A 144,179-nucleotide genomic window follows, 5' to 3' on the forward strand; every position below is an offset into this window, starting at 1 on the left:
ATCTGCAGCAGGCCCTGTGCTGAGAATTAGGGATGAGGAGATGAACAAGATGGGGAAGATCCATGACAACATGGAGATTACAGACCCGTGGGGAGGAAGATACTAAGTCATCACAAGAGTGCTGAAGGATGTGAAGGGCTGGAATGTTAAAGGAGCAGCTGGAATAAGGATTTATTCTCATCTACAAAGACAGCGAAGGCCCCACTAACGAAGAAATGTTTAAACTGAGTGGTCAACTTCTCTTTTTGTTTCTTACTACTTTTATTTGAAAGTGCTATTTATCTATTAAGAATATTATTATTTCCTCTGGGATATATCTAGGCCATATTTCCTCTCGACATTTGCCTTGTAGTTTTGGTTTTAATTTTTCTCTTGCCAAATCTACCTAATAATTTTTGCTGTTGACATCATATCCAGAAAGGTCTTCCCTACAAGATGAGAGAAAGCTTCAATATTTTAATTCAATCAGGTTTAAGATTTGTTATATTTATGCCTTTATATGGAAAGTATATTATAATATGGTATGAGATAATACCATGTCATTTTCTGTGTTTTTTGTTTTGTTTTAAAGATATTTTATAACTACAAATGTCATTTGCCTCAATATTTATTTTTTTTAATGATCCATTCTTTTTTGCAGTGACTGAGATAAATTCATTATATTAAATTACTGTTTTCTGCACTTTTAAAAATTATTTTTCATTTATGTGTGCCATTGCCAATCAGTTTTAATTATCATAGTTTTATATTGCCTTTAACAATTCATAAGTGTTCTAGTTTGCTAAGGCTGCCGGAATGCAAAACACCAGAGATGGATTGGCTTTTATAAAAGGGGTTTATTTGGTTACACAGTTACAGTCTTAAGGCCATAAAGTGTCCAAGGTAACACATCAGCAATCAGGTACCTTCACTGGAGGATGGCCAAAGGTGTCCAGAAAACCTCTGTTAGCTGGGAAGGCACGTGGCTGGCGTCTGCTCCAAAGTTCTGGTTTCAGAATGACTTTCTCCCAGGATGTTCCTCTCTAGGCTGCAGTTCCTCAAAAATGTCACTCTTAGTTGCACTTGGGGTATTTGTCCTCTCTTAGCTTCTCCAGAGCAATAGTCTGTTTCCAAAGGCCATCTTCAAAATGTCTCTCATCTGCAGCCCCTGTGCTTTCTTCAAAGTGTCCCTCTTGGCTGTAGCTCCTCTTCAAAACATCACTCACAGCTGCACTGAGTTCCCTCTGTCCACCAGCTCATTTATATGGCTCCAGTGACTCAACTTAGACCCACCTCGAATGGGTGGAGCAACACCTCCATGGAAATTATCCAGTTAGAGTCATCACCCACAGCTGGGTGGGGCGCATCTCCAAAGAAACACTCAAAGAATCACAATCTAATCAATACTGATAACATCTGCCCACACAAGATTGCATCAAAGATAATGGCCTTTGGGGGACACAATATATTCAAACTGCCACAATAATGAAAATTTATCAATACATTCATGTTTCACAAACTGCTTACATATTCTCACTGTAGGTATTTTTGTTTGAATTTCTTTAATACTCAATATCAGTTGGATGAGAACTGACATATTCCCAATGTGTGCCACAAAAAAATTATATTCATTCTGATGTATAACTCTTTGGCCAGCTCAGGATTAATTGTTATACTTTTACCCCCTTTTCTTCACTTCTAGTTCTTATAACTTTATCTACTATTTCAGAGCTAAAATAAAAATATTAAGTTATTATGTAGTGTGTATTTGATTTCTAGAATTAATTTTGACATAATTACTTAAAAGATACTATTTATTTTCAACTCTACTTTTGATATATTGTCAACACAATGAAGTCTGAACAAAAAAAGTCATTCCACCTAACTTCTGTCTCTGCTCGAGTTACGCTTATTTCCAGAAAAATAAAGCAAGCACACTCCTGAAAAAAACTGTTGAGAACTGCAGCTCCCGTGGCCATTGCCCTTCCCTCCTCAGTGACCACAAATCCCCCAGCCAATGAAATAGCAAGAGCCCATCTTGATGCTGGCCACAAGTTCCTGCTTGCCACAGCAGGTCCCCTTCCCAGAGCACGTGCACCAAGCTCCCAACCGTGACCTTACTTTTAACTTTTCTGAGTATAATAGTAAATTCTCCACCTCTGGGCGGGATTTTTCCATTTCCTGAACATGGGATGTATGTAAAAGTATATTCAAGCATGACCAAGGACTGTGCATGATCAAAACCAACGATGAAATCCCACTACCTGCCTGCATCAGCCACCTGCACAAGCGTTCCCTGACCCCCTATTAAAGAACCATGAGAACGTGCCTTTAGGACATGAGTTCATCCTTTTCCATTCCTTAGCCAAAGAATAAAGTTCTGCTTTGCTTCACTGAATCTGGTTTTGTTCCACTGGTGTGAGAGACCCCTGACAGGAGATCCGGGTGTGTCCCAAGGAGGGTCTGCAACAACATGATACTTCTCTATTAGTGAGTTCTTTATTTTTCTTCATCTTATGGCATACTAATGCGTATCTTATCATAATTCTTTCAGATAAGCCACATGTATGTTACGTGCTTTATATTCCTGAGTGCTTGAGGGCATCTTGTTTTACTCAGATATGAAAAATGTGACTGAGTATGGAATACTTTGGTCACAATCACTCCCTTCATATCCTGTGACATGTATTGCTTATCTAATGGTATTAGTGATATGGGAAACGATCTGAAGTCAACTTTTATTAATTGTTATTATTATTAATAGTAAAATAAGTCATTTTTTGACTTTATATGATTTTATTTCCATCTTTGAAATTTAAAAAAATCTTATTTAAGATTGCATGTGAGAGAGGCGGGGCAAGATGGCAGACTGGTGAGCTGTATGTTTTAGTTACTCCTCCAGGAAACTAGGTAGAAAGCCAGGAACTGCGTGGACTGGACACCACAGAGCAATCTGACTTTGGGCATACTTCATACAACACTCATGAAAACGTGGAACTGCTGAGATCAGCGAAATCTGTAAGTTTTTGTGGCCAGGGGACCCGCGCCCCTCCCTGCCAGGCTCAGTCCCGTGGGAGGAGGGGCTGTCAGCTCCGGGAAGGAGAAGGGAGAACTGCAGTGGCAGCCCTTATCGGAAACTCATTCTACTGATCCAAACTCCAACCATAGATAGACTGAGACCAGACACCAGAGAATTTGAGAGCAGCCAGCCCAGCAGAGAGGAGACAGGCATAGAAAAAAACAACACAAAAAACTCCAAAATAAAAGCAGAGGATTTTTGGAGTTCTGGTGAACATAGAAAGGGGAAGGGCAGAGCTCAGGCCCTGAGGCGCATATGCAAATCCTGAAGAAAAGCTGATCTCTCTGCCCTGTGGACCTTCCCTTAATGGCCCTAATTGCTTTGTCTATTAGCATTTCAATAGCCCATTAAATCTCTGAGGAGGGCCCACCCTTTTTTTTTTTTTAATCCTTTTGTCTTTTTCTAAAACAATTACTCTAAGAAGCCCAATACAGAAAGCTTCAAAGACTTGCTATTTGGGCAGGTCAAGACAAGAGCAGAACTTAGAGAGCTCTGAGACAAAAGGCAATAATCCAGTGGCTGAGAAAATTCATTAAACACAACTTCCCAAGAAAAGGGGGGTGTCCGCTCACAGCCATCATCCTGGTGGACAGGAAACACTCCTGCCCATCACCAGCCCCATAGCCCAGAGCTATCCCAGACAACCCAGTGTGACGCAAGTGCTTCAAATAACAGACACACACCACAAAATTGGGCGTGGACATTAGCCTTCCCTGCAACCTCAGCTGATTGTCCCAGAGTTGGGAAGGTGGAGCAGTGTGAATTAACAAAGCCCCATTCAGCCATCATTTCAGCAGACTGGGAGCCTCCCTACACAGCCCAGCAGCCCAGAACTGCCCTGGGGGGACGGCACTCACCTGTGACATAGCACAGTCATCCCTCAACGGAGGACCAGGGGGTGCACAGCCTGGAAGAAGGGCCCACTTGCAAGTCTCAGGAGCCATACGCCAATACCAAGGACTTGTGGGTCAGTGGCAGAGACAAACTGTGGCAGGAATGAACTGAAGGATTAGACTATTGCAGCAGATTTAAAACTCTAGGATCACCAGGGAGATTTGATTGTTAGAGCCACCCCTCTCCCTGACTGCCCAGAAACACGCCCCATATACAGGGCGGGCAACACCAACTACACACGCAAGCTTGGTACACCAATTGGACCACACAAGACTCACTCTCCCACTCACTACAAAGGCTAAGCAGGGGAGAACTGGCTTGTGGAGAACAGATGGCTGGTGGACACCACCTGCTGGTTAGTTAGAGAAAGTGTCCTCCACGAAGCTGTAGATCTGATAAACTAGAGATAAGGACTTCAATTGGTCTACAAATCCTAAAAGAACCCTATCAAGTTCAGCAAATGCCAAGAGGCCAAAAACAACAGAAAATTATAAAGCATATGAAAAAAACAGACGATATGGATAACCCAAGCCCAAGCACCCAAATCAAAAGATCAGAAGAGACACAGCACCTAGAGCAGCTACTCAAAGAACTAAGGATGAACAATGAGACCACAGTACAGGATATAAAGGATATCAAGAAGACCCCAGAAGAGCATAAAGAAGACATTGCAAGACTAAATAAAAAAACAGATAATCTTATGGAAATTAAAGAAACTGCCGACCAAATTAAAAAGATTCTGGACACTCATAGTACAAGCCTAGAGGAAGTTGAACAACGAATCAGTGACCTGGAAGATGACAGAATGGAAAATGAAAGCATAAAAGAAAGAATGGGGAAAAAAATTGAAAAAATCGAAACGGACCTCAGGGATATGATAGATAATATAAAACGTCTGAATATAAGACTCATTGGTGTTCCAGAAGGGGAAGAAAAGGGTAAAGGTCTAGGAAGAGTATTCAAAGAAATTCTTGGGGAAAACTTCCCAAATCTTCTAAACAACATCACTACACAAATCATAAATGCTCAGCGAACCCCAAATAGAATAAATCCAAATAAACCCACTCCGAGACATATTCTGATCACACTGTCAAACACGGAAGAGAAGGAGCAAGTTCTGAAAGCAGCAAGAGAAAAGCAATTCACCACATACAAAGGAAACAGCATAAGAATAAGTAGTGACTATTCAGCAGCCACCATAGAGGCAAGAAGGCAGTGGCACGATATATTTAAAATTCTGAGTGAGAAAAATTTCCAACCAAGAATACTTTATCCAGCAAAGCTCTCCTTCAAATTTGAGGGAGAGCTTAAATTTTTCACAGACAAACAAATGCTGAGAGAATTTGCTAACAAGAGACCTGCCCTACTGGAGATACTAAAGGGAGCCCTACAGACAGAGAAACAAAGAAAGGACACAGAGACTTGGAGAAAGGTTCAGTACTAAAGAGATTCGGTATGGGTACAATAAAGGATATTAATAGAGAGAGGGGAAAAATATGACAAACATAAACCAAAGGATAAGATGGCTGATTCAAGAAATGCCTTCACGGTTATAACGTTGAATGTAAATGGATTAAACTCCCCAATTAAAAGATACAGATTCTCAGAATGGATCAAAAAAAATGAACCATCAATATGTTGCATACAAGAGACTCATCTTAGACACAGGGACACAAAGAAACTGAAAGTGAAAGGATGGAAAAAAATATTTCATGCAAGCTACAGCCAAAAGAAAGCAGGTGTAGCAATATTAATCTCAGATAAAATAGACTTTAAATGCAGGGAGGTTTTGAGAGACAAAGAAGGCCACTACATACCAATAAAAGGGGCAATTCAACAAGAAGAAATAACAATCGTAAATGTCTATGCACCCAATCAAGGTGCCACAAAATACATGAGAGAAGCACTGGCAAAACTAAAGGAAGCAATTGATGTTTCCACAATAATTGTGGGAGACTTCAACACATCACTCTCTCCTATAGATAGATCAACCAGACAGAAGAACAATAAGGAAATTGAAAACCTAAACAATCTGATAAATGAATTAGATTTAACAGACATATACAGGACATTACATCCCAAATCACCAGGATACACATACTTTTCTAGTGCTCACGGAACATTCTCCAGAATAGATCATATGCCGGGACATAAAACAAGCCTCAATAAATTTAAAAAGATTGAAATTATTCAAAGCACATTCTCTGACCACAATGGAATACAATTAGAAGTCAATAACCATCAGAGACTTAGAAAATTCACAAATACCTGGAGGTTAAACAACACACTCCTAAACAATCAGTGGGTTAAAGAAGAAATAGCAAGAGAAATTGCTAAATATATAGAGATGAATGAAAATCAGAACACAACATATGCGATGCAGCAAAAGCAGTGCTGAGGGGGAAATTTATAGCACTAAATGCATATATTAAAAAGGAAGAAAGAGCCAAAATCAAAGAACTAATGGATCAACTGAAGAAGTTAGAAAATGAACAGCAAACCAATCCTAAACCAAGTAGAAGAAAAGAAATAACAAGGATTAAAGCAGAAATAAATGACATAGAGAACAAAAAAACAATAGAGAGGATAAATATCACCAAAAGTTGGTTCTTTGAGAAGATCAACAAGATTGACAAGCCCCTAGCTAGACTGACAAAATCAAAAAGAGAGAAGACCCATATAAACAAAATAACGAATGAAACTGTGACATAACTGCAGATCCTGAAGAAATTAAAAAAATTATAAGAGGATACTATGAACAACTGGTATGGCAACAAACTGGATAATGCAGAGGAAATGGACAATTTCCTGGAAACATACGAACAACCTAGACTGACCAGAGAAGAAATAGAAGACCTCAACCAACCCATCACAAGAAAAGAGATCCAATCAGTCATCAAAAATCTTCCCACAAATAAATGCCCAGGGCCAGATGGCTTCACAGGGGAATTCTACCAAACTTTCCAGAAAGAACTGACACCAATCTAACTCAAACTCTTTCAAAACATTGAAGAAAATGGAACACTACCTAACTCATTTTATGAAGCTAAATCAATCTCATACCAAAACCAGGCAAAGATGCTACAAAAAAGGAAAACTACCGGCCAATCTCCCTAATGAATATAGATGCAAAAATCCTCAACAAAATACTTGCAAATCGAATCCAAAGACACATTAAAAAAATCATACACCATGACCAAGTGGGGTTCATTCCAGGCATGCAAGGATGGTTCAACATAAGAAAATCAATCAATGTATTACAACACATTAACAAGTCAAAAGGGAAAAAGCAATTGATCATCTCAATAGATGCTGAAAAAGCATTTGACAAAATCCAACATCCCTTTTTGATAAAAACACTTCAAAAGGTAGGAATTGAAGGAAACTTCCTCAATATGATAAAGAGCATATATGAAAAACCCACAGCCAGCATAGTACTCAATGGTGAGAGACTGAAAGCCTTCCCTCTAAGATCAGGAATGAGACAAGGATGTCCGCTGTCACCACTGCTATTCAACCTTGTGCTGGAAGTGCTAGCCAGGGCAATCTGGCAAGACAAAGAAATAAAAGGCATCCAAATTGGAAAAGAAGAAGTAAAACTGTCATTGTTTGCAGATGATATGATCTTATATCTAGAAAACCCTTAGAAATCGACGATACAGCTACTAGAGCTAATAAACAAATTTAGCAAAGTAGCGGGATACAAGATTAATGCACATAAGTCAGTAATGTTTCTATATGCTAGAAATGAACAAACTGAAGAGACACTCAAGAAAAAGATACCATTTTCAATGGCAACTAAAAAAACTCAAGTACCTAGGAATCAACTTAACCAAAGATGTAAAAGACCTATACAAAGAAAACTACATAACTCTACTAAAAGAAATAGAAGGGGACCTTAAAAGATGGAAAAATATTCCATGTTCATGGATAGGAAGGCTAAATGTCATTAAGATGTCAATTCTACCCAAACTCATCTACAGATTCAATGCAATCCCAATCAAAATTCCAACAACCTACTTTGCAGACTTGGAAAAGCTAGTTATCAAATTTATTTGGAAAGGGAAGATGCCTCGAATTGCTAAAGACACTCTAAAAAAGAAAAACAAAGAGGGAGGACTTACACTCCCTGACTTTCAAGCTTATTATAAAGCCACAGTTGTCAAAACAGCATGGTACTGGCACAAAGATAGACATATAGATCAATGGAATTGAATTGAGAATTCAGAGATAGACCCTCAGATCTATGGCCGACTGATCTTTGATAAGGCCTCCAAAGTCACTGAACTGAGTCATAATGGTCTTTTCAACAAATGGGGCTGGGAGAGTTGGATATCCATATCCAAAAGAATGAAAGAGGACCCCTACCTCACACCCTACACAAAAATTAACTCAAAATGGATGAAAGATCTCAATATAAAAGAAAGTACCATAAAACACCTAGAAGATATTGTAGGAAAACATCTTCAAGACCTTGTATTAGGCGGACACTTCCTAGACTTTACACCCAAAGCACAAGCAACAAAAGAAAAAATAGATAAAGGGGAACTCCTCAAGCTTAGAAGTTTCTGCACCTCAAAGGAATTTCTCAAAAAGGTAAAGAGGCAGCCAACTCAATGGGAAAAAATTTTTGGAAACCATGTATGTGACAAAAGACTGATATCTTGCATATATAAAGAAATCCTACAACTCAATGACAATAGTACAGACAGCCTAATTATAAAATGGGCAAAAGATATGAAAAGACAGTTCTCTGAAGAGGAAATACAAATGGCCAAGAAACACATGAAGAAATGTTCAGCTTCACTAGCTATTCGAGAGATGCAAATTAAGACCACAATGAGATACCATATAACACCGATTAGAATGGCTGGCATTAAACAAACAGGAAACTACAAATGCTAGAGGGGATGTGGAGAAATTGGAACTCTTATTCATTGTTGGTGGGACTGTATAATGGTTCAGCCACTCTGGAAGTCAGTCTGGCACTTCCTTAGAAAACTAGATATAGAGTTACCATTCGATCCAGCGATTGCACTTCTCGGTATATACCCGGAAGGTTGGAAAGCAGTGACACGAACAGATATCTGCACGCCAATGTTCATAGCAGCATTATTCACAATTGCCAAGAGATGGAAACAACCCAAATGTCCTTCAACAGATGAGTGGATAAATAAAATGTGGTATATACACACGATGGAATACTACGCGGCAGTAAGAAGGAACGATCTCGTGAAACATATGACAACATGGATGAACCTTGAAGACATAATGCTGAGCGAAATAAGCCAGGCACAAAAAGAGAAATATTATATGCTACCACTAATGTGAACTTTGAAAAATGTAAAACAAATGGTTTATAATGTAGAATGTAGGGGAACTAGCAATAGAGAGCAATTTTGGAAGGGGGAACAATAATCCAAGAAGAACAGATAAGCTATTTAACGTTCTGGGGATGCCCAGGAATGACTATGGTCTGTTAATTTCTGATGGATATAGTAGGAACAAGTTCACAGAAATGTTGCTATATTAGGTAACTTTCTTGGGGTAAAGTAGGAACAGGTTGGAAGTAAAGCAGTTATCTTAGGTTAGTTGTCTTTTTCTTACTCCCTTGTTATGGTCTCTTTGAAATGTTCTTTTACTGTATGTTTTTCTTTTTTTTCTTTTTTTCATACAGTTGATTTAAAAAAGAAAGTTAAAAAAAAAAAGAAGAAAAACAAGGAAAAAAATATGTAGTGCCCCCTTGAGGAGCCTGTGGAGAATGCAGGGGTATTGGCCTACCCCACCTCGATGGTTGCTAATGACCACAGACATAGGGGACTGGTGGTTTGATGGGTTGAGCCCTCTACCATAGGTTTTACCCTTGGGAAGACGTTTGCTGCAAAGGAGAGGCTAGGCCTCCCTATAATTGTGCCTAAGAGCCTCCTCCCGAATGCCTCTTTGTTGCTCAGATGTGGCCCTCTCTCTCTAGCTAAGCCAACTTGAAAGGTGAAATCACTGCCTTCCCCCCTACGTGGGATCAGAGACCCAGGGGAGTGAATCTCCCTGGCAACGTGGAATATGACTCCCGGGGAGGAATGTAGACCTGGCATCGTGGGACGGAGAACATCTTCTTGACCAAAAGGGGGATGTGAAATGAAATGAAATAAGCTTCAGTGGCAGAGAGATTCCAAAAGGAGCCAAGAGGTCACTCTGGTGGGCACTCTGACGCACACTTTAGACAACCCTTTTTAGGTTCTAAAGAATTGGGGTAGCTGGTGGTGGATACCTGAAACTATCAAACTACAACCCAGAACCCATGAATCTCGAAGACAATTGTATAAAAATGTAGCTTATGAGGGGTGACAATGGGATTGGGAAAGCCATAAGGACCACACTCCACTTTGTCTAGTTTATGGATGGATGAGTAGAAAAATAGGGGAAGGAAACAAACAGACAAGTTACCCAGTGTTCTTTTTTACTTCAATTGTTCTTTTTCACTTTAATCATTATTCTTGTTATTTTTGTGTGTGTGCTAATGAAGGTGCCAGGGATTGATTTAGGTGATGAATGTACAACTATGTAATGGTTCTGTGAACAATCGAATGTACGATTTGTTTTGTATGACTGCGTGGTATGTGAATATATCTCAATAAAATGAAGTTAAAAAAAAAAGATTGCATTTGAATATTGAACTCTTTTTGTTAATATTTCTTGGTGCATGATGATTTCTACCCTCAGACACAAGCACTTTTTCTATCCAGGAAAACTTGCTTATGCACTTCATTGTTTCAATTCTGTTTAGTAGTGATATTCTGAGATTCTTGTAAGTTTCAGCAGATCCTGCATTTGTCGTTTATATATCTCATCTCTTCTCTAACCATTTACATTGTTACCATATGACAGAACTGCAAGTTGTTCTACATTATCTAACTGCTCCTCAGTGCTTCTTATTTTGGCAAATAGATCCTTATTTCTACATGAACTTTCCTGATCATACATTATTCTTCCTTATGATTGCTGTTCTACTTTCTTAGTTACCCTCCTCTCTTGACTCTTTTTAAAAAAACACTTAGAAATATTCTAAAATGTCTTGTTTCCTTTAGAAATATTTGTCAGTGACCATTTCTCCAAATCTTTATACAAGTACCCGTCTAGGGTATCTTTTTATAGACATTTTGATTTTTCTCGCTTCTGAGAAGAGTGATTGCCTGCTGTCAATAGTCCCACTGGCATACCAGCCACCTGTTTTTTCCACACATATGTCCTCAGGGTTCATTCCACAGTACTCACTATGCTTGCTGTGACCACACAACCCAAATAGAAGAGTACTGCTCAATGGGGCCAATTCCCAAGAAATATTCACCTCAACCTTGGATTCTTAGTCTATGTAAACATTAGCTCTTGGCAAAAAAGGTCTTGTCTTTATGATTTTGTTTTCTCTCTCTCATTCCCTTAATGGATATCCCCTGGGGCAGAAGTTCTTCTACAATCAGTACAGATTTATTAAAGTATCTATGATGCGCCTGACTCATGGCAAATTGTGAGAGGAATCCAAATGTATATCCAGAAGGCATAATTCATGCCTATGAGTTGTTAATTATCTAGTTATGGAAAAACAATGTATTTAAAGAAATAATACATGGATGTTATCAGAAGCTAAAATTATTTAGATTCATAAAATGTGAATTTTTAAGAGTGAATTTAGTAAATGGTGAAAATGTTGGGGAAATGGGACTTAAGCCATACCTTGAAAGACTAATAAGATATATACTAGAATAGAAGGAAAATTCCACTTGAAAATTGTAATCATAATAATAAATATAACAACCATTGCCACTTACTATTTCTCAATCACTTTACTGACACCATTTCATTTAATCTTCTCAACCATCCTTTGAACTAACAATAGCTGCAGTTCTCAGATGAGGGAACTGAGACTTAGTGAATGGTTAAGCCTGGATTTTTAACTCAGGCCAGTCCAGTTCCAACACCTAAGATCTTGACTGCTAAGTCTTACTATACAGGAACAAAGAGTCATTGCTAAGAGTGAATATAGTATGTGGGGGTGATAGTGATGGATTTAATATGAAGATGAAAATAAGTACCCATGGAAGGATCTTTGAGAACACAATCTCATCAACAGCATCTGAACTTAGAAAGACCTGAAAGTCATCCATATCCACTGTATCCAGTCTGGGTGAGCAGATTTTTACAAGTATTTTAAATTATTGATAGAACATCTCCTTTATATCTCACCTCTCTGAAGATTTCCAATGGGAGAATCACAGTAGAGAGCTGGAAGACATCAAGAAGCTGACTTCAATGTTGTTTTCTTCTGACATAGTGGTGAAAAGGAGTCTGGAGTGCCTCTCAGGAACATGGCCTCAGACTGGATTTGGGAACTGGAAAGAATGAGGACCAGTGATTGAGAAAATTCTTCACTCATTTGAGATGAACTTTCTTGTCATTTAGTGTCCTTACAAGAAGAGCAAAGGGAATTGGGAAAGATTTTACTTTCATGGCTCTTTTAACTGTTTTAGAACTAGCTTAAAATCTAACAAATAAGTTCTTGAATGCTTCCCAGAGGGACTGAGCCATGCTTCTTGTTCTCAAGAAGGCTCTGAATGCAACAACATCTACCTTGGAGAAATAGAGAGTTCCATGAGTCATCTCTGATTTCCTTAAGAAATGGCACAAGTCAATAGTTTTCAAATGGACCTTTATGCACCTCCCCTTGCCTACTCCTAGCTTTAACCTGATGGGTTTGGTTTCTCCCTGATTTATGCCTCTATGTGTTCATGCCTCCTCAACACACCACCACAACCTCTATGTCCAGTTAAGTGCCTATGTTGGAGAAGTTTAAATTTCCATGATCTTCACGGAGGTGTATTTATGAGAGATACTCCTGAAGGCAACTCTATACATAAAAATAGAAAATCTACTGGAAGATACTATTAATTTTAAATACTTAATATTTACTGAAATATAAATAGCATGGCATCTGTTTTCTCTACTCCATTTCTTTGGCTCTTTGTTTAGATATTCCCATGTGAGAATTACTCAAGTTTGGGGTTGGTTCAATTTATCTGCATAGGATGCTTGGCTAATGTACATAGATTGTAACCCATTTTAGCTTTTTCTTGGCACCAACACCCAGACTGATAGGATTCTTATTTCCTTCCAGAACTGTTTTCAAGACAACCTGGTTTCAGCCTCACAAGTCATTTCCTCTGTCCCTATTTTTTTTCAGTCCTGTTCTGGTCCTTTAATACATGTATCAAAAAATCACATTACCTCCTCCCTAGCTTCTTCCTATCCTGCATTGACCTCTGGTTACATCTTATGCTAGAAATCTCTCTGTCTCTGGATCCTGAAAATTGTCTTCTCTGCTCTTGCTCATTTCTTTCCACTTGGCTTGGCTTATCTGTAGCATATCTCTAGTTATGAAAGCTGACTAGTGAAAACTTAGCTTCAAAAATCTTTACTTAGTTTTGCTAAAGGCCTTATGACTTTAAGAGCAGATGACATCTTCCCAGCACACCTGGTCTATATCCTACACTTCCTCTCTACCCTTCTGAAGAAAGATCTTCCATTGAACTCTTCCCATCTTAAAGCTCAGATCCTATTGAATAACTAGACAATAAATGTTGTTTAGTGTGGTTTATGGTTGACCCTAGTTTTCTATTATAATCAGAACAAAGGTTCCTATTCTGCTGTGGCCCTAAGACTAGTCAGTCACCGGACTTTTCCTAATGCTGCCCAATATTTGGGTTCTTTTTGGGTCCTTATTGGAGTGCATGATTTGATGGAAATGGATTTTCCCAAATCCTACCACTAAGTCAAAGAATAGGAAAATAATGTAAGTTTAAAGTAAGAGCAACAAGAGCTTTCAGTTAATAGCAAGAAGATGACATGCTCTTAAACCTTCCTAAAAGTCACATACCCAATGTCAGTTCTAATCACTCTGGTTTCAATTATTTTTATTTTTTTTCTGGGCCTTATAACACTTGTTTTTAATCACTCTTATAGTCCTTGGTACATATTCTTTACATTGTCTTCAACTGTGCCCCATCTTCTCTCCTTGCTATAGTATAAGCTTCTTGAGGGCATGGCTTTATCTTCTACTCTTCCAGTCCCTCAAGCCATCAACATCTCCTCTTCTAGGCTGAAACTCATGGTCAAACACTTTAAAAGTATTCTGAAGAGAGCATTTCACCTCCTGAATCAATTGTTTATTCTCTCTTCATGTTAGTGAGTCTTCTAGCACTCCCAGAGAGAATACTGAACTGTTCTGATGGACTCTCTTTTTTACTATGTTCCAATATCATGTGGTCTTCCATAAATGCTATGCAAAAATTTTACTCTTCCTAAAACTACATTCCTAACTGAAAACCCTTCCTTTCTAAGCAGTTCCAAGGCTTTACTCTTTTCCAGATTCCTGTGTCAATAACCCTCTCACTTTTGGCCAGATTTCAACTTCTCAGGAAATAGGAGCCATTAGAAATAATGCCTTCACATATACTCCACTAGTGAAGTATCTATATTTTTATCTATTTTTTCTGTCTGAATCAAAGAGGTTTCCTTACTTTTTTCTTCACAGTGAATCTCTCCACTTGTACTTTTGATTCTATTTTTTTAAATCTTTTTTTTTTTCTGGATATTTTCTATCAAATACCTCCTCATCTTTCTCTCTTTAACTGTTCCTCCACCTTCGATGGTATTCCTTTTGCCAGAAAATGTGTTTAAGGCATCCACATCCTTAGGGAACTATATCCCCTTCCCACTTCTCATTTAAGCTGCAGCTCTGTTGCCTTTCAGTGACAAACCGTTGTAATCTCACTCTATACCCTTACTTACTTTTGAGCCTATATATCAACTTTCTACTCTCACAGTCCAGCTACAACTATTCTAACAGACAGTCCACAAAGATCTGCTAATTGTCAAATCTTGTGACTTCTTTTTCAGGCTCCTTCTTCCTAGGCTTATAAACATCTAACAGAGAATTTGAAACTCTCATCCTTCCATATTTTGAAACTCTTCTTTCCATGAGGCTCCATAAAATCACTCACCTGTCGGCTCTTTCTAACTCTTTGATTACTCTTTCTTTTTTGTTTTTATTGCTTATTGCTTTAATGTTGGTCTTAGTTTCCTAGAGCTCCTAAAACAAAGTAACTGGGTGGCTTAAAACAACAGAAATTTATTGTCTCACAGTTACGGAGGCTAGAAATGAAAAATCTGTATGGGAAAATGCTTTTTTGATTCTTCCTAGCATGATTTGCTGGCAATACTTGGGCTTTACCCTCAGCCTTGGTTATCACAAAGCCTTCTCCCCTGTGTCTCTGTCTGTGTCCAATTCTCCCCTTTTATAAGGACACCGGTCATATTGCATTAGGCATCACCTTAACTAATAACCTCTTCAAAGACCTTATTTACAAATAAGATTATATTCACATGACAGTTAACACTTAAACATGTCTTGTGGGTGGACACAATTTGACCCATAACAGTACTGATATTTTCTAGGGCTCTATTTTTAGCCTTCCTCAATATTAATGATAACTGATATTTTTTAGTTATACTCTATGCCAGTCCCTGTTCTATGGTTTCTGAAAAGTTTCTCCTACAGTTAGCCATTACAATATATCAAGGAAGTGGGTTATGCTCTCATACTCCTTTATAAAAAGAGAACCCTGAAACTTATGCAGATAAGTAACTTTTACACAGAGCTAAATAAGTTGTGGAGCTGGTATTGTCTCTGCATACTGATTCTTCAACCCATTCAAAGGGTTCTCACGAATAATTGTTGTCTTTATATTCCATACCCTAAGATCCATATATCCCACCTTGACCTTGTCTATACCCCAAAATCTGTTCTATCACATGCCCTTTAAATCTTGGATCCTACTGACCTCTCTCGTCTTTGGCCACACAAGACTCTGGCCAGATCATGATGATACCTTAATGTTCATGACTCCTTGCCTTGCTCCCTGCTGTACCCTCTGCCATGGAATGCCTAACCTGTATAGGTTGTCCACATGGTGAACTCCTAAACTCCTCTTCATTCTGTAAGGCCTAGCTCAAATGCATTTTCTTGTATCTAGATTCCCCTAACTTTCATGTGCAAAGCTCATTTTTACCACATTTGTATGCCATAACAAATTCACTGAAGATGGCTCCATTATAATACTTAACACAGAGCAGTATAGTTTGTTTGCTTGCCATATAATATTTTTTCCAATATCTAGATGATACAATGCATTAATTAATGGCTGCCTTTCCACATTTGTTAGAGATTAATAAAACACTTTGCACATAGTATAACCTCAGTAATCATTTTCTAAATGAGCAAAACAAATGAATACATACAAATATTTCTCCCAAAGTGCATTTTAAAATAATTGGAGAGTTGGCATGTGACCCTTGTGCATTTCTAGCTGGTTCCTTAGCTAATCAAGGCCTCCAAGAAATCCTGCTTTGGTCTCTGAACTCTGTCCCTTACTATTTCTGCTGTGTCAGATGTCATTTGATGGACATAAACATAAACATCATCCAAATAATAATGAAGACATTGAATAAGTGCACGATATAAATAAATTATTAAATCAATAAATAATTTTTAAACCCCTGCTCTTCCAATGCTGCATATTAAATTCCTACCTAGCTTTCAAAAACCTGGTGCAAAAGTCATCCCTTCTAAGAATCTTTTCTTTTTTTTTTTCTGAACACTTCTAGCTCTGTATCTGTATCTCTCTCATGATGCATCACTTTATATCTTCCATCTGATTTCTTCTCCTAACCTGTAAGACTACTGAAAACAAAGTTCCCCTTATTACTCCTCTATGGTTTCTCTTTTGCCTAACAGATCTTTTTTCTCACAGTAGGACACAGTGAGAATAATAATCCACATGTGGCTAATCAAAACTTCCTCTTTAAATAATTAAATAATATAACTGCATAGCTAAGGCTCATTAAGTCAAACAATAAGCACCAATTAACTATTAAAACTATGCCCAGCCCTATGCAGAGGCCCTATAAGTGATATTGAAGAAAAATACATGAGGGTTCCCTTGTAGTATTATATAAAAACCAAAGGGGCAGACTTTTACAAATGAAACCAGAGAAACTGTGTAATCAAATGAGTGATTCTTTCCAATTACATCATCACCCTTTATATGGTGAAGATTTCGTCTCTTGTTCCTAATTGTGTCCAATGATTCTGAACTTTAACAGCTGGAAGTGAACAGCTTGACTGACAATAGTTTGTAGAAACTCATGCCCGGGAATCAGTTCAAAGCACTGTGATTATCAAAAGCAGGATCGTCAAAATCAAGTTCAATCCATGGGGAAAAAACTCTCATCATGAAGACTATCTAGACAGGCAACAGGGTTGAATCAATGAAACTGGAGATTAAAGCTGTGAAACTGGAAGCTATTTGGGTGAGATTTGATGCTGAGGTCACTATTGGATTTAATGGGTTTGTATTGCTAACAGTAACCACCAGGCAAGAGTTAGGAACAATTTGTCCCACTCTAGAAAGAGTGCCAGTCTAAAGTGTGGATGTGTCCAGAATCCATTCACTAACCTCTTGCCTGAGTTCAATACCATTTAGCCCTTGACCCTGAAAGTTTTCTTACATGTGCTTTCTTTGAACCAAAAATTCAGAAAGCATTTATTGACTTCTGGGATACTGGGCTAGAAAATTTAAAAAATAAAGAAATAAAAAATTAAGCGTCTTAGTATGCAACTGGTTGTTTAAAATGGCACCTAGCCACTGATGCAGTCTCATACAGTTTTCTTTAAAGTATCTATGAAAATATAGGAAGGATAAAAATTTGAAAGTGAGTACAAATATCTGGGAAATATTAACTCTTATTATAAATCTGGTGGTTGTGTTTTATTAGAAACACTAATGCTTCTCCTTGTAAAAAGCTTGCAACCCCTTCCATGAAGAAAAAGGGTATACTCTGGTTTATCCCAGGCTGTCAATTACCCCCTGGCTTAGGAACACTGAGTCTGTGCAGACCAGAAAACAGAATGAGTGCACTTCCCCTGCTTCTATATTGGGGCTACTTTTTAAATATTATCTAGAACCTCACTTATACCAAATATTAGTTAGCTATCTTAGTGTCCTAAGAGCCCAGTTGCTTTAAAAACTGTATGTGTTATCACTAGCCCAGAGATACAACTGTCCAAATCATAAAAAGGTGCCTCCCTTTTAAGACACTTCACTTTCATGTTTTGGAAAACAATTGTAATACATGTGTGGTACATTTTACTGTCATTTGCCAGAAATTTTCCTTAATAATAAACAATGCTATTATGTCTACATTATAATAATGTCCCCCAAATGTGTGGGAAGCATAGTCTGCAAACTATTCTTTGCAGCTTTACCTGAAATTTGCAACTCAAACATTTTAAATAGTTGCAATTCATTAAAGCATAAAAATAGTCAAGAATGTCTCAATTTTGAGTAGCTAGTAAGATTGCTGTGATGTCACTGAAGTTATCTGTGATTATCTCCCCTGTTACTTTCTGTGATTTGGATTGCTATGACATTACTGACATCCTTGCATATCACATTTTTAAATCTACACAGAAAATAATTTTCCCATGAAGTTTCCATTTTCATAAGTCAAAACTGTTGAATATTAGAAATTTCATGTTTCACTCTAATACAAGGCAATCTATTTTTTAAATAGATGGTCATTTAAAATATTTTACAGTAATTTTGTTATGTGAAAATTCTTTCAGATCATTGAATTAATGGTGCATTTAAAATTGTGAATGTGGGTGAATAAAACTTTCAAGGAAGATGGAATGGACATACTTTCCCTACTTCTCCCTTTAAATACAACTAAAAACCTTGAAAATGTTGTATAAAACAAACAGAAGAAGACTCTGAAAAATGTAGAGAACAAGAAAGACCAGCTGGCAACCTCAGGACACAAGGAATGCCACGGTGATGCATTCCCTGGGTTTTCTTTTTGCCTCAAAAATCCTGGACTTGGAACTGAAAAGCAGCATCCCAGAAACAATAAGAGATGCAGACAAACAAAAACAGCCTCACAAAAGCCTGCACACTCTACCCTAAGTACTAGGAAAGCGGCAGCCTAGCAAGACAGATAATTTCTGGGCAATAATTTCTCTTACAATAAAACATCACACATAAAACAGTGGCCCCGTCCACATCCACACCAGCAAAACCCAAATTAGGAGCCTTAGATGTCACAGAAGGCCAAGTGAGGTAACAGGAGTTGGGTATTTCATCCCTATCTGGCAGTAATGAGCTCCCTCTCCCCTACTCCTGTGGCATCAGTGGAAACCATGTGGAGAGCAGTAAAAATTGCTCCTGACCTCCCAGCTAGGAGGTTTCAGTTGAGGCCTAGCGGGAATCCCACTCAAATGTAACTAAGAGCCGCTCCCTCCTTCAGATATCAATGGAGATCAAGTAAGGAATCTCAACTTCTATCCACACTTGCAAGTAGTGAGGTAACACTTCTCTGTCCCTTCTGCTACAATACTTTCAGAGAAAGCCAGGCAAAACAGAGGTTTAAATAAGATCCAGAGCTTCATAACACAATACCCCAAATTTTCAGGTCTCAATCAAAAGTCACTCATCATACCAAGAACCAGGAAAATCTAAACATGAATGAAAAAAAAAAAAGACCATCAATAGACAAAAGCACTGATATAACGAAGATACCAGAATTTTCTGACAAAGATTTTAAAGATGCCACACACTTGAAATGAATGAAGATGAAAATCTCAGCAAAGATATAAAAAAATATAAAGGGGGAAGCAAATGGAAAAGAGAGTAAAAATTGCAATAACTGAAATGGAAAAGTTGCTGGATAGACTCAATAGTGGAGAAAAGAATCAGTGAACTTGAAAGCAGGACAAAAGAAATTACCCAGTCTGAAGAATAATGAGAACACAGACAAATAAAAGAACAGAAACTCTTGGAGGGAGAGGAGAATGAGGGTAAGGCTGAAAAATTACTTGAAGAAATACTAACTGAAAACTTTCTAGCTTTGGCCAAAAATATAAGCCATGGATTCAAAAAGCTGAGTGACACCCCCCCCCCCCAGAAGCATACATTCAAAGAAACAGGCAAGACACATCATGCTCAAACTTCTGAAAACTAAAAGCAAAGAAAAACCTTAAAAGTAGCAAGAGATAAATGACACCTCACCTACAGAGGAAAAAGATTTTGAATGATGACTATTAGAAAGACAACAGCTTTCTCATTTGAAACCACGGAAGCCAGAAGGAAGTGGCACAACAATTTTCAATACTGAAAAAAAAAAGAACTGTTAACCAGACTTCTATAGCCAGCAAAAATATCCTTCAGAAGTGAAGGGGAAATCAAGATATTTTCAGTGAAGGAAAAGAAAATTTGTCACAAGCAGACCTATCATAAATAAATGCCTAAAGAAAATTCTCTGAACAAAACATTGAACCTTGAAACATCAGGAAGGAAGAAAGAAAAACAGAAAAAATAAAAATATGGGTAAACACAATACATTTTCCTCATCTGTGCAGATCTCACTGCTGCAAGCAGACAGTATCATCTGCGAGGGTCCCAGTTATGGACCAGGGACTTGGAAGACATGGAACTTTTCCGCTGCCACTGCTGCTGCAAGATCAGACCAACTCAGGTCCCTTTTTTATGGAGCAGGAGCTAGGAAGGGCAGGGTTTTTGCTGCTGCTGCTGCGAGTAGATCACCCTGCCCACTAACCAGGCTCACCCAGTAGTTTCTCTCAATAGACACTGCAACAGTTTGACCCATGGTATAATCTGACTGTTAAGTTCCCCCACTCCCCAGCACCCATAGTTGGTGCAGTAATACAAAAAATAAATAAACGTATGTAACGTTATGTGCAAACAAGGGACTGCTACCTCAAATGCACTTACATATATTAGTATATATGAATATCATGGAATTTAGTATGACAACTTGCGGTCGCAGCTAGGGGCGGGCACCCATGGAACCCTCTGCGCTCAGGGTTGCTTGAGGGGTACCGGCGGCAGCTCTTCCCGGAGGCGAAGGTGAGGCGGGGGACTTGGCCGAGTCCCCGGCGGAGGCGTGCAAGGTGTGGAGGGTGGCGAGAGAGGGACGCGAGACACTCTCCTTTCGAGGCAGAAGAACCAAGGCATTTATTCAGGGGTGATCACAAGTTATATAGGGTGGCAAGAGGGCGGGGTCAGAGTTAGGGGTGTAAGGGCCTTAAATGGTAATGCTGAGGGGATAAAGGCTAGGATTGGTTCTGAGAGGACGCGGAAGCTGTTTGCAGCGGGCGGGAGTTGCTCTGGCAATGGTGTATGCGCACTGGCGGTGGCGGGAGTTGCTCTGGCAACGGGGAGTGTGCGGGCAAGATAAGGGGGGCAGTTTTCTCCGGCAAGCTTCCTCTAATGGTTGTATTTTGGGTGAGGGAGATGGGGCCTGTAGCCGGCTCCACTTTCTCAGGCCCGGGGGGCTGTGGAGGATAATACTGCCCATGCCCACTACCCTCCCCAGGGGCTGGCCAGGTTCCCTGGGGGGGGGCTGTGGAGGGCGCTACTGCCCATGCCCATCGCCTCCCCCAGGGGCTGACCAGGTTCCCTGGCCCCGGCCCGCCAAGTTGGAACTCAGCACCAGCAACCCGCAACAACTTATGCCACACCTAGATAGGAACAAAATCTCCTTAAAGCACCATTCTGAATGGCGGACAAATTCTTTTAACTGCTGATATTGGATATATATTTTACTAAGCTTTGATGCCAAAACATAGGCTGTGGTTCTCAGAGATCTATTACTGCACAAGTTAGCGTGTTTGTTGTTATTAATGTTCATGTGACTTAATAAAAATAAGAAAATGATAGGTGGACTTTGACCTAATCCAAACCATTAAATTAACAACATAAGAATATGTTAGAAATATAAATAGGTATTGCTAACTAGGAATACTTTTCAAAAATATTCTGCAACTTCCAATTACTTCTGAGTAGAATTTCATGAAAACAACATTAAAAGGCTTTTGTCTGGTGCCTGCCATCTTTTTGCACATCTCTTATTGTTTTGTGTCATTTGTAATTGGAACTTTATTTTCAAATTCAGAGAATTTAACCCAACCCCTCAAAGTTTCAGATTTTCAATACAGAACATGATTAGCTGTATTTTTACAGAGGAAATGCTTGAAGAAATTTTGTTTGGCTACAAATAGAGAAATATATTGTGAAAAACAATGGATACTTACAACTTAAGAAATCGCTTTCCTATCTCTTCCTATTTCCTTCTTATCTTTTCTATCTCTGCCTTTTCCTTCTCCTTTTCCTTCTCCAGTTCGTTCTCTTACCCTCACCACCACACTCCACCTCTACCCTCCACACATCCCCACTTTCAATTTTCAGTTGTACCTTTTCTGTTCTAACCCATGATGACCTAAATATGCTTTAGAGATTAAATTTCAATGAGAAAAGTTCAGTCATTACCTAGCACCCCAAGGACTTGACTACACTCCCTGTTTCTCACTATCAAGCATCCCACTCCTGCAGTAACCTGGACTTTGACTGACCAGATCATGCCTGGTCTTAAATGGAAGCAGCATTACTTAGTACAATAGTCAGACAAGGGTTTATGGAAGAAGTTGTGTATCTGCGTAAATATAACAGCTTTGATGTGCCGTGACGTCCAGTGAGCAATCCAATCAAGGAATGCACCTCCACAAGATGGATATATTTCCCTGAAGAATATTGGGTTAGTTTACCCAAAGGAAAAACTGAGGCATGGTAGTCTGGAAAATGTATTTGAAGAAGTGGCTATGAACCTTGATCTGGTTGTGATCTGGTTCCTAAATTCTCATGGCAGAATTGTGACTTTCTAGAATCCAGAATTTGTCTCCTTTTTTCCCTTCCAACTCAGTCTTATTTTCTTGTCTGCTGCACTGTTCAATGCATTCACATCACATAAGTACTAAAATGAAAGAGTAAAATCTCTTCTTAAAGAAGGACAATGGTTTTAAATCATACGGGATATTAAAGCCTCTCCATGAATTTTCTGTATGTCATTGCATTTAACAATAATAAATTATTAATTAATATCGCCTACAATGAATAGCAATGATAATCATATATATTATTTTATATTTCAGTCAAATATGACATCATCTCATTACAACAGAGCCTTATCATTTCTGCAGCAATATTATTTCACCATAGACTTCACTCTTGATGATAATAATGATGATTCCCTGTCAAAACCCATACTATTTGTCATATTACATGTAAAATAAAGCCTGAGAATTATTTCATCCTTTGTCAATGAAGGGCAATTGAGCCATTTAGAAACAACTTTGTTATAAGATGATCAATATGTATCATTTTATACATTGTATAATATACTACAATGACAATGAGATTTATCACATATCCTTTATAACCATGTCCAATACGATTGCACTGTATATTAAGTCGTGGCATTTTATTAATCATTAACTATACTTCATTAGGTAGGGAGAGTAAAGAATTATCTTAGCCCCAGGAATTCATGTTAAGAACAGGGCAAGTGACAAGCCTGCATTATTAAACGGATTAAATTTTCCCTGAAAAGTATAGCCATTTTCCTAAAGACAGGGGACATAAAAAAGCACAAAATAAGAATCTCATAATAATATATCCCCCTTTTTATTTCATTTTTTTAAATTACATGAATAATACATGTAGATCATAGATTAAGTCACCTATGACCCTAACACTCAAAAACAACCATTATTTAAATTTTCACATGTATCCGTCAAGCAGTTCTCCTCTTCATTTATTCCAAATTGATAGATTTAACACTTGACTACTAAAAATGGGATGAATGACAATTAGTTTTAAATTGACTTAATCCTTAACTAAATATCTGTGCCAGTTTGAATGTATCATGTCCTCCAAAATGCCATTATCTTTGATGTGGTCTTGTGTGGGCAGACGTATCAGTGTTGATTGGATTGTGATTCTTTGGGTGTTTCTGTGGAGATGCACCCCATCCAACTGTGGGTGATGACTCTGATTGGATAGTTTCCATGGAGGTGTTACCCCACCCATTCAGGGTGGGTCTAAATTAAATCACTGGAGCCATATAAATGAGGTGATAAATAGAAGGAACTCAGTGCAGTGGAGAGTGACATTTTGAAGAGGAGCTACAGCCAAGAGGGACACTTTGAAGAACACACTGAAACTGAGAGAGCAGCTTCAGCTTACAGAGACATTTTGGAGACGGCCTTTGAAAGCAGACTTTTGCTTCGGAGAAGCTAAGAGAGGACAAACTCCCCAAAAGCAACTAAGAATGACATTTTTGAGGAGCTGAAGCCTAGAGAGGAATGTCCTGGGAGAAAGCCATTTTGAAAGCAGAACTGCAGAGCAGACGCCGGCCATGAGCCTTGCCAGCTAACAGAGGTTTTCTGGACACCACTGGCCATCCTCCAGTGAAGGTACCCGATTGCTGATGCATTACCTTGGACAGTTTATGGCCTTAAAACAGTAACTGTGTAACCAAATATACCCCCTTTTATAAAAGCCAATCCATTTCTGGTGTTTTGCATTCCATCAGCATTAGCAAACTAGAACAATATTGTAAACATAAATTCTGCACACTGAGTGATGCAGTCATAAAACAAGATCCCAGCATCAAGAAGCTTCTAATTTGACAGACACAGGTGCAAGAATATAATCTTCATGATAGCAGGGACTTTGTTTCTCATTTACTACTGTATCCCCTGCACTGCAAATTGAGAATAGCCTATAGTAGGAACTCAATAGATGTGCTGAATGGATGAATGAATAAAAGAGAAGCTAAAATGTAGTAAAACACAAACACCTAAAAAGGATCTAGTGGCTGCAGGTTGTTTTGGTTGTTAGTTGTCTTGCTGAGGAGGTGGTTAACTTGGGCATTAAGAAGAGATGAATTCAGAGATAAGATGGGAAAGGCAGAATCCCCTAGAAGGGCAAGTAGAGAAAAGGCACATGGGGGGAAAGCATGAGATCTATTTGGAGAATCTCTGCAGACAGCTGAGTTGGAGCATGGGGTACAAACCCTATGAGGTATTATTGACTTGGACTCGACTGCATGAGGTATGAAAGCTTGACTAAGGAGAGGGTTTAATCTTTCAGGAATTTGAAAGCCAGTTTATATTTGTGATCAGCTATCTGCCCATAGAAATTATATTTGAAGAAAATGTCCCTAATTTGCATGTTCAGAATAAACTCGAGGAAGGAAAAGCTGGAAAAAGAAAGATTTGGCCATTGAAATTGTCTGGGTATGAAATAAAAGAATGCCTGAACCAGAGGCATTCATAATGTATTTAAATAAGCAAGACTACACTGCACTGGGCACTGGACAAAAAGACTGAGAGATGGACTGTAACTTCTTTGCCCTGAAAAAAGCAGGGAATGAATTATGGAGAGAGCTGAACTAACATGTGTTGGATCAAGCACTGGAATAAGCAAGAGCCAAAACATGTTAGACCTGGTGCCACTCTTTACTTGTAAAGAGTGTAATGTTGATGGGTTAATTTAAACTTTCTGATCACTGGTGTCCCAAATCTATAATGGGAGTACTAAAGACATCCCCATAAGATTGTAGAAGGCTTGATAAAAGTCTAGCATATGGTTATGAGTCCAAAAGGCTGACAACTTTTATCAGCACTTTACTTACGGTGCCTCTACCAATTAATTTTTTAGTTCCTTTTAAATTTTTATTATGTACTATTTGGTACACATTATATGTCATATATATGTGCAATGAAGCATGATCATAAACCAAATACATATGAACTAACCATTCAACTTCAAAACTAGAACAGAATTAATATCACTATGTGCTCCTCCCAAGTCACAGAGATAGCCGTTATGTTGACTTTGTAAATATATTTTTGAGGCATAATTTACATGCAATGTTTAGTTCCATGAATTTTGACAAATATATATACCATGGCAATAACAAATGACCGTTACCCTAAAAAAGATGTGGAATAATTCCATCACCCTAAGAAATTCCTTTATGTCCTATAGTCAACCCCAACCACCCTAATTTACCCCCTGCAATCACTGATTTGATCTATTTCCATAAATTCATTTTATCCATTTTAGAGCTTCATATAAATGGAAGAATTCATTGTATCCAACTTCTTTCACGCAATCCAATGTTTAGAATCCTTTATGTTGGGTTATGAATAGTTTGTTCATTTTTTCTGCTGAGTAGACTATGCCACAACAGATGACATTTGGGTTGTGTCTAGTTTGGGCTGTTATGAATAAAGTTATTCTTAACTTTCATGTATAAGACATTTTGTGTATAAGTTTGTGTGTGTGTGTGTGTGTGTGTGTGTGTGTGTGATTTAATGTCAAATAATACCTAGGAGTGAAATTTTTGGGTAATGGGGTAGACAATATTTAACTTTATATGACACTACCAAACCTTTTCTGAAAGTTTTTGTATCATTTCACTCCCACAAGACAACTATGAGCATTGTGATAACACTATATGCTCACCAACATTTGATATTGAAAGACTTTTACTTAAATGTGCTAAGTGGTATAACATAGGTATCTCATTGTAGTTTTAATTTGTATATGCTCATGACCAATATGTGAAACATCTTTTCACATTGGCCAGAAGTCTATCCTCTTTTCTGATGTGTTCTGTTCAAGTCCTTTGTGTATTTATTTTTATCGAGCTCTTTGTTTTCTTATAATAGAATTTTAAGAATTACTTATAAAATATGAATGCAAATCCTTTGTCAGATACATACATTGCACATATTTTCTCCTGGTCTGTGGCTTGCCTTTTCATTCTCTTAACAGAGATTTTTAATTTTGATGAAGTGCAATTAATTGTCTTTCCTTCCTGGTTTGTGCTTTATATGACCTAAGGAAGTCTTCACCCAACCACTTCCTGGCCTTTTGGCTAAAATCAAGTGTTTAAGTTTTTGTCTACCTCAAGACAGTAAGGATTTTCCCTTGTCTTTTCTCTCAGAAGTATGATAGTTTACCACTGAAAACCATCTCCCAAGGTAGGTATTATTATCCCCATTTCAGAATTATGGAAACATTGAGGCAAAGGTGGTCAAAGTGAATATTAAACCCAGGCCTGTCCAACTTCCTAATGAATTACACTTAGGATAAAGAACAGTGTCAGCAAGATAGGATTTAAATTCCAAAGTCTTGAAATCTAACCCCATATCCTCTACCTCTCGTCTGGGTGACATTGCATAAATCACTTCACCTCATAAGGTCTCCACTTCCTCTTTGGTTAAATGGAAAACCTCCATGTTCACAGCCAGCTCTAATTTTATAAGTAAGCAAAGCCCAGTCTCCCCTAACGGGGGCTCTCACGGGCCAATCGCAAGCTGCATTGAGAAGCTTTTAATGCATATTCTAAATGATGTGCAAACTCCTTCAGCCGTGCGGAGGAGGGATGCTGGCGCTGCTGTGCCATTTCACCCAGGAGTGCTGGCCAGATTCCAATCCTGTAATTAAATTCCCTAGAGCCGCTCTCCCCTGCGGTTTCGGTAGGGATGCAGTACCAGTGAGTGGTTCACAGCGCACCCTGCCTTTCTCAGCAGTTGGGCTCTGTCTCTCTGTGCCATGAAACAACCTCCAGGCCAACCCCGGAGGTGGCCGCTGTGTGCAGTCCCTGCGCAGGGGTGGGGTGGGGTTCCCTTAGGATGTTCTAACGAGGGAGGCCTTAGGATCAAAGGTTTCCTATAACAGAAATGGCTCGGGTTAGTCCCTCCAAGCTCTGAGAAGAACCCAGGGTCCAGGAAATGCCAGAAACATGATGTTGGAAGGAAGTGTACCTTTTTCTTTATTATTATTATTTTTATTTTTAAGGGAAATGAAAAAAATATGGTTCTAGGCAGAAAACAAATGCAAAAGCCTGTGTTTATTTCCACCAGGCTGATGCTCCAGAGGTAACCTCACTAATTAGATTTTTTTGTAATTTTGTTATTAGATCTTTGTTAATGAGATTGCACCATAACATTTTGCCTGCAATCCCTCTGGGCTGCGCAGGAAGTCTGCAGAGGAGAAAGTGGAGAGAGGCATGTGCATGGGAAGTACATTTCCTTTTGCATGCTAGGATAACTGTTTTTATACTGGACATTTCAAACACCATTTCAAACGTGCCAGAAGCCCAATGTGGTATATATGCCAGACAACTGTCTTTGATTTATGGAAGAAGCTGATTTCAATGACCACCTGACTGAGGTGGGGGAGTGGTTGGATGGCAAGTAAACTCTTACCTGTAAACTAATCCTGCCCGAAGCTAGTGCTGTGCAAGCAGTGATACACTGATTTCTTTTTTTTTTTTTTAATGCTTCCCCTATCCCAATGTTATTGTTGCTTAAATCTTTCCTATTTCTTCCTGCCTTATGAATAACCTAGTTCTATCAACATTTTGAAAAGAAAGAACTTGTTCATTCCAGTTAGCTCCCACAACAGTTTTATTTCTGGACTATGGAAACCCATGGTGTGGTGAAAAAATTTTATTCTGCAGTCCTTGCCTTGGCTTTCCTGCCATAGGTTAGTTTACCTGTAATCTGAGGGGCCTGGACCCAGCTGCATCAGGTTGCTCTGATGGGTCTAATCTCCCTGTGCCCATCATACACCTGGGCAGGTGTGTGTGAGTTGGTGAGTGCAGTTGGTCTTTCTGCACTAAAGTAATAAGGACTGCCTTGAGAAAGGAGTTGCTACTTTTACGAATTACTTTACTGACATAATAGGAGTTTTCTTCATTGAACAAAGTATATTTGCCCTCCATGTCATTACTAAGTCTGACCAAAGTTTCTAATTAAGAACTGCTCTTAAAATAAAGAGCAGAATCTCCATTTATTATCTCCCAGAAATATTCCTTCTTTCATCTTTCATAGAGCTGTCTTTGTTTATTTTGTCCTCAGTTATATAAGCTGTGTATACACTCTCTGCCTTTCCCTTTAACTCTAGATTTTAAAGATCTCTGTTGTCATGAAGCAGATGCTGCCATTAAAACATTATGCCAATAGCTTAAATGCTCATGGAGCCATTCTCCCTTTGCAGTGAAATACATCTCATTTTCCTATGACCCACAGATAAGCAGTATGTAGGAGAAAGAGGAATAAGGAGATCTATGGTCCCATTACGACTACTATACTAATTAAATTACCCTGGACTACTTACGTGATTTCTCTGGTTCAATTTCTAAAATATAAGTATCTATCTCACATAAATCACAAGGATGTTGTGGATAATAAATGCATTAATTCATTTACCCTTTTAAAATATTTGCTGAACTCCTATTACAAAATAGGAGTTTTGGAACTTTGATGCGTAAGACATGATTCTGGCTGTCAAATTTTTTTACACTCTAGGAGAGATAAAATAATAGATAGAAGTATAAAGAATTAGAGAGTAGAGTAAAATGTTTTTAAAGGGATGTTGGGATCTGCAGGGAAGACTTCATGGGAAAGTGACATATCTTGGGCCTAGAAGAACAATAGGGTAAACTACATCACATATGGGGCTGACTGTATCAAAACAGGGTTTCAGGACAACTATTCTGAAAACAATGTGCTGAAAGAAGTGGAGGATGACACAGGCTGAATCCAATGCAATGATATGTCAAAGTGCTTTGCATAACTCACCATGCAATATAAATGAAACAGATGATCATCATTATTAAAAGCTCAAAGAGAAACACTCTTTTAGGGGAGTGGATTGGGACTTAGCAAACCTAGACAGAAGTCACAGTTCTGAAACAGTCTGTAAGATCACGATTAAGATCAGTAAACTCTTTTCAGACAAATCGGGTATGGGTAAGATTCTCTGTCTTGCCTGCTTTCTTCCCAGGATTATAGAAAAAATCAGATGACTTTGAAAATTATTCTGGTCCTAAAAACATAAGAGATGTTGGTAGTGACGAGTATGATGATGTATGTATTTAGAATATGCGAAAGGAAAAGATCATCAGAGTTATTTTGACTAACTTACTGGACTATGTTAGAAAATTGCCCATCTCCAGAAAAAAAAATGTGAAGAGAAATATTTGCTGGGTGGTCTCATTTTCCCTCCAAATATACTTGGTTTTCCCAACAATCTCTTCTACACACACACACACACACACACACACACACACACACACACATCATCATCATCATCATCATTTCCATTTAATCCTTTCTCTCCCTCATAGTAATGTCTTAAAAATTCAATCTTAATAAGGTATTAATGGGACATAATGAAACACCTAACGCAGCACCTCTCTTGGGGACATTTTCATTGCAATATTAGAAATCTCTAAAGTCAAATGCATTGATCATTACTGGTAATCCTTTTCACTGCATTGTGAAGCTGGTGGCAGAAAGCAGCTGAAGGTGGAGAGCTTTAAGTAAGATTTAAAAATTCTTCTCTAGCTTTGCTTCAACCTGGACACCTTTGCTCACCATCCTCCAAGGACTATGATTCAAAGTAATAACACAGGCATTTAGAAACCCCTTGAATTTTCCTGATAAAAGGAAAGTTGTTACATTAGTTTCCTCAGGCTGCAAAAAACAGTATCATAAATTTGGAGGATTAAAGCAAAAGAAATGTATTCTCTCACCATTCTGGAGGCCAGAAGTGGAAAATCCAGGTGTCAGCAGGCCACACATCCTCTGAAGACTCAAGAGGAGAACCTTTCCTTGACTCTTCCATCTTACGCTGGCTCCAGGCATTCCTTGTTTGTGGTTACAGAACTCTGATCTCCTGCCACTTCTTTACATGGATATCTCCTCTTGTTTTATTTTATTTTCTTTGGTCTGTGTCAAATCTCCTTCTCCCTTTCTCTTATAAGGACACCTGCCATTGGATTTCGGGTCCCAGATAATCCAAAATCATCTCTTCATCTCAAATTTCTTAACTTAATTGCATCTGCAAAGACCCATTTTTCAAGAAGGTCACAATTTAGACAAGTTCTTAACCTTACCCCTCCCCCATCCCTGTGGGTGTGAACCCACTGTATTTAGGACTTCTTGAAGTTGTTATTTTTAGTTAAGTTGCGGCTCAAATGAATGGCAGTGAGTCTTAATTCGAATTCCTGGAGGCCATATAAAGAGAAAGCCAAGGGGAGGAGCAGGAAGCCGGAAGTCAGCGGAACCCGGAAGAGAAAGCAGAGAACATTGCCATCTGATGAGCGTGGGATATGAGCCTAGAACCTGAAGGATCGTGGCAGCCAGCACCAGAAGGTTATAGACCTTGGGCAGGAAGCATTGCCTTGCTAACGCCTCGATTTCGGATATCTCCTAGCCTCAAAACTGTGAGCCAATAAATTCCTGATGTTTAAGCCAACCCATTGTACAGTTTTGTCACAGCACCCTCGAAAACTGAGACAATAACTAACTTTAAATGGGAAGAACATTTCCTGGAAGAAAATGCCACTATGTAAAACAGTAATTTTCAGCATAATGAGAAGGATTTTGGCTTGTCTGGCACTTTGTATTGTTGTCTTCTGACACCAAAGATTCAGATCACATGGAGACTTCCAGTTCTTGGCTAAGATTTAACAAAATTACGTGTATCTGTTTTCAGAGGGAGTTAGTGGTGGGGAAAAGCAAACACAATATTTCTAAGTAGTAAGACCATCACAAAGTGAGAAAGACTATTACTTTAGTTCTAATTCATTATTTTAAAAGCTTTTGTAGACATTTAATATACATGCAGGTGAGCTACACATTTACTTGTATTCTCTAAATGAAAGTATTTATGCATTAGCTATAATAATATAATTAAAGGTATTATGTAATTAACAAACATTAATTGGGCAAGCAACTATTATGTGGCCAATTATTGGTAAATTAATACCACCAGGCATTCTATGCATTTTCAAGACAGTACCACATTGGTTGGCACTAAGAGTTCACACAATCATGTATTTATTCGTACAGGATGGGAAAAAAGTAGATTTTCCCAGCTTCCAGAATGATATTTAAGGAATAGTGAAATATTAGGGAGCAATTCAGATTCAGTCAAAAGAGTTTCAAAGAGACCAGAGAAACGGGCTCTTGAGGGACTATGACATAAACAGAAAGGAAAGGTAGGGCCCTTTAGGGTGGTCCTGGTATCTCATGCTTAACAATTTGTGCTTCATCATTTGGGCAGAAAGATGTCATTAAAAATGTTATTTAAAAAGGGAGAGATCTGTATTATCTAACTCTAGAAATGGAACTATAAATCTGGTATCAATTTGCAAAGCAGGAATAAAATTAAGATTACTACCAGATGATCTCAAGTTCCATAAAAAGAAGCCAAAAATATAAAGAACAATGTACTATGTGACAATACCAGTTCCTCCTATATTGTTTAATAAATTCAGTATGATCTCAATCAATATAATTTGTTTGCTTATTTTTTAATTATAGAAGTTAAATCTATATTTCAAGTGGAAAAATAGGCATTTAAAATATCCAGCAATTAAAAATAGTAATAAGAGGGAAACATATAAAATATTAAAACACATTATAAAGATGCTATAGTAAAAATAGTTTGTCCCTGGCATGGGAAGACTAATAGAACAATGGAACAGAAACAAGAAGAGTCTATGAATAGTCATGAGTATATATGAGAATTTCACACGATGAAGTACTTATTTTAAAAAGCTTAACTCTACCTTCTTTCACAAAACTAAAGATGTAAAGGATAATGAAAGAGAAAACAGTAAAGTGCTACTGAAAAAATATTTAAATATTTCTATGGAAAGTTTTTCAATGAAAGATTTAAAAAATCTCACAAACCATAAAAATAAAATGAAAACATAAAACAATTGTAAACAAAAATAGCATAAACAGGTAAAAATATTAATTGAAAGCCTCTGTGATTTTTAACAAATTACTAAATTTATTAACTATTGCTTTAAAATCAATATACATAAAGATTTACAATTATATAGATACATACTTATATGTATTTTAAATCAAATTTTTTACAAACGAAAATCTAAATTTAAAAAAAGTCAAAAATTTGTGAACAGATAATCCACAAAGGAAATAGGAATTACTTTCAAATATATGAAATGTTGGAAGGAGTATGTGAAAATATGCTCTCATGTTTATTTTGTACAAGTATAAATTGGTACAATATCATATGTTCATTTGGAATGTCTATCAAAATATTAAATGCCTGTCCCTTGTGCAAGCATACTTTTAAGAATTTTAGTCATAAATACACTGAAATTCATGCAGAAGGATTTATGTACAAGAATATTTATTGCAGAATTGTTTGTAATAACTGAACTTTGTAACACCTTAGATGATCATAAATAAAGACCATATCACTAATCTTCTCATTCAGTAAATATGCATTTAGCACCTTCTTTGAACAAAGGAGTCAAAAGCTCTTTATCATATTCACAAAGTGGAATATGATAAAGCTGTGAAAAAATGTTAGATAATTATAGGGAATAATTTCTAAGACCTGCTAGTTAAAAAATAAAACTAAAAAGACTGGCAATGAATACAATATGGTTCCATTTGTGCAAAACACTGAAAATACATACTTAATGTAGATAAACATGTATGCACACTTGTACATGGGGAAAACTCAGAAAACATAAATATGAACACTTTTTGCAGAGAAATGGCAATTCACATTTATTTATACAGTCTTTAAAAATCATAGAAAATGCTGATAGGGAAATCACCAAAATGGTAATATTGATTTCTTCTTCTTTTTAGAATATTTATTGTGGTTTTATATATATACATATACACATACACACACACATACATACATACATATATATACACACACATATATACGTGTGTATCTATATATATAGATACACACGCACACACCATAAAATTTCTCATTTTAACTATTTTTCAGTGTACAATTCAGTGTCTTTAATTATATTTACAATACTGTGCTACCACTTTTGACCTTCAATGCCACTGGGAAGAGTGTCTAAAGGCTGGGAAAGTGAAAAATTATTTTATTTTATACTCTCTTATATTTTCACTTAAATATATTTTAGAATAGTTAAATAGCCATAAAATAAAAAAAAAAAAAAAAAAATTCCAGCTTTAACAAAGTGGATAAATTGGAGGGGAACAAATAGACTTCTTAGGAGTCTATTGAAATAATCCAGTCAAAATAGTTTCAAAGATCTAAGTTAAGACAAGGAGAGGGAGAAGGAAAAGTAGATAGATTGAAGGATATTAAGAACCAAGTTTTAATATTTGATAACTGAATGGATGTGGGAAGTTGGGGGAGTGGTAAGGGAGGTTTCAAGAATAAGCTTGAAATTTCTACTTTGAGTTGGGCCACTAGTGGGACAATCCATAGACTTTTTAAATAATATTCTAGACTTTATTTAATGGGCTATTGTGTTATGCTATGATTTCTTGGGCCTGAGAGTTTAGCTATTGCTGCATAACAAATTACCCCAAAATGCAATAGTTTAAAATAATAAACATTAATTATCTCACTTTCTTTAGATCAGGACCTTGAGAGCCACTTAGCTGGGTGGTCCTGACTGAAGCATCTTTATGAGGGTGCAGTCAAGGTGTTGGGTGGGGCTGCATCCTGTAAAGCCTGGAGGGCCTGCTTCTAAGAAGACTGACTCACATGGCTCTTGGCTGCAGTCTTCAGTTCCCCATTGTCTGTTGGCCGGAAATCTGAGTTACTGTCCATGTAGGCCTCTCCACAAGGCTGCCTGAGTATCCTCAAGATACTGCAGTTCACCTTCTGGTGGTGTCAAGGGGTCCCTTTGCTGTGACTTGTGGTTTTGATCCTCTTCTGTTCTGTGCACTGGTGAAGCTGGAAAGCTCTGCTTCCCTCCTCACCAGGGGGAACTCAGTCTCTGTGATGTTGGGTATGGGGGGCAATTCCTGAGAGATGGTTTTGAGGTTAGAGAAATCCAAAATTGAGGCATCAGTAAAGTGATGCTTTCTCTCCAAAGTTTAATAGTCTGGTGCTGGCTACAGGTGATCCTTGAGGTTCTTTGACTTGTACACCAGCCTCATGGCACGTCGTGGTGTCCTCTCCTTTCCAATAGACTTTTTCTTTTAAAGTCAGGCCTAAGAACAGCCTTGGTGAACAGAAGATGAGACAATTTTGGGTGTCTATTTTGAGATGCTTAGAGCATCTAGAGGTGAAACTTTCTAAATAGGAAGAGAAAACCTACATCTAGAATTTCTCAGGATAATAGAAATAGTAGTGAGACTATAATTGGTCATTATATGTGATGCTTCTCAGACATCACTGTATATAGAAATGGAATAAAATAGTACCCTGTTACAGCTACGTCTTCCCCACCCTTCTACCTATTAACTATAATTGTGGCTCTTTTTCATTCTCTCTTTCCTTTTCCTTTCTTTTTTTCTTGGAATACAAAATAGAGAATTTTATTACTTGAATAGTCCAATGTACTTAGGGTTAGAAAACACTAATCTAATCTTACCTTGTTTGCAATTATGAGGGAAATAAAGCAGTATTTTAAATAACTGACTTTCACTCAGCTGCCAAAAGACAGCATCCGAACAGGCTTAACTGACTACTAAGGTAATGATGGTTCTACAATCACATAATTGTAGAGGAAATTTTTATTTTGATTTCATAGGGGTAAAACTGTGCCATTAAAATCTGGTTAATAAAGGAAAGAATCCAAAGCCATAACAAAACCAAAGCTAGGCATTACCTTATGTGATGCAAATAACAAATACATTCCTTAGGGCAGTTTGATGATCAGGGGATGACTCATCCCTCTACAATTTCCAAAACTTTGTGAGGGTTGGTGGTTTTTGAAAGGACAGATTTGGTAACTCAGGTCTGAAATTACGAACCTGATTTGGATGGTTCTGGTTAAGGATGAATACTTACAGGGTGAGATTATTATATGAGGTTCAGAATGAGCGTCTTTCAGCATTTTTTATAAAAGTTCAATTTGGCAAAACTCAATAAAACATTGTATTTGTCAAGCATTTTCCCTTAATTATTAAACCCATGTGGAGCCTAATGGAAAGTTAATCCATGTGTTTCTCATTCACTTGCACTCAATTCATCAAGTGCTGTTTTGCAACAGCCTCTGACATTAAAGAAGCATTCCGGGGTCTTTTTCTTAGAAACAGGAAGTGCTGTTCTGCCAAAAGTAAATGATCTCTAACCCCCAGAGGTTTAAATTCCATTTGAAATGCTGAAGCTCAGGCCTCGACTTGGCAAAACATGTCCTTTAAACCTTCATTTCTTCAATTTCAGTTAAACTTGGCAGGATTTATTTTCTCTTCTCCGATCCCAGAGAGCCAACTTCAAGTCACATGGAGGAAAAGAGTTTGTTTTGACTGTGGATGATGTTCCTATGCCCACAGATGCCCACAGATACTTGCAAGGTTGTTAGCAAAATACTAACATGTATTTCTAATCAATCATGCTTTTTGATCAATCCCCATTCTACTGCAACCATCAGTGAATTTAGACTTTTCTTCTCTCTGTTAGTCAATCCTCAACAGCGGTGAAGTAAATATGAGCATTATTAGTGAAAATCACTAATTATTTTTCTCTGGGGGTGGAATCCAGGTATCTTTTCTCTTTTTTTTTCCCCCCTTTTTATTTTGAAATACTTTCAAACTTACAGAAAATTTACAAAAATAATACAAATTCCATACACAGAAATGTAACATACTCATAGCCCCCATACCCAAATCCACCAATTTTAATATTTTGCTACACTTAACATATCATTCTCTCTATCCATCTAGCTCTCTGTCTATTTATCAATCCTTTTTCTGAACTCTTGAGTGTGGGTTGTATACACCATGCCCCTTGAACTCAATACTGCCATGTACATTTTCCAAGAATAAGGACCTTCACTTATGTATCCACCTTAAATGCAATTAGCAACAAGAAATAGAACACTGATATAAAGCTTATCATCTATATTCCACTTTGTTTTTCATATGTCCCAATAATATCCCTTTGAGCCTGTTCTCCTCCCTTCCGAAATCCCATCCAGGATCATGAATTGCATATAATTGTCATTGTCCTTTAGTTGCCAGGTGTCCTTCTTTTTTTTTTTTTTTTTAATTTTTAAAACTGTTTTTGTATTTTCCAGAGTGTTTCCAATGTGCAGCCATGTTAGAGAGCCAGTCTCCAGTTCCCTTGTTTCTCAGTGTAAAATTTAAGGCCTCACCCCACACCTACTGAATCTGAATCTTCAGCTTAAAAAAAAAAACTGGGTGATTCATGTGCACATTAACATTTAAGAAGTAAGTTTTTAAAATGTAAATACCAGGATCCCACCCCCAGAAATTCTGTTTTGAGTGTTCTGAGGTAAAACCCTGGGCACTGGGATTTCTAACGTTTCTAATCTGCTGAAACATGGGAACTACTCCTCTAAGCTACTTTGTGGAACCTCAGGTTCACTGAGTTTAAGAAATTAACTTTCAGGTGACCCAGCAGGGTAGAAAAAAAAAATGGCCAGTGATATCATTATTTGTGAGATTATTGCCTCTTCTAGGATAAGTGGATTATCAGCCTGCTTCAGTGATTGCCCTAGAAAGTGATCCCAAATGATCACCTCCAAGAATGGGTCTTATCCCTGGAAATGCTGCCATTAGAGATTTGTTGATTTTCTTTCTAGGCCTTCTCTTCCAAAAGTAAATCTTCCTGTGAATGTAAGTATCTTGTGGTATGACTAATGATGGCCATCAGTTTCCTCTGATTCACTTAAGTAATTGCTTCAAAAGTGGAAGTTGTGGTATTGAATAAATTGTGTTTGAATACATCCCCAGGCTGAGGGAAGAGGAAGAAACGGCAGCCATTCACAGCCAGTGAAACAGATAGCTGTGATGTCTGCAGGGTGGAGGCCTTTGGCAGCCTTCCTTTAGAGATTAGCTGGGTAGGGCTTCAAAGCCTTAGGGACAATTACCATCGACTTGTAAGTGTTGCTTCTGGTGAACCCTGGGGAACAAAGTGCTGACATAAGGGAAGCTGGGATTTAGGAGGTTTAAGAGCACAGAAATGGATGAGAAAGTGACAGACCTTTGGAATGGAGCCTGAACTCTAAAATGGGTTGCATTAAAGAAACCAATGAAAAGGGCAATGATATTCACAAAGTCTGGGAAGAAATAAAAGAGAAGAGGAAGGTTAAAAGAACAATAGTAGCAAAACAATGCAATTGAGAAAACATAATTAGAGGACCAAAAGAAAAATAAAAGTAAAAGCAAAGCCAGTTCAAAAACAATACATATGTTTACAAAAAGGAGTTTAAGACAATGAAAGTTTTGTTTTTCTCCATGTCACCCTTCACATCTATTCAGTCAGCATTTTCCATCGAATTTACTCCCTACATGCTTTCACATTCTCCCACTGGGATATTCCTTCTCCCCAACACCATCTGAATCTTCCAGTGTGGGCTAACCTCACCACTCCATTCTCCACACAATGGCTAGAGTAGCATATTTAAAAATTCATACTCATTTAAAAGACAGAGGCTGAGTCCAATAGCCCTAAACACTTGGCTTCTGCCTATTTCTTTAGCTTTGTGGGAACTAAACTTTTGTACTTTGCTTTATCCATGGTGGTCCTCGGTCCTTTCCTCAAATAAATCATATTCTTTGCTATCCCAAGGTAGAAGCTGTTCTCTATGCCTCTCACATCTTATCACTTATTTAGTTTTTCCTCCTATTTTTTCCTCATCTTCCTCCAATTTCTATTCTAAGGATCAATAATATTTTGTGTTCTTTAAGAGTTTAGGCTCTGGAGACAACCTGCTTTGGTTTGATGACATGCTCAACACTCCCTGGCTTTGTAGCCTTAGGTAAATTGAACTAACTAAGCCTGTTTCCTCATGTAAAAACAGGATAACGGACAAATATCAGCACCAAACTTAATGGTTTGCCTTTTTGGTACCTTGGGTGGTTGTGAAGATTAACTGAAATAGATCATGAACACGTCATTAGTATAGCATCTTAGGCATAATAAGCCCTCAGTAAATGTTAGCTAATTGTGCTAACATTCTTCAAGGAATGTTGACAGACCACAAGACTTGGTCAACTGTATTTGTTATATGCTCCTAGGGCACTGTGTTCATCTCCTTTATGTCTACCAAAACAAGTGAAAGTAAACAGTATCTCATGTGATTAATTACTTAATGGCTGTCTCTCTTGCTAGTACATAAGCTACATCTGGGCAGGGACCTTGCCTTTCCTGGTTCTCACCTATTTCTTTTCAGTATGTTATGCATAACAAATAATCATCTGTGAAATATATGAATGAATGATCCAGTTATCATCTGAGATAGTTTAATGAATTTTCCTTTGCCATCCATAGAAATCTGTGAAATGGGTATTATTACTGATGAGCAAACTGACAACTTAAAAAAATAAGTGACCTGTTCAAAATTTATAATCAGGAATATGAACTTAGGCTTTCTGTTTTCATATTAAGTTGAAATTTCTACATGCTAGTCAAGTTGTTAATTTTATTGAGATTCAAAATGCAAGGAGAAAGTATAGTTATTCGAAAAATTCCAATACTACTCTTTTGATGTATAATTGTCCCCATATATTTGTGATTTATCTATTGAAAAATACTTTCTGGACTACCACTTCACTTGAAAAAAGCTGTGCTAGCTGTACCCCAATAGTATAGTGATGAAAAAATCAAGGCACTTTCTGTACTCATGGATATTACAGCCTAATGGAGGAAACAGAAAATAAATAAGTAAATATGTAGATTAATTGTACAACTTCTGTTCTATGTATCCTGGACTCAATAATTCAGACAAGTCCTCCCACTAAGTAAAAGTTTAAAAACTATACAAAATATAAGGAAGAAAAAACACTTGAGAGCATGATAGAGTTAATATAACAAAGAATTACTGTGTTGGGATTCAGAGGAGGAAAGAAAACCAAGAAAATAAGCCTAAACTTGTGGACAATTTTTCCTTTGCGAAAAAAGGATAGCTGAGAAATAAAGAGGCTAAAATGAATTTTGGAAAGTCTCAATGGACTAGGCATTGAAGCCCAGTTCCCTCCAAAGTTGAGAAAATATGACTGAGCCTCTTGGATGTGAGTTTGACCCCAATAGCCTGCATCACTGGAGTAATGGTGCTACAGAATTAGAAAGCCATTCAAAGGGACTTAAGCTCAACATTGAATTATCTCAGTTTCTGAAATTAAATTGAGGTGATCCAGGAATACTAGTGTAACAAAGTGCCTGGCAGAAGCAAAGAAATGTACTCAAGATTATAATCTCTTGAGTAAGATCATAAAATTCTAGGCCTCAAATTATTTCTTAGAAGAATTTTGCAAATCAAATGTCTAGCACACGTTCCAAAATAATCAGGCGCAGTAAAACACAGGAAACATGAATAAAATAAACAAAGCACAGCATAAACAGTGGCAAAAAGAGAACAAACGAATCCAAATATTGGAGCTATCAGATTCAAACCTTAAGATAACTATGCTTAGTATGTTTAGGTAATAAAGGACAAAAGTAAACTTATTTGTGGAATATTTTTAGCTTGTTTATATCTAAAACAACCAAAAACTCTAAAACTGAAAAATAAAATAACAAAAATTAAGAACTCAGTTTTTGGGTTTTATAGCATAACTGACATAGCTGAAGAGAAAATTAGTAAACTAGAAGAGAATTCAAAAGAAAGTATGTGATATGAATTGTATGGACAAATAAATGAACTGAATATATAGAATAAAGGAAAAGGGACCTAATGGATAATGTAACAAGGTCTGATATACACTAAAGACAAAAACAAAAACAAATAATTTAAATTAAAAACTATCTTGCAGAACATTTAAATACTTTGATTAGAAAACTTGAACATAATTGGCATATATTGGACCCTATAACCAACAACTTCAGAATACATAATTATCATGCACACATGAAAACATTTATGGTAATTTAATCATATATTGTGACATAAATGAGTCCCAACAAACGTCAAAGCACTGAAATCACACAGAGTTATCTTCTGACTGTGGTGCAATTAAGCTAAAAATTAATAACTAAATGTTAACTAGAAAATACTATGCTTGGGAATTAAGAAATTCATGTCTAAAACGAACCATGGTCATAAAATAAATCAGCGGTTGAATTAGAAAATATTTTTAATTAAAATATCACAACATGGTGATACAGCTAAATGGTGTGTCTCATGATTGTGAAAACCTTGTGGCTCACACTCCCTTTATCCCTTTACAAGTAAATGTGTAGCTTTAACCATATATTTAAAAAGAACAACTGAAAAACAAAGAAGAAACTAGAAATAGAACAATGGAATAAACCTTAGTAAAGTGTCATAAGGAAATGAAGATGAGAGCAAAAATTAATAAAATAAAATACACACATGCAATATAGATGATCTGTGAAGTCGAAAGCTTAAAAGACATTTAAATTCATAACCTCAGATAAGAATAGTCATGACAAAAATTAACAATTAATGCCAGGAATAAATAAGTAGTCATCAATAATATTTTACAAGCAGTTAAGAGACAGTAAGGGAATAGTATGAAAAAATTTTGCAAAATACTTTGGAGTGTTAGCTGAAATGATTAAATTGGTAGAAAAATATAATTTCCAAAGCAACTCAAGGAGAAAGGAAAAATTGGAATAGTCCTACAGGCACTAACAATTACTTCTACCAGTTCACTGGAAATGAATTAGGAGAAAAATTATGGCAATATTACACAAATTCTTTAAGGAAATTTTTTTGGCTTCCTTAATTTTTTTATGCAATTTTATTGAGATATTTTCATATACCATACAATCATCCAAATTGTAAAATCAGTTGTTCACAGTATCATCATACAGTTGTGCATTCATCACCACAATCAATTTTTTGAACATTTTCATTACTTCAAAAAATAAAACTAAAAATTAGAATAAGAATAAAAATAAAAATTAAAAGGAACACCCAAAGCATCTCATACCCCCCTCCCATTATTCATTTACTTTTTGTCTCCATTTTTTTCTACTCAGCTGTCCATACACTGGATAAAGGGAGTGTGAGCCCAAGGTTTCACAATCACCAGACACACCATATAAGCTATATAGTTATACGATCATCTTCAAGAATCAAGGATACTGGATTGCAGTTCAACAATTGAAGGTATTTCCTTCTAGATATTCTAATACCCTAAAAACTAAAAAGGAATATCCATATGATGCATAAGAGTAACCTCCAGAATGACCTCTTAATTCCATTTGAAATCTCTCAGCCACTGGAACTTTATTTTGTTTCATTTCTCTTCCCCCTTTTGGTCAGGAAGGCTTTCTCAATCCCATGATGCCAGGTCCAGGCTCATCACTGGGAGCCATGTCCCACGTTGCCAGGGAGATTTACACCTCTGGGAGTAATGTCCCACATAGGGGGAAGGTGGTGAGTTTACCAGCCGAGTGGGCTTAGAGAGAGAGGTCACATCTGAGCAACAAAATTGGTTCTCTGGGGGTGACTCTTAGGCACAATTATAAGTAGGCTTAGCCTCTCCTTTGCAGTAACAAGCTTCATGAGGGCAAGCTCCAGGATCAAAGGCTTGGCCTACTAAAATGGTAGTCCCCAATGCTTGCATGAATATCAGGAATTCCCCAGGTGGGATGTTTCTACATTTTTCCCCAGTCCCTCAAGGGGGCTTTGCAAATATTTTTTATCCTCTGCCCAAATTACTCTAGGATGTGTCGGGGTTTCATGCTAACCTGTACAAACCAACCAGATCTCACCCCCTATTCAAGGTTGCATGTAATTATGGTGTTTGAATAAACTAACAATACAATTTAAATTATATAGTGTGCTACAGAAAATATAGATTTTGCACCAAATAAACATCTCTTCCTTTTGTCTCACATAGAAGTTGAGGTTTTAGAACATAGTCAGTATCAACCTTTCCCTTTAGTCTGGTTTACCTTAATTCTAATCAAGTCCATTTCATTCATATCTCTAATTGAATTCTGATCTCTTTCTCAGCTTCTATAATCGTTAAGGAACTTTTTTAAAAAATGGAAACAATTACAAATTCACTTTATGAGGCATCCTTTATATGTAAACCTGATAAGGATTTTATCAAAGAGGAAAATTATAACCAATGTCACTCACAAATATTATGCTAAATAAAATATCAATAAACAAACTATGCCATATATTGGATATATATTTGGACTTATTCTGTATATTTGATTGATTCAAAATGAATGTAATTTGTCATATAACAATGATAAAAATCTATTATCTTAATGAATTAAAGTACTTATTACAAATTAACACACATTCATGATTTTAAGAATCTCATAGCATACTAGGTTCATAAAGAAACTACATTAATATGATAAAATATAACAAAAAATCTGTAAAAGCCATTTTACATAATTTTGAAATGTTGCATGACAAGAATCCCTATTATTATCCCTGAACTCAGTATGGTACTGGAAATCCTAGTGAGTACAACAATGCAAAAACAATAAATAACTTTCTAAAGATGGAAAAAGAAAGAAAAATGTAATTTGCAGAACATATGATCATGTATGAAAAAATCCATCAGTATCACTAGATAAGTTATCAGGATTGACAAGTAAGTTTAACAAAGTTGTTAGATACAAGTTCAATGATAATAAAATCAATTGTATTTTTATATTCAAGCAACAAACAGTATGAAAGTGCAAATTTTTAAAGTGCCATTTACAATAGGAAAAAAAATCTAATGCTTACAGTAATTAAATCAAAACATTAACTGGAGAATAGACTAATAGCCAAACAGAATGAAACAGAGAGACAGAAACCAATGTACAGTTGAACATATGATGACAGTCTCAACACAGAGCAGTGCAAAATAAGCAGCCTTTTTAACAAATATGCTTGGACAATCAGTTGTCCATATTGAAACAAATAATGAAAATTAACTCCTACATCATGTCATACACAAATATCAAAGCTGGGTGTATTGTCAGTCTAAAGTGAAAAGCAAAACAATGAAAATTCTAGAAGACAATATAAAAGAATATATATTCATGATTTCATCAAAGGAAAAAAACATTTCATGTAAAGAACACAAAAAATCATAAAGGAACAACTGCTGAAGTGAACTTTATTAAAACAAAGAACTTCTGTTCATAAAAATACCACTAAATTATTGAAAACAAAAGACACAAAAAGGGAGAAAATATTAGTAATATTTATAATCTACAAAGGATTGACAACCTGCATGTTAAAGAACACCTATAAATCTGAAATAAATGAAATGAAATGAAAGACAACCCGTAAGGAAAATGAGCATGAAACTTGAATAGGAACTTCATAAGGTAGGCTATTCAAATGATCAATAAACCTATGGAAAAGATGCCCAACTTCATTAGTAATCAGGAAAATGACCATTTAAACCACAATAAGTTATGATCATACACCTACCAGTATGGAAACAAAGTGTCACTAAAGATGGTGAGTAGTGAGAACTTCCATACACTGCTGGCGGAATGCAGTTTAGTATACATCTTTAGAAAAAAGATGTTCCTTTCCTGCTTAGTGTGATGACACACATACCCTATGATCCTGGAAACACATGCATGTGAACAAATAATAACAAATGAAGCCAACAAGAAAAAAGCATGTTTGGGAAACAATGCATATGCCCATCTATAGCAGAATAGTGAAATTAATTATGGTATATTCCTACAATGGAATACTATAAAATAATAGAAAAGGGGACTTCAGCTATACACAAAAATGTAAATGAATCTCACATATTAATTGAGGTAGACTGTATCATGTACCCCAACAAAAGGCATGTTCTTAATCTTAATCTGCATTTCTGTGGTGTGAACCCACATATAAATTCTTCCTTTTGACAAAGTTATTACTAAAGTGTGGCTAAATTGAATCAGGATGGGTATTAATCTGTATTACTGGAGGCCTTAGAAAGAGAGGAAATTTGGGCATAGAAGAAACCAGAAACTTGAAGAAGACGGAAGACACAGAAACCAGAAATCAGAGAAAGCCACAGGAGGAGACCATCGGGACACTGCCCTGTGACAGAGGCAGAGATACAAGTGAAGGGGCTCCGAGGATGGCTGCAAGCCAGCACCAGAACACTTCAGACACTCACAGAAAGCATGACCTTGCCAGTGCCTCAATCTGGGACTTCTGGCCTCTGAAACCATGAACCAATAAAGTCATGATATTTAAGCCAACCCATTGTGTGGTATTTGTCACAGAAGCTCTGACAAATTAAGACACTGATATTAAGTGAAAGAAGTCAAATACAAAATATTACCTTCTGTATGGTTTTATATTAATGTCAAGTTTAAAACCAAGAGTAAACTTGAGATTTAGAAATGCATGGTTAAGTGGCAGAATTATAAAGAGAAACAAGAAAATGGTTACCATAAAAGTCACGGTAATGGTGATGTTGGGGTTGGAGGGAAGCTGTAGTGATTGGAAAGAGGCATAGAGGAGCTTTTGGGGTCCTCTCAATCTCCAATTCGTGAGGTGGGTGTCAGTTACATTGTGTCCACTTTGTAATCCATCCTTGATTTGTACATGTTGTTTTATGATCGTTTCCATAAGTGTGTTATATTTCACAATAAAATAGGCTTAAAATAATTAATTACATAATGCCATGACGGCAATGAACAAAGTTGTTTTCTAGCAACCTAAAAGACTAGCCTGTTTGGGTAAATGTGGGGGAAGATCTTTCCGGTGAGACATGTAGACTCTGATCTAAAGGGTAAGAAAGTCAACCAAGCAAAGAGCTCAAGGATCAGGTGGTTCCAGTGGCTGTGAGATGTTTGAGAAGAATTTAGGATATGGTGATTTTTCATTCATCATATGGAGTTTTCAGAAAGTAACTCAGGAAGAGTTTAAGGCAAGAGGAATTTATGGAGAGGTAGGGAAGGAAGGCTGGGAAAGAATAAATAAATATTTATATCAACAAGAATTCAGGATACAGCTGAACACACACATGTGAATGTTTTCTGTAAGTGGCGTGGAGACTGGGTTCTAGGGTTGTGCTACTGAAGGTGTCACTCATTGGTATGGTGAGACAGAACTTTGCCTGCTGGACAGGCTGCTCCATCATCTGCAAGTCAGTGGCCCAAAGAGAAAGCAGGTGCCTGGGGTTAAAGAGTGAGGTTGCTTCAGGTATCTGCATCAGCAGACCTCAAGTTGAGGAATGGCAGGCTCTAGCTGGCTGATGATGTGTGGGTATTAAAAAACTTTAAGTGTTAGAGTTCTATGAAATCAATTTGCTCTACAGGGCAGGTAGGCAGTTTGTAACTATTTCCAGAAATGAGTGGAGTTGGGAAGATACTGCAAAAGTGTTCACATATTCACTGGGCTTAAGGGCTGTCAATCATCTCTGAGAAGTAGAATTCTGAGGGAATTTCCTAGGTGGCATCAGAGTTTCATAGGCAAAAAGTAAATCCAGGGTACTTTAAGAAAGTTAGTAGCCTGAGCCACGTGAGAAGACACAAGATTCTAGCTTAGATAGATAAACGAAATCAAATTTTCCCAAATGGAAAATAAAGAGTTAAGGAACCAACAAATTAAAAATTTGATCAATAAGTTTTAGACAAAACAGATGAAATAGAAATAAATGGATAATGACCTACATTAGGATTTTTAAGGACCCAGAACTAGAGTGTTCAGGTAAAATTAGTATCTGTTGATGTCAGTGGGGCCTGACCTAAAGCCAGAAGTGTGGGAGATTTGAAGTTTTTCTCTCTGCCAAGCAGAAGGCCAGAAATTAAAGAAACCCTCAGATGCCCAGTTCAACCAAAGCTTAAGCAAAATATGCAAGTCCCCAGTGCTTGTTCAGAGCAGAAAGAAACAGACTCCCACATGCCAAATGATATTTCTATGCGACTGTATCTCTAGATAGAATATACCAGGACCTACCTCTTCAGGAGTCAGAAAACTGGTAGTTTAGTCACTGAATGTGGCTGTCCCTAGTAAGGGATTGTCTCCTTTCATCTGAGAGCAAATGACCTATTTTGAAAATTCAGCATTCTATCCTGATCATTCCTGGGCATAAAGCTGCTTCTTCTCCCCTACCAGCAACTCCAGGCCAATATGATTGGTCCACAATTTGGGTGGCAACCCAGCCAAGATGTAGGACATTCAAACTTAATTCTAATTCAGCCACCTGGACTCTCTTATTGGACTGGTATGGTCTAGAACATAAAGGATAATGACCATTAGGTTGAGTACATTGCTAATCAAGCCCCTATATAGTAGTTCAAATGGGCTGCAGTGGGGGATATAATCAGTCTCTAAGTTTTATAGCACCTGATCCTCCTAGATGAATAGTCTGGGTGCAAGAAAGGGATGAGTGAAAAAAGTAAAAAATAATAAGTGAAATTCAAGCTACTGGAATGGGATACAATAGTTTAAGGCAGTGGAGAGAGAACAACCAACCAGGCACCTGTGGGGGAAACACCTTAGATCCTGGGAGGATAGGAGAGAGAGGGAGAGCCATTAATCATATTTTGTTTTTCAGTACCACCCCTGGAGCCCTCCTCACAAGGAGAACACACTAATTTGGCTCTCTTAAACTGCTGCAAGTGACTGCAGGGTCTGCTATCCCCCACCAGACAGCTCTGACCACTATATAGTCACCATTCCCTTTAACCATATTGTGAATTCTATCAAAAATTGCATGGCCCTAGCTCCTTAACCTCCCATGCTAATCACCTGTCAACACCTCTGGATGTCTTCCCCATCCCCATTCTTAGTCATTCCATGGGGGCAGACATCTGCCACCCGGCTGGTAGCATGGACGAACAGGTCAGGTTGGACTGACCTCCCTCTGGCAACCCTCCAAAAACAAAAACTAGACCAATTATTAGAACAATTCTGAGAAACCTCAGGCCTACCAGCTGTCTGGAAAGCTACTTTGAAGACACTGTCAATCTGTGCTACTCCCCTCCGACTGATACAGTTGCCATTCGGGATCTCCAACAATGTTAAATAACACTTTTTCTCTTCGGTCATCATGCGTGCTCCTGGGATGGTACTTCTTGTTTGGAATACAGGCATTAAATTGCCTCCTTCCTGAAACTGTGATGACTTGCATCTTAGAAGTGGATGTAAGAGACCCGGAAATATTTAAGTAAACACCATCTTGCCCTGGAGGGCATTCAGGGCAGACTCAATTCACTGGCCAGGGCTGTTATAGATGAATTTCCCTAAACTTTCTCCCTGCCAGTCCAGGCAGTCTGTGCTATCACTAATACATCCTACTGTACCTGGATTAATGCCTCAGGCCAAGTGGAAAGGTCAAGTATTATTGCTGATATTTATGGTGAAGAGGACTCAGATGAAGCTATAAAGTTTGGGCTGAGACTTATGAAAGTTTTGGGTTTGTTTGTTTTTCTTGTCCCAATTTACCTTTGAGGCCACATTCTTCACTGGTAGATACTATTCTGATATTTTAACACCAAGCTGAATATTTCTTACTTTAAGTAAGGTCAAAATCTCATAAAATTTAGCGCTCTGTTTTCTGCATTCCCTCAACATCACCCAGATGTTGTTTTCATATATCACTCTGCATGAATTATTTATATTTGCATATCAAGTGAAAATGATCAAGGTCCTCAGGGATGGGAATTCTATTTTATTCTTTTTAGCATCTCCTGGGATTTGCACAATGCCTGACTCATTGTCAGTAGCCAATTAAAGTTTAGTGAATAAATCAATGTTTTACATCTGTGTATTCTTCATTGTATCTCTAATATGCCTTCAATTGCAATAAATATATGCAATTTTCAAGTGGATAGGGCATGGGATGATTGGTTAATAGAAGAGAAAACCTGCTAGCTACGAATTCAGTCCACCTAAACTCACTAGTCTGGATGAAGGGAACAGGAAATTATGTCCATTTAATGTCAACACTGCTAAATAAGTTCATTCCTGTTCACTGGATCCTTTCTTTAATATTTGTATTTAAAATCAGGAATTGATTTTTCCACAGCCATTACTGGTTTTTGTTTGTACTCATTAATGAGACAGTTTTACGCTACTGAGGCAAATAAACCTCCTAATAGGGTTATGACATGGAGCTGAGAATTTCCAGCTGTTTATTTTTCCATCTCCTGGAAAAATACAGGAATGGGCTTCCAATGCCTATTGAGTTATAATTTCCATTTCTACACAGAAAATGGAACTACAATATGGAAAAAGGACTTGCTGTGTTTAAGCTGGCAACTGGCTGCCATATAATTATCATTGCTCATTATTAGCTGCCCGCCTTTGCCTTCTGTGGTGCTTTGTTGATAGCTGTAACCTCAATCTTGTTGCTATGGTGACAGTAACAGTAGCTGAGGAGATTTTGTTTGTGGCAAACAAATTCAGGCATATGCTTGAAGCCTGTTTGTAGCCGTTTCCCAGCTTCCTTCACTCTGCTGTCCCTGCATAAAATAAAGGAACCCCAAACTGAAACACCCACAGACCGGATTTGAAAGGAAAATGGGAAATAGTCCTGAGACCATTGTTTGTTATGTTGTGGGAGTCGCCCAGTATGTGTCCATGTGGGTGAGATGGGGAATCCTCTGCTGGAGCGGCTTCTCTGCGCGACACTGGAGAGCAGCGAACCCGAGTGTGAGAGAAGGCCTCACGCTCCAGAGGCTCGGTGAAGCTGGGGTGATGCCTTAACTGAATGACAACTACTGCTTCTCTCTTTTTCTTACCACACCTTCTCGGCCAGGGGCAGCCTGACCTTTTCTGTGTTGGAGAGAGAATTCCTTCCAGAACATGCTTTTGTAAAGATTAAAAGCAGACACTTTCAACCTCATTTCTTAAATTTTCTGGATTCTTTGAAGGTGAACCATGACTTGAAAGAAAAGAGCTGCCAGAGATAGCTAGGATCTAGGGTCAGATTTACTTCTCTACACCATGGTGATCTCTCTCATTCCCCGTCTCGTCTCTGCCATCTACCTCCACAGATATTTTCTCTCCAACATGACAACCGATGTCTACAATTAAAACACCAATGTTTTTTTCCCTATTCTTTTTCTTTAAGGTAAGGCTTTCATGGCTCACTTAAGAAAGAAGATATTAGCTATTTATGCAAAATGGTGCACCTGAATTAGAGATGTTTTCTTGGTACAAAAGGACAAAGGAAGACAGTGGATTATCTGGCTGCAGATGGGAAATCTTTTAGGAAAGAGCAGAAGGGCTACAGGTCTGCAATACCAAGAACCAGCTGTTTGGACTTTATAACAGTTCCTGAGAGCTAGTAGAAGCCTGATGTGAAAGAACTTTGCTGACCCCTAGGTCCCAGGTTCCAGGGTCCCTGAGTGCCTAGTTATACATAAAGTTTATGTCATAACAAGGCAATGTGGGAAGCATACTTTTCAGTCCCTCAAATATGATTGGACTTCCTGGGAAGCATTTTCTTTTGTTTTAACCTTTTATTCAGACATGTCTTAGGGGCTCACAGTGAGAATAAAGTGCCTCAGGGCTTGATGCAGCTCATTAATTCAAGTCCTCTGATGAGGGGTCTGGGGATGGAAGGGGTGGGCAGTTCAGGCCAAAGTTAAAGTGGTTTCTCTGCTGAGAACATTAATCAACATACTATTGATTTGTGTGGGGTACTAAGATCTACCTAGGTAAGGTAGAAAGGACAAGAAATAGTTATGTTCTTTAAAAAGGGTCCTGAAAATAATAATAATAATAATAATAATAATAATAATAATAATAATAATATTCTTATTTATATAATAAATGGATTATATAGTATAGTTGTATAATTTAAATCCCAAATTCAGGGACATTTTCTCTTTTGATTATTTTTAATTAATAAGATCAAAAGAAGTTGAAGACATAAAGCTGACAAGGAAAGATGACTCAACTGAGATTCCTAGCATGGTTGCCCACTCTCAGACTGGGTGTCCTTTTAGGCTTACAGTCTGTAGGTTCATGGCCACTGTTTCCTAACTCCTTTTCTGGGACCTTTACCCATCACATTTACCCTCTTGACTGCCCATGTCCAGGGTCCTTCTATTCCTCCATAATTGCTCAAGCATACTGACTACCTAACACCCATATAAACACACACACACACACACAAACAATACATTAGCCCTCTCTCCAGTTTTGTCCTGCTTTATTTCTCTCATAGAAGTCCACCTATTTTACATATTTATTTATTTGGCTACACCACCACTCATCATTAAGACTACATAATTATGAACTATTGTTAGGAAACCACATCCTACTGGTGAGCAGCTGAACGTGAATCTTGGCAAACACCATCCAACTCATTCAATACTACCAGCTCAAGTGTAGGTACCATTCTTCACAGGTCTGATGAAGATACTAGAATCTAAAGGGGTCACACAATTCCAGTAGCCAGGATTTGAGCTCATGTTCTTAACTGTTACACTAAGAGATCATTTAGCAAAGACACCTTGTTTCCAAGCAAAGCTTCTGCCCACGGAACCCATTTCCCTGCTTCTCCTATTAAGCAAGTCTAAAAATCCTAGAATACCAGGATTTTTATCTTGATCTTTCAGAGCCCAGAGCCAAAAAATATGCTATAAACAGCCAATCCCCAATATTTTTCTTCTTGCCCTGTTTTAGTTTCCAGGTACTAAAATACCATGCAATGGATTGGCTTAAACAGTGTGATTTATTTGCCCATGGTTTGAGGCTAGGAGATGTTCAAAATCAAGGCTTCATCAAGGGTGACGCTTTCTCCCAGAAGATTGCATCATTCTGGGGATGGCTGCCAATGATCCTTGGTCCTTGGCTCTTCTGTCACCTGGCAATGCACATGGCAGCCTCTCCTGGCTTCTCCTCTCTCTTCTAGCTTCCAGGTTCCATTGACTTCCAGCTTCTGGCTTTTTCCTCTAAGGCCTTCTCTATAAGGCCTCCAGTAATTGGGCTAAAGCCTATACTAATTCAGTTGGGCCACATCTTATCTGAAGTAACTTCATCAGAAGATCCTAATTACAATGGGTTCACATCTATAGGAATTAACTTTAAGAACATGTTTTTCCGGAGTATATACAACTTCAAACCACTGCACCAACCCTCCCTGCAAGATTAAATACACCTCCAAATGAGCCTTTCCATTCCAATTCAAACCAGAAAAGGAAGAATTCAGGATTTCTTTGCCCCAGGGAAACTATGATACTGCTTTCTTTTCTTTTTTTCTCCTTTATCAACCATTTTAAGAATGATGCTGATTTCCTTTTGAGTTGTAAAAACTTGCAGTTACTTTCAGAGTTATTCTGAGAAACATAAATGGTGGGCAGTAGGGAAGAATGTAGGACCAGCATGCCACAGTAACTAATAATCTAGTAATATTCCACTCTTTAGTCTCTTCTATAAAGATCTGCCTATGCAGGGTCTAGTATGGCTGACCGCAAGCTCCTTCCTGCTCTTCAGTCCTATAGATTTTCACATCTTAAAGTAGAAGTGTCAGGAGAACCTAAGATGGCAGCTAGGTGAGACAGGGCAAAAAAACACCTCCGTGAAAAATACTAGATAAAAACCAGAAAGTGACCCAGAACACCACTGCCAGCGATGCACCAGCCGGACAAGGTCTGCTAAATCCACAGGGAACATGCATTTGGTGAAACCAGGAGTCTGCATTCTGAAACGAGTGAGTGAGTCAGCTGAAGGTCCTGCGGCCACACTGCGGTGTGGGGAAACAGTGGGCTGGCATTTGGAGATGGACTAGTTCTTTAAAAAAAAAAAAAGCCCGGGAGTGGCTGAAGATACGACAGGGAGAGCCATGCAGTGAAGCATGGCAAGAGCGGGCTGGGCTAATGCCTTGGTGTCTGGCATGGAGGATACCCCTTCCCACACCTGATGCTGATTGTCTCAAGACCAGAGGAGCAGAGAGGAGCCAAAAGGAGAAAAGAAAACTGCATTCCTTGCAGCCATCTCCCCAGCAGGCGGGGGACGCTCCTGCCTGGGATCAGACCCACAGCTCAGAGCTGTGCCAAGAAACCCAGTGTGACGGGGCATCTTTCCCACAGCACTACACACAAGCCACAATATCGGCCATGGACACTGGCCTTTAATACACCCACGGCTGATTGTCCCAGAGCTGGGAGGGCAGAGCTGTGCGAAAAGAGGGAAGTTAATGCATCCCATTCAACCATCTTTGAAGCAGGCTGGGAGTGCCCCTGCATGGCCCAGCAACCCAGGGCTTCCCTGGCGGGCTGGTGTGCACTAGTGACATGGCATGGCCCTCCCTCAGCAGAGGTCCTGGAAGAGCACAGCAGGGAAGGGGCCCCGCTCAGAAATCCCAGGGAACCTACACCAATACCAAGGACTTGTGGGTCAGCGGCAGCGAACAACCTTAAATCTCCGGGAACACCTGGGAGGTTTGATTATTAAAGCTGCCCTGTCTGCCTAACCACCCAGACACACGCGCCACATTCAGGGCAGACAGCACAAACAACACACCCAAACTTGGTGCACCAATTGGACCCCACAAGAATCAGAACCCCACACACCACAAAGACAAAGTGGGGGAGAACTGACTTGAGGGGAATAGGTGACTCACAGACGCCATCTGCTGGTTAGTTAGAGAAAGTGTACACCACCAAGCTGCAGTTCTGTCAAATTAGGGATCAAGTAAAGCAAATGCCAAGAGGCCAAAAGCAACAGAAAATCTTAAAGCATATGATAAAACCAGACGATATGGAGAACGCAAACCAAACACCCAAATCAAAAGATCAGAAGACACACAGTACTTGGCACAATTAATATCAAAGACTTACAGACAGGCAACAAGAGCATGGCTCAGGATATAAAGGACATGAAGAAGAGCATGGCACAGGATATAAAGGACATAAAGAAGACCCTAGAAGAGCATAAAGAAGAAATTGCAAGAGTAAATAAAAAATAGAAGATCTTATAGAAATAAAAGAAACTGTTGGCCAAATTAAAAAGACTCTGGATACTCATAATACAAGATTAGAGAAAGTTGAACAACAACTCAGCCTCCTCAAGGACCAGAGAACAGAAAATGAAAGAACAAAAGAAAGAATGGGGAAAAAAATCGAAAAAATCAAAATGGATCTCAGGGATAGGATAGATAAAATAAAACGTCCAAATTTAAGACTCATTGGTGTCCCAGAAGGGGAAGAGAAGGGTAAAGGTCTAGAAAGTGTATTCAAAGAAATTGTTGGGGAAAACTTCCCAAACCTTCTACACAATATAAATACACAAAGCATAAATGCCCAGAGAACTCCAAATAGAATAAATCCAAATAAACCCACTCCAAGACATATTCTGATCAGACTGTCAAATACGAAGAGAAGGAGCAAGTTCTGAAAGCAGCAAGAGAAAAGCAATTCACCACATACAAAGGAAACAACATAAGACTAAGTAGTGACTACTCAGCGGCCACCATGGAGGCGAGAAGGCAGTGGCATGACATATTTAAAACTCTAAGAGAGAAAAATTTCCAACCAAGAATACTTTATCCAGCAAAACTCTCCTTCAAATTTGAGGGAGAGCTTAAATTTTTCAGACAAACAAATGCTGAGAGAGTTTGCTAATAAAAGACCTGCTCTACTTCAGATACTAAAGGGAGCCCTACCCACAGAGAAAAAAGCTGAAGGACTTCACCACCAGTAGATCAGTCCTATAAGAAATGCTAAAGGGAGTTGAGCAGGCTGAAAGGAAGGGACACTAAACAATTCACTGAAACTACATGAAGAAATAAAGGGTACCACTAAAGATCACATGGTAAATATAAATACCAATACTACTGTATTTTTGATTTGTAACTCCACTATTTACTTCCTACAGGATCTAAAATACATAAACTATAATGATAAATCAGTGGTTTTGGACTCAATGTAAAACATGTAATTTTTGACAAGAGCTACATAAAAGTGGGGGAATGAGGGAGTATAGGAACATAGTTTATGTGTCATACTGAAGTAAGTTGGTATCAAAGAAAAACAAGATTGTTACAGATTTAAGACGTTAAATTTAAGTCCCACGGTAAACACAAAGAAAGTATGAGAATATGACCACAGAGATGAAAAGTAGAGTAGGGGCTCTGAGAATTGGGGGAAGGGGCAATGGGGAGTTAAGAAATGAGTGTAGGGTTTCTGCTTGGGGTGAAGGGAAACTTCTAGAAAGGGATGGTGGGAAGGTGATAGAATAGCAACATTCTAAATGTGATTAATCCCACTAATGGAATGCTAGGGAGGGGGTAGAATGGGAAGATTTAGGCTATATATATGTTTCCACAATTGAAAAAAAAAAAAAGACAGTCTAAATAGATGACAATTAAATGCCAAGGATGATCCTGGATGGGATCTGAGGATGGAGGAGAGGAGGCTCAAAGGGACACAGATGGGACATAAGGAAAAAGAAAAGGAAAAATAGAAGTTTCTAAGTCCAAATCTCTGCAGTGTGAAAAGGAAACTGAAGAGTATCAGTGGTTGAAGGTGAGGGGGTAAGGCTCTTTTAAATCCCCTTAGCTATACCTCTGCCTATTTCTGAAAGTGTTCGAATTGTTATGCCCATGAGGAGAAACAAGCCATCTAGGCTATGAAGTAAATTGTATTCAAAGGGTCTTGTGGTAAAAAAGATTGGAACCCTCTCATCTCCCAAAAGAAAACAATTCGCCTATGCTTTGGTTTCCATAAAATGCACAGATGTGCTAGAATTTAGCTGCCTCCCCGGGGTGCAGTAAAGTGTTGTTCTGAAATGTTTCGTGACTAGCGCATCCCAGGGCCTGGCACTGTCGTGGGACTCCAGGGAGGTGATAAAGCACAAATGGAAAAGCAGTAGTACTTGGGAAATTGTAGTTTAACATGTGTGACAGGGAGTCTCTCCCTGTCTCGTAAGATTTCTTCCGCATTGCTTTCAGAAGACCCTGTCCTCAAGAGTATCAGGGACACTCCATTGCCTTCCCTTCTCTATATCTCAATCTACTCTCATATCCTAGTTAGTAAAAGAGAAAGAAGCTCAGGTGAAGATCACAGGTATACTGTCTGGCAGAGACTTTGCATGTCCTTTCTTCAGATACCTTACCCACCGGCCTCAGCACCAGCATCTCCATCCATTTCCAGAGCCTATGTCTCTTTCAGAGCTAAGTTTAAACCCACCCCCTAAAACTCTATTCTGACTGTGATCTTTAACTTCTCACAATTCCCTGAGTACGTCAGCCGAGCAAGCTCAGAACTTGACGACATGCAGCTGCATTGTGACTTGTTCTGTCAAATTATAATCTTACTTATCTAAATAGATATATTTAATAAATATATATAGGTTAAATCCTAAAGATAAAGACTTTTCCCTTTTGCATCTTTTGAATTGCCACTCCTATCCATCCCAACTCCTTTCACTAGCATGTTGGTTGAAGACAAAGCACTATGTATGTTGGGGGGTTGAAAAAAAATAAAAAACTCAGAAGCCCTCCTCCTGCCTTAAGTATTTCACTCCTTAATCAGTCTGAGAAACATGATATTTTTAACATTACACTACTCAGGCTTAGTGGATTGACTCTGAAATGGTCCTGTTGGTTATTAACTGAGATAATTTTCTTTATTAGTCAATTAACACAGATTATATATTGCTATGTTTGAGATTTTAGCAGAGGTAGGCCTCTTTTGTAAATGAGGAACTTGAGAGTAGAGTTCTCCATTGGGTAGTAAGGATAGCAGGAGAGCATGTAGGCCCAATATGTTTAAATCAGTCTGCAACATAACTTGGGTCCTGAGAGGGAACATGGCACAGAGAAGAAACAAGGGAATTAAGCTCAATTCAAATCCCAATATTTCAAAGCACAATGGGCAAGTTTCTTAACCTCCCTAAAACTCAGTTTTCACATTTGTGTATGGGGTTTGTTTTTGCCTGGCAGGTGTCCATGAAGATAATATCCAATATAAGATAATATCCAAGAAAACAGTCACACAAACTGTGAAATATACGTGTGCATTTATTTGTGATAAACCAAAGGGGACGGGATTTTCTGCCTTGGGGAAGGAAAAGGATGGATTTTAGAAAGAACAGGAAGGGATTACTGAGATTAACCCTGTTTGAAGACATAGAAAATTCAAACTGACAGGAACAAACCTTTGCAATTGTTTGGTTGAGCTTCTTTGTTTTCTAGATATTGAAATTGAATCAGAAAAAGATTTTGTGAGCCCAAGGTGCAATTCAAGAAAGACAGCCATACTCATATATCTCTGGCCAAAGCAGGTGAAGGTTTTTCTTCACCTTTGTGAAGAAGAGCCTGTGTCTCTTTCAGAGCTAAGTTTAAACCCACCCCCTGAGCCTGATCTTGGGTATTTTAAAAAATTGATTACCTTAGACATAGTTTTGAAACTTTGAAGACCATCTGGCAAAGGCCTGTTACTTTACCTCTTTGATTTCCACAATTGATTCAACTCCTTTGCTTAATCTGGACACTAAATGTTACGAACAACATGAAAAGGTCACAGGTATTCATGCTGTACTTTAGAAAGTGTTTGTTTTCTCCCACTTATGTCAAACAGTGGTATTATCTGCAAAGGAGTAGGAGAAATTTTGCCTCCTGCTGAGCCAAGGAATTCCAACTATGCCAAGGAATTCCCTCTTATGAAATTGTGTAACAATTACAGAATAAAATGCAAAACTTAGGGTTTTGTCACTGAACTGATCTTTAGTCAATTACTCAGCATTATTGGGGTCTTGCTATACCATGTGTTACTTAAAAGATCCAAGTGGAGGAGTAAGATCTTGCTCTACTCAGGGAGGCAAGCTCCTCACTGCACAGAGACATGGGGCAAACTGAACTCCAGTGAGGACACATGGAGGTCAACAGAGGAGTTGACCACATTGACAATGTTCCTAGAAATGTTAAGATCTAAATAAGCAGAGCGGAGAAGAGAAGAATGCCAAGGCTATAAAACCCGAAAGGACAGAGGACAGGGACAGGCAAATCAGACAACAAGGCCAGTGAGATTTTAGAGTAAACTTTGGAAAACCTCTCCTGCCAGGGTAAGCAGCTGGAACTGGTGGAACTGGTACTGAATGTGTGGACAGAAAATGGGGTTTCAAAGCCTAAGCACAGAGTCCAGGACATCTGAGTTTTACTCTTGGCACTTAAAAAGTCACCCCTGCATGACTTGGTCATGATGCTTGATTTCTCTGAGCCTTAATTTCCTCCAATGTATAACTGAATTAATTAAGACTCTTGGTCTCTTATGGAAAGTAAAGTAGGTCCTATAATAGAGTAGGTGCTGAAAAAAATGTTCCTTTATTTGTGTTTTGAATTTTTTTTGTTTTTTTGTTTGTTTGTTTTTTATAGCAGTGATGTTCATGTTTGATCATTTTTCTTCTTAGTATTTATTCAATGTGGAATATTCCTTTAAAAATGCATCATTTTAACCCTATTTTCATCACTCTACTGGTTTTGGGGACCAAAAAATTATTCCTGATTATGGGAACATGGGCTTTGAATTTTAATCTCTAGTCAGAGCTTCTTTACATTTGGGGATGTACAAAGCATTCTTATGGTTTGACCTCATGGCACTTTTAGAAATTAAAAGCTAAAGGATAAAACTTTACAATGAAAACTAGAAAGAAACATGCAAATGGTTTTATTTTTATGTTTAAGGAGAACATCATGGCAGCCTTTGAACAGGGAAGACTACAATGGGTAGATAATAAAGACAACTATGAAAGAGTTTTTTCCTTCAACAGAAATATTCCCCTCATTGACCTCCTATGGAGCCTGAAATTCCACCATATGCTCTCCTCCTTACAGAGCCACAGACCCAGCAGGAGTATATTGATAAAATGATGGTTTTCACTGTGTTATATTCCCTGGGAGAGGCAACACAGCAACCAGTTAACACACCAAAAGAACATGTATCATCTCATCGCATAAAGGCCACACATTCTATTCTGATCTTCTATCATCATGGAGGTCCTTCAAAAGTGGCCAAGAGGAAATAGCCATCATAGAAAATATTTGTAGCTTGTTGCATGCCAGGCTATAAAATTCTAATGATAGTTTTTGGAGGATTTTACTATTACAAAACTCATTTTACAATTAAAAAAAAAAAAAAAAACTTGAAGCAGAGTAAAATGTCTAACTCCCAAAGATCATAGAAAGAACAAATTACAGGGCTGGGATTTGAACTCAGGTCTATTGTCTCCAAATCTGATACTTAACCATTAGACTAAATTGTCTTACTCTTATGTTGTTGATACTTACCCCCTTCTCCAAGACTGGCAATGGGACCTCTTAGGGTGGCATGAAGTAAATATAAGTAAAAATGATGCCAGATGGATTTTTTCTTCTATTTCTGCAGCTACAGTGGAAGGCTTTGGTTGTGCTATGTGTATTCACCTCATCCCCATTTTGAGGATGGAAGTTGTGGTGCAGAGGCAGTATCACTTCTGAAAAGCTAAGAAAGGCTGGAAAGGCCGTAGCGTGGATCAAGCAAAATAAAAGAAGTTGGCTTTTTAGGCCTGGCCTTGTTCTAAATTTTAAGACTGAATGGCAAAGGGTATTTCCTCGAGGTTTTGACACTATCCAGCCAAATTCTCCACAATTCTCTATGGCCAAAATCTTAGGAAGCAAGGAAAAGCATGCATTCACATTTTACTGAACCTCTTGTGAGCATAACTTTATCAGTAGACACTTGGATGAAAGAAGAAAGTCAAGCATCCCACATCACCCATAATTACCTAGAGGGGAGGCTGGTCCTGAAATAATAGAATACAGGATAGGAGAGCTTTGATAAGGAAAGAGGCTGAAAGAGTGGTTGATACTCAAGGGAACATGAGAGCCCAGAATATTTACAGAGTAAAACATTTAAGGCAGAAATGTTTCTAAAAGTGCAGTAGAGAGGCTTTAAAATAAAGAGTGCTTGGCCAGTTCTGTGCACATATTTTCAATAGCTTAGCAGCCTTAGAATGAGCATTGCTCAGATATCCCTGAAGATTGAGAGAGTAATCAAATGAGAAGAAGGAGTGAGAAGTTAGGATTTAACAAATGATTATGACTACTGAATCATTTTGTAGATTGTTTTTTTTAGTTTCTAGTGTATTAGAACAGCCAGAAGGAAATACCTGAAATTGGTGAACTGTAATCCAGTAGCCTTGATCTTCATTAATGATCATATACAGCTTTTATCTTGTGACCATGTGATTGTAAAAACCTTGTGTCTGATACCCCCTTTATACTGTGTATGCGTATATGAGTAATAAAATAAAGATATGCATGGGGGATAATAGATTATCAACCCAAAAATCCAGTGTCAATACTTATGGAAGACTCTATTTCCTAAACATGACCACAAAAATATCTCCCAGTCCATATTTGCCTCTGCAGTATGACCCTGCTGCTCCTCCATCAAGAGATAGAGTCTATCACTCCATCTCTTTGATCCTAGGTGAGAAAGAGCTAATGATTGTTTTGACCAATAGACTATGTTGGCATTGACACTGGGTCACTTCCAACGATAACCCTCAACTTGCCTGGCGGGTTCTACTTCCTGTCTTTTGATACACTGTCTCTCAGAACTGAGCGGCCATGCTGAAAAGCCCAAACCACATGGGGTAGTCATGCATATGTGTTCCAGGAGTCAGCCCCAGCTTCCAGCTAACAGCCCAAATCTACTGCCAGCCCTGCACATGAGCTATCTTGGACATCTAGACATATCCATCCTTCTGATGAATCCAACTCCAGCTGCTGACTACAACCATATGAGAGTTCCTGAACAAGAACTGCCAGCTTAACCCAGTCAATCCACAACACTGTAAAAGATAATAATAAATTGATATTTTAAGCTACTAAATTTTGGAGTGACCTGTTATGCAGAAATAGATAACCAGAACAATAATGCAACTGACGGGGATAGAATGTAATGCTACCCAACAGTTCTTAATATCTAAGATCTAAAGCCATGGAAATCCTAGGGTATCAGTACATCAGCATATGGCATTTATGGAAACTACCCTACACACACCTTCCCCTTAATGGGGCCACATGCCTTTACTCTGGTAAGGAGCACCACTCCTACTTTCTATAACACAGGAAGGGCCTGACTCCTTCCTGAAATCTTTGTCCTCATCCTTCTGAACTGATGCACTGTAAGGTTCAGGCTGAAGACAATCAATTTCTATGTCCCACTGTAGTTCTGTCAGAAGCATTCCCTTCCCCAGATACCCATGATTAGTAATAAAGATCTGTCAGGAGATGGGGAATAATATACAGGAAGACATAATTCAACCAAGAGGCCAAAAATTTCAGTTCCACCTCTCATTCATCAACGATCGGAAATTATTTTTCATGGAGAAGATAATTAATACAGCATTGTCTAAAGGAATACTCCCTGAGCCAGTGAATTTGCTGGTGAGTTTCTCTATTTCCATCTTCATCAGTGGCCAGTTGCTATTGTACTTGAGCCTCTGGTTACTATCCTTGAAGTTCTGCTTCTTCCACTCCCTTCCTTTCCTCCAGTTTTGATGTGGATGCTCACAGCCTGCTAACTGTGTTGTCATCTCCCAGCTGCCTTCTAAGCATGTCTGATAATTTCACTAGTTTGGCCCAATTTATATGTATTTGATCTTTTCCTTCCTTGATTAAATGTCAACAGCAATTCAGTTAGCAGCACACACACATTAGTACTACCAGTAAGCTGAGGCCAAAAGCACAGCCTTCTAAATTTCCACTTCTATATATTATTATGGAGAAAATCACTCCATAATTCCAAGACTTCCTTTCTCCTTAAAATAAAGGCAAATATGTGGTCTGTAAGGAGCAATAATGGATCCTTTCTGGAACTCATTTATTCGTAATATCCCTGGAGACCAAATCCCCAGGTGACAAAATAAATCCTGTCAGAGACCTAAGGACTCTGAGAAAATACCAATCTGAGCATACGCTAGTGTGAAGACACTCTACTGTGGCATGGTCCAGTGGGTTAGAAATTCCTGGTGATTCAAAGGATAGTTGGGCAATGACAATCGAAGACTTCGAGGGGTGGCTTCGGGGATAGACTGAGCCTGGAATTCAGGAGGGCAGCAGATTTCTGACTGGAACCTTTTCTACTAGAAAAGACAGGCCTGGGGGAAGATTTAATAGCACATAAAAGATTGCTTCCGGTTTGCTTGTTGCTCTGGTGAAGGTGCGAACCTGTGCTCATGTCCTTGAGAGAGACAGTCCTTTTTCTTAAAAGCTGATTCTGAGGAAATGGTCTAGGTGTTCTCACACACAGCACCCTTCAATGGCCGGGCCCAACAAGAAGCGCATCTGCTCTACGCCATTCAGTAGAGCACGTAGGGGGTGTCTGTCTTGGCATAACTTGTCAGGTTGGATTTTTTAAAAATCTTTTCATGTGACGTGCTTTTCTTCATAAAGAAACTGCTCCAAAAGCCAATATAAGACCAAGAAAAGAACAGATAATTTGATAAAATTCATATAGATCACTAACTTGAAAGCTAAATCTAGAAATCATATTGCCTATGCTTTATGCTTTTCCACTGCAGAATGTAGTTTTTGTTTGGTTCTGTTTGGTATTTGTATGAATGTATGCACTCATCAATTTCCTCATTCTTTTTCCTATGTTCAACAACTCATTCTTTCATAGTTGGTACCTACTATGTCCCATGCCCTCATTTATGCACTGGGATACACAATTGAGTAACATGAGCCTCATCTGTGCTCAAAACCTGGTAAGAGAAATGAAGACATAGTAGCAATAGTAGGTCAGGGCTGTGAGAGAAGCACGGGCCATGAGCTGTAGGGGCACAAGGGAGGGGATGGCAATCTCTTCCTAGAATGGTCAGAGAAGTGGCTTCTGAGGAGAATTTTAAGAAATGTCCCAGGTGGGGAGCCACATTCTAAGTAAATGGAACAATGTGACCAGTGAAATAGGAAAAAAAGGGTGCAAAGCATATTTGGGGTTTAGTTTGACAAGGGGCAAAGCCCCTTGGAGAGTTCAGACTTCGTTTAGGCTTGAATCCTGGTTCTGCCACTTGCTAGCTGTGGGAACCCTGTCCTCTCTATGCTTCACTTTCCTCAGCCAGCAATAACATCTGGCAATAATAATGATATCTACCTCATAAGGTTGTGCAGAGGATTAAAGAAAATAGTTCATGTCAAGTGCTTAGAGAAGTGCATGACTCCATAAATGGTCGCTGTTTTTATAGCTGAAGTTAAGGGTCTGATTGGAAAAGAGGCAAGGAATGAAATTGAAAGTTAGGCAGGAGTGGAGCATAAACTTTGTAGACCGTGGTATGAGGTTTGGATTTTATCTGTATCAAAAAGCATGCCATGGATAGGATTTTAAGCAGGATGCTGGCCTGATTAAATCTATAAAAAGATTTTTTGATGGTGATATATAGACAGGAAAACCAATTATGAGGTTCCTACAGTAATGCAAATGAAATGAGTACTTGAATCAGAGGTAAAAAAGAATGAGGGAGGAGTATAGAAGGATATGAAAGATCATAAAGACAAAATTTATGGCATTTGGGGACTACATTTGGGATAGCAAGTAGCCTAAAATAATTGGTATACTTTTGTCTGCATAACAAGGACAATAATGGCATTCACATAAGTTAGAAATTCAGGGAAAGGAGCCATTTGGAAAGTCATATGATGAAGTGGTTGTCAAACATGGTAAGCTTGAGATACTTATGGCCTATCAAGGTGGGCAGCTATAAACAAGAGCCAGGGATTAAGCGTTTACTCAATAGGCACCTTGAAATACAGATTTAGTCATCGATAGTTTGTGATAATTAATCCATAGTTTGAGATAATAATAAAACTAGAATTTATTGAATTGCATACTGTATACTAGGACCTAACTAAGTTCTTTACATGAATAATTCCACATATTACACACAACTACCCCATGTGACAGATACTGTATTTTCCCATTCCAAAAATAAAGGAGTGTGTCTTGAAAAGGTTAAGTAGCTTGCCAAAGGTTACCCAGCTAACAAGCAAGGACTAGGAATGCCACAATTACCATTAGGTTCCTGTGAGTGAAAAGAAACCTCAACATACTAAGGGGTTAAATAAAAAGGTGCATTTATCTCCCTTTCACCTCAAATAAGTCTTGAGGGACCCAGGCTTCTTCTAATTTTTTTCTCTGCAATTCTTCACATGTATTCCTTCCTTCTCACAATGCATAATGTCTGCCTTCCAACCAACAGAAAGGATGAAAGGAGGAATTAAAATACGCCACCTTATTTTATTTTAAGGACACTCCTTAGAAGATGGACACAACATTTCTGCTTACCTAGTAGCACGCCAGGCTTAACTTTAAGGGAATCTGGGAAATGTGCAGTGTTTTTTCTCGAGAAGCTATTGCTCAGCTAAAACCTGGGGGTTTCATTACCAAGGAAGAAGTGAAGAATAGATAATTGAGACAGGACTAGGACTGGCAGCCTCTACTACAAGAGACACAGCAAGAAAAATGTAAAGCTTATGAAACTAAAATAAAAGCATCAATTGGATTCCTGGAGAATGCCAGCACTGAATGAGGCAGCTGGAGAAAGTGAGTCCAAGGATCGGTCAGAGACTTGCCATCTTCTTGTCATAAAAATCCATCTGGGCATGACAGAGGACAGAGAGCACTGAGAATTAATATTCCTGATAGGAACATAGTGTGCACAATACCGACATGTCTGTTGAAGAGATAGGCATAGAGAAATCTGTAGGGGACTTTGAGCTAGGTATAGATGAAATCCTCAGTTCAGTGGAACTGCCACTTTAGGGAAAGAATACCAACAAGTTAAGCACAATGAAAACGTAATTGCTTCCTTATCAAATGTTTGTTCAAATTACACGTGAATTTACCTCAGGATTTCTGTAAATAGTGAACTCCCTTAGGACACTTAAAATAAAATTCAGTTTAAAGACATTAAATTTACAGGCAATTTTCAGAAACACATGTATGGGGAAAGTAAGACGTAATTGAGGTATCTGAATTTCAGGCATAGAAAGGAATGGGATTATTGCAGAGAATGCAGGTGAATATTTAAATCTGAGGAGGTGGAACAAGTATTTATTTTCTGGGGAAGTTGCTCTGAGGAGTCAGACTTTCATATAAGGAAAGAGGTGAATAGCATCTTACAAGAATTCCTAAATATAATTCTCCTAAATGCTCTAGGTCCTATGAGGAAACCACTCCTTAGGGTCTCAATATTGAAAAAAAGTTCAGGAGTAATGATGATACCTTTATCAATTGGCACATAACTCTCAGAAATATGGGAAAGAAGAGAAAACCATATCCCACCACCTTCCCTATTTAGTGCACATCTCATTGTAAGGTCTAAATATAAATACACACATACATACAGATACACATACATATACACTATTGACAAAGAAGCATTTAAAGATACAATTTCAAAGCCAACCACAGTCATTTACCCTCGTCAACAACAGTGCAGTGTCTCCCCAATGCCTTCTGCCCCAGAGGTGACCTGGTCTCATTACTGCTTGTTTTTTCACGTGTTCCTGTCATTAAAAGGTTTGCTGAAATCTTGGCACATTCATTGACTAGAAAAGGCTCTGTAACTGCCTCCTCCCCCAAACATTCCCCTAATATCTTCCCTTTATCATTTGATGAAGCCTGAAATTTCACCATCAGAGCATTTCTGCTTCAGATTAAGCTTAATGGGATATTTTTGTCCTATTATACAAAGGTTTATGAGAATAGAACACAGAAATATGGCCACCTATTTACTTCTTAAGTTCCAAAGGAAAGATTCAGGCATCTGAGGCTGGTGGGTAGAGGGTATGAAGATACATAATGTGAATACATTTCTACTTCCCTGTTTTCATACTGCCTCTGAGATTCAGGAAATAAACCACAAATTGTCCAAAAGCCTTCTCAGTAGAGCTTCCTCTAGGCAATTTCTTAGCAAGGCAATGTAGTAATTGTTTAAATAACCTTTTTCACTTTGTCCTGTCTGGTAGCAATTGAGTGCAAATCATCTGCTTTGGTCCAGCTATTCTCATTGTGTCTGGTTAAGGCTGGGGCCCTTTTGTCCCTTGGCTTTACTTTGCTATTTCGCACCTGGGAGTACCTCATTGTTCCTTTCTTTCTTTTGTTTTTTAACCATGCTTTTGTTGAAGTAAACCATACATAAAGTCATAAGTATGCAACTCCATGAATTTTTAATGAGCATTCCTGTGTAACTGTTTCCCAAATCAAGAAATAGATCATTTAAGTTCCCCAGAAACCCCCTTCTTAACCCCTTCCAGTTACTAGTATCCCTTTGCTGACTTCTCCCATAGTCAGCCGGATTTCAATCACTACTGTTTTATTTCAACTGCTTTTGGAATTTATATAAAGAGAAACATAAAATATATGCCCTTTTGTGACTTGATTTTTCTGTCAATATTAGGTTTGTGATATTCATCCATGTTGGTGGGTGTGGTTGTAGTTCATCCATTCTCATGGCTTGCATAATAAGAATATCACACCTAGTTATCAGTCCACACTTAAACGATATTAGGCAGTTTCCAATATTGGGATAAAATCATTGAGGCTGCTACGAAGATGACTGTGTATGTCACTAGGTAAGTATGTCTGCATTTCTGTTAATTATATACCCAGGAATGGAATTGCTGGGTCATAGTGTACGAGTATAAAAAACATTAGATTCCTAAAGTGGTTGCACAAATTTATTCTTCCAGTTGCAGTATATGAGCATGCTGATTGCTCAGTATTCTCAAAGACATTTGGTATTTTCAGCATTTTTCATCTTACCTATCCTGATAGGTGTGTAATGGTTACTATAATATAGCTTTAATTTGAATTTCCTTTATCACTAATGAGGATGGCCACCTATTCATAGGCTTATTGGCTATTTGGATATCCTTTTGTGTAAAGTTCAGTCCTTTTGCCCATGTTTTTTATTACACTGCCTTTTGTTTGTTGATATTGAAAGTTCTCTGTATACCATGGATATGATTCTTTTATTGGCATGTTTATTACAAATATCTTCTCTCACTTTGTGGTATGAATTTTTACTCTCTAAATGGAATATATTGATTTAAAGAAGGCTTTAATTTAAAGTAGTCCAATTTATCAATTATTTTCTTTATGTCTACTGTGTTTTATATCCAGTTTATTAAATCTTTGCCTACAGTCCTAGGCCATGAAGATTTTCATCTTGTTTACTGCTCTTTAGAAGACTTACTTTTTGTAATAACAGCTTTATTGGTATATATTCACATACCATACAGTTTGCCCATTTAAAGTAATCAGTTCAATGATATTTTGTATATTCATAGATATGTGCAACTATCATCACTGTCAATTTTAGAACATTTTTATCACCACTGAAAAGAAACACTGGACCCTTTAGCTATCACCCCCTGTAACCCTCCATTCCACTCAGCCCAAAGCAACCACTAATATTCTTTGTCTCTATATATTTTCCTATTCTGGACATTTAATACAAATGAGAATGTATAATATGTAGTCTTTTGTGACTGTCTTCTCTCACTTAGCAAAATGTTTTTAAGGTTCATCAATACTGTAAGAATGTATAAGGACTTCATTTCTTTTTCTGGCCAAAAAATATTCCATTGCATAGATGTACTACATTGTATTTATCTTTTTACCAGTTGATGGACATTTAGAAGTCTTCATGTTTTCGTCTCACCATTTACATTTCTATTTACCATCCATCTGGAATTGAATTAGAGTATATGATGGAAGATAGAATTCCAAGATTCATTTTTGTCCCATAAGGAAAAAATGACACAGGGCCATTTGTTGAAAAGGTCATCTTCCTCACCGCATCAAGGTGTTTTCTTTATGATGTGCCATGTTGTGGTGTATGTGTATTTCTGAACTATCCTGTTTCATTTGTCTATCTGAATATCCTAGCACCAAGTCCACAATGTCTTAATTACTTTAGGACAATAATTATGATTTCTGATAGCACAAATCCACCAGTGTTGTTTCTTCTTCTCCTCCTCCTCTTCCTTCTTCTTCGTCTTTAACATTGCCTAGAATATTCTTTATCCTTTGAATTTCCATATAGATTTTTTGGATCACTCAAATTTTCAGTTTCAAAAAAAAAGTTTTGTGGGATTTTATTAGGGTTTTTTAATGGATATATAGATCAGTTTGTGGAGATGTGATATCTTTATATTTAGTATTCCACAACATTGTAGTGTTTACAATGTATATCTCTCATTCATTTAGACCTTCTTAATATTTTTCAATAATAACGCATAGTTTTCTTCAGAGAAATCTTGCACATATATTTTTAAAGAGTTATTTGATGTTCTTCAGAGCTATTGTAAATGGTATCTTTTTTGGCTGCTACTTTTTATACTTAGTGTACATCTGAATTTGCAAGGGATTATGGCTTACTCATATTTTTATAGCACATAATAGATAATTACTCAATATTTGTAAAATGGATGAGTAGATGAGTGAATATCTATAGTAAATTGGTTTTTGTATCCAAGAAAACAAAACAAAACAAAGAAAACATGTCTTAACCTTAATCCCATTCTGTTGGTGTGAACCCATTGTAAATAGGACCTTTTGAAGATGTTATATTTTTAGTTGAGGTGTGTCCAACTACATCAGGATGGGTCTTAATCCTGTTACTGGAGGCCTTATAAAGTCAAGGCTACAGGGAGAAGTCAGGAGCCAGAAGTCAATGGAACCAGAAGAGAAAGAAGAAGATATCCCCAGGTGATAGGAAAGCCAAGGAACCTAAGAAATGCTGGCCAACTGGAACACCCCGGACTCCGGGAAGAAACAAGCCTTCTGGCCTCTGAAACTGTGAGCCACAAAATTCCTGTTGTTAAGCCAACCCATTACATGGTCTTTGTGCCAACCCATTATATGGTCTTTGTCCTAGCAGGCTGGAAACTATACAATGTCTAACCTCCATGAAGCCTTAAATTCTTAACCAAGCCCATATATGCCATCTTCCTGTAAGCTCTACTTAAATAATTTGTCACTAATATATATTGTACTACCTCTGATACATAAATCTATCTCCAAATATTATTAAGCAGTGCACCAAATCAAGTACAGTTTCCTTTGGTGTCTTATTCATCATATAACCCACGCAGCATAATCCCATACATTTAGAAAAGCTCAATAGATGTTTGTTAATTAGCTAAGAAGGTAAATAAGAAATTGAAAATAAGAGTTAGACCTGGTGATCTGTGAAATGGTGAGTAACTTTGTGTGTGAATATGCTTGTAGCCTCTTCTGCTTGCCCTTTCTCTATTCTATGGCTTCAATTCTGTCAAACTGCCTCCCAGACAATTAGTACACTTGAGGATTCTAGCCCCTTCCCTCACCCGAACCCTCCAGCAGTGTCCCAAGCTCCAAACAGGTTGGCTACCTTGTTTTCAAGATCATCACTTGCTGAGGGACAGTGTGCTGTGGGGAGAACTGGCATTGGCAGTGAGTAGACCACCTGCTGGGCAAAATACCTTCCATTTGGAGGCTCTGTTTCGTCATTTGAAAAGTGAAAAGCACTTATAAAATCAGCTGAATTAATTTAGGTTCCTCTTTGTTACTGATAACAATCTGTTGAAATAGTTTCAAACAAAGGTATTTATTGCTGATATTAACCTTTGTAATTATCTTAGTATTAGACACTTGCTGGCACCAGAATAGGACACAATCAAATTTCATATATCCATACACATGACATTCATGCACTCTGTCTGTTCATAGCATCTTTCATAACCACAAATGTTTGAACTAACCACCCAGGAAAGATGGGGAGAAAAAGTAAGTATCTTCCCAAAACACATATTTCTACTTAACAGGGTTTGCTTGCATGATTTCTACTTGGACTGTGGGTGAGGTTGCCAGATTTAGCGAACAAAAATACAAGATGCCTAGTTAAATTTGAATTCCAAACAACAATTTTTTTTTAGTGTAAGTATGCCCCAAATACAGCATTATACTAAAAATACTGCATCATACCAAATTTACTTATACTAAAAAATTGTGTCCCATGTAATATTTAGGACATACTTATAATAAAATCATTCATTGTTTATCCGAAAAATTTAACTGAGCATCTTATATTTTATCTGGCAGACCTCGCTGTGGGAAGAAGGAATAGCCTGATCCTTTGAAGTCTTTTGAGAGAATTCCCTGACATTTTTTTTTGCAATGATCATCTCTAGGAAGAGATTTCAGGGGGCTAAATGGGGATCTTAGAAACAATCCCCCCCCCAAATCCCTTGCCTCCCCCCACCCAAGTCTACAACCTACCTGCCTCTGAACTTAGGTACGTCACCTTCCCTCTGGTGACTAGGGATGATGGCCTTCCTAACCGTAGCCCATCATTCTACCAGGGGGGGCACTTGATCCACACCTTCTCTTACTTAAGGATTTCCTCCCATATTTATTCCCTCTCCTGCCTTGTCAGATTTTCCTTTCCTACTGGACTATTTCCATCATTAAAAAAAAAAATCTCTTGATCTCATATATTCTTATAGCTACAACCTCAGTTACTAAACACCTATCAAAGAGCCATGTGTACTAGGAGTCCCTCTCCATTGCCTTCTAGCCTCGCCTCAACTAACTCCTCCTGAAAGGAATATCCCTTCCATCTCACTGCATCTCCTTTGCTAACAGGCACAATGTCAAGCTTTCTAAGCAGAGGGTGTGGGAGGGAATTATGGGAAGTAGAGTCCTCTTTTCTTGGTTCCAGTGAGCTTTTTTCCTGAACATCCTACTAAACTAGGATAGCTAGAAGCAACCTTTAAGGTAAATTTCTTTTTAATGGTTCTTTCTGAAGTAACATGTTCTTTTTGGAAAAAAAAAAAATCAGAGAAGCAAACAAAATAAAAAATAAAAATGAGCTAGCACACTGCCATAATAACATAAAGGTTATACAGCGTTACAAAAATTTTTAAGCATAAGTACTATATGATATTGAAACATAGGATATTTAATGCCATTTGATAACATGATTCCTTTTTTTTTACTTACTATCTCATGAATGTAGTCTCATTAATAAATATGGCTATATTATATCATGTTCCTGGCTGCTGATCTCCCAATGTCTGAATTGCCATACTTCATTTAAATAATTCTTATTGATGTGTTCCTTAAATGGCTGTATTGTTTTGCCTAGATTTTGCTTCTTAAAAAGCAACAAAATATATTTTTTAAAGTATCTATTTCTTAGGACCTAATCTCATAACAGCTTTGATTCTTCCTTTCTGTAATAATGGACACCAACAGGTTAATTTGATAACTGATTCCTGTTTATTGGTTGGCAAGAATGTCCATTCATATGTTAGTTCTGTGGCTTTTAAGAGTGATTCCAAAGATGGAAATTTTGAGCAATATGACGAGTTGACCCAGTAGATATTCTAGGGATCAGAGCACTTCTTTCCTCAGTCAAATCGTAGAATTCATCCAGCAGTTAGCTAGTCTGACTTTGTATAACACAGTCATTGATTGGTTCAAACTTTTAACAAGACTATATAATACCTTATTATCATATTTCCCGTAACAGAGGATTTAAATGGAATTCAAAGATGGCCAAGTGATGGCCTAGGGCAGAGGCTGGCACACTATAGCCTATAGTGTGTCTGTTTAGGTAAATAAAGTTGTATTGGAATGCAGCCATTCCCATTCATATATCATCCATGGCTGTTTCCATGCTACAATGGCAGAGTTGAGTAGTCACTACAGAGAGTATCTGACCCACAAAGCCTAAAATATTTATATCTATCCCTCATAGAAGAAGTGATTCCCTGATCTAGGGTGCTGTCTTTTTTCCTTCAAATCCAGTTGAAAAGGAAATTTCACTAAGGTAATTTGCTGATCTATGTCAACCAAAAAAACATGCTTTTATTGAGCTTCTACTCTGATTTCAGCATTCTTGGAGATAAAATCGAGGCATAATATATATGATCTGTAGCTACAAGAAATTTATCATAAAGTCAGGGAGATAAAGTATCAATACAAATACAATACTATGACAACATATAATTGATTGTTAGTGAAGGTAATGCATATTCTTAAAACACTTGCAAATTATATGACATTCTTTATCTTTCAATTCTGATAACAGACCTCATTGAAATATATTGGCTAACTGATTGAGGCCATCTAAAACCATGTTTAGGCGGGGAGATCCTTCACTTCCACTTCCTGGGAGCTAAGATGTCTTCTCATTCCTGATTTGAGAAGAACTTCCTAAACTAGTTCTCTTAAACTAGTAACTTCTTGATAAATGACACACACACTAAATTGCATCAATAACCAGAATGTTACTGCAGTGCAATGAATTTTGCTAACTCTGAACAATGGATAAATGGCTCATCTAGTCTGCTTAAATGACCTGTTTGCTGTTATCTGCACACAGTAATTTACTGGAGGAAATTGGATTTCTCTGGCCTATACTTCCTGCTTTGTTCATATTGGGCTTCTTCACTCTTCTATTCTAACCCTTAAATGAGTCAATCTTACTTCAACATGATGCTTTTACAGTCTAATACTTTGTGAGGAACTCTTTTTATGATACTCATGAAATTAAAATGAACAACTTGCTGTTGAACATATTCTCATAAGACTAGGAAAATGAAGATGGATGAAATGTTAAGAAAATATTTGTAGAAATGTTCTGCAATTCAGAAAAGTTGCCCCATATAATAACATTTTAATTGATTTGATTCTATCTTTGAACACTTGGCAAAGCAAAATGAACTGGTGTGAGCATTGAAAGTATTTATGTTTCAGGTGAACAAAACCTCTCTAAGTCATGAAAAGCCAGTACGGATATTTATGTCAACTTGCCAGCTGCTGTTGTTAAAAATGTGAACCAAAGTGGCTCCTCCAATCAAACTCTGAAGTTGAACTTAATGAAGCAATCAATCAGCAAACTTTTAAGAGAATATGCCGGGCATCTCCTTAACGCACACAATTGTCCTTGGTACTCTAAAATTATGGGCCCAATAATGATTCTGATTTTTAAAGAAATTACAATTTATTTTGGAAAAATGTATTAATATAGGTGGAAAATAGTGAAAGGTTAAATAAATAAAATTAAGTGAAAACAGAAATCATATCATATTTTTTGGTCTCCCAAGAAACTGTCCCACCACTTAATACATGTGAAAGGCTAAATAAATTAGTTGTAAATGAAATCTTGATAAGGACAAATTTCTTATTTATAATATCTACATGTGTTAGATGAGTTCAGAGAAGGTGTAGATTGGGCTCTGAGGTAGATAAAAAGACCCATAAGGAGGCTATGGACTTTTAGCTTACCCTTTAAGGAGCTAAAATATTTAGATAAGCATAGATTGAGGAAGACATTACAGAGAGTGGGAAAAACATGACCAAAACATGACCAAAAACACAGAAATGGAAATGGGTATAGCATATGAGAGAAAGCTGATCTGACTAGTACGTTAATCAATAGGAAAATTCAGGCCAGATTATCATGTACACTTTGAAACCAGGAAAAAGCTAGATTGACATGATGAGCTTTTGCAAGTTCTTAAAGAGGTTGGGGTAGTTATGAAAGGAGTATTTTGTTTACAGTGAGAATTATCCAAACAAAAGTAAGTCTTTATAATAGGCTTTTAAATCTGTGACAGGATTTATTTAGTTTTACAGTTGTCTGGAATAAGCATGGGTTTCTCACTGTGAACTGTTAACTGTTAACTTTCTAAGTATTCTTTGTCTATATTCCACTTAGACCTGTGCAAATTATATTCATTAAACTTGACTAGACTAATATTTGTGACACCATCTCTCCCATTTTTAAACTTAAAGCCAAGAGGATTTTTTCATTTGTACCAAAGGTCAGCTTAACATCTAAATTTGCTGAAATTCTATCCTCTTCTTTGTGCATTTGAAGCCCAAAGCAGATTTCACAGTGACAGTTAACTTTTCCATATACAAGGAGGAGTGCACCAACCTGATTGCCATTGTTTGATTCAAATAAATACTTTTTGTTGTTTTTTCCCTTAAATATGTTATTAGCCTCACAAATTCCCTTCAGGCTTTTTATTTCAAATTTTTGTATAAGACTACCTCCCCAATACACTGACTATACTTCTAGAACCAAGCTAAACTAGTTGATTATCTAACCTACAGAAATCAGATGTAAAAATACTGAAAGTAATCTAAAATACATATGATTTTCTACAAAGGTAAAGCATAGGCAGTTAATCAAAGGCAAGCTAATGACATTTGTAGGAATAAGATGCTTAGGAGCTAACTGAAGTTATGAAGGACACAGGTCAGCAAAGGTTCATTGTTGAGATACTACTCAGCAGGTAATGTTATATTAGGAGGTGCAGCCAATTGAAATTAAGGGTAAGCACAGTCCAGATGAGATTTAAAGACCCCTGGAAGCAGCAGGTTAGGAGATTGCAGCACATTTAATCAGGAGAACATCAGGCAGAAGTAATTCAGAGTCTTAGATTAACTCACTAAACCCTACGTCAATGCTCTCTTCCTTGCTTAAAAAAAAAAAAAAAAAACATCTTTTGTATCTTCCAGAAAACTGAACTTATCAAATATGATCTTCCTCACTTTCTCAGTACTTCTTAGCAACAATCCCATAATCATCTATATTTACACACTCATGCACACACACATAAATAATTTCCTCCAGTATGAGAAATGTAGGTACAACTACGCTTATTCATGGCCAACACTCCTATCTTTGCCGGTAAATCAGTCCTTTACATGTTTTCTGATACTTTACTCCATCAGTTATCCCCTCTCCCGTTTTATCAGAGCTCTTACTTCTTAACCTGTTCCAATCTTGAAAATTCTTTCCCAAGACCCAGAGTCTTCCTCTAGCCACTTTCCCATCTCTTTGTTTGCCTTTCTGTCTGTACTTCCTGAAAGACCAATTAACACTTCCTACCTCTATTTCCTCAGCTGCTATTCACTCCTTACCTTTTTTCCCCTGTAATCTGATTTCAAATCCCACTGCTCTAGAGAAACTATGTTCACTATGCCTTTAACTTTCTATTTGCCTAATTAGGCAATTCCTTATTTACTAGGAACTCTCTGCTGCATATGACATTATTGGTTATTTCATCCTAAGATTCTCTCTTCCCTTAACTTCTATGACTCATTTCCTCACACTTTCTATTTTTCTCTGAGAGTTCAATCCCGGTATCTTTTAAGAAATATCCTTCCATTAGGCCTTTTCCTCTGCCTTCTGCTATTTTCTATAAGCACTCTTTGGAAAATCTTACCACTTTTGGATTTTTTAGTGAACATATTACTGATAGTTATCATACATTCACTAACATTTACAAAACATAACTTAATGGCTTAACGAACTGTCACAAAATGAACACCTTTGCTGTGTGACCACCCCTCAAGGGATGGAATGTAACAGCACTACCACCCAGAGTCCTTTCTATGAACTTGTCCAGGCAATACCAAGCCCTTGACCCAAGTTCAAGCATTATTGACCTCTAATAGTATAGATTTTACCTTCATATATATGGGCTCATACAGTAGGCCCTCTTTGGCCTTCAGCTTCTTTTGCTCAATATTACATCTGTGAGATTCATCTGTGTTGATGTGTGTATTTCGCTAATTCTACCACAAAGGATTTTTCCATTCTACTGCTAATGAACACTGCTGTTGTTTTCAGTTTGAGGCTATTATAAGTTGTTCTATGAACATTCTTACACATATCTTTTGATGTACGTAGGTACATACATCTGTTAGACATATTTCCAGGAGTACAATTTCTGGGTCATGGGATATGCATATGTTCAGCTTTAGTAGATATTACCAAAGAGTTTTTCAAAGTGGTTATACCAATTTACAACCCCAACAGTGAGATTTCCAGTTCTGCATCCTTGCTAACACTTGGTATTGTCTCTGTTTTTCATTTTAGCCATTTGGGTAGCTATGAAGTGATATGTCATAGAAGTTTCAAGTTGTATGTCTCTAATGACTACTGATACTGAGCACTCTTTTCATGTTTATTGACCTTTTTAATATTCTCTTTTGTGAAGTAACTATTTAAGTCTTTTGCCCACTTCTTGAATGGTGGAAGCATTTTCTTTTTATATTTTGTATATCAGTTCTTTTTTAGATATATTTATTGCAAACATTTAATCCCACTCTGTGGTATGCATTTTCACTCTCTTAGTGGTATCTTGATAAATAGAAGATCTTAATGTGAATGTAGCCCAATTTCTTAACCTTATCATTCATGAATAATATTTTTCATGTTCTGTCAAAGAAACAATTGCCAATTCCAGGGTCATAAAGGTATTCCATATTAACTTCTAGAAACTGCATGGTTTTCATTTCACATTTAAATCTACAAATCTGAAATGGATTTTAGTATACAGTTTTATACAGAGGTCAAGATCTACCTTTCTCTATATGGATATCCAATTTCTGCTCTAGCTTTACTATTCTTTCTACTAAGTTCCTTGCATTTAATTTATTGTTTCTTTAATTCTTTTCTTGAGATTTTGATTGTGTCTTCTTTTCTAATACATGCACTTATGGCATACGTTTTCCTCAAAGCACTGTTTTATCAGTCAGCATCCAATCAGGAAATATAAATTACTACAAAAAGTTATTAATTATAAAAAATAATTACCTATCAAGATAGAAAGATAATAAATATGGAAATATCAGATATATGGTAAAATTACTACCTCTAAGAGCTGAGCCAGAGCATCCAAGGAAAAAAAAGTCTGGAAGAGGAACCCCTACTTGCTGTCCCTACCTGTAATCCAGACCTCATTAGAGAAGGGACGGACATGGCCACTGGATGACAGAACGCTGAGGTGGAACTCACTGCTGCCTTTTGCAATGCCAGGGGAAACTGCCAGTATGAAATGTGTGCTGGAAAGCCACATGCGGGAATAGTGTGCTGGGAAGTACTTTGTGGGGGTGTGGGGAAAGCCATCTAGGGGGAGGTCTGAGGCTGTGGGGCTCACTGGGGATGATCACTGCTGATATATTTCAGGAATGGAAACATACTGGGACAAAGCAGAGGTCTCTTCTTTCTGCTGTGTCCTTCCCACACCCTCTACTGAGAAATTTAACATAGTGCTAGCTGTCAAAAGAGAAATGCTTCAGGATCCAGCAAGACAAAGTGGTTAGATTTGGAGTTGAATGGTAATAGATTAATAAATGGCATTAACTGCATCTTAAAAGTTTTGATATATCATGTTTCCATTATAACAAATTGCTTTCTAATTTGCATTGTGATTTTTTTCTCTGACCAGTGAGTTCGAAATTACATTGCTTAATTTCCAAACCTTGGGGAGATTCGTAGTTATTTATTTGTTCCTGACTCTTGGCTTAATTCTGTTGTGAGATAACATTTTTGGAATGATTTCAGTTCTTCAAATTTTGTGAAGACTTGTATTGTGGCCCTACAAATGACCAAAGTGGTACATGTTCATTGTGTATTTAAAAAAAAGTCTGTTTTGGTATTGTTGATTGCAATGTTCTATGCTGATAAAGAAGGCCCCACATTTATTAATTGTATTGTATGTGTTTACCATCTCATTTAGATATTGTTTGATATTTTTGTCTGCTTGGGTCTATTGAAAAATGTCACTGTGTTTCTGGATGTGTCTATTTCTCCTTTTTGGTTATGTCAATTTTTACATTATCTATTGTGAAGCTATATCCTTGGGTAAAAATTAACTTAGAATTGCTATATCTTCATTGTGGATTTCCCTTTTACCATTATAAAATGTCCTTCTTTGAGTTTAATAATACTTCTTCCTTAAAATTTAACTTTCCATTACAGAAATAGCTTTACCAATCCTCTTTAGGATAATGTTTGCTTGATATGAGCCATTCTATCACAGTCAGAAGTGTTTTTAATGGCAGTATACTTGCTGTTGATTGTCAAATGTATCTCTCTCATCCAGAGCATTACTCTAATTTACAGTATCACTTATTCATGCTCTATTTGAATTTTGTCACTGCAGATCTTATAGGCACCTCAAATTCAACATGCCTCAAGTACATTAATTTTCCTTGGTTTGAGAATTTGGGTTCTTTGATTGAGATGCCTTAGTTCTGGCTCTGGCTCCTCCATTTCTTAACTGGGTCACTTTAGCCAAGTTACTTGATCTCTTTGTGATTTAGTTTCCTCATTTGAAATATGAAGATAATAACAGTAACAAACTCACAGATTCTTTTCTTAATTAAGGACAAAATAGATTAAACCATGTAAAAAGTTTCCTGGTCTCCAGTCTTTAATGTCTCAAGTTTACCACTTTCCAGGTTGATACTTCTAAAACACAAATCTAATCATATGAATCTTTTTTGAGGGGAGGGGTCAAGGATTATTATTGAGGTATTCCTAATGGAAATTCAGAGAAAAGTGAATACATTAAAAAAAAATTATATATAAACCTATTGCTCTTTTCATTTAATTTTATAAACATTTATAAACAACATTCCCCCTCTCCCCTTCCTCGTCCCCCTTTTCCCTACATAACCACTGATCTGCTTTCTATCTCTATGAATTTGCTATTTCTAGTTATTTCTTATAAGTAATATACAATTTTTGCCCGTATATGTCGTCTGTTTCACTAAGCATAGTTCCAATTTCTCTGCATCCTCTCCAACACTTATTTTCTGTTTTTCTTTTTATATAATAGTCATCCTTGTTGGTGTGAAGTAGTATCTTGTGGCTTTAATTTGCATTTATCTAATAGCTAATGATGTTGATTATCTTTTCATGCATGTTGGCCATTTGTATATCCTCTTTGGAAAAATGTCTATTCAAATCTTTTGCCCATTTTTGAATTGGGTTGTTTGTCTTGTTGTTGACTTGCACGAGTCCTTTATATATTCTGTTTATTAACTTTATCCAATATATGGTTTGAAACTATTTTCTCCTATTCTATAGGTTGTCTTTTCACCTTCTTGATAATAACATTTGATGCATAAAGTTTTTAATTTTGATGAAATCAAATTTATCTATTGTTTCTTTTGTTGTTTGTGCTTTTGGTGTCATATGTAAGAATCCATTGGCAAACCCTAGGTCATGAAGATTTGTCCCTATGTTATCTTCTAAGTGTTTTACAGTTTTAGCTCTTATATGTAAGTCCTTATATGTATGTCTTATATGTATGTATATGTGTATGGTGAGGTATAACTTCATTCTTCTGCATGTGCCTGTCCAGTTTTCCCAACACCATTTGTTGAAGAAACTACCTTTTCTTCCCACTTTATATACTTATCATCCTTGTGAAAAATCAATTGGCAATAGATGTGTAGATCTATTTCTGAACTTTCAATTCTGTCCCATTGCTCTACTCGTCTATCTTTGTGTCAGCATCACACTATGATGATTACTGTTGTTCTGTAATACAATTTGAAATCAAGAAGTGTCAGTCCTCAAACCCATTCTTTTTTTATTTTATTTTATTTTTTAATTTTTTTATAAGCCTCCAACCCACTTCTTTTTTTGAAATTGTTTTGGCTATTTGGAGTCCCTTGCAGTTCTATATAAATTTGAGGATTGGTTTTTCATTTATGCTAAAAGGCTGCTGGAATTTTATACAGACTACATTGAATATGTATATTCTTTTGGGAAATACTAACATATTAGCAATGTTAACTCTTCCAATCCATGAACATGGGATGTCTTTCCATTTATTAAGGTCTTTAGTTTCTTTCAGTGCTGTTTTGTAGTTTTCAGTTTAAAGGTTTTTGGATCCTTAGTTAAATTTATTCCTAAATATTTTATTGTTTTAGATGCAATTGTAAAAGGAATTTTTAAAAAAATTTCCCCTTCAGATTTTTCACTGCTAGTGTATAGGAACACAATTTTGTGTGTGTGTGTATGTGTGTGTGTCAATCTTGTACCCTGCCACTTTGTCAAATTCGTTTATTGGCTCTAATAGTTTTCTTGTGGATCCCCTTAGGTTTTCTACATATAAGATTATGTTGTCAGCAAATAGAGAAAATTTAACTTCTTTTCCAATTTGGATATTCTTTCTTTCTTTTCTTTCTTCCTTCCCTTCTCTTTTTTTTTTTTTTCCCCCTTAGTTGTTCTGGCAAGAACTTTTAGTACAATCCTGAATGGAAATGGTGAAAGCAGGCATCCTTATCTTGTTACTAATCTTAGAGGGAAAGTTTTAAGTCTTTCACCATTGAGTATGATGTTAGCTGTGAGCTTTTCATAAATGGCCTTTATTGTATTGAGAAAATTTTCCTCTATTCTTGCTTTTCTGAGTGCTTTTATCAAGAAAGAGTACTGGATTTTGTCAAATGACTTTTCTGCATCTATTGAGATGATCATATGTTTTTCCCCCCTCAATTCTATTTATGTAATTTATTTCACTGATTGACTTTCATATGTTGAACCACCCTTGCATTTCTGAATCCCACTTAGTTATGGTGTATAATTTTCTTAATATACTATTGGATTTGGTTTGCTATTGTTAAGGATTTTTTGCATCTATATCCATAAGGCAAATTGGTCTGTAATTTTCTTTTCTTGTGATATCTTTACCAGGCTTTGGTATCAGAGTGATGCTGGCCTCACAAAATGAATTAGGAAGTGTTCCTTCCCCTTGAATTCTCTGGAAGAGTTTAAGAATGATTGATATTAACTCTTTAAGTATTTGGTAGAATTCACCAATGAAGCCATCTGGTCCTGGACTTTTCTTTGGTAGAATGTTTTTGATTATTGATTCAAACCCTATAATTTTTATAGATATATTGATGATTTCTATTTCTTCTTGAATTGATTTGGGTAATTGGTAATTTTCTATTTCCCCTAGATTATCTAGTTTATTGGTGTACAAATGTTCATAATGTTCTTTTATAACCCTTTTTATTTCTGTAAGGTCAGTAATGATAGCACCATTGTCCTTTCTGATAGCACCATTTTCCTTTCTGATTTTAGTTATTTGCCTCATTTCTCTTTTTTTTTTTTTTTGTTTCTCACTCTAACTAAAGGTTTGTCAATTTTATTTATTTTTTTAAATAACCAACTTTTGTTTTATTATTTCAAATGCTTTTCTATTTGCTGTTTCATTTTTTCTCCATTCTTATCTTAATTAATTCCTTTCTTCTGCTAACTTTGGGTTTACTTTACTTCTGTTTTTTCTAGTTCCTCAAGATGTAAAGTTAGATTATTAATTTGATATCTTCCTTATTTTTAAACATAGGTATTCATAGCTGTAAATCTCCTTTTGAGTGCTCCCTTTGTTGCATCCCATACATTTTGGTATGCTGTATCTTTGTTTTCATTTGTCTCTAAGTATTTTCTAATTTCCCTTGTAATTGCTTCAATGGGTTAAAGAATGTACTATTTAATTTCCCCATATTTGTAAATTTCAAGTTTTTCTTTTGTTATTGATTTCTAGCTTCATTCCACCATGGTCAGAGAGTTTACTTTTTATGATTTCAATATTTTTTAATTAGTTTAGGCTTCTCTTGTGTCCTGACATATGGTCCATTCTAGTGAATGATCATGTGTCCTTGAAAAGCATGTGTATTCCACCATTGTTGAGTGAAGTGTTCTATATATGTTGGTTAGATCTGGTTGGTTAATAATGTTGAAGTCCTCTATTTCCTTGCTGATCTTCAGTTAAGACGTTCCACCCAGTGTTGAAAGTGGTGTATTGAAATCTCAAACTATTATTGTAGAGCTGTTGATTTCTCTCTTCCATTCTGTCAGTGTTTGCCTCATCTATTTTGGTGCTCTGCTTTTAGGTGCATAAATGTTTTAGTTTTCAATCTTCTTGTGGAATTGTTCCCTTTATTGATGTCTAATCTCTTCTTTGTCTCTTGTAGCAGTTTTTAACTTGAAGTCTATTTTGTTTGGTATTAATGTAACCACCCCACTTGCTGTTGGTTACTATTTGCATGATATATTTTTTCTGTCCTTTCACTTTCAACCTGTTTGTATCTATGGATCTGAGATGGGTCTTTTGTAAACAGTATATAGTTGTGTGATGTTTCTTTATCCATCCTGCCAATCTCTGATTTTTGATTGGAGAGTTTCATCCATTTACATTTAAGGAAACTACTGATAACACATGATTTACTTCTGCCATTTTGCTTATATTTTTTTTTTTTTTTTTTTTTTTTTTTTTAATTCTTATACCTTATTAGTCCCTCCTTTCCTCCATTACTATCTTCCTTCTTGTTTAGGTGATTTTTTTTTTTTTTTTATAATGAGCCATTTCAACTTATCCTTTCATTTTTTTGTGCATTTTTAAGATACTTTCTTTATGGCTACCATGGGGATTACATTTAGCATACTAAATCTATTACAATTTAATTTGTGTTGATTCCAACCTGACTTCAATAACCTACTCATACACATAGCACTCCATCCCTCCCTTTTATGATGCTCATGTCACAAATTACAGCTCTATGCATTGTATGCCTACCAAGAAAGAATTATGCTTGCCTTTTATGCATTTGCATTTTCAGCCTTATAAGAAATAAATACAGCATTACAAATGAAAAAATGAAACAATACTGGCATATATAATTTGCATATTATGACTTATACAGGACACTGGTGACATAAGCAATGCAACCTGAAATAGCCATTGTTTGTGTGTCTTGATTCTGGTTGTGTTTTTTAGTTGCCCCTCTTTGTGTTTCTCAGTGTTTTAGGCTTGATTCTTTGGCAGTTGTTTAGATTCTGTGAACTAAAAAAATATTCTCTCAATCATTCTTTTAGCTTAAATGATCTAGAATAGGTTTTTGTTGCTTTCAACTCATGTAAAATTGGTACCATGAATAGTTGGAAGAAGCATACTTTAAAGAAACAGACATTTATGAAAATAAAGTAGCTCTTGGATTTATCTGCTCTAATTAGGGTTGAAAGCACTGCAAATACAGCTTATAACAGATGACTGAAATTTTATCAACTAGGAAAAGAAGTAGTCGAGAGTAAACTAGATCATTGCTTTGTGAGTGCAAGGCTTTGGGAGAGCAACTGGATGCTGCCACAGGATAACAGGAAGAGCATAAAGAATATAATGGATTTTGAAGTCTAAATGTGATGGAGAATTAATAAAGAAAATAGCAACTCTAATAACTAAATTTTTGACCAGTACATGGAAAAATAATAGAAAAATCTCACTATCTTTGGCAGCAGCAAAACTGCAACACTCAAAAACAAAATGCAAAGATTAATCCTGATGCTGAATTACAAAGTCAAATGAATTCACACTCTTGATCAGTCTCTTAAGTCAAACATAAGATGTTGATCCGGAAAGAATGGGCATCTAAGACGAGGCTGAAAAAATTAGAGAATATGGAACTCCTCAAACCCCTATTTAACCCTGAAACCCTTTTCTTTCATCATATATTGCTCTTCCTGCCTTGTCTGATGATTCATAATGGACTCAGGTAAAGAAAATCATGCAAGAGGAGGCCGATTCTTCTTATATACTGTCCAAAGTATTTTTCCTAGCCCTAAAAATAGAACGATGTCTAGCCTGCCATTTGTCATTTTACATTTTATGGGTATTTTTTGATGAAATAAAGGTCTTACTTTTAATACAGTTAAATTTATGAATGTTTTATAGTTGATGCTCTTTGTGTCTTCAAAAAATTTTTCTCCATCCCAAGTCTAAAAGATTTTCAGCTACATAATAAGCTTTATACAAGGAATTTTAAACTTTTGTTTTTACATTTAAGTGATTAACCCACTTTATACAATATAAGGTAGAGATTCAGCTTCATCTTTTTGTAACTCAATAATCACTTCTGCTCCATTTTTGGAAAAGTTCTGTTTTTACCCACTGATCTAATGTGCCCCTTCTTCCATATACAGTGTTCCATATATGTGAGTCTTTTGGGACTCTTATTCTATTTCATTGGTCATATTTGTCTATGCATGCAGCAAAGCCACACTATCTTACTTACTATAGGGTTTTAATACAATATGAAGAGTAGTAGGGTAGATCTCTCAGCCTCTTCTTCCTCTGAAATTATTATTCACCACCACAGGCCTCTATGATTTCCGATTAGATTCTAGAATATTTCATTAAAACCTCTGAAAAACCCTACTGGGATTTTGATTGGAATTTTACTGAATCTATAGATAAATTTAGGAGATAACAGAAAACTTCTTAGTCATAATTGATCTCCATTTAATTAGTTCCTTTTAAATTAGTTACAATTAGTTCCCTTAAAATATATTTTATATATTAATAATGAAACCAGCTTTTTTTGTAAAACTTTCCTATTGTTTTTACCAATATATGTATACATTTGTTTGTAAATTATTGCATCATCTGCTTATAATGATAGTTTATTTCTTCCTTTCTGATCTTCATGCCTCTAAGATTTTTTCTTATTTTATTGCACAGGATACAACCTTCAATATAATATGAAATTGAAGAGGTGGATATACTTTTCTCATTCCTTATATTGAAGGTAGTATTTCTAACGTTTCTACATTTTCAGTAACTTTTGTTCCAGAATTACACAGATACTGTTTATCAGACTATAAAAAATATCTTCTATTCCTAATTTACTAATAGCATTTATTATGGATGGGTATTGAAATATTTCAAGACGGAATCAATTGAGATGATCATATCATTTCCTTCTTTGTTTTTCTGCTAAAGTGGTGAATTATATTTATAAATTTTCTAATATTAAACAGTCTGACTTTCTCACGGTGTATATATACATAATACATATATAAATACATATGTATATAAAAATAATACATTTTATTTTTTAGAGCAGTTTTAGATTGACAGAAGAATTGCACAGAAGGTACAGAGAGTACCCATTTACTACCCCCACACAAAGTTTCCCCTATTATTAACATCTTGCATTAGTGTGGTGCATTTGTTAAAACTGATGAAACACTATTGACACAATATTAGCAACTAACATCCATGGTTTACGTTAGGGTTCACTTTTTGCATATACAGTTCTATGGGCTTTGACAAATGGGTAATGTCAAATATCCACAATTAAGGTTTCATACGGAATATTTGCACTGTCCTAAAAAGGCCCTGTGTTCCATTTATTCTTCCATTTCCTCTACCTGCCCCCAAACTCATGGCAGCTACTGATCTATTTACTGTCTCTATGGTTTTGCTTTCTCCACATTGTCATACAATTGGAATCATGCAGCATGCAGCTTCCTTTCAGTTAGAAATATGCATTCAAGTTTCCTCCATGGTTTTTTTTTTTTTTTTTTTTTTTTGTGGGTTGGTAGCTCATTTCCTTTTATCATGGATTAATATTCCATTGTATGTATGTACCACAGTTTGTTTATCTATTCACCTATGATAGGGCTTCTTGATTTCTTCTAATTTGGGGTAATGATGAATAAAGCTCCTATAAACATTCATGTTCAGGTTTTTGTGAAGACAAAAGTTTTCAACTTCTTTGGGTAAATACCTAGCACTGTAATTGCTGGATTATATTGTAAGCCTATGTTTAGTTTTGTAACAAAATGTGAAACTGCATTCCAAAGTAGCTGTAGCATTTTGCATTTCCACTGGCAATAAATCAGAGTTCCTTTTGCTCCACATCTTGTCAGCATTTGGTGGTGTTGGTGTTTGGATTTTAGCCATTTTACTAGGTATGTAGTTTTAATTTGCATTTAATTTGTAGTTTTAATTTCCCTAATGGTATATGATATTGAGAATCTTTTCATATAATGATTTACCATCTTTATATCTTTTTGGTGAGGTATCTGTTCAGATTTTTTGCCTATTTTTAACTAGGTTGTTTGTCTTCTTACTATTCAGTTTTAAGAGTTCTTTGTATTTTTTGGAAACAAGTCCTTAGTCAGATTTGTATTTTGCAAATATTTTCTCCCAGCCCATGGCTTGTCTTTTCTTACTCTTAACAGTGTCAACAGACCAGAAGACTTTAATTCTGATAAAGTCCATGGACAATTTTATTCTTTCATATATCATGTTTAGCATCTAGGTTTTATGTTAGCTGTAGATTTTTTGTATGTGTTATTTATCAAGTTGAAGAAGTTACCCTCCATTCCTGGTTTGCTGAGACTTTTAATCATGAATGGATGCTGGGTTTTGTCAAATGATTTTTCTGCTTGTATTGATGTGACCATATGATTTTTCTTCTTTAGCCTGTTGATGTGGTGGATTACATTAGTTGATTTTCATATATTGAACCAGTCTTGCATACCTGAAATAAACCCCACTTGGTTGGGATTTACTTTTATATACTGGGTTCTTTTATACATTGTTGTATTTGATTTGCTAATAATTCTATTCAGGATTTTTACACATATGTTCATGAGAGATATTGGTCTGTAATTTTCCTTTCTTGTAAATTCCTTTTCTGGTTTTGGTATTAGGATATTCGTGGCCTCATGAACTGAGTTAGGACATGTTCCCTCTCCTATTTTCACATGACTTGGTTAAGTCTTATTTTGTCACGGCAAATTATAATTTTATATAATCTTAGATTTGGTTTGCAAATACAGATTTAAGATTTTTCCATCTTCATTTATGAGTGAAATGGACTTGCATTTTTCAAAGTTCTTGTAATGTATTTGTCTAGCCTTGATATGGGGATTTTGATGACTTAGATGAGTTGGGATGTAGTCCCTCTTTTTCTATTTACCAAAAAAGTTTGTAAAAAAATTGGCTTTGTGGTTCTTCTCTTATATATATATATTTAAATTTCATTAATTTCTGCTATTTTTAGGATATACTTGCTTCTACTTGTTTTTGGATTTATCGTTTATTTTCTAACTTTGGTTTTGTTAGGAAGTGTTTATATCTGCTTTAATTTCTAGGAATAATTAAATGGCCATTATGCTTTTTTTCTTTAATTCATAAACTGTTTAGCAGTATATATTTCAATTTACCAACATGTGGGGATTTCAAATTTATCTTTTTAACTATTAAATTATAATTTTACTTTTATTGTGATTGAGAAGTCATATTCAGTATAATCCTATTTTTGGAAAGATGTTAAGGCTTTCCTTATTCCCTGAGTATTATCAACTTCTGTAAATATTACATGTGTGTAGAGAAAAATGTATATTCTATAATAATGTTGGAGGAAGAAATCTGTGTATGTGTATTAGGACAAGTTTGTTAGTCTTGTGTTTTAAATCTTCTATATCTGCCTATATTCTATCTGCTTTTCTTCCAATTAACCAGAAATCACCAACTCAGATGGTATTTTTTATGTTTCATCCTTTAGTGAGAACATTTTTGCTTCATGTATTTTGAGACTATTTTATTATGAGTATGCATGTTTTAAATTTTTACTTGTCTTATTTAATTGAAACTTTTATGATCCTGTACTTATAATCTTTTCCTAATTTAATATAATATTTTATATTAATATAGGTATATTAAGTTTATTTTGGATAGTATTCACCTGATATTGTTTTGGTTTTTATCTTTTTACTTTCAGTCTTTCAGTATTTTAAACAGAAAATATCTGGATTTTTTTGTCTTCTAATCCAGCATTTTTTTCTTTTAATTAGTAAGTGTATTCCGTTCATACTCTTTGCAATTTTTTATTTATCTAAACTTTTTCTACCATTGCAACTTTTTAATCTCAATTAATTGTACTTGTTCTATTTTCCTTTATAATCCATCCTTACTTTTTAAAGTTTGATGTCTGTATCTTCTATTAATCTAACAGACACCAGGGAATATTCCCATATCCCTTGGTGCTCTCCCAACCCCCATTGCCGGCTCTATAGATATTATCCAGAGTTTTAAAATCTGGGAATGAGTAAATATTTTTACTTTTTCTTGTACCTTGGATTTGCTTCAGGAGTGACAAGTTTTAGGCATTTGAATATCATTTTTTTTTTAAGAAGAAGAAGAAGTCCTTAAGCAGGGAAGACTCAAACCAAGAAAATTGCAGATAATGATATAATTTAGCTCTTAAAAAGCATCCAGTATGTATGAACATAAAATATGTCTAGAGAACAAGATGTAGGAGCAGCTGAGGTAGATACAGTGAAGATATATTCCATCAATACCCACCCATACAAATTTAAGGACCACTTAATGCCTCTAGAATAAAGAAAAAAAACAAACAACAACAAAACAAAAAAGATCTGTGAAGGCTAGGAATAAATTTTGTCTAATTTTAATTTTGCTCAGACCCAGATGCCAGAGTTTTGAAGGCTGAATTAGCAGAAGCAGTGAACCCGACAACTGGAAATAGCTAGACAAACTAAAAGGCATCTGAGGGCCTTTAGTACTCACACAGAAAAGCTAAAGATATGCTAGCGAGAATTTTAACCTCTGTACTCCAACCAACAGTTAAGTAGAAACAAACTTAGTAAGAAAATTATGAAGATAACACAGGCAAGACTTTATGGGAGAACAAATTCAACAATGTTTATGAAAAGTACTTGCTTTTCTATCTTGTATATTTTGGTGATTAAATATTTGCTATGTTGCGAAACTACATAAATATTTGCATTAAATAGCATGGTGCTGAGACTACCTTTTGTTAATTTTTCTTTCTAAAATTAGTTCAACCATCATGCCTCTACATCCCCAAGGAGGCTCCATTTAGGACCTTAGTTCCGGTGGCTAGAAGGATTGCAAAAGCTCTCAAATCCCGGCAAAAGATGCATGGCAGTAAAAGTGGTATCAGCTGTGGAGCCCTTCATAGTAGCACTGTGGCTGGCCTCTGAACCAGATTAGGAAGTGTCCAACATACTGTGATTCACCAAAATTTGCTGAAATAAAATACCCATTGCTTTATTAAGTATTTTCGTGTCTATATTATATCCAAGGCAGGGCTAGGCACAAACTCTTTGAATGACACAGTAACTGAGATTGACCTCCTTTTTCAACTATAAAACATTATCTGTTATTTATCTTGAGAAAAAAAGATCACACGAAGTTATCATGTCATTTATACCTCATTGTAAAATAGGAGCTTTGGATCAGTCCCTCTCAAACATTAATGTGCATACAGATAGACTGGCAATCTTGCTAAAATGCAGATTTTGATTCAGTAGGTCAGGGGTGGGAGCTGAGATTTTGTATTTCTCAGGTGATGCCTTTGAGGCAGGTTTACAGATTATACATCAAGTATCAAGTTATTATGTGACCTACAGTATGATGAGACTCAAGAGAGATGAAAAGGTAAGCACAGAAACAGGAAGGAATTCCTAGAGAGAAGCAGTCCTGTATGGGACTCCGCAAGGGATCAATTTTCTGGATCCCCAAATCCTGAAGAACAGATTAAAAACACAAACAACAACAACAAAACCAAAAAGATCTGTGAAGGCTAGGAATAAATTTTGTCTAATTTTAATTTTGCTCAGGATAGGCCAAAGCAATACCATCCTTAGACCTGGGGACCTCAGCCCTGGGAGATGTAATTTAGAAGGCTCCCATCTGGCCCTTCTCTGATCAAGATTCTTCCTGTGGAGTGAGAAGCCCTTAAGTCCAAGGGGATTTCTCCTGGAGCCTGTGCCCCCTCTTCCTGACCATCCGTATGGCTCTCCCAAACACCCTGAACCCACCTCTAAGACCAGCCTGGACATCATCAACAGAATGTCTTCCCCAGAAAACCGCACACCTCTCCCCCATCCCGCTCCCCACTCCATGTAAAACAACCAAAGGTAAGTTGTTTAACAGTTGAGAGGGTTATCTGGGATGGGGGGTGCTCGGCACATCCACATGGCTAAGACTCCTTGCCTATGCGACAAAAAAGGGGCTTACTAGGTATTCTGGTTTGCTAATGCTGCCACTTTGCAAAATACCAGGAATGGATTGGCTTTTATAAAGGGTGTTTATTTTGTTACAAAGTTACAGTCTTAAGGCCATAAAGTGTCCAAGGTAAGGCATCAACAATCGGGTACCTTCACTGGAGAAAGGCCATCGGTGTCCAGGAAACCTCTGTTAGCTGGGAAGATGCGTGGCTGGTCTCTGCTTGCTCCTAGGTTGCATTTCAAAATAGTGTTCTCCATAATGTTAACTTCAGTTTTCAATGGCTGTCTTCAAAATGTCTGTCTTGGCTGCAGCACTAAAATGTCCACTCTCAGTTGCTCTCCAAAATGTCACTCTTAGCTGCTCTGAGTTCCTTCTGTTTGTCAGCTCATTTATATGGCTCCAGTGATTTAATTCAGACCCACGCTGAATGGGTGGGGTAACACCTCCATGGAAATTATCCAACCAAAGGTCTTGTCCACAGTTGATTGATTCATAGAGATCAATAGGTTTCAACCTAATCATCACTAATATGTCTGCCCCCACAAGATTGCATCAAAGAACATGGCATTTTGGGGGACATAATACATCCAAACTGGCACACTAGGAAAAGAAAAGAAATGGGCCACAGTCCCCTCCATTTGCACTCTTGCCCTTGGTCCCACAAATATTAGAACAAGACCTGGATCTGGGTAGAAATTTTTAGTATAGTTGTTTGCTTTTGATTTTTTTTATTTTTTGTTTTTTTTTGTATCTGTGGGATTACTGATGGAATAGATAGAACCCACACTGGCCTCCATGTTTAGTTTTCAGAAGCATTCTCTAACCCAAAATGCATCCTCTTTTATGCCTGAACCACCTTAATGTAAATGAGAGTTAATAGTATGAAGATGAGAAACAGTCATGGTGGAGAGGAGCAGATGGTTCTAAAAGTAGGGGGAGGACCTATGAAGGGACATTGGCACAATAAAGGCAAGAGATTTGCTTCTTTGCTTTGAAATCTGAATGTCAAGCACAGAGCCTCACACATAATTTAGGGTCAATAGAGATCACTGATCTTTTGATGAATGAAAGGATTGATGACAAAGTAATTCCTAAAACAAAATTTCCAGTCTTTCCACTTACCTTTCCACTCTCCACATACCACTTCAAACTAAAGTTCAGCTTTGACAACACCAGCTGATGCGGAAACCCCTCTATGCATACTGGTCAGACTGTAGTTGAGGCTAGGAAGGTGTGATTGGATCTCCTGGTTTGGTAACTAAGGTGAGAGAAAACTCTCCTAAGTACTTAGAAGAACATGGGACTTAGAATAAGATTATGGATTCTAGCTCTGGTTTTGCCACAAACTAGGCAAGCCTTTAGATTCCACTTTCTTCAGTTACAAAATGAGAGCTGAAGCAACTGATCTCTGTACATAGAGAAAATTATTAGAGAAATTGTTTTGAAAGACTACAGCATTATAAAAAACGTTGGAATTCATTTTAATTATATTTATTACACAAACAAAGTAGGGTCTCTCTGTGCTCATATTTAGATGTTTAAATTGAAAGTAAACCCTTGAAAAATTTTGTACATGATGCCTTATAGACACAAATAAGAACTATAAAGTCCCTTGAATTTGGTATGATTGGGCTGTATTTCAAATAGGGTTATACAAACATGGTGTACAGAGCCTTCAAGTTTTCTAACTTGTGGATCAATTTTTAATTGGGGAATAAGTTCAGAAAGCAAGCTAGATGAGAATGGAGTTCAGTTGATCCAGTTGAAGGGAGATCACCATTATAGAGGGACACATTTTTTTTTCCTAGGGACATATTCATAAATTTTTTGATGTGTTATGTTTGATGGATATGCTGAATTTCTACTCAATTGACCAGATTATGTTATTGCAGTATTGAAAGAATATTGCTTAAAAACTCAGGAGACCGTATTCAAATCCTGACCTTCCCTGTGATAGGTTAAATTAATATGTACCCCCTAAAGACACGTTCTTGGTCTCAGTCTGTGTTCCTGTGGGTGTGAGCCCATCGTAAAGATGTTGTTTCTGTTAGGATGTGGTCCAGTAGATTGAGGGTGGACTTTAAACAGATTACTGGAATCCTTGGTAATCAGAAGAAATTCAGAGAGAGAAAGAGAAAGCCACAGGAAGGAGCCAGAAGCCAAAAAGCAGTAGAAACCAGAAGAAAAAGGAGAAGACATTACCATGTGACAGGATAGCCAAGGAACCCCAAGGATTCCCAGCCAGAACACTATGAACCCCAGAGGAATCAAGCCTTCCTGCCAACACCCTGATTTGAACTTCTGGCCTCTGAAACCATGAGTCAATTAATTCCCATTATTTAAGCCAACACATTGTGTGGTATTTATCATAGCAGCCTGGAAACTAAGACACTCCCAATTTATCAGTGTTGCAATCTTAGTTAAGGCAAATTACTTTACCTCTTTGTATCTTCATTTTTCCACCAGCAAAACAAGAATTTTAAGTATAACAAAACCTGCCATATTTTGCTCACTGGGTTACTGCAGAGAGAGAGAGGCTGGTAAATATGCCTTGGAAAGTACAAGGCTTTACACAAATGCTAGTGGTCAATATTATTAATTATTAACTATATCTGGGTTAGTGATTGTTTGGCTCTGTACACTGTTTTCTGGCTTCTCTTATTACCAGTAGCCCAAAAGGATCAAATGATTGGCTGAAGTTGAGGGTGATTCTCAAAGACAGTGAAGATAGCTGGTGTACAAGGGACTAGTCCCATCATTATTTCCTGGCTTTATTTACTGAGTAGGCTGGTGGCTATATGAATCAAGTTAAACTGATCTTTGGGCAATTAATGTGTTCCTTTATCCCGTATGGACTTTATAGCCTTTGTCCTGCCCAAAGAGCACTGGCTAGCTGAGACATTGGTTTGTATACAATGATAGTCAAATTTAAGCACTTCATGCATATGAGTAAAACATATAATAAATTTGATCAGCAACAATTTTCTTCGTAGCTAACAAATACCAAAACTATGAATGGACACAAACTTTTAACTAGAAAGCCTGCTATGGATTTCTGTTTTCCTGATGTAACTACAAATGTTTAGTTATCTGCAGTCTTGAACAGTATTTGGAATGGAAATTTGGATGGTTGTATGATGTAGTTCCAACCATTATATCCAGAAATAAACATCCTGGTGAGTAAAATTTATGTCTTTCCAAAGACATATACAAACACATTCACAACACGCAAAGACACACATGGCTGTGTCTATAGATAGACAGCAAGCTCACATCTATTTATACTTAAATATTTCCATATACTTCAGACAATTACATTTTCCTAATATTGGTTTTTTTTTTCTACTTGAAAACTCTGCTCTTCAAAAAGTTTGCATTCCTATAGAGAGACAATTACAAAGACTGAAAGTGAATCTAAAGTTCTCTCTACCCTCTTATTCCCTGCACTCAGCCTGCCAGTTTAGCTTGGGAATACAGACCCCAAGAATGACTCAGGATCCAGAGGAAGAACCCATGGTCACTACTATTCCTTTTTATTTTGCATTCTGACTGTGTTCTTCTTGTAGCAGGATGATTTGGAAACTCAGATTTAGGGTGAAAATTATGATGACCCATAAAGCTTACCTCCCACATTTCACTGTCTTTTTACCTAATGATCATTTAAAAGACATTTGTAGAATTTGACAAAGCACTGATGACTCTCAATAAGAATAATGTGCACATTCGAATGGAGACTGGCTTCCCAATAAATCTGAATCCAGGCTACTGGGATGTGTATAAGCATTTTACGCGGATTTGCTGCAGAACACTGCCATCAAGTGTGAAGTTGTAGAGTCCATTTCTGGAGAATCCATCCTGCATTGATACAGCCTTTTTAACCTTTATAACAAAGGAGAAATATGCCACACTAATGGCAGGAAAGACTTGCAGGCTATGACTCTGGTGTTTATTAAGGTTGAAGCAAGGTAAGAACAGATATGAGTGGTTACCTACTGCCTTTCATGAAGGCCCCAAATTATTCTGCTCAATATTGTGCTGTGAAGAAACCTTCTATTTTCTAATTTCTCTGTTAAGCCTGGATTAGTGATAAAACAAACAACACTTCTCTTTGGTGTTTTACTTGATTCATCTATAAATATAAATGTATCCTCATCTTCTAAATGTGCTGAGCCTATTGCCTGGCACAGAGTAAACACTCAAAAATTATGTATTGAATGGAAGTAAAATTTAGTAATAAAATGCAACCTGTCATTCAAAATGTAACAAAGTATTCCTCCAACGCAGCATGTCTCTAACCTTACACATTGTACTCTCCTCACCAAATAAAGCTCATAGCCCAACCAATATTGAAGGATCAACAAACTTTTTTCATTCCATCCATCCATCCATAGATTTGTTTATTATCTGCCAGGTACTATTTTAGATGCTAGGGACACAGCAGTAAACAAGACAGACACAGTTTGCCCTAACAGCTTACACTTAAATGTGGGAGAGAGGCAATAAATAATTTCTGGTTGTGATAAGTGCTATGGAAAAAAAAAAAAAAGGATCAGAAGTTACTTTGACATGAGAGGAGCTGGTATTTTTCATGGGCAATTAGGGAAGTAATACTTGAGCACGAATCTATAGGATGAGAGGACTCAGACCACGCAAAGACCTTGGGGGAAATATTCCAGGCAGATAGAAAAGCAAATGTAAAGGCCCTGAAGCAGGGACATGCTTTGTGTGTGAGAAGAATGGCAGGGCAAGGGGAGCAGGACAAGGTGAATAAAGGGAGTAGTAGAATGTTGGCAAGAAGTTTGGATTTCTAAGTGTAATGAGAAGTTCTTGGAACATTTTTAAATAGTGTTGTCATCCAATCTATATTTTTAAAAGATGATTTTGACAGTCTTTATGGAGACAGATTGATGGAGGAAGCAGGGAGGCAAGTTAGGAGGCTATTTTTGCATTAGTCCAGGCTGGAGTTGTTAGAATTTGGAGTAAGGTGGTAAGGGTGGAGGTCGTGATTTGCAGTCAGATTTGAGATGAATTTTGAAGACAGAGCCGAGAAGCCTTGCTGATTGGTTTGTGGAAAGCAAATGGAATCAAGGAAGACTTAGGTTTTTGACCTCAGCAACAAGGCGAGATAGGTGCTGATGAAAATAGAGACAGAAGAATGGTCATGAAACAGGTTTTGGGGGAGAATTCAAGAGTTTAGTTTGGGACACGATAAGTTTGTAATGACTGTAAGCCAGTAAGTTTGTAATGACTGTAAGCCAGTAAGTTTGTAATGACTGTAAGCCAAGTGGAGATGTCAAGTAAGGTGTCAGAAAAACACATCTGTACGAAACTCAGAGAAAGATCGGGGCTGGGGATGTGTGCGAGAGTTGGAAGCATGTGGATGGTATATAAAGCCACAGGAATGGACTACCTCATCTAGTAGAGCGAATAGGAGGAGGAAGAGAAGACCAAGGACTTGGCCCCAGTGCGAAATGTCAGTGTCAGGAAGAGGAGTCAGGAGACAATCGAGGAGGATAAAAGCGGGAGAAAAAATGAAGTAAAAGCTTTCAATTAGGGAGTGGCACACTTAATCAAATGCCGCTTTAAACTACAGAAGTCTGCTTTAATTTCTCCAGGCATTTAGTAACTACATCCTCCAAGGTCCAGCTTCTTAAAGGAAGGAATCAACCATATCTTGTGCAGCAGGGTTTAGCCCACAGGATTCAGTACCAGAGAGTTGTGGGCTCAAGTGCTAATGCTTTGTGAGAACTTGGGTAAGAAGTTACTTAAGTTCTCTGTACCTTGATTTACATTCTAACTTTGTGAGAAGTTGATAAGAAAATATACAGCACAGAGTAAAATGTTCCCTAAATCTCTGCATGCTTAGCAGAGATGGCATCAGTTAACATGCAAATGAACTGCTTCTATAAACCATTATATACATCTTACTCTATCATTTTTGTATTTTAATTTCTTTATATATGTCTCCTCTAGCTTACAATCCTCTAGAACTATTTTAATCAGCCACAATAGGGTTATGGTTATGATCAGACTCTATTCAAACAGGCCTGTGTTTGAATCCTACTTCTACCACCTTCTGTCTATGTAACCATGAGCTGGTTACTTAATCTATCTAAGCAGAAGTTCCCACTATGTAAAATAGGAGTAATATACAACACATAGTTAAGTGTTTTATGAAGGTTAAATGAGCTAATGGATATGCTTGGCAGAATAAAAACTCAAGAAAGAGTATTTTTCATCTTTGTATCCTCAACACAAATATTCTCATTGTTTCTGGACTGACTGACAATAGCAAGCCCTCCTTCCCTCCATCTAGACCTAGCGTGGAGAAAAGGGGCTAAAATTGCTGTCACCCACACCCAGTGAACTTGGGCTGTCTTCCTCTTTTGTATTTTGTTGAGTGGTTCTCTAAGGACCATCAAAGATTCTTTCCTCTCACTCATCCACCCACATCTTCTAAGTTAACAAGATAAGATGGCAAATCAATGTACTTTCAAAATGCCATATTTCATCAAATCTAAGATGCCACAGATTGTGGAACATACCATTATTTTATGTATCTATGAAAAACAAAGTGCCAAGTAAGCTATGGCATGCCATTGACTGTTAGAAGCATCCAGGTTTCAGAGACACAAAACGGTATCTCCTCCTCTGAGAAGTGTTCCCAAATCCTCCAAGCTGAGCTGGGCACCACTCCCCAATGCTCCATAGTCCTCTATGCATACCTCTATAACAGCTCTTCTTATATAATATTGTAATTGTTCACTTACTTTCTCCCTCAAGAGACTGTGAGCTCTTTGGGAAGAAGGGCTTCTTATTCAGATGTGTTATCTACAGAACCTGGGACCTGGAAGACACTTAAGGGTTATTAGCTGAAATTATTAGCTGGCTGGATGGATAGATGATGGGTGAATAAAAAATGGTTACTGCATATAATCACAGGGTCCTAGTTCCCCATTTTGAGATGCTACCTTCAAAATCACCTCACACTGTCACTAACCTTCCCTAAACTTGGTAATTTGCTTAACCAGGAAAGACCAATGGCATTACCTGGTAATCAGTGCAGGCAGTACACCCTATTAATAGTAGGAAGTTTTCTCTTGATTGAATCACTATTCCTTCCTACTCCAGTTGTTTGCATATGTTGAGAGTAAGTGGAATTTGCATTTTCAAAAGAACAAGCTGACGACTGTATGCCAAATGGATTGGAGAAGGGATAATGGGGGAAGCAGGGATCCCTTTGGGATGCTAGTTTGTCAGAGCTGAGAGCCAAGTACAGATCTGTGATTTCAACATCAGCATGCCTAGCCACTTTGTAATACTTCAGGACCTCCTTTCATCCCTCTGACTTGAGCACTGTGGCAGACAGATTCTACTATCTGTTCAATGATTCACTGACCTCTGCCTCTTGGCATTCATACCCTTGTGAAATATACTCCCTTCTGTGTAGACTGGCCTAGTGACTTGCTTCTAACCAACAGAATATGGCAAAGGTGATGGGGTGTCACTTACATGACTAGATTACCTAAGATTGTGACTTCTGTCTTGCATGTAGATTCTCTCCCTTGTTGGCTTTGATGAAGCAATTGCCATGTTGGCGTGGCCCATGTGGCATGAAACCAAGGGTAGCCTCTACCAGTCAGTATATTGAGCCCCTCAGCCCAATAACCCTTGAGGAACTGAAATTTTCAATGACTTAAGCTTGGGGAGAGGATCCTTCCCTAACTGAGCCTTCAGATATGACCACAGTCCTGGCCAACAACTTCATTGCAGGTGGGAAACCCTGAAGCAGAGGACTCAGCTAAACTGTGCCTGGGCTTCTGACCCACAGAAATTATGAGAAAGTAAATGTGTGTTGTTTTTAGCCATTAAGTTTCTACTAATTTGTTATGCAGCAATAGATACCCAATATATGCATTTACTCAAAATGTATCATTACCACATGTCAGAATCTTCTGAAAATGTGGGAAACTTCCTATAGTTAGAATCAACTACTGTACCACTAATGTCTCTTCACAGCTCTGTAGCATCCCAGGGAGCAGCTCTTGCAGCTGCCTCCACAGAACAGCTCCCTGTGAACTGAGTGACTGAGTACCACCAGTGTGGATGTCACTTTTTTTTTTTAACCTTATCAGGTTACCTCCCCATCCTACACTAGGCCTTAGCACACCATTTATAGCCCTGAGGAGGACAGCTTACAAGAAAGGGGCATGAACACAGGATGGAGTCAGAGTATTACCAAGCAGATCAGCATGAGGGACATAGAAGCCTAGAAAAGGATTTGGGTGACTGTGGTTTCAGTCCATTCACAGCATGTTGTGATAGATGTTTTGCAATGAAGGAAGTACAACCATGTTGGATATGATGTAAATTTAGTTAATCCCTGCTGAACAAACAGGAAATGAGACAGAGTCCCATAAGAGCCCAGCAAGAATTAGAACCAGGGTAATTCGGCCAAAAAAAAAAAAACCCTATTGAGTTTCTGAATAATTCAGGTGGAAATGAGTTTTAATTAGTTAACGCACACTCAACAGTCAGCTGTTTCTCTTGTTTCTCACTCTGTGCCCTATTCACTCTTCCACAATCTTTTAAAGTTGCCATTTTAAATGGGTTTCTTCTGCTGCAGATGGCTCTATGCAATAGTTAGTGGAAGCCTCTAACATCTCTTCTAATTCTAAAATTCTGTGGTTTTAGAGGCTGACCCCCAACTCTTGACCTCTGCTGCCACCTTAGATTATCCAGTCACTCTAGCTAGGCAGGAGGAGCAGAAGGGACAAGCCAAACCTCACCAATACCAGCATCTCTCTAGACCAGCCAAGCCGATTTTTTTGTCATCATCCAATACCCAGGTACAACAACATTCTTGTTCCCAGGTGAATGTGAAGCTGGAGTTGCATTACTTTAAAGACAAATGTCAGTCTCAAACCCAATCTTAAAGTCTCTAGCTTCAAAATGACTGAAAACAGTTCTCTCTGGAAATTGACACTATTTTATTTTTTTTGCGTGTGTGGTAAGAAGAAACTCTTCTTTCTCAAGCTTTCACTTATGGGGAGAACAGATGGAGCTGGAAGAGAAGAAAAGTATAGAGGCCAATACTCTGAAACTGACTGGTTGGGTATCTGTGGCCCAGAGAGGACCTCAAAACAGAGCACTGTGGTTCATTACTATCCCAACCAAAAGTAATAGTAATGACAGTATTTACATTCACACAGGGTCTCCTTCCAAGCAGCCCATGATTCATGTTCTCAATTCTCATGACATCTGCCATCAAGGCAGAGAATGGGGACAACAAGGATTCACATTGGTTACTTGCCATGAGAGCCTTTGCCCGAGTCCACACAGTGAGTCAGTCCTTGGAAGCTGGGTTCAGTGCCAGGACGCAGGACCACTGGCTGGCTCAGCAACTTGTCCACTATGCTAATGCTAGCATCTTGATTTTTGATGTCCTCATAAAGTGTCCAGGAAAGTCCTGCTGTAGCTTGTAGGCACCAAAGAAATCATGTAGATAACTTGGTCCCCATTCTTTGGAGAAATAATGGAAAACGGTTGCTGACCACTCTCCTATTTATAAAGGTAGTAAATGTTGCCAGTTTTTTCACCATATTACGAGCTACATGGTACAAGTCAGCATCTCTGTGAGCATCTTTCAGTACTTTCCTGGCTTGTTCTTGCAAATGCTGCATTTGCTCAGCTATGAGTGTCAGCCTATTGTTGGCATTTGCTTGCTCAGATGAATTAATCAGCCTAATGCCAACTGAATCTCTTAATTTTCGGTGACTCCTTCCTTCCATCTGTGTCAACGTGACAGTGGCCACCATGACAGTGCCTTAGCCTCCCTACCATCCAGATCAACAAATTCATATGTTTATTTATTTCTCTGGCTTTTTAAAATGTCATTTCCTTTACCCACCATATTCTATAGCCTCAACTTCACTAGTAAATATATCTGGGAAATATGCATTAGACTTCTACTTCTTCTCCCATGCCCAACCCAAATTCCTTGATACTCAACCTGAATTCATTCTTCTCATCTCTGATCAACCCCCACCCTCTGCCCCCTAGCCCTTAGTCTGACTCTCACATCAAAAATGAACTTCCATCCTTATAAACGTCAGTGAACAAATTTAAAAGCTATTTGAGAACCAAGTTTATATTTCATATTTTAATTGATTGAGTCCAAAACATCTCCCTTTGGCCATCCAGGAGGAGTGATGCCTGTCTGTGGCCCTAGACGTGGGCAGCCTCATCCAATTTACTCAGTAGGTGCCACCTCCATTTCAATGGTCCCAAAGTTTCCCACTCCACCGGTTTTTAGCAGGATGTCCCAGTCATCTAGAGGTCTAGTGGAGATGCAGAAAGGAGAGGATGACAAAGTGCTCTCACTCTTTATATTGAAATATCCAATCATTCATATATATCACTTTCCAAAAGCCTTTGAGATGCCCGTAGGCAGAGTACACAGACACAAGTTATTTGCCCGTGCAAAGCACTTAGTTAAGTGACAGAGACCTTTTAATCTTTTTAAGAAAAAAGCAATTAGTGGGAAGTGAATTGGTGGAAAATGACAGTCATTTAGGATAGGTATCACATGGTATAGCATAGTTTTAAAGAAAGATACAGAATTTGAGCTTAGGAAAGAGAATTCTAGACAGCAAGGTGAGGCACATTGAGGCATTAGCACACTGTGTGACCCATCTTGTCTACTGTTCGCATATGGTCAAAATGCTGGCCATTTGCAAAGGTCAACTGAGTTCCAGTCTCACATTTTAAGTACTTTATTGGAAAGGAATAAAAAGTTTCACTACCATCTCTACTCAGACAGAAAGAAATATGATGGATGCTTGGATGCCAGCAGTATGGAGCCATGGTGATAGGTTCTATGCTAAGTACTACACATATGTTAATTCCTCTACTCCCCAACATTGTGATAGGTAGGGAAAATTATTCATAAGTTATAGGTGAGAAAACTGAAGTTCAGAAACTTTCAGGTACTTCCTCAAGTACAGTGAGATGGTAGGCTGATATATTTGAAACCAGACCTATCTGATTCTTCTACCTATTTTTTAAACACTCTCCATAACAATATAAAGTGTCACTAATGTGACTGATTATAAGTTATTTGATTTGCAGTGCTTCCAAGAGGCCATTATTAAAGATTGACTCTTGTATTGGATACAGAATTTTCTAACTGTAGTCTCCAGGCTTCTTCTAATTTTCTTCCCTTGATGTGAAATGTGTGCACACACATAAGTCTAGAAATCCAAATCTTGCATTCACTTTGAAATATGGCTCATAGATTTATTCCTACAAAATATCTTTATTAAATCATCACACATTATTCAGATCATACTGGTATTTCATATCCCATTAATGCTTAGATTTTCAGTTTATATTTACATTTTTCATATGTGTTTTACAGTGTTCCCTAGCTGGTTCATGGTTATCAACTTAACTTGGTTGCAAGTTTATTGAGGAATGGAATTAAATCTCATGTAAATTTCCAACCACTATTTATTTCTACTCCAGAACCCAGCACACTGGCTCATACAGTTCCTTCTGGAGAGCCTCCTGTATTGACAAGTATTTAAGCCCAAATGACTTAGAATGTTTTGAGAGTGAAAGAACTGATCTCAAAGCTATGAGTTCTAAGGTGTATTTCTCCAAATGGACTCCATTTAGGTAAATATTCAAACTGCCCTGAATAGGAAAAAAAGGCATTTGCTGTGTAAGGGTTGTAATATAAGAAAAATAAATGTCCTTATGTGCTCTTTGACTTAGGAGATAAGAAACAGCAAAACCAGGCATGGTATCTAAGCAATGAATTTTAATCCCAAAATATTTGAGACAACTTCGCAACAGCAAAGTGTGAGTCCTGGTAGTAAGTGAATTCGTTTGTATTTTCTGTTTTCTCACTGTCTAGGTGAACTGTAGATCATATCCCTTTATCTCTTGGTCTCAGTTTCTTCGCCTGTACAATAAAGATATTCCAACCCATCTCATAGTGATAAAAATTAAAAGATGAAACAAATTAAAAGTTTAATGCCAGCACAGAAGATTAATAACTCTGGAAAGCATTAATTTGATAGCAAGAATAGCCAGCTTTGTTCTCCTGAGTTATGCATACCATCTTGTCACTCAGCAGTTGGCTGGGGTTGCATAGCTATTTTAAAGGCATCCATAGCACTCTCAGTGCACTATTCATTGATTAAGTGGCTCTTGAGCTCTGTGGGCTAAGAATTGCTGTTCCATTCTATTCTACCAGTTGTCTAACAGGTATCTAACAAAAACCTTGGCAGCACAGATCTCCATTCATAGGCTGAGTAGAAAATTGTTGGGAAGTAAAAAGGTTTCTCTCTTTGAGGGTGTCTTAGAAATGCCATTTTGCCCATTACAAGCAATGCTATGATCCATTTTCAATATAAATATGGGTGGGTTTAATTAGCAATGTCTTTTATCATGTGCCAATAAAACTGAAGTACCACTGGTGAGAGTAATCCCTAAAATTGACATTCGTCCCGCAGAAGCAACTTGATTTTTAGGGTAAGATCTTAAACTCTACAGTAACTGTCTTTTGTGACTAGCTATAGGAGTATATGACCATGAACTAAAAAGTCACTTCCACCAATAAAGGAACAAAGTCTCAAATTGCTGTTCCCACTCCTCCTGCTGCTTAATGTTGGCTGGGAATCTCAGTGACAGCTCAGAATGAATGAACAATAGCCCTGACTGGAAAGCACTTACAAGTTCCCTACCCGAAACCTACTCTCCTAGATATACAAAAGACCAGCAAAAGTTTCTTAGGCGGTACATAGTCTAGTCCATGACCTCTATATTACAGGCTTCTAAAGTGCAAGTACTATGCTTTGTAATTCTTTTTTTGTCACACAGTGCTTTGCAGTACCTTGTTCATTCTATATGTAATAAATGTGTTGATGATGGTGATGATGAGTATTGTAGTTTTCTCTTAAAAACTTCTAAAATTCTACCCCTATTCTCAATGCTTACTCTCATTACCCTAGTTTGTATAATTTTTGTCTGTGGCTTTGTTTCTTCCCCACTCTATCCTGAAACCAGTAGGACATGGATTACATAATCTTAGCTAAAACTCAGACATTCCTGACAAAGTTGAGAATGGAAATCATTAGAATTCGGTTTGGTTGGGTCATGTATTTGACCATCTGATTATTCAAATCATATTGCCCATGTGACAGATTTCATCATTCTGACAAAATCAGCCTTTAAAAATGAGTCATCCTGGGACTTGACTTCCATGCCACAGAATAAACATAATCACAACTGCTGGATTTGGGAATGATGCTGATGTGAACTCAGACTTTCTTTTATCATTTAAGCCTATATTAACAAAACCAAACAAGACATTTGAGACAATCCAATAATTCTGTGTGGAAGGCCAGACTGGGGGAGAGAGGGAAAAATGAAACAGCAAAACTATGTATAATAATATTAACTTCCTTTTACCTTCTCAAACTATCTTTGAACATATTATTACAATTAAAACTCATTTGCTATTTCTGTGCTCTGCATCGGACAGATGGAGAAATTGTATCCTAGATAAGATAAGGGAGTTTCCTAAATTTATGCAGCTAATGATTAGAACAGTTAGGATTATAACTCCTGGCCAAGGTGATTCAATTGCACCACACCACCTTTGACATCTCAATCATCTGGCCACAAGAATGAAGCTATTTCTAAATTATTTGGTAGGATTCCTTGCTTCCCATTCATTTCTGATATAGTCCTTGCTGAAATCTTTTTGAGCAGGAATAAAAAAAAAAAAAAAGAGGTTGGCTGTTTTTCTCCCTTCCAAAATACTTTCCTAAAATCTTGACATATGCCAAAAGCTTGGACTCAGAAGGGACCTTTAAAAAGCTCTAAACTTTAATTTCAAATATTTCTTTGAAACTTAGCTGTGACACGATTCCTCAGGAGTCCTAGCCACCTGCCAAGTCTGAAGTGTTTTCGTTCAGTTGTTTTTAACTTACTGCTGAGAGAGGTCTTAATTTTAATAAGATGGAAAATTGTATTTTTTTCCATTGGCTTAGAACTCTAAAACAAAGACATGGGTTGTGCTACATGAAAAAGTAAAGAAAGAAAAAAGCAAAAACAAAATACAACACAACTAATGTGTGAATAATTTGATAAATATATTTGCATTTGGAGAAAAAAAACATACTAATATCAGGCAAAAGACAAAGACGATTGTTCCTCAAACAATCCAAAATGATTTGCTGTGTGTCAAGAATACAAGTAGCCAATGTTTGGTGCTATTTAGGAAACAAGATAAGATATTGCCCATGCCTTAGGGAGACACTCTGTCTACCAATTAGTATAATTACATCCCTGAATAAGACATTTTAAATCAGAAAAGTAAAACATACATATAGTTATATCATTTTTTATCAAAATGTATAAAGCCATTATCTATGTATGCTACGAAGTAAGAGACAAATAAAATATTCATTAATTCCAATTTATTGCTGTTTCTTAAGTGGCCTTAAAAACTCAAACCAGTATTTGTGTCCCTACATAACCCATCTGGCTGTGTAGAGAGACAAGTTAATAAATAATTCGTCCTCTTTGCTACCAGTTTCTTTTTCAAGTTTCTGACAGAATAGCTGATTTCAGACTTGCTGATTAGAGCTGACATAATTGTTAAGATATCAAAAATTTATCACATCAGCCTGTAGCTATGATTTTAGTTGAAATCACACGCTACATAGGTACTGAAGTTTGTCAGAACACTCAGAGAGTACAAGAAGCTTAAGTAAGCATTTTGCTTTCTTGTCCCATCCATCAACACATTGAAGTCATTTGGTACATGGAGACACTGTTGTGGCATTAGATAATTGAGAAATTCTGCCTGACCCTTATGGGAACATTCTCTTGTCTGCAAAAAAAGGCTGAAACTTTCTGGAGTCATGAGTTGCCTTTTTGCTTGTCCTCTTTAAAAAGTTTTTCATTCCCCACCTCTGACTCAACAGAATAAAATGTTGTCACATGACTGATTCTCAACTGCATTATCACAAAATAAACATTATAAATCACAGACACTTCTCTATGAAGTAGGAGACATTTATTTTGCAATAATGCAGTGATTTTTGTCTCTGTTATTCAAGATGATTGATGTAGATGTAATCATTCTGTCTCTCAGATATTGGTAAAATAAAGTGACAGTTGTTGGCTGGGCAATTAGGGACCATCTGTATCAAGATGCTTGGAAGAATTGAAAGGTTGGCATTTTCACAGCATGAGACAAAAAAAGATTGCAGTTATCCAGTTAGTTCATGAAGAATATGTCTGAACCAGACAATTCAGGTCTAATATTTTACCTCAAGTTCTGAATAATGTAAATAAGTTGCCAGAATTAGAAAAGATCAATTTAAAATATATCTGAATGATGTATCCATGAGCTTTCAGGTGTTTTCATCTCCATGTGTACTTAGAATGTCCAGACTAGAACCAACTCTCTCCTCATTTCCATCCATCATTTTAGGTCAGGTTAAATTCTACCTCCTTCAGGGGTAGGATCCTCAGCCGGAATCTGGGCAACCTATCATCCTTACTGTCTCATCCACTTATTCACCAAAAAAAAACATGTAATGCACTCAGAATTTAAGTCAAGGAATGTGCTAAGTGTTGGGAATCCAAGTATTAAAAAAAATATATGATCCTTCATTCTAGGAAGGACACGTTAAAAAATTCCATGTTAAATGGTTTTAGAGTGAACACTTGGTATCTCTCCAAATTCCTTCTTGAGTCCATGCAATGGAAATGTTCACCAATAAGCAGGAGGAAATGTGTTCCTGTTTCTACTCTTTACTTCCTGCACAAAGGGAGGGGAAGCCCTAACAGGAACCACCACACTTTAATTCTCGATGAGAGTCACCTGAAGTGTTAACGCTGATGTTGCTCATTCTTAACCTTTGCACGACTCTCTCTCTCTCTCTCTTTCTCTCTCTCTCTCTCTCATACTCTCTCTCTCCCTTCCTGCCTTGGAGGCATGTTCCCATGTTCCCAATGAAGATATAGTAGTATTTACAAAGTTTTACTTGCAGGTATAAAATTAGTACAAAACATCTTACCAGTTGCAGGTGAATTTGAGATGAGAAAGAGAGATTAAGGAAGCCTCCTTTAGCAGACGTGAGATGAAAGGAGGGCCTGAAATGAAAAAGGTAGACTTTGAACAGGCAGAAAGGAAATAAAAAAATTCAGGACAAAGATAAAAAGAGATACAGTTACAAATTCAGGGAGTAATTATACTCTCTTTTTAAATGATGGCCTATGTTACTTTGGGGGTAATTGCTTTTATGATTATGATTCCACAATCATCACCATTAGTATATATGCATATTCATGCAAATTGAAGGGTTAGGTTAAATTTTGTTCATACAGAAGACTTACTTTTTTTGTCTCTCTCACTAAATGCATTTCTATAATAGGGTCCTGCTATCCTCCTCTCCTATGACTCATCTTCATTTGGAGTTAGAAATGCAGGTAATTGAAACATCCAATTCCCAAAGTATTCCCCTTACTTTGAAGTGTGAAAGGCCACCCTAAAATGAAGATTTGTTTGTTTCCTCACTCAAACAAAGGAATCTCTTTCTCTTCCACTCACTTAAATTTTAGACATGCTCTTCCACTTTCTGCAGCCCCTTTTAAATGTAATTTAGAATGTATCTCTTCAGAGAAATGGCATTCTATTAAAAAAAAAAAAAAACTTTTGTCTTTTTCAATAGCTCAGTCCTTTCTTTACTTGATGCAATGAACATTCATTCTTAATGCACTCAAAGCCAGAATCTGAGGGGTACCAGTTACTATCCTAACATTTAGAAATATCAGGGTGAGGTTTCCCTGGAAACCACATGCATGTAAAAACCATGCAGAGCAGCAGAGCAGACTCGGTTTCATCTCTGGTTACATTTTCTGTTGAAGAGAAAAATCACCCTGGCTTTCATATATATGTATTTCTATTTTCTGCAGAAAGCTGCAGAAGTCATTTTATTGAGTTGCAATACCTAGCAGACCAATCAAGGATTATAGTTTTTGGATGAAAAATAAAAGTATACACTAAACCACATATAAACCTGCGAATGAATTAAAAGCACAGGCTCACCTATTCTCCTGCCTCCTGTGGTGGGAATAACAGGTAACAGCATGGAAAGATACCTCAGGTGGCCTCCCTATCCCTGGACAAGAAAGAGAGAAGGGTGACTCCTAGAAAGGAGAAAACAAGGTTAATCATTTTCAGTGTACAACAGGATGGTCAGTTTGGAAGAAGGTACCCACCAAGTATCTTTTCTTGGTGAGAAAAGGGAAAAAGCACATTTTATATCACATTGATTTTCCGTGGAGGCACTATGATAATCAGAAGAAAATTTCTTTCCTTTGATGCATATCACAAATACAGGCAATTGTCCTGTAACTTCTCAGAGTTTCTATGTGGTGATGGCAGGGGCATATTATTTTGTTGTCTGAATTTCCAATTGCAGAGTCTGTGATTCTTTATTATACATTATACAAATGCTTCATACAATGTATCAGTTAGTATGTGCTTTCTTTTAAAAGTGGGAACATTTTTTCCCTTTCATGCAAAAAAGACTAGGGCCTAATGTAACTGAATATTTCTAAACCAAGCCGTTGACATGGAAATTCATTAAACTATGAAGAGTACATAGTAGTTTTACAAAAGCTTAGAATTGTTCCTCCTCTTCCTGAAGTACAACAGTGATGCCAAAAAGAAAACAAACAAACAAACAAAAAACACACACAAACCTGTCTTTACTCCTAGGGAATCCCAAGTTCTTGGCAGAGGGAAAGTGTGCATTGAAAAACACAAGGATAAAGTTCATCTCTACTCTGGAACTACTAAGTTTCTCTGCTATTCCCCAAATTACCAAGGTCTTACCCTGCAAATGGGTTGTGGAAAAGAGACCAATTATCCTCTTTTACTTATCCACAGAGCAGATGCTTAGTCCCATCTTTTGTGCCTATTTCTGCTCATCCAAACTATGGTCATCCCTTAGCCATTTGTAAAGGAGAGTGTAAAAGTCAGATGTCATAGGGACACTGTCCATTCTCATACTCAGAATGGTGCATTGTGAGGACTATCCTGTGTTAGAAGAAACACTCAGGTCAACCAGTTTAGCTGCACTCCTACTGAATTATTCCTAGGTCTGCTAGTCAGTTGATGCACTATTATATTTCCCAAGAGATTTACTTTTAACAGGTAGAAAAAGAAACCACATCAGTTATGTGCATAGCTTTCCTAAAGGTTATGGCGTCAAAGTTGGAAGCTGGGAGAACACTTTTTCTTCTGTTGTACAAATGAGGAGACTGGGCACTGGGGTTGTTAAACAATTTGCCCAAGAGTCTCACAGTCACCTAGGGATGATCTGAGCCAAAATGGAATACCGGTCTCCTGATCTGCCATCTGATGATCCTAAAAGCAATTTGTAAATAATGAGTGAATGGAAATTTGAGATCCTAAAGTGCTCTTATTTGACATTGAGCTATTGACACAAAATTCTTTAGACAGTAGTCCTGCCTATTAGCCTTTATTGAAAAAGGGGTTGTATAATTCCCATTAATGTGTGCCTCTACAACAAACCAGCCAAAAGCTAGGGGCATTTGTGTGTGGAAGGAAACAACATTATGAAGTGATAGCTGAAGTCAACATTGGCTTTAACCTTGTTTCCTTCCTGAATGACACTTTGTCACAAGAAACAAATGAGAACACCCCCTCTTACATTTAAAATTTGAACACCTGCAGTGTGGTTTGAATTTTCCATATTTTACTGGTGTTTATTTGTCATAATGCCCTACAGTTTCAACGTAAGATGAAAATTATGATGGGTTGTGAGTATATAACTATGAATCATTGAAACTTTGTGGAGGTTCCATTGTTAATGCAAGGAAGGAAACTAACAATAATAAGTCTGGTGGGAACATTTGTCTTGTTTGCTGATTGTTTATCACTTCAAGAACAGTCTCAGGATACTTAAAAATTTTCTCCTTTAGTAGTCACACCTGCCCAAGGAAGAAATCTTAAACCTCACTTTGCCAGCTCTCTTTAAATCTGGGATGCAGCATTTGAATGACACTGCTAATTGGATGTAGTCTCACAAGACCTTGGTTTGTCAGCTAGGCAATCTGAGGAAGTAGGCACTGTGCAGAACCAGTTTTTTGGCAAGGGCAGCTGTGGAAACCAGGGGTTTCCAGGAATAGCAGCAGCAAAGGGTCTATTGACACCTTCCTCGGGGTCAGCTGTGAGGTTCACACCCACCAGCAGTGGCTGTAGCATTTTTGCAGCAGTCAGTCCACAGTGAAGCTCCATGTTGCTCCTAACTGCATGGATTCCAAGTTGTAGCCTTTATGTACTAGTAAATATCCCTTCCTCAGTTTATTTTCTGATTAAACTGGGTAAAGTGGGGTTTGATATTATTAATTAAAAATGCCTGATTCAGCTTCTAAATATGTTTCAGGATTCTCCTAATTGTTTTACATATTCAACATAATTTTTTTATTTCATTGCAGGCTTCCTATATTATACAGTACTATTACAGAGTGAGTCTCAGAAAGTTTCAGTAATTTACCCAACATCAACCCCCCAGGTGTGTATGGGGGTGGGGCTGAGAGTCAATACAGGTGTGCTTTGTTTAATCCTACAGCATGTGAGGTTCAGTTTTAATTAAAAATGGAAAAAGCATGGGTAGGTTATATTTGAATATAAAGGGAAGAAGTACTGATGAGTTCTAGAATGTGAACTCAAACTTTTTATCAGTGTACATCTCACCACTTCTTAACAAAAACCAGCTATTCCTAAAAACTGGGAATTATATAAATTCCTACCTCTCATACTATTTGAAAAAAACACCTTTCTCCACACATCCAAGTTCTCACACTGTCAAGCTCCAGATGGGCCTTTCTCTGAGTAGTTTCCTCTTTAACCCACACTCATCTCTTCCCCTCTTAATGTCTATGGCCTGTATTTTCTATATATATGCTAATCAGCTGACATTTAGCCTTTGCTAACATACTTCCCTGTGTTTGGATTCTACAGGTCAGAGGTAAGCCAGATAATATGTATGTTAGGAATTGTGGGGCATACGGTCTCTGTTGTAATCACCCAACCAGCCTGTTTTAGTGCAAGTAGCCACAGTCAGAAAACAAATGAGTGTGGCTGTGTTCCAATAAAACTTTATTTACAAAAGCAGGTGGCCAGCTGGATTAGTTTGAGGAACACTGCTTTATATAGTGATCCTCAAATGTTAGTGTGCATCAGAATCACCTGAAGGCCTATAAATACTCAGCTCCCTAAGCATCATACCCAGAGCTTCTCATTTCCTCAATCTGGGCTGGTGCTGGAAAATTTCCATTTCTAACAAGTCCTACTGTGCTTAGCAATAAATGTCTGTATTGTTCCTATCATAATGCCTGGCTTAAAAGAAGAACCCAGTAAATAGTAATGAATTTCATTCCTTCTATCCTTGTTACTGACAAAGGAAGAGTGTAAGCACAAACATAGGTAGCTATTCATATTGAAGACTTCTTGGAAAATATTAACTGAGGAAACCAGAATTTGGCTGGGAATGGAAGGGACAATCTAATCTTACTATAAGCTGAACCACTGAAATGCCAAGATGTTTGCAGTGCAGGCAAAACTGCTAATCCTAAAGAGTCTAGAACTGGAGCACTCATGGTGATAAAGCAAGGCAGTGAGTGAACTGGCAAAGTAATCAGGAGATAACCAGCACTCTGACATCAGAAATCAACGTTGGACTTGGAGAGCCACATGAAGCAAAATGTCAGGCAAGGCAGGCAGAAGAACTGAGAGACAGTACCCTATATGAAAGGCCTTGATAAGGAGGCAACATCCTGCCCTAAGGGAAGCAACTTTATGAATTTGCTGCTATGGTACAAACGATCCCAGTTGGCCAGTCTGTCTGGTAGCAACTTATTCAGCCTACAGATTCTGGCAGAGACAAAGAATGCAAAAAGAGTCCAATGTGTGACCTCTACCCAAAGAAGTCAATAGGAGCAAGTAAGCATATTAGAAACTTGAACAGAGAAATATGCACTATTTTTTAAGTTATGTTTAAAAAAAACAGTATACATGAACCCTCATCGGCAATGCTTCAAATACTTTCAACCCCACCTTGTATCTCAACCACTGCTACAGTGACGTGTTTCATGCAGCCTTCAAACAGCATCGTGTGGGTGCAACCTGAGAGCACCCTGGCACAGCTCTCCTGCTATCCCAGGGCTTCTCTGATGCCATAGTATAGACACCCTTGGGAACTACTTGGCACTCAACATGGGAGCAACTAAGAAGTATGGAATTGTTAAATGTTAAAGCCTTATGAGTCACTTTTAAACAACGGGGTATGGGGGCCAGTGGATAAATGTTTACTCCTCACTTCCTTATAAAATATTTTATAAGGCTTATCGGAACATCTCACAGGATTGAGCAACCAGTTGCCTTTAGTGCTGGCCAACTTGATTACACATTGTTGCATGGACTTTGCTTCCTTTCTCATTTTACCCTCTGCCTCCTGAGATGACATTCCCAAATAATCTACCCATTCATGGATCTTTCTTTCATATCTGCTTTGGAAATAAACCAGATTAATATCATTAGTACCAGGAGTGGGAGTAGAGGTTAACCCCTGGAATGCAGAATCAGCATATTTACTAAGACTCTTGCCTGTGATTAATTGGGATGATGGACACATGATACATGAAGCATTGGGTTATATGGTATTTGGGCATTTGAACAGTATGTGGACAACTATAATTATGCAATTGTAAGGATTATGAAATAGGATCCAATTTGTTAGCCTCTCTGGAAACCATGGAAAAGGAAAATGACAGGCTCAGTCAGCCAACTATCAACTAAAAGAAAACTGAAACCAGAGTGCTTCTATAGAAGGGTTAAAGGAAAACCTTCTACCTATAGCCTCTGGCGAGACTGTAGTAGAAATGAGTCCCAGTGTCTAATTGTAAGTGAGGCAGAGCTATAAAGGAGACTCAATGTGCAACTCTGACAGGTTTCCTACATCAATATCAGAAATATAAAGGGAAAAAAAAAAGGTGGCCTGAAATCTAGGATGAAGTCAGTTGATGGTTGAGTTCAAGAATCCTGAATTATCAAATTCCCCCTTCAGCCTCCATGCCAACAGAATAGCTCCCTTCCCTTGACATAGAAGCACAGATTTTTTTTTTTTTCTTTTTGCTTGTTGATATTCTGAACACTCACTTAAGGTAGATGCCTGTCAAGGTGATGCCTGCCAACTATCAGATCTGCCCCATGCCCACCATCAGTCATGGTCCATGCTAAATACCAAGGTTACTGCTTACATAAAGCAGTAAACACAGTCCCTGCACTTGGTGGACAGAGCTCACACACCAAATATATTTACAGTCTTGGTTAATATATACTAGAGGTAATTAGGAAAATATGGATGGAAGCAGATTTCTGGATCTTGGGTTGGTTGGGCAAGGCGGTAACTATAAGGCTTGACATGTGAACACTCACCACTGTCTTGAGATTCAGTATTCTGGCAAGATTACCTTGGTGTTAGTACATTACTGGGGTGGCTCTTTGAAGTTATGTCATAATAATTCTGTTTATGTGATAAATGAAGTGGAGATGATACAGGAATCATGAGGCCTAGCAATAAGGAAGGGGTCAGAAGGCTCAGAGAAGTGAGAATGTTGTCCTGAATTAATTGAGATTGAAGAATCCACCCCTTGCCTTAGTTCCCTCAATGGTTCCAAAGGACACTGCTTTTATTTAGGCAGTAAGGAGTGCATTGGGTACTGGAAGAACTGGAGTCACTGAAAAGCTCGGTGGTAGCTATTGTCCAGAGGCCAGAGGGGACCTTGGGAAATGCTGTCATGGATCTGGGATTCCCAAATGACTATTACTACATGCCAGAATAGCAGCTAAGTTGGCTGCTTAGGAGCAACACCCTGTAGGGCTGCAGTACTGTCCTCCAGGATGAGTATATACATTAAACATAAAGCAGATATATGGTGCCAGGTCTCTGATAAATAAAATGCATAGGGCTGTGAACCAAGGGATGGGCCCCTCTCACAATCACTTCCAGTCACTCATTTGTAGAACCTTTTCTTCCCATTTCTTTAAATTTAGACTCTGCTAAATTAGAGGTCTGGATTCTTCTTGGAGAAGTCTTCTGCTAGAAGATACACTAAGGATTCCAAAGAGCTTGAAACTAGGACTATCATCCACTGGCTTTGGGCTTCTCATTCTAGTGGAAATCAGGACAAAAAAAGTTATTATACTGTTGGTAGTAATCAAATCTGATTACTATGAACAGCTAGTATTTCAACTATACACGGTGAGGGAACAGAGAACTCACTGCCATGTCTCTTGGTGCTTCTGTTTCCAGTGATAATGTTGAAAGGGAATTTGTAGCCACCAAGCAATTAAGGATAAGTTTTGGGCCACATTCCAAATAAGCCATCTAGATCAGCTGAGTGATGACCAAGGGTGAGGGATGTCTAGAATAATTGATGGAGAAGGAAGATGACAAATATTGATACACCTTCCATGACTATGCAATTTTCAACAAGATTCTTGCAAGCAAAACCTGGAAGCCCCTCAGTTATCTTGTTTTGTAGTCCAGAACTTTTCTTATGTTGCACCATAAGACAACCATAGAAATACACTCTGAGCTCATGAACAAACAACCCAGAAATGCAAATAATGTAAATAAGCACATAAAGGCAAGTGTTGAACTATGGAGGATGGGAGTTGATGAAAAAAATGCTTCTTCATTTCTTCTTCTGGGTAGAAAGTTCTGAGACTTATTTCTTACGTTTCTGAGATCCTGTGGGATGGAGCACTAGTCATTCATAGTGGTTAACTCTGCATGCACACTTGGATTGACTTTTTCATTTTCCTGAATGCTTGACTCAACCATTCACCCTTTCTGCTTTCTGTATATAAACTTTTGTCTTGGGTTCTGCCTTTTGGGGTGGGGGTGGGGGGAAATTCAGGCTAAGTTAACCAGTAAGAACATTTCACCCAAGATTACCATGAATTCTTAATTACTTAATCTAGCAGTCATCAAATCTGTGGAGACCAGGGAGATCGCATCTCTAGGACTCTCTAAAAATTCCCAAAATGCCTTATTGAAGGGAATTTCTGACTATGAAAAAAAAATCCCCATAGAGTAAAAAGTATTTGAGAAGTCCTGTGCTGTGTTTCCATTTCACACATAATGAATCACAAATTCAAATGCAGGTGTGATGGTCCCACAAAGCTGGTTATTAGATGATTCACTCAAAAGGATGGTTTAAGCTGTATCTATCTTTGAAATTTTGAAATGAGTTAAAGCAAAGCTGATTTTAATCCTTTTTTCCCTCTCCAATTAACAGCCAAAGATAGAGCTTGATGGAATCGTATCACATATTAGTAACTCTAATCATTATTCTAAACATAGTTTGACTTTTGACAATTATAGCTCCTTAGGGGGCAATCCAAACCACTGTGTAAAGAAGGCTCAGAAGAACAGCACAATTAAAAGTACCAGAGTGGCTTTTATGCTCTTTGAGTTTTTCATTTTAGATTTTTTCCAAACATAAACAATTTTTGATATGTAGTATTTTTTTAATTGTTCAAATTTAGAGCTTAAAGTATTCTAGGGAGTCTTTACAAATACATAATATTACTGACTTGATTACCAAGTGTTATGAGTAGCAAAACGGCTTGGAGTCAAAGAATGTTAGGACTGAAATGGAGTCTTAACAATAACCTACACATATCTCATGCTGACAGTTAAGTAAAGGAAAGGCAGGATCAAGTAACTTGCTATGTCTGGGACCAGGACCTAGGCCTCTTGACTGAAGGTCAATCACTTCCATCTCTGAAGATTTGTTGGAAAATGTTATGTTGTTTTGTTTTAATAATTCTATTTGTTTTCCCAGTTTGTGCCCTGAAACAGCGCTACTCAAATGAATAAAATGTCAGAAAGTGGGAAGAAGGAAGAGGCTATAAGGACCCTGAATATGTTCCACATGGAAATACATTTCAGATACCCTATCACTGGCCAACACTTGCCCTAGGGAAGAACAGGCTGCTGGGAGGCATCCTCTGGAGATACCCCTCCTGAGGGATAATGTAAATCTATTCATGGCAATAGAGGTACCACTCCAGCAATATTCCAAGTCTGAATGACCCCCCCCCCCCATGTGAATCAGCCTATATTTTATCACAATCTGTTCAAACTGACCATGGATTCCCTTCTACTTTACATCCTGGTCTACTAGATGTTACTGAAGAGGCCTGGATAAACAATTGTACGCAGGAGAACTTGCTTCTAGGTGAATTTAGAGAAAGCCTTTACCTATGGAAGAGAATCTGAGGGTGCAAGTGGTATACAAACCTAGGTATCTGTATCAGCAAAGATAGGATAGTTTATGCTGAGGTCACAAATGACTTGGGCACCTAGTGGTTTCAAACAACAAAAATTTACTTGTCCTCCATGCTACCTGTCCAACGCAAGTTATCAAGTGGGGATGGGTGTGGAGCTCTGCTCATTGCAGTCACTCAGGCTGACAGGGGTCCAACGCAACATAATGCTTCTGTGACTAAGAGGCAAGAAATGGGGCCATGACAAAGTGCATAGTTTGGTCAAGTTTCTTCCAAGAAGTGATATTCTGCTCACTTCCAAGTGGTTAGGAAAAGAGAGGTAGAAATATTTGCAAACAGATCTAATGACTATCACAACTTCCCTTTGATCTAACCCCCCCCCACCCACCACCACCACCACTCATAGGAGAGGTTGTATAGGCCACCTCAAGTTCTAGGTCCACATCCTACTATCCATTTTTCTGACCCTGCTTTCTCCTTCTTAGCTCCTGTCCTCTTTCCTGGAATATTTGGCATGCCGATAGCATTTTCTTTGTCTGGATTGGTTTGACTGAATTCCTGGATGTACCACTCTATGTAGCCCACAGGTCCACATCATATCACCCATGAACTCAACCCAAAGCACACCCAGAGTCCCAGCTTATGTAGAGCACCTCAGGCATATGATTGTATAGAAAGGTCATTCTGGGATAGGTTGGGAAACAGGTAAAATGAGACTGGCTTGAAAAAGAGTTGAAGCATAACAATCATTTAAATGAGAAAGAATGACTGAATGGATTTAGAAACTAGGGTTTAAAATCATTGGGGAGGAACCAGAGGTACCAGGAAGGAAGAAATATTTAAAATTGTATTTTTATTTTGTGCCTACAAAATATGTGGGAGATAAATATGTATAAAATACAGATGACAAGAAGGTAGTCATTAAATACAGACATTTCTGAAAAATTGATTAAATTATGAATCTATTTTATTTGCATATTATTATGTAAGGGGCCACAGATTTAGTAGGGACTAAAATGTGAAATTATAATTGGAAATCAAAGGAATTTGTAGGAATTCACTGTAAAATTCCACTCATAACTGAATTCCTTCCATGTCTCACTATATTGGGCAGTAGGAAAAACATTGAAATCTGAGTTATGAGTATTTGGTTCCAGGCTCTGCTCAATCTCTAACTAATGGGATAAACTTGAAAAAGTTACTTGCCCTCCGGGTCTCATATATCTCATCCATAAAGTGAGAACTTTGGACCAAATGATTTGAAAGGAAACTTTCAGATCTAAATTACAGAAACCTTATCTTCTCAGAAATAAATTTACTGAAATGAATCTAGGGTGTAAGATTGCAGTAGAATCTTCCTTTAAGTATTTTATTGGCATTTTGCATATGGGTCCCCATCCTACCTCCTGAGTAATACACAGCCCTGTTCAGTCATTCTAAATGTTTGTAAAAGGGCCTGTACTTTCTTTACCTCCATAATAATGATTGACAACTGTAGACTATTCTTCTTTATTCCATAGAAATTCCAAGGCCAGCTGCAGCCTATTTGAGTTCCTACAGTGGTCTCCACTCAAAGAAGTAGAGTCCTAAAAAAAGGGGGGAGGGGGATTTTGTGAAACTACTTATTATCTCATGCTGGTGAGAGATGCTGATTCCCAGGATACCTCTCAGTCAAGTGTAAAAAGGATCCTGAGAGCCAAGATGTACCTAGTGGGATAAATCAAGGCATTTTATCTCACAGCCCTTTATTCCAAGGGTCTGACCACCTGTTAGAAAACCTTCTAGACAAGATCACAAGAAAAGTTCCTGGGCCACGCAGAGCCATCACTTTACTGAGTGACATGATTTTCTAGCCTTGGTTTCCTAATATAGCAAATGAAAGGGTGAAAACAGAGTAGTGGCTTTCAAACTAATTTTTAAGCTAAAAATATATAAAATGGGTACAAATGGAGCTGCTTGCTGACCCCATGAAATATCAGAGTTATGGGCCATTGACAGAACAGCAGAGTAGCATTCAATAGAGGCCCCCAAATCATGGACAGTGGGTTCTGTGTCTCAAGTTGTCTAAGATTAACCTAGGCTTTCTATTTATTATTTTCTAAGTATTCAGGCTTCAAAAAAGGATTTCCATGACTGCTTTGATGAGAATAGTTAAGAACACAAGAATTTAAGCTGGGAGAGCAGTTTTGCAGTTCATTTAGTGACCAGGAATAGTGGAGATGTTGAAGAGAGATAGATCTTAGCAATATTTTTATGCAGTGACAACAATATTCCTTGGTGGTTTGGATAAGGGGAATAAGAAAGGGAGCTGAGGGAATGCTGACTTCAAGGTTTTTGACCTGAAAACCTGAAGGATGGAGTTGCTATTAACTTAAATGGGAATATTCTGGGAAAGTAGATTATATTTTCATATAATTCTTGTAATGTAATATTCCGTATAAAATACCATTATTTAACAATGAACACTACATACTACATATTTTATAATTAATATACTTTTAATAGCTATATAATTATGTTTATATATATTTTAATAAGGAATTCCAGGAACTCAAGCTTAGATATTTAAAGTTGGAGATGATTGACATGTTCATGAATCCCCTAGTATGTTTCCCTATGCATATATCATATGATACACACATTTGGAATCATACCCTACACTTCTATTAACTTTTGCATATATCATATAATATACACATTTGGAATCATACCCTACACTTCTATTAACTTTTTATCTTGGATCTGGATGAGTAGGGAACGTATCTGTTAAACGATGCAGAACAAATTGGAAATTAATTTCTGCTGCTTCTTATATCAAATGTCTTCTCCAAGTTCTCTCAAGAAGGTCAGACACTTAGTCTCTGATAAATAACCCAAGGAATTTCCTTAATGTAATTGACTGGAATGAGCCACACTTTTTATTTTGTGAAGCAGGCAAAAATACGTGGCAGATGGGACAGACCGAACTCTTCAGGCCAAGCTGATGACATATGGTGTACTTTAGCAGAAGGACAGGCATGTCTCTAATGTCATTACAGTGAAAGTTTCATGAAGGATAGATTTTTGTGTAACGCCCAGCCTCATAAGTATGAGGTTTGTCCCATCGGTACATCTCTGGGTTTTGTAAAGAAACAAACAAAAACTGCCTTTAATTGGTTCTCAAGCAATTACCGCCAGATCAAATTGCTTTGAAGGTGGGTCTGCCTTATTGTGACAGGGCTGCCATCGCAAATACCACAGCTGGTAGGCTGAAACAACAGGATTTTATCATCTCACAGTTCTGGAGGCCCAAAGTCCTAAATCAAGGTGTTAGCAAACCATGCTTTCTCCAAAGTCTGTAGTGTTCTGGGGCTGGCTTGTCAGCAGCCCAAGACTTGGTTTCTGTCTCTGTCACACGGTCATCCTTTTCCTGTCTGTGTCCAAACCTCCTCTGCTTATAAGGACTTCAGTCATATTAGACTAAGGTCCACCCTGATTAAGTTTGGCTTAGCCTTAACTAATAACATCTTCAAATATCCTATTTACAAATGAGTTCACACCCACAGGGCCAAGGGTCAGGACTTGCACATGTGTTTCTGGGGGACATGATTCAATCCCTGGCATGGGTTTTTCATTCTAGTTCAGACAACCCCCTAATAAGTTTGCTGCTGAAAACACTGTCACACAAAAGTAAGTGACCTAAACAAATGTTAATTTCCCCTTAATATAATTTCCTCTCTTACATTAAGGAGGAACTAATATTTGTACTTTTTATCCTTTATAAAAACTAGGCCTCTCTTTCCTGCACATCCCTCCACTTTTTTCCCCATTATGGAGCTCTTGGCTCTTTCCTGTCCCCAGAAGACCTGCCTTCAGTTTCAAGGGAAACCACTCTAGCTACAAATGGTTGCCTTTTGCTACCCAAAATTAATAGTGACGGGTCCTTTATGCTCTTTGCTTTCAAATCTCCCTCTAAAACAAAGGTGATAAAGAGAGGGGCTATAGAAGACGGTTGTGTAAGAATGTAGCTTATGAGGGGTGACAATGGGATTGGGAATGCCATAAGGACCAAACTCCACTTTGTCTAGTTTATGGATGGATGTGTAGAAAAGTAGGGGAAGGAAACAAACAGACAAAGGTACCCAGTGTTCTTTTTTACTTCAATTGCTCTTTTTCACTCTAATTATTATTCTTGTTATTTTTGTGTGTGTGCTAATGAAGGTGTCAGGGATTGATTTAGGTGATGAATGTACAACTATGTAATGGTACTGTAAACAATCGAAAGTACAATTTGTTTTGTATGACTGCGTGGTATGTGAATATATCTCAATAAAATGATGATAAAAAAACAAAAAAAAAAACAAAAAAAAAACAAAATAAAAAAAACAAAACAAAAAAAAAAAAAAAGAGAGGGGCTATAGATTTGTTGTACTCACAAAACATATGGTTAATAATCAGGTCAAATTTCTATCTTCATATTCTAAGCACAGTAAATCTATTATAGCTGGTACAAATAATTGTAATATCTTAAGTTGAATTGGCATTTGGGAGGAAAGCAGAAGGGGAAAAGATATGTCCAGTATATTGGTGAGGGGCCCTGGAGCAAAAAAAGAACACCATAAAAATAATCAGTGTCTTGGAAAGAAGGTACCTCTGCAAAAGAAGCAGATGTGCAAAAGCAAAAACAAGAGGTAATCAAAGAAAAACTTGCTATTTGTTGGTGTTTGCCTCTGGGCAACTGTGCAGAATTGTAACCAGGGCGGTATCCTTTGGAACACAGAAAAAATTCCTGCGATGACAGGAGTTACAGGGTGTTTTAAACTTCAGCCTAATACAAACCAGCTCCCTCCTACAGCTCCAAGTGTTAGTCTCTTGGCATGTGGCCTAGAGGCCCCACAGTTGACAGTTTCGATAATGGCCAGAGTGACTTTGTCCACTGGAATGGAGTGTTCCATGAAATGAACAACAGCACACATACCAGGCCCTAGCTGACCCCAAAGTTCACAGTAGGTGTCTGCAAAATAGGAAATTTACCTGCAAATCAGGAACAGCAGCTTTTAGACAACAGTCCTTGATTAGGGGACTTTATATATGGTGGCATCTACAAAAGAGCTCAGACACTGGAAGCTTGTCCAGAGCAGGTGACTGAATTTTATTAGAGTATCCTAGAGAAAATTATCCTTCTTTGCTGATATACCCACAACAGTGACTCCAACAGTGTCTCTTACCCACACAGTACATTCTAATAACTATTTAATACACCTTTCAATGAAGGAGCCTTAGTTCACTCTATTGGGTCATGGTCCTGGTACCTGGCAGGTTGGATGCCATAGTCAATCTTATATTTTTATGAAACAATGTGATTGTTCTTGGTGAAAAAATTGTTGTGCCATGAACTACTCGTCGTAAAAGAATGTCGTTTCATTATTTTTTTCTTTTTTTTTTTATTCTTAGTTTGGATCTTTATCAAAGTATAATTTATCTCCAGAAATCCTAAAACTCTAAGATAGTTATGCAGGTGAGTTACTGGGGTGTGCTGTAGGGAGCAACACCTCCATGAGAGTGAGAGAACCAGGATTGCTCAGAGGGAGAAGTTGAATTGTGATGGAATCACAACAGCAACATTAGCTAACCCCATGGAGATGGCACTTTGGAGATGGTCCTAATTGAGGTGAGGGGGCTGGGCCTATGTACCTGTGCATAAAACAGTCATAAGTTACAGGCTGCCCTTGGAGAGAGGGGGCAACCTTAGTAGAAACAGCTCCATTTGGCTGAGGGCAATTTCCAGAAAGGGATACAACTATGAGCTTTTAGCAGCCATGTCCCTGGCAGCTGAGGAACGAGTGCTCAGTCCTCGAAGGGGCCCTAGTCAGCCCATGAAGGTCATCCACTACAGTCCACAGCTTACTCCCTCAGATACACTTACTTTATATTCTAAATTAATCTAAATTAATCTCATCTGGAAACAGCTCCTCCAGGATTCTGGGTTTTGTTTCCCGAGAAAATTTATAAAAGAAGAGTTTATAGGGAATGATAGTCGCTACCACTGCAAGTGATCTTGAGCCTGTAATTGGTAGCTGTTTCCTTCCTCTACTACTCACTCTAGATTCCCCACATCCTTGTGCAGCATCTCCTCTGGTCAAGGGGGCTTGCATGGTAGGGTTGCCCAGACTCTCGTGCCAAGGTGTCCGAGTGCCTGGTCACAATACTCCTCTCAGGTCATGGTGACTGCACTTGCCCATTTATCATCAAAATTGGGCAGGGGGTTACCAAAAGATGCCCCAGTGGATCATCTGGGTGCAAACATATTCTATGGTAGAACTGAATTATGTACCCCAACACAGACATGTTATTAATCTTAATTCATATTCCTGTGGATGTGAAACCACTGAAAATAGGACTTCTTGAAGATGTTATTTTTAGTTAAGTTGTGACCAAACTGAATGAGGACAGGTTTAATCCATATTACTGGAGGCCTTATAAAGAGAAGAAAACTGGAAGCCAGAAGTTGGAGAAGGCGACAGGAAGAAGCCATAAGTGAGTGGAAATCAGAAGAGCAGATGAGCAGAGGGCATCGCCGTGACAGGAGGCAGAAATACAAGCCAATGAACCCCAAGGATTGCTGGCAGCCAGGACCAGAACACTACAGGTGCAGGGAGAAAGCAAGCCTTGCCAGTATCTTGATTTTGGACTTCTTCTAGCCTTAAAACCATGAGCCAATAAATTCCTGTTGTTAAGCCAAAACCATTTTTTTGTGATATTTGTGATAGCAGTTTTGGCAAACATTTTCCTTATCCTAACTGTGTAAACACAGATTGACTACTTCCCTGGTGATGAGGGTCAAGGATAAATGCATGGATGGTGATTCCTTTCATTGCCTGCTGGTCTTTTCAAACAAGGAATCTGAAATGTCCAGGAGGCAGTTTAACAATCTTGCTGTGTTCTCTGATAGAATTATTTCTATCCAGGAACAAGGAAATGTAGACCCAAACAGTGTAGAATTGTAGAGACAGGAAGCACAATTTCTCCTAAATAGTTATGGGAGTGTGATAATGAATAAGACCAATCATATATTGACCCCTTAGTTTCCAGGACCCACATAGTCTACCTACTGGGAACACAGCAGACTATAAAAATGATTAGGGGACCGCCCAAGTTGCCGAAGCAGTCGGAAGCTTTTATGGCTGTGGCAGTGACTGCCAGAAAGTATGTTATGTATAAAAGTGGACACTTCCCATGATAAATGAAAATGGACAATTCTTTAAGAGGAGAAGTACTGAATCTTTATAAAAATCTGCTGGTCTCGGGTCTCTTAGGTGGCGGCGGCGGTAGCTGCGCCGCAGCGGGGCCAGGGCGAGCGGGGCGCGTGGAGAAGGGGCCCCAGCGGCCGGGACGCCAGAGCGGCGTGCGGCGCGGCGCGGCCCGGGACCATGTCCCCCGGGAGCAAGGTGAAGAGCGAGTACATGAAGCGCTACAAGGACCCGCGGTGGGACATGTACGGACCCTGCTACCGCGAGCTGCTGCACTACCGCCTGAGCCGCCGGCTGCTGGAGCAGGCGCACAACCCCTGGTTCTGGGAAGACTGGGGCCAGGCCAGCACCTCGGATGACTCGTCGTCGTCGGGCGGCGGGGGCTCCCCGTGCCCCGCGCCCCAGGAAGCTCCGGCCTCGCCCCCGCCGCCCTCTCCGCCCAGGCCCGCGGCGCAGGAGAGGCGGGAGAGGCCGGAGAGCGGCGCGGCGCCAGAGCCGGAGGCCTTGGGGGGAGAGATCCGGGACGCCGGCGCCGCGGATTCCCCGGATTCATGAGTCAGCATTACGAGCCAAGACCAGAAGACAGGTGGAAAAAAGGAAACTAGTTGCTCAAAGGCAACGTGCTCACTCTGTGAATGTGGAGAAAAATATAAAGGTTAAATCTTCTTCCTCAGATAATCCATGGATGACAGAATACATGAGATGCTATTCAGCAAGAGCTTGAAGAAACAGTTGCTTGGACATCCTCTTTTAAAAAGTGTAAAAGAAAAAAACAGAACAACCATCAAAAGAAACTGGACATGGGTTTAAGAAACCAACTGATTATGCAAGGTTTTTCTTAGGGAATTTCCAAATGATTGTCAAATATTTTGATGAATCTTGGCCACCTACCTCAGCAGTAGGACAGACAGTTGAAGCCATAGACATTTGAAGTTATTTATGAAGATGATTCCCTAAATCTTTGATATTCTTATAAAGGTTTTGTTTTAAAGCATCTTAATCTTTTAAGATACTGACACCAAATGCCTTTAAATGGCTATGGATGCTTAACAGATTTAGTCTTGTTCTGAATTAACTATTCAAACTCCATAGCTAATAAGATCATTCCGTCTTGCAACATAAGACTCATTTTCTTTATGTGCAGTTTTCTTAGTGAAAGAATTAATATCAAATCACAAATGAGTTTCAACTGTAGTATTCAGTCCATGTATAATAAAATGAGAACTTTGGTTGTTACTGAAAAATTAAACTTACTTGTATTTCAGTTTAGCATCACTTCATGTTGTAGACCATGATATTTAAGGCTTATCTGAGCTGAGTAAAGGTCATCTTTTCTCTTTAAATTATCATCCAGCCACTTATTTAATAGTTCAAATACATTCCAATAAACAAAGTACCAGTGTAATATATATTTAGTGTAGAAGTGAAGTTTTTTTTTAAGTCAAAGACTGTCACATTATTATTACTATTTTTTTTCCTAAATATTGCAAGAGTGTTTAGAAAACATAATGGGGAATTAAAGCACTTACTGGAGTCTGGCTTCTTGGTGCACACCCACTATAGACTTTTGCATCTTGCATAATAATTGGCAATGACATTTAGAACTTGCAGTTTGAAAATTCATTTAATTTGTAAATTGAGATTATCTGGCCCACTGAGGATGCAGGAAGACCAGTAAGATATCAATTAGAGCTGTTGCTCATCTCCACTTTCTGTTTTCCTGTACCAAACTTAACAATGATCAAGTCTGGATGATGTAAAATATTCATAATTTTGGTTGAAATACATTACCATTTGATTCCTAGTCAGAAGATCTCATATATGGAAGTTAATATGAGAATGGTGGTGTATATATAAGCACAAATGTAAGAATTTAAGTGGAGTATTCCTTGTCTTTAGTACATTTGCTTTTTGGATAGAAAAATGGTTTTAAAAAATAATGGTTTTCATCAAAGACTAAGGTCTTCTCTATCTAGTAGAGATGGAATCTATTAGGAGGGTGAGTATAAAAATTCTTTATAAGATAAGAAAGGTACCTTGCTTAAGCCAACTTAACAGCGCAAGCTGTGTGAATGAAAATTTTGTCCAAGACTGAGCATTTCCTTGATGTGTTTACTCTGGGTCTTTAATGTACTATATTCAATTATTAGAATTGGTTTTATTCCACATAAGTTCTTCACACACTGTACTAAGCTCTGAAAGATCATACTAAAGAATCGTAAGCGTTTTGTTTATAAAATTTTTACTCTATTTGCATAGTTTTGAGGTGAATTCTTGTACATGGAGAGTTCTCCTGATCATTGAGGTGTGAGGAAATCTTAATTCTACATGTGGTCCAAAACAACCTCGCTAGTAATTTTGGTAAATTTTGGTGTTACTATTTTAAACACTGCAGGTACCAAAAGATCAAATTAAAATGCAATGTGCAATGGTGTAGCTGACTGTGAAAACTGTTGCTTTTAAAACCACTTCTTGCATGTTAGGTTTTAGCCAACAAGCTCAAGCTTTTCATGTTGCATCTGACAATCTTAGGAAAGATGGCCTCAAGGAGTAATTCAGACTCCACATTGATGGGCTGCCTTAGAAACCTGATTTTCTCTTGGGCTTTGAACAAGCTGGTCTTTCTCTAGTTTAAAAAACAAGACTCATGTGCTTACTACTGAAAACTCCAGATACTGATAAGACCTAGAAGGCAAATACTGACATTTGTTCCCCATTCTTTTTAAGTAGAGGACAAATGAACAAGATTTTTAAAGTACTTTTGAGGTGCATGAGTAACAAATGAAGCAATATGAATTAACTGTGAGTCCCCTTCCATTGTCTAAGTCCTTTTGAACCTATAAAAACTTTTTAAGTTGTAATAATTCTATGGTCCTACTTTCTTCTTTACATCCTAGAAACTAATGTGTTTATAATCATGTTCTTAATTCTTGGGACAAATTGCAAGACAGTGAGATAGCTAAAATGATCTTTCATGTTGAAAAGTTTCAAACTGAGAATACAATGATATTTAAAGTATAGAATAAAATAATTGCTATATAAGACTCTTTAACATTTTGGTTTTGAGTTCTTAATTAAAAGAATTCCCATAAAAAAAAAAAAAAAAAAAAAAAAAAAAAATCTGCTGTATCTTGGAAGAGACTATCCAAAAGGAGACAATTACTTTAAAAGGCATCTGAAGAATGTTTTCCTTAAAAACAAAGATGTGAAGGACCCAGAGAAGTTCAAAGAACTTATTGGATGGGGTGAATTTGTAATGAAAGAGCTAGAAGACTTATACTTTCTTAGGAAATACACAGCTATGAAACAATGCTATTTTTATGATGTCAACAAAACTAACTGATTATTACTATAATTTGGCTGAAAATCAGTGCCAGCTGTTTATCGATACCAAATATTTTTAAATAATTCTGACTCAAAATGGACAAGATATACATGTGTAAAAAATACTTGAGCTACCTTATTGAATTAAAGTTAATTCTATTCATTTAAGAGCCTTATCAACAACACTATATCCTCAATTTTTATACTACAATAGTAATTTAGCTATATGATGTTACCAACTACCACTTACAAATTTATTAATAAACACCCAATTTTGGAATGAAAATATAAGAAAATTTCTCAACTTCATTAGGTTTTAGTCAATTATTTTTAGCCCATTTCTCCATTTTACTGACAAGAGCATGTCATCTAAGCAAAATAATTTCTTAAACATTTATTTCCCTTAACTTTTAAAGGAGTAACTTATTTTTGACCTAATATGGTACATTAATAGCATATATTCAAGGATCACTGCAAAACAAATAGCACCTGGTAATGATTTAAATGCAATCATAGAAATAATAAAATGTGTGGAGTCAGACTGACTTCTGACTTTGAAATAACCTGCCAGTGACTGGCATTAGATACACATCTATTCAGTCGCTTCCATTATTAATTTTGCTGCTGGCTCCCTTTAGCCCTTAAAACAAATCACCTCTTATATATCAGTTAACTTCTTTGGTAAAAAGTAATAAATAATGTTATTCTGTAAAAAAAAAAAAAAATTCAATGATTAGGGATTTAACGGCATTCTGGATGACAGTGTTTTATCCTTTCCAAGCTGGTGCCTTCACTGAATCTATAAAAAGATATTACAGAGATTTATCAGGCCAGCAGCTTCTGTGTGATATATGATAGGACCAGTGGACCCCACAGTCATATCATCTTTGTTGTATAGTGAGTTCCATGGTCTGATGTGACATTACGCAATATCCTGTGTCAGTGAAAAAACCCTCTGTAAGGGCTCTTGGAGGTAAAGGCAAACCATACACAGAATATTTGTTAATTCTTGTCCAGAGGATTTATTGCCCCTTCCAGGGTAGAAAGGGTCCATTTTAATCACCTCACCATTAAGTGACTGGTTAGTATCCTCAAGAGATGTTGTAAAAGCACTGGTCTCTTGCTTTCTGGTTGGACCCTTAGTGAAGCAGAATTACGATTGGCCTTAGTTAGAAGGATCCCTTGCCTCTTGGGCCAACATTATCATTTCATCCCTGAATTTATTGTGCTGACAATAAATTGACTGATGACAGAGACTAATTGATGTCAATTGACTGAGTCAGTCTTCCAATGTCTCCTCTGTAATGGATACTTTCTGGTGTCCATTTACATGGGATACAACAATTTTCACACTTAGTTCCCACTTTCATAGATCCATCCATACTTCTCTTCCACAGATATTTTTAAAAATCCCTGATCTTCAAATATTTCCCCTTCCAGCCAAACCATTCCACTGCCCATGAGTCATATGTATTTGTACTTGGGGCCATATTTCTTTTGGCACTAAGAGGATGATCAGGTGCAGTGGCCAGAGATCTGATTGGGAGAATTTTCCCCTCAGCACTAACTTTCAGGACCCCCAGTGAGTGGGACCATAGTGGAGCAACAGTCCATTTCAACTTGCAACTACATATTAAAGTGATCCATTTCTGAATCAAACTTATTTTTCCTCATTCATAAGATGATCATAAGAGATTCCCCATGTGGCCATAGGTATGCTTTGAGCGGGGAGATACCAGGGCAACCAGGAAAGATGATATGGGGCTCCCTGCTTATGCACCTTAACTGACCCCTCTGGCCCTGCTCCTGCTCATTCTTGCACATTCCTGCATATACACTTCCATCATGCAATGTGCTGTTGCTGGGTCTGCTGATCTTATGATTCGGTGGGTGTGATCATTAAGTTCATGTGTCAACTCAGCCAAGTTATGGTGTCCAGCTTTTTGGTTAAGCAAGTGATGGCCTAATTGTTACTGCATTATATTTTGTGGACTTAAATCATCAGTAAGTTAATTTCATCTATGGCTGATCATATCTACAATCAAATGAGATTGCCTTCAGCTATGAGAGAAGTTTCATTCAATCAGTTGAAGGACTTAAAGGGAAAACTGATGATTTCAGCAGTAGGAAGGGAGAATTTCCATCTCTATTTCAGCCAGTCACCTTTTCCTGGGGAATTCATTGAAAACTTGCATTGGAATTCCCAGCTTGGGTGGCCTGCCTACGGAATTCACTCTTGTCCATCCCCACAGTCACCTGAGTCAATTTCTATAATAAGTCTCATAATATTTACATATCACATATATATCTTACTGGTTCTGTTTCCCTGGAGAATCCTGACTAATACAGGGTTCTGTATTAGTGGGTCTGATTGAAACCAGCTCTTGATGGAAAGTCTGACCACCTGGTACCTTAATTTGCAATGGTCAGCATCTACCAGGGTACAGTATCACAGTGAGAGCTGTTTTGCAAATAGCGTATAATTCTCTGCTGCAAATGGCTTAATGTTACCAGAGAATGCTACATTGTGATTCTATTATTGGAGCATGCTCTAAATTCCACATAACATCTATTTATCCAACCCTCCCCTAAATAACAACTATAAATTCTGAACAAAATATGAAAAACAATTATTGGAAAATATAGGAGAGTGGCAAAAAGCAGCAGATAATGGAGGCTTGTAGACAGTTGGGAAGAGGGAGTTCTGTCATGGGTAAATTTTCTGTTTCTCATCGCTTTAAACCTGAGAGCAGCCTCCATGCTATACCATGTAGGATGGCTAAAACTCAGAAAACCTTAAGTTTTACTGGCTTTCAGATTCAGCAGACAGAGTCTGGGGCTAAATAGGGGCTGGAAATGACAGAGAAAAATCCAAGAGAGACACAGAGATCAGGAGCCCCCAATTACATATATGAACTGCCCGATTACCTATCAGATATCTGTACAGCACATACACAAGGGAGACTCAAAGAAGTCTAGTTAATATTATAAGACCTCAACTTTGATTTCAGCTGTCACTCGTAGGGGAAACAAAATTTACATTTTTATTCTACCTAAGTTAACTTTCTGCTTAAAAAATAGAAAAGAACATTTTATTCTTTAAGGAAAAGTAACAGAATTCAGAGTAGCAGCGTCGTATTAACAGCATTCCAGGGTACAGCCCCACGTTATTCAACTATAAAGAAAGAGCATAGTGACCCATAGTCAAATGGAAAAGGCAATCAGTAGAAGCCAACACTAAGATAACACTGATTTTTGAATGAGCAAACAATAGTTTAAATTATGCTCAAATATGTAAAGGAAAACATGTTTGTTATGGGTGAAATAGTGGAGTTTTTATCAGAGAGACAGAAATATATAAAAGAACCACATAGAAATTCACAGTTATTGGAAAATAATCAGTGAACATGAAAATTGTTCCATAAAAGCTATTCAATATGAAGAACAAGTAGGAAAAAAGTTTGAGAGAAACTAACAGATCCTTAGGAACTGTGGAATATTTTCAAGTGGTGTAGTAGGCAGAATTCTAAAATGGTGCCCCATGATCTCCACACCCTGATGCTACTTCCATGATTATGTTACATGGCAAAAAGATTTTGCAGAGGTAATTAAGGTCTTATTCCGTTAACTATAAATTAGGGAAATTATCTAGGTGGGCACAATTTAATCATATTAGCCCTTGAAAAGCAGAGCATCTTCTCCAGCAGACTGTGGAAGAGGATGTCAGAGAGATTTGAAGTATAAGCAGGATACAACAATGAGGGGTTTTCTCCATGATTAAGATGGAGGAGGATATGGTAAAAACTGGGGAGCAGCTTCTAGAAGCTAAGTGTAGCAACTGGCTGACAGACATGGGTACCTGTGTCCTACAGCTACAAAGAACTTAATTATGCCAACAGCCTGAATGAGCTTGGAAGTAGACTCTTCCCCCAATCTCCAGATAAGAGTCCAGCCCAGTTACATCTTGATTTAGCCTTAACAGACCTTTAGCAGAGAATTCAGACAAGTTTGTCCTGACTTCTGAACTACAGAACTGAATATAAATGGGTGTTGTTTTAAACAAATTCATAGTCATTTGTTGTGCAGCAACAGAATACTAATAGAAATGGCCTAGCATATGTATAATTGGAAACCCAGGAAAAAGAGGCACAAAATGTAGCACAAAAATATTCAAAGAATTAATGATAGAAAATTTTCCAAATTTTGTATAAACCATGAAATTACCAAGTACAAAGAATGTCAGAGACCCATAAGAAGGATAAACATGAAGAAAATCACAACATAGGTACATCATAGTCAAATTTCATACATTCAGGCTCACTCTGTGTTGTACATTTCTGTGGGGTTTTGACAAATGTATATCATTGCGTAGCCACTATTACATGTAAGACACAGAACAATTTCAACACCCTAAAAATCCCTTGGGCTTCATATAGTCTTCTGACTGCTTGGCAACCACTGACTTTTTTATCATCTCTATAGTTCTGCCTTCTCTATAATGTCATATAGTTGGAATTACACTGTATGTAGCCATTTCAGACATGCTTTCTTAACTTAGCAACATGCATATAATTTCCTCCATGTTTTTCATGACATGATAGCTCATTTATATTTATCACTGTGTAAGATTCTACTGTATGGATATACCAGAGTTTATCCATTCACCTACTGAAGGACATCTTGGTTGCTTCCAGTTTGGGGCAGTTATGAATAAACATCCTGTAAACATTTGTATGCATGTTTTTATGTGGACACAGTTTTCAACTCAATTGGGTGAAAACCTAGGTATGCAATTGCTGGATTGCATGAGAAGGCTATGTTTAGCTTTGTAAGAAATGGCCAAACTGTCTTACAAAAGGGCTATACTATTTTGCATTTCTATCAGCAACAAGTGAGCATACTTGTTTTTCTCCATCCTTGACAGAATTTTGTATTGTAATTTTTTGTTTTTAATTTTAGCCATTCTGACAGATGGGTAGTGGTATCTCATTCTTGTTTTAGTTTGAAATTCCCTAATGACAAATTATGTTGAACACCTTTTCATAAGCTTGTTTGCCATCTGTCTTCTTCTTTGGAGAGGTATCTGTTCATATCTTCTGGGCATTTTTTAATTGGGTTGTTTGTTTTCTTATTGTTGAGTTTTAAAAGTTTTTGTTATGTTTTGGATCAAGTCCTTTATCAGATATGTGTTCACAAATATTTTTCCCAACCTGTGCCATATCTTTTCATGCTCTTAGCATTTTGACAGACCATGTTCCAGTTTGCTAATGCTGCTGTTATGTAAAATACCAGAAATGGATTGGCTTTTATAAAGGGAGTTTATTTGGTTACAAATTTACAGTCCTAAGGTCATAAGTGTCCAAACTAAGGCATCAACAAAAGGATACCTTCACTGAGAATGGCCAGTGGCATCTGGAACACCTCTGTTAGCACGTGTTAGCACATGGCTGGCATCTGCTGTTCCTTTGCTCCTGGGTTGTGTTTCAAAATGGCTTTCTCCAATATGTCTCTGGGCTTCCGTCTGCATCTCCAAGCATCACCCAGTATCAGTGCCCCTCCAGAAGTCTCTCTTAAAGGACTCCTTGATTTACTTAAGACCCACCCTGAATGGGTAGTGTGCCAGTTTGAATGTATTATGTCCTTCGAAATACCATTATCTGATGCAATCTTGTGTGGGCAGACACACAATTAGTGTTGATTAAGTTGGAATGTTTGGATTAGGTTGTTTCTATGGAGATGCACCCCACCCAACTGTAGGTGATAACTCCGATTGGATAATTTCCATGGTGGCATGGCCCCGCCCATTCAGCATGTGCCTTGATTAGTTCACTGGAGTCCTATAAAAGTTCAGACAGGAGGAGCGAGCTTGCTACAGCCAAGAGGGACACTTTGAAGAATGCACAGGAACTGAGAGAGGAGCTGCAGATGAAAGACAGTTTGAAGATGGCCACTGGAAGCAGTCTCTTGCTCCAGACAAGCTGAGAGAGGACAAATGTTAAGAGCAACTAAGAGTGGCATTTTGAAGAGGAGCTGCTGCCTAGAGAGGAACATCCTGGGAGAAAGCCATTTTGAAACCAGAACTTGCAGCAGATGCCAGCCACGTACCTTCCCAGCTAACAGAGGTTTTCCGGACGCCATTGGCCATCCTCCAGTGAAGGTTCCCAATTGTTGATGTGTTACCTTGGATGCTTTATGTCCTTACGACTGTAACTATGTAACCAAATAAACCCCCTTTATAAAAGCCAATCCATTTCTGGTGTTTCACATTCACGTCTCCATGGAAACAATCAAAAGATTAATGTTTGCCCTCACAAGACTGCATTAAAGAATATGGCTTTTGGGGGGACCAGAAGATTTTAAATTTAATAAAGTCCAATTACCAATTTTTCTTTCAAGGATCACGTTTTTGGTGTTGCATCTAAAAACTCATTGCCAAACTCAGGTTTTCTCCTATATTATATTCTAGAAGTTTTATAGTGTCACATTTCCATTTAGGTCTTTTATCCATTTTGAATTAATTTTTATTGGAGGTGTAAATTTTGGTGTATATTCATCTAGATCTTTTTTTTCTTTTTGCATATGGATGCCCAATTGTTCCAGCACTATCTGTTGAGAAGTCTATCCTTTCTTCATTGATTTGTCTCTGTTCCTTTGTCAAAATCAGTTAACATTTTTGTGGGTCTATTTCTGGTCTTGTTATTCCATTTCATTGATCTGTGTGTCTCTTCTTGTGTCTAGACCATGGTGTCTTGATTACAGTAGAAAGCTATAGTAAGTCTCAATTTTAGGTAGAGTCAGTTTTCCAACTTTGTTCTTCTTCAATATTGTGTTGGATATTCTGGGTTTTTTGCCTTTCTGTATATATTTTATAATCAGTTTAATGATAGTCACAAAATAATTTGCTGGGATTTTGACTGAAATGAAAACGTAGAGATCCAAGTTGGGGAGAATCGAACTCTTAACAGTATTGACTCTTCCTATCCAGGAACATAGAATATGTCTATTCAGATTTTCTTTGATTTCTTTATTCAGAGTTTTGTGGTTTTCTGCCTATAGCTCCTCTATATATATGTTGTCAGATGTATATCTAAGTATTTCTTCCCTCTGTTTTGTGCTAATGTAAATAGCATTGTGCTTTTTTATCCCAAATTCCATTTGTTCATTGCTGATGTATAGGGAAGCAGTTGATTTTGCATATCACCCTTTTATCCTGCAACCTTACTATAATCCCTGATTCGTTCCAGGAGGTGTTTTTATTTGTTTGTTTTTGTCAATTCTATGGGATTTTCTACACAGACAACTATGTCATCTGCAAACAAAGACATTTATATTTTTCTTCCTAATCTATGTACCCCTTATTTATATTTCTTGTCTTATTGTACTAACTAGGACTTCTAGTACAATGTTTAATAGGAAAAGGGAGGGTGAACATCCTTGTCTTAGTTCAGTTCAGCGATATCCTTACTGATTTTCTGCCTGCTGGATCTATGAATTACTGAAAGAGGTTGTTTTTTGTTTGTTTGTTTGTTTGTTTTTGAGTCAGCTTGTGGGTACTACCTCAAACCTACTAATCAGAATTTCTGTAGTTGGAGTGCCAGGGCATGTGTATTTTTTTAAAGCATCATAAGTGGTTTTTGTGTGCCACATGCAGATAAGGCAAAGAACTACTGCCTTTATGAAAATTATTTTTTATATACCTCTTCCTGAAAATGAGGCAGAATTTGGTTATACAACTGATAAATCAATGCTACCAGGGCATGAGGCATTCTCTTGGAAGGATAAGCTTAGAGTATATAGTACCCTAGGGGCTCTGAGCACATGTAGTCATGGAGTATCTACAAGGAAGGAGAATGAATCAGGAACAGGAATGGAACTTATTAAAGGAGAGCTGTAGAGAGACTAGATTAAAAAAGTGCCTACTCTTTTTAATTAGATAGAATTAATTTAACAATCTTTTTTTAAGTTAAATACTGGACCAGCTGATAAATCTTTTCTATACATTGCTTGCTTTTATTATGAATTTAAAATACAAAGAAAATCTTTAATAATGTCAATAAACATTTTTCCTTTCAATGAAGCAATTTAAGAAATGGAATAAATGTTCAGATATCAATTTGGATAGTGACACTACGGATTTTACAGAGGTTGTATCTTCACTGTTAATCCTTTATCTAGAAACATTGAATCAGAACTGTCAGCAGTTTTTCCTGCTGGTTCTATTGAATTTCCCATAAACAGACAATCACTAAAGGTATGCCAACGTTAAATAAAACCAATAGGAGGCCTGTTCCAAGGAATGCTTGGCTAGGTAAGCAGGCTAAACATGCTGAGAAGCAGTTTAGAGGCACTCTGCTAGGTTCATTTTTTTTTCTTCTTCCAGCTTTTGTTGTCAGAAAATATAGCCTCTGAAGTTCAAGCTTGTGGTAATCATTCAGTTCCTCTCAGAATCATAGTGGCTTTACCCAGAGGCACTCTTTTTTGTAGAATTAGAGAACCTTTGTATTAATGTACTCTTGGTAGAGATTCCTCTTTGGATTAAAAAATACAAATACAAATATTAAATTTCTTATGGTTTTTCCTCTTGTTGGATAAACATGAAAGGATCTGACATCAATTAGAAGATTCTATAGTCTCTGCTCTGTCATTTGTACTGTTAGTTACCGCCAGTGAGGTTCAGGCTCTGTGTGTCTTCCTTTTTTTCCACTAACCAACATTTGCAGTAATTTACATGCCCAGTCACAACCCCATTCAGATTACATGAGCAATAAGAACATTACTGCAGAAGAAACTTAAAGGCCACTTGTCTCAACAGGAAGTCATCTTCACCTCTAGTCTGAAGGGGAAATAACAAAGAAGCCTTGCTCCCTGCCAGTTACTACGCTGCCAAGTGGCTCAGTGTGAGACCCCTCTTAGATTTAGAACATGATCTCAACTTGGGTCCTTGACTTTTAGTTGGTTGAGAGATCACCCAAACTGACCCACTCTTTTTTATGTGTTTTACTTGCCCTGCTAGGCCAGGGGGATGTCTTTCCCTTTACTAAATAGCTTTCTGGGCTCCGGATAGAGGTTTCAAAAGTCATAGGATATAAAATTGGCTCATTGGATTGAGCCATCTTTATCAAAATCAGCAGTTATTTCACTTTCCCCTGCAGTTTCCCTTTCCAACTCCTCTCCTGTTTCATTTAATGATATAAGTACTCAGTAATGTCTCACTGAGTTCTATTACCTTTTTGCTTAATTTTCCGATTTTCTCCTCCCTAATTGTACCTAGGTATGCTTTGCATCCAATCACTCTGCTGTTCATGGGACCTCATTTTCAGCAAGGGAAAGTCTTTACATCTGTGAACATGCCTTGAGGGGCTGTTGTGATTGAGCTCACTTACCCCAGTCAAATTTATAGTGGGCCTCTCAGGATCACTGACGTGTGCAGCTCCAGCTTGACATGGAGGACAAAAGGGCATGTGCATGCCGTCGAGACTTCAGATGTGGGCACCACAGCCCAGCCCTTCCTAATGGTTCCCACCTGAGACCTTCTATTAATGTTCCATTCCTCAGCCTGACGAAGCTTTGCCTCCTGTTGAAACACTATTTATGTCCCTTTTGATCAGTTACACCTTAATGTGAATGTCTTTAACACTGCATTTCCCCCAAAGCAGGTTTTAATAATGGAAAGGGACTATTTCTCCCAGGTAGCCCTGTACCTGAGGCATTTGGGGAAGAGTTCCCAGAGATGAGATAAATAGAGCAGAAAGGAATAACTAGGGACTCTAGAAAATAAAACCCATGGTTTTTAGGAGAAATGGCCCTGCATCTTCATGTGGTTTAACTTCCCTATCCTGCTTCTCCATGGCAACAACAGCAATGCCTAAGACTATAGAGGTTAATTTTCACAGAGCAAATGATTTTTAAGAATGGAAATGGTTCCCTCCAAATTACAATGGAATTCTTAAGAACTTGTGGTTCTCTCCTTATTATCCTAACTGGAGTAGCATATTCTAGGCATTGAGTATTTCAAACAGCTGAAGCTTTCCAAAAGGCACAAAATGTCATTGTCTTATTAGTTCTCTCCCACTCTACACAGATAAATAACTTGGCCCAGTTTCTCTTATCCTCCCTCTAATCACTATGTGCAGCAGCTTCCCTTCACTGGGGTCTTTCTCAGTCTATCCTAATGTTTAATTCTTTAGTTTAGATATTAGTGATTTTTTAATGCAAATCTATTAACCCTAAAAGCAAGAATTTGTTTTTTCTTTTTCCAGTTAAAAAAAAAAGAAGTCTTCCAAATCAATATCTAACTGACTCAAATATTCCTTGCCATCATTAGCAACTGAGGTTTTTTGTGCTTCCCCTCATGCAATTTAACTGATTCGTATTCTTTGACATTTTCAAAGCAAGCACAGCCTTTTTGAATTCATTAGTGGGGTCCTTAGCTGGATAGTTTCCTCCTGTGAATTCAGCCCCTTCACAGTTCAACTTGCTCCAGCACATAATTGCAAGCTCTACATAGCTCTCCTCTGATTGTGACTTTTAAAAATTGCCTCTGTTCATTACCTGCCTTCTTTCAATAAGGCCCCGTGAGAGTCCTCTAATTTTTTGAAGTTTCACTGGTTTTCAGCTCACCATCAGAATAAGCATACAATGGGAAAATTTTTGCCACTTGCCATGCATAAGTAGCTTAAAGCAACCCCTCTGCAGAGAGCCTTCTGTCTCCCATTTCCCGCCTCCACCCCAACAAGAGGCATCAGGAGAGCTCAGTAAGGCAGCCAAATGCTCAGCTAGGAGCAAGCAGACAAGGTTGGGAGATTCCCCTTCACCTCTTCCTCCGTGCCCGCTCTAGTATACACAGCCTGCAGGGTAAGCAAGGAAAATTGGAGGGAGATGTGGCCAAATTCACACAGCTGTTCACCTACATGCAAATTATTTTAAAGCATTTTATTTGGAAATAATTTAAAAAGGATGCAGGCCTATTAAGATACTGAGTCATTCCCCTTCTGTGGTCCAGAAAATAACACTTAAATGAAGTTGTACTGTAAACCTCCACCTTGGAAGAGGCCGTGTTTTAGACTCCAGAAGACTGGGAGTGAATTCCTCATAAAGAAATCCAGGGAATCGTAGGAGGCAATCTTATTTTTGATTGATTGAAGAATATTTTAATACTACCCTTGCTCAATTTTATTTATTTATTCAAAAACTATTTTTGAGCACCAAATATGCAGAAGTGCCTCTGCAGGGCAAGATGGCCTATTTAGTACAGATTATTGGCTGTAAAGAGGAACTAAGGGATTGAGAATGTGAGGCCATAACTCCTCCTGGGACATCCACATCAGCAGTCACCAAACTAAGAGAAAGTCAGAAAACTGCTCTGGCAACTGGCAGCTAGGAATTGAGAGCCAGGCTTGGGTGTTCCCAACTGAACATGGGAAAAAAACAAAAGCTTTCACAGAAAATAAAACAGTCAGACAAGGCCGCTCTCTGACCCTGGAGGAACACAACAGCAACCTGTGTACTCTACAAGCATGCCTGACACTAGATAGAGAGGACATCAGGCAATCACAAAAATCATTAAACATCCCCCTTTTCCAGCTAAAAGGGGTGACCATTGATTCTTCACCGGTAACTAATTTAATCCCACTTGAATCCTCCTACTTCTTAGATTAAAATTACCCAGATGCATGGAATTGCCCCTGCTTCCCGACAGCACCCAATCCAGAATTTACCACTGCTTCCCCCAAACCCTCCATAGAATCACCTTGCACAGGTTCAAATCCTTTAATAAGCCCCTACCATCTCCCTCTTACCAAGGTGCTCATTGTTCACACTTGCATGGGCTGTTCCTTATCGCGGCAAGCTAAAGAAACCAGGTGGGTTCTTACTGATCTTAGTTGGTTGGCTTTTACGTGTATCACTTTTCACAAATGATTGACTATGGAGATTTTATCGGATCTAAATATTTTTTCAAAACTAGCATATTTAAAATTGTACTTATTGCTTTTTTATTAGAAAACTAAACATGCCCATTATAGAAAACTTGGAAAACACAATAACCACATTAAATGTTTAATAACACTTTTCTTCACAGTGCTATCACCACCACTACTACTATCATCACATTCTAATCACTTATAAAGCACTAAACAGTTCACATAAAATATTTTAGTATGATAGATTTTTCATCCTTTTGTTATACACTAGGAATCTGAAACTGGACACCTTCACATGCCTAGTAAGTGGCAGAGCTGGCATTCAAACTCCCTTTGTCTTTAAAAAAATCTATGTATTTTTACTATTTAATTTTTTATCATTAATATATGGTTGCATTTTTTTCCTTTCCACATAAATATAAATATATTTGTGAACTTTGGTTTCTGTTGCATACATTGTTGCATTCTTTTTATGTAACATCATGAGTATTTATAACTTCAAATATTTAGTAAATATAATAATGCTAATAAATTATTATATCTTAATGGAGAAAACCATAAATTTTATATCACAGTCTCTAGAGATAATGAATTAAGCAGGCAATCTACTTAGAGAATATTTTTACTTTTTAAAAAGAGTTTAAGATTTTATTTGAAAATGAACCTCAAAGAGGTACTAGCTTCAAAGGATTCCTTCTTTATAGTATCATGGGGCTTCACTAAAAATACCTTGCATATAGTTGACAACAATACTTATTTTGGTTTGAAATACATCTGAGTTAAATCTATCAAAACCTTTCGAGATTTGATTGGCATGCATAACAGAATCAAAAGACTTACTATGTCTGAACCAACATAAGGGATTACCTAAATCAAAAAGGTCATGCCACAGAAAAAGAAGCTGAGACCCCACAACGAGAAGTTACTTGCTAAGAACTTGATACTGGGTTCCCTGCCCAATGCCCTCAAATGACCAATTCCTGAGACACCAGAGTTTCAAAGAGAGAGTTTATTGCTAGGCACGAAGCAGATCAGACAGCCTATTGGCCTAAAAATCTGTCTCTTCTAATGTACCAGAAAGTAAAAAGGAGTATCTATGTAATGATTCAGTAATTATAATCATCTCCCTAAATCCTAATTTCACGGTTACAAACTCTCAGCTGATGGTAGACCCCAAATTCAAGCCAGGTAACCTGCATCTTGCATGACCTCTCAGGGCTTTTGACTTTTAATGGAAATAGTCCTGCTATTTCAGTTTGTGTCATCTCCCTTCACGCCCATCATCATCCTTGAATCATTTAACTTTTTCCAGTTCCCTTGGATTAGAACTCAGTGATATTCTAGACAGAAGCAATTATATTACAGGGCCTGAAAACAATGTGATGTGGGGAATGATTAAAAGTAGTTGCAGAAACTGAAGATGTTTAACCAGCAAGGGAAGATTAAGAGGAAATCTCTGCAATGACTTTTTTCCTATGATAAATTACTGTGAGAAAGGTCCCACTTAGTAGATAGTACTTCAATAAAAGGAAGCAGTTTACCAGCTAAAATCAGATGGAAGCAGTTTACCAGCTAAAATCAGATGCTTCTTAAATACCACAGAAATATAGTCTATTCATTTCCATGTACTCATCATGAGGGCAGCACCCAAGTCACCTGCCTCTTCCTTACCACCACAGGAATTAGAAAATCCTGCACACGAGAAATGTCTGTTGAACTGGGTATCACTGAACCCCAGTGAAATCGTGTATTCTGGTTTTTTTTTGCAGAAGTTGTATGTTGGATGATTATGTAATGCAGAGACCAAACCAAGACTCTTTTGACAATGAAAAGATATTCTTTGAATATTTACAGCCAGACAATAGGTATAAATCAGGACTGGTCCTATAAATCAGGACATGGTAAACTATGTTACCAAGTTTACAAGCCAAAATCTATCTCAATTGTCCTCAAGAGATGTACGGTAGAATAAAGCAATGTGGTGGCATAAATATGAGATTGCAAAACATCAATATTTTTAATAGACTTTTTTTTTCCAAAAGGCATGCAAAGACATTCCAACATTATTCAAACACTGCACTGACTGGCCAAAGAGCACACACTTAAGACATATAAAAATAAGCCCAACACAGTCTTTCATCAATTATCAAGTGCAGTTTAAAAATACAACATGGAAATACTATCTCTTCACTTTTTTCACCAGTTAAAACAAAAACAGAATATGAAAGTAAATTAACTCTCTTTAAAGATTTTCTCCCTCCTTAGCTGCTTAATTACTGTCTATGTTGGTGCAGGGAAAAGGCCCTTTTGAAAATTCATCAGTCCCTTTCTGGAGGCCCTAACTGGGGGATAAGGTCAACTTGCAACCACTGCCTCCCCACTTTGCACTTAATTTGTGTGATTCTCTTACTTTCCATCCCAGGCAGAAGAAATATCCTTCCACTTCTGCCCCGCCCTCATCCCACTCCCAATTCTGCAAGTCCCTGCTGAAGTAATCCAGGCAAAGAATTATGATTGTTTTTACCATATAAAGGAATAGGGTGATGACACATTTCAAGTCATTTTAACTTCAAAATATTTAAAATAAATTAACCTTCTTTTGGCAAAACTGTTCAGGTTAGCATTTCTCAAAGTCCATTCTAGACATCAGGATCATTCAGGGTGCTTATTTAAAACCTTAATTCACAGGAACCCTCTCAGACCTATTAAGTGAGAATCTATGGAAATTAGAATCTACATTTTAATAACTTCTTGGATGGGTCTATGTCTAGGTGACCGATGTCATTACTACCTAGGTATGTCAATAACAATATTTAGGGGATTCATAAATGTAAACTGATTGATGAAGAAGAGTGATCAGGCTATAGATTTCCAGAGTTTCAAGTGACCCAAATGGCCGTAAAATTGAACTTGTGTGGACTGAATACTTCAGTAACAAGAAAAGGAACTCATTACCCAGAGTAATTGTAATGCCTGTCTCCCCAAATTGCCTATTTATAGAGACTGTAAGAATTCTAAAGGGTATTCAAATATATTATCTCATTTTTTTCCTTTGAGAAATGTAAATAAATATTATGATACTCATTTTCTGGTTATAGAAAATAATTTTCGGAAAGGTTGAACTGTACATACATAAGGTCACATATCTAGTCAGTGGCATTACTGAACATAAAAAAGCAAAAAAAAATCCATTTCATTAATTTTTAAACACACGATACACACAAACACACACATATGCACAATAAATGCACAGAAAAAATCATCACCAAGATATTCTCAGTTATTTCATTTGCTAAAAAGGTGTTGGTTAATTTCTCTTTTTTATTTCTGTTTTTCATAACAATCATGTATTATTTTGGAATAAGGAAATACTTTATATTTCCGTAATTTTTATTCTTGTATAATTATTTCAAACTTAAAGTAAGAAGAGCCAGGAAACACTCACATATGTTTGATCCAGATAACCAGCTATTTATATTTTATCCTATTAGCTTTATTATTCTCTCTTCTCTTTCTCATTCCACACACACATATATATATATATTCTTATATGTATGAACCCATGACTCTCTCTTCTCACACACTTTGGTGTGCATGCATGGGTGAATATCTCCCTACAATCTACATATTAATTAAAATATTTTGAAGTATGTTTTCTAAGAACAGGAACATCCTCACATATAACCACTGAACAATGATTAAAATCAGAACATTTAACTCTGATACATTTTATTTAGATAATCCCCAGTCCATATTCAAATTTTGCCAACTTTCCCAATAATGCCCTTTATACTTTTATTTTTTCTGACCAATATCAAACTGTTGCACATTACACATGTTTTCATAGTTTTTATTCTCCTGTAATCTGGAAAAGGAATTTAGTCTTTATATACCTTTCATAATTTTGGTATTAAGAGAGCTGCAGACAAGTTATTTTTTAGAATGTCACTTAAATTGGGCTAGTCTGGCAGGATCATCACATAAGTGACATTGTGTCTTTTTCAGTGCATATAATGGGGAGACTTAGGCCATTGTTTTTTCCCAATATTAATGATATTAATTTTGACTGCTTGTTTAGATGGTGTCTGCCATTCTCCAATTTACTGGTTTCTATTTCTCCCTTTTTAATTAATTCACAACATGTAGGTAGATATGATAAATTTTATATAACATATGCTGTTCATCATTAAAATACCTCTTATTGATGATTCTTGGCTAATCAATTATTAATAGGAGAGTGGACAATAATTGATTTTCTAATTCTATCATTTCTTCTACATTTTTTGTTGGCCTTCTACTGTAAATAAAGTTTTCCCTTCTCCCTTATGAATTGATTTACATTTATTTATGTATTTTTATCAGTGTGTATTCATGAATTCTTGTATAAATTCTCATGAATTGTTATTCTTCATCAAATTATTTTTCTTACATCAAATGATTACAATTCATCACAATTATTATTTATTTTGATGCCTAAATTGTCCCAGGTTTGGCAAAAGAGAGCCTCTTTTCTTAGTCCTGTACCCTACTTTTTTAGCACTTTCTTACTTTTTGGCACTACAAGACATTCTAGGCTCAGCTTGTACTTTCCTTTCCCAGACAAGGAATTAGCTACTTCTCCAAGGAGTCCTGGTTCCATTTAGTGGAAAATTGTATTTAGAAATTAAAATCCAAGCATTTGGTGTCCTTATTGTGTCTAGCATTCATTTTTGCCCTCTCAGTTGCAGAGCTAAGAGATATATGTATATGTATATGTATGTGTATGTACCACTATCTATTTATATGTCTCTTTCTGTTCATTAAAAAAAAAAAAAAAGAAAAAAGAAACCCATGAGCTCATACTAAAATTCCAATACCATAGAGCAAACTCAAGTCTTCCTGCTTTCCATACTTGTAATTCCTTTTTCCAATAGTGAAAAATCTGGCTCCCATTATTGTCAATATATTTTCTCATTTTTTCAATTCTGGAATGTAAAGAAGAAAGTGTCACAATTGCTTATGTATACCACAACAAAAAGCAAATTTATCAACTAGAGTTCAATATTTGTTTACTAACCTTTTGTCTTCTATACCCTTACCATTTTTTTTTCAATCTGCTTGTTCTATCAGTTACTGAGAGAGGAGTGTTAAAACATTTAAGTATAACTGTGGATTTGTCCACTTCTCCCTCTAAGTCTATCAGTTTTACTTCATGTATTTGAATCTTTGTTATTAGATGTTATACCATTTAAGACTGTTATGTCTTCTTGATGAATTGACCCTTTTATGCTTATGAAATAGTCTCTTTATTTCTGGTAATACTTCTTATCCTGAAACTTACTTTATCTGATATTAATAGATCACACCAGTTTTTTATCCTTACTATTTGCATGCTCTATAATTCCCATCCTCTTACTTAAACCCTATCACTGAGTCTTTGTATTTTAATTATTTCTTTTAGAAAATATCGAGTTGGGTATTTTTCATTGGAATGGTAATCTCTTCTTTTTAATCGGCATGCTTACTCAATTTACATTTCATACATTTTTTGACATGAGTAAATGTAAGTCTACTCTCTTACAAATTGTTTTCCAAATTGACCCATCTGATTTTGGTTCCTCCCATTCTCTTTTTCTGCCTTCTTTTTGGTTTTTCAAATACATTTTTAGTATCCTATTTTAATCTCTCATTTGGCTTTTTGGTGATACATTTCTATCTTGTTTTTTTTTACTGGTTGTGCTAAGGATTAAAATAGGCATCCTTATCACAGTTCACTTGGAATTAATATTATAATACTTCTTGTAAAATATAAGAAACATGTAACAGTAAAATTCCATTTATCTACCACCATTTTTGAGCTATTATTTATTTTCCAACTACATATATTATAAATGCCAAAGTCCAATGTTACAATCATTGCTTTAAATAGTTTTTTTTTTTTTCAAAATACTAAGAGAAGGGAAAATAAGATGATAGCCTTTTATATTTAAACTCATATTTGCAATTTTTAAAACACAAGTTTCATCTGGTGTTCTGGTTTGCTAATGCTGCCGTTATGCAAGAAAGCAGAAATGGATTGGTTTTTATAAAGGGGATTTATTAGATTATGAAGTCACAGTTCTAAGGCCATAGATGAGTCCAGACTAAGGCATCAAGAAGAAGATATCTTCACTGAAGAACAGCTGATGGGATCCAGACACCTCTGTAAGCTGGGAAGGCATGTGGCTGGTGTGTGCTGTTCCTTTGCTCCCAGGTTGCATTTCAAAAATGGCATTCTCCAAAATATCTTTGGGTTTCTCTTAGCCTAGCTTCTCCAAATGTCCTTCTGTCTGTATCTCCAAGCATCAGCAAGCATCTCAGTCTCTCCAAAAGTCTCTCTCATCTCTCTTGGAGCATTTAGTCCTCTCTTAGCTTCTCCAGAGCAAACTCTGGGCTAGCATCTCAAAGCATCAGCAAGCAACTGGGTCTTGGCTTAGCATATCCAGGGGCATTTTCATCTCTCTACTCTCTGCGTGAGATCCCTTTAAAGGACTCCAGTAAAGTAATAAAGCCCTACCCTGAATGGGTGGGGTCAAATCTCCATGGAAACATTCAATCAAGAGGTCACACCCTAATCAAAGAGATTAATAAGTCTGCCCCCATAAGACTGCTTTAAAGTATATGGCTTTTCAACTTGAAAGGTGAAATCACTGCCCTCCCCACTACGTGGGATCAGACACCCAGGGGAGTGAATCTCCCTGGCAACGTGGAATATGACTCCCAGGGAGGAATGTAGACCTGGCATCGTGGGATGGAGAACATC

The 144,179-nt window shown here is 37.4% G+C and overlaps 1 protein-coding gene and 1 long non-coding RNA gene across 3 annotated transcripts; one reads left to right on the forward strand and one right to left on the reverse strand.

Moving 5' to 3' along the window:
- Positions 1–12,196: 12,196 nt before the first annotated feature.
- LOC119511561 lies at positions 12,197–92,042 on the reverse strand. Of its 2 annotated transcripts, none has more exons than XR_005212203.1 (3): positions 91,947–92,042; positions 30,533–30,840; positions 12,197–12,336 (listed from the first exon to the last, which is right to left on the reverse strand). It is a non-coding gene; the product is annotated as an uncharacterized LOC119511561 (long non-coding RNA). The 2 variants fall into 2 exon arrangements; XR_005212202.1 differs by lacking the exon at positions 30,533–30,840 and adding an exon at positions 90,630–90,765 and having other exon boundaries at positions 91,947–92,027.
- A 30,104-nt stretch (positions 92,043–122,146) lies between these two features.
- On the forward strand, positions 122,147–125,496 carry LOC119511482 (electron transfer flavoprotein regulatory factor 1-like). The gene is made up of 2 exons (XM_037805932.1): positions 122,147–122,191; positions 125,269–125,496. The coding sequence occupies exons 1-2, from the start codon at positions 122,147–122,149 to the stop codon at positions 125,494–125,496; spliced, it is 273 nt and encodes a 90-aa protein (XP_037661860.1).
- The last annotated feature ends 18,683 nt before the right edge of the window (positions 125,497–144,179 follow it).

This window comes from Choloepus didactylus, chromosome 16 (assembly GCF_015220235.1).
Source record: "Choloepus didactylus isolate mChoDid1 chromosome 16, mChoDid1.pri, whole genome shotgun sequence".
Classification (NCBI taxonomy): domain Eukaryota; kingdom Metazoa; phylum Chordata; class Mammalia; order Pilosa; family Megalonychidae; genus Choloepus; species Choloepus didactylus.

Coding starts and splice junctions, on each gene's coding strand:
- LOC119511482 (XM_037805932.1), top strand. CDS start 122,147: ATGAAAATGGACAATTCTTTAAGAGGAGAAGTACTGAATCTTTAT. Junction 122,192..125,268: donor GAGAAGTACTGAATCTTTAT/AAAAATCTGCTG, acceptor AAAAAAAAAAAA/AAAAATCTGCTGTATCTTGG.